This window comes from Ursus arctos, unplaced genomic scaffold (genome assembly GCF_023065955.2).
Source record: "Ursus arctos isolate Adak ecotype North America unplaced genomic scaffold, UrsArc2.0 scaffold_29, whole genome shotgun sequence".
NCBI lineage: Eukaryota > Metazoa > Chordata > Mammalia > Carnivora > Ursidae > Ursus > Ursus arctos.
The window spans coordinates 14,987,407-15,117,427 of NW_026622974.1; the positions used below are offsets into that span (position 1 = coordinate 14,987,407).

General features: G+C 36.0%; 1 protein-coding gene across 1 annotated transcript; it reads left to right on the top strand.

Moving 5' to 3' along the window:
* The first annotated feature begins 10,829 nt into the window (after positions 1-10,829).
* Positions 10,830-109,847, top strand: HCRTR2 (hypocretin receptor 2). The gene is given in 8 exon segments (XM_026507202.2): positions 10,830-11,052; positions 75,237-75,415; positions 81,496-81,739; positions 89,270-89,385; positions 104,442-104,662; positions 107,364-107,485; positions 109,617-109,699; positions 109,701-109,847. Coding segments are annotated over 8 exon segments (1,335 nt in total).
* Positions 109,848-130,021: the final 20,174 nt, after the last annotated feature.

Below are 130,021 nucleotides of genomic sequence, written 5' to 3' on the forward strand. Positions count from 1 at the left end.
CCAAAATAATCTGAAAAAAGAACAGAATTTATGAATTTACCCTTCTCAATTTCAAAACATATGTCAAAGCTACAGTAATCAAAAACACTTCTATACTGGTATAAGGCTAGATGTTTAGATCAATGCAAGAGAATTCAGAGTCCAAAAATGAACCCATGTATCTATGTCTAATTGATTTTCAAGGGTACCTAGACCGATCAATGGGGAGAAAAGAGAGTTTTTTCAACAAATGGTGCTGGGACAACTAGATATCCACATAAAAACAAATGACTTAGGACCTCCTGCTTACATTGCATATGAAAATTAACTAAAAATAGATTAAAGACCTAAATGTAAAATGCTAAAACAATAAAAATCTTAAAAGGAAACATGGGTATAAATCTTTGTGACCTTGGATTAGACAACGGCTTCTTAAATATAATACCAAAGCATAAATAACAAAACATAGATAAACTGAACATTAAATTAAAAACTTTTTGCATCAAAGGACACTGTTAAACAAAAAGACTTGTGAATTGTGTCTGATAAAAGTCTAGTAACCAGAATATATTTTTTAAAATACTTACAAGTCAACAAAAATATACCCAAAAATAATAGGTATACAACTTGAATAGCTGTTTCTCTAAAGAGAATACACACCAGCCAAGAAGAATGTGAAAGGATGTTCAGCATCATTAGTCATTAGGGGGATGGAAATTAAACCCACAGTGAGATACCACTGAATATCCATGAGGATACCTACAGTAATAATTTTAAAAAACAGAAATAACAAATACTGGTAAAAATGTGGAGAAGTTGGAAAACTTATATGTTGCTAGTGGTAATGTACAAGAGTATAGCCACAGTGGAACGCAGTTTGGCAATCCCTTAAAAAATAGAGTTACCATATGAAACAGTTATTCTGCTAGGTATATAGTTAATAGAACTGAAAATGTAAGTTCACACCAAAACTTGTACATGGGTGTTTATAACAGCATTATTTACACCAGCCAAAAAGTGGAAACAACCCCAAAGTCCATCAACTTCTGAATGGATAAATAAGAAAATATTATGATAAAGAAAAGAAGCCAGAAACAAAAGCCCACATATTCTATGATTCAATTTATAGGAAATTTTCAGAAGAATTAAATCCGTATGGATTTAATTCTTCCTCCTGCGTATGGGAGGATAAATGAATGAGAAAATACTGTTTCTAAGGGTAATGGAAACATTCTGGAATTAGGTAGTGGTGATGGTTACACCTTATAAATATATTTAAAACCACTAACTTGTGTACCACAAAATTATTAAAATGGGGACCTTATGTGAATTTTATCTCAATTAGAAAATAAATAATAACAACAAAAGGAGATTCTAACTCAATGCAAGTTTTCACAGTGACACTATACCATTCAATGACTGCATTTTTACCTGAGTAAAAGCTTGAAGAGTTGCTTTTAACATTAGAATTCAATACATGAATATCTTTCACCATAATATAGAGTGCATACCATGTATATTTATTGAAATAGCATTTTCTGCAATCTCTTTCAGAGAATAAAAGCACAGAGAATACTTTCAAACTCATTTTATGAGGCTAGCATTACCCAAATGCAAAAGAATCAACAAAAACTCCTGGAATTGATAAACAATTACAGCACAGTTGCAGTGTATGAGTTTAATATACAAAAGTAATTTCTTTCCTTTTTCATGCCAGCAATGAACAAATGGTATTTGAAATTAAAAACATAATAACATTTACCTTAGCCCTCAAAAAATGAAATACTTAAATATTATATAAATCTAAGAAAATATATACAAGATTTATATAAGGAAAATTACAAAACTCTGATAAATGGAATAAAAAAAACTAAATAGATATTCCATGTTCATGGATAGGAAAATCCAATATTGTCAAGATGTCAGTTCTGCCCGACTTGATCTATAGATTCCAATTAAATTCCTAGCAAATTCCAATTAAAATCCTAGCAAATTATTTTATAGATATCAAAATATTCTAAAGTTTAAATGGAGAGGCATAAGGGGAAGTATAGCCAACTCAATATTGAATAAAGAACAAAGTTGGAGGACTGACACTACCTGACTTCAAGAATCACTGTAAAGCTACAGTAATCAAGACTGTGATATTATTGAAATAATAAACAGGTAGAGGAATGGAACAAAATAGCCCAGAAACACCTTTTTAAATATAGTCAGCTGATCTTTGACAAAGAAGCAAAGGTGAAATAATGAAGCAAAGATAGTCTTTTCAACAAATGATGCTGGAACAACTGGCCATTCACACATTAAAAAAATGTATCTAGACACATGCCTTATACCCTTCACTAAAATTAACTCAGAAATCTATCACAGACTTAAATATAAAATTTAGAACCATAAAACTTCTGGAAGATAGCATAGCAGAAAACCTAGATGACCCTGAGCATGTCTATGATTTTTTAGATACAGTACCGAAGGCATGATCCATGAAAGAAATAATTGATAGGCTGGATTTTGTTAAAATCAATTACTTCTACTCTATGAAAGACAGTACCAAAAGAATGAGAAGACAGGCCACAGACTGGAAAAAAAAATTTGCAAAAGACACATCTGATAAAGGACTGTTATCCAAAATATACAAAGAATTCCTAAAACTGAACAAGATGTAATAACATTTTATGATGACAGATGGTAACTACATTTATTGTGGTGAGCAGAGTAATGTATAGAATTGTCAAATTACTAAGTTTTACACCTAAAACTAATATAATATTATATGCCAACTATACTTCAATAATACAATTTTAAAAGTGAACACATCAACCTGGTGGGAGCTGGGGGTGTGGTTTGCAGGAAAGAAAAACGAAACTCAACAAAACAATATACAACCTGATTTAAAAATGGGCCAAACACATTAGCAGACACCACACCAAAGAAATATGCAGATGGCAAAAAAATCATATGAAAGGATGGTCCACATCATGTTATGAGTGAAATGCATATTAAAATAATGAAATACCACTATATATGCATTAGAATGGCCAAATTCTAGAACACTAATAACTCCTAATGCTGGTGAGGGTGTGGAACAACAGGAACTCTCATTCTTGCTGGTGGGAATACAAAATGGTACAGCCACTTTGGAAGACAGTTTAATGATTTCTTATAAAACTAAACATAGTCCTACTATATGATCCATCAATTTTGCTGCTTGGTTCTTACCCAAAGCAATTGAAAACTTACGTTCACAGAAACACCTGCACATCGATCTTTCTAGCAACTTTAATCAAAATTGCCCAAACTTGAAAGGCAACCAAGATGTCCTTCAGTAGGCAAATGTGTAAATAAACTGTGATATATTCAGATAAGTAATATCATTCAGTGCTAAAAAGAGAAATAAGTTATCAAGATATTAAAAGATATGGAAGAACCTTAAATGCATATCCCTAAATGAAAAAAGCAAATTTGAAAAGGCTACATAGTATATGATTCCAACTATATGGAATTCTGGAAACCACAAAACTATGAAGAAAGAAATTATGAATTAAAGATCAGTGGTTTCCAGGAATCAGGGGAGAGGGAAGGATGAATAGGTAAAGCACAGAGGATTTTCAGGGCATTGAAAATACTCTATATGATAGTATAATGATTGATACATGTCCTTATACATTTGTCCAAACCCATAGAATTTTAGAGCAAACCCTAATGTAAACTATGGATTTTGAGTGATTATGATGTATCAATGTAGGTTTCTCTATTATAACTAATATACCATTCTGGTGGGGGATATTGATAATGGGACGGGCTGTGTGTGTGTGAGGGCAGGGAGTATATGGGAAAGTTCTGTACCTTCTTTTCAATTTTGCTATGAAGCTAAAACAACCCTCAAAAAAATGAAGTCTTTAAAAATATATAATCAAATTAATTTTTGTGACATAGTAAAATGGCTAATGTATTTTATATGGAAAATCAGGTCATGTGCCTTAACAGTCACATGCCAAATCCACTGCTTACCTAAGAGTAAATTTTTACCATCTCAGCCAAGTATTATTATTTTCAAGGCAAAGAAGCCCAGTCAAATAAGCTCAAGAAAAGAATAATATTCATTGAAAAAGTGTAGGGGTATCTCAATGAACTGAAGCCCAAGAGTATAGCAGGATTTCATGCACCCAGGGACCGACGTTTGGAAAGGCAGGTCTTGCTCTAGTACTGTCCTTCTTGGGAGGCCATCTTTCAGAGTGGCTGAGAGTAATAGGTAGTTCTCAGTGAAGGGTACCTAGAATGGGTAATTATGCACCCCAAAAGTTATAGCCTGGTCTTTACTGTAGGATTGCATTGAAACTCATTATCTTTCTCTACTCCCTATTTTTATTCTTCCATTTTAACCATTTGGCATTGTAAAAAGGAGAAAGAACCTTTACGTTATGGAAAGAAGTGAATTAATAGAGTAGGACAGTGGACAAAAAGATCAAGTCCTTTCTAAGCTAAAGATTTAGTAGTAATAGGCAACAATATATTTACATATTCAAGAATTTCCATGGTTTCCCGTAAACCATCGTGACACGTGTATAATTTTTCATAAAAATCACTTTTTGTAAAGGAATCTCTTCTTCAGTTCAGTCCTGATCAACAAGTAGTGATTAACTATTAGCTACATTCAAAGCGCTGTGCTTGGTCTGGGTGCAAAAAGATGAATTAGACAACATTTATGCCCAAAAGTGTATAGTATGAACAAAAACATTTATACCTAAGAGCGCATAGAAGGATACTGATTTGCTCTGGGGACACAGCACCTTGAAGGGCATAACAATTTCTCCTGAAATTCTGCTCTTCAACATTACTTAAAATATAACCAGAAATTTTAAAATATATGAAATGTATATAATTTTACAAATGTGTTTTTTAAGAATCAAAATTTTATAGTGTTATTACTAATAAAGAAAACAGCTCACAATACTGAAAAGTTTTTGGTTCTTTACTGTGGGAACAGAATAGAGTAATGGCAAAAAAAAAAAACAACAACAAAAAAAACACCTTTCTGGAATTGGATCATGACCACTCTGGTCAAGGACTCTGCCATTTTCTAGCTTTGTGATCTTGAGAAAGTTACTTAACTTTTCCATGTCTCGCTTGCTTCATCTATGAAATTGGTGTGATTAACTAATAAGACCTACCTCATAGAGTTGTGAAGATCAATTGAGTTAATACGTGTAATGTGCTTGGCATAGGGCTTAGCCCATGTAAGCACTCACCGGAATGCTGACTGTTCATGTTGTCTCACAAATGAGTTACTTGCTTCCATTCTGTTACCAACTCTCTCCCAACCCTCCCACTGGAGGCCACCACTCTCCATTCTTCAGTTCTGAACTTAGATAACATCTCCTCCAATAGTCATCTTGGCCCCACTCTGACAGAGTAGATGTCTCTCCCTTCACTTTCAGAGCTCTTCAAATGTACACATAAGGGCATTTGGATTACTGAATTAAACTACTTGCTTCTGTTTGCTTTTCATGAAACAAAAATTGAATAAGAGCAGAACAGTGTTTGTGCTCAACATAGGATAGGAATAGAGCACGACTTTCATAGATTGTTGAATAAAAGAACCATGAAAAGAACACGTCAGATCTGATCATGCAGGGTAGGAAGCAAGAAGAAACAGAGAGAACCTAGTCTGAAATAAGACACAAGTACATAAGGGAGGGAATAAAAGAAGGATGGGAAGAAAAAGAGAGCAATGTTTTTGTAGTAATTTGCAACATGCAATTTTGATTATTAATGTCTCATTCTTCTGGGGAGTGAGGTTATTTTGTTCTCAGTAACTCAATCAAGAGTTTCTCCTAGGAGGAACAAGTTGTCAGAGATCCCTTTCCCCCCTTTTTCCTGAAAAACAGATTGCTAGGCCTTCCCATGAACGAGGGACTTTTCCAGAAAGATTTAACAAGGCTGTATTACAAGAAAATGTGGTGTTTGGAGCCTAGAGATGTCAGATAACTTCCTGCAAAACAAATGCACTTTTTTTGGGGTATAATATGCAATCTCAGTACAGTCATTATGGAGAGTGCTCAGCCTTGATTTTATTTTCATTCCAACAGAAAAGAAGGAAGGAAAACAACTTCTTTTCAAATACCTGAAAGTCAACCGGGGGACACCTCTCTATTCTTTCTTCAATTTATTCTTCAAAATACAGAGCAAAACAGAAATAAACTTCAAACATATTATTACCATGTAGTGAGCCTTCTTCAAGAAAGTAAAACAAGAATGCTGTGTCCTCAATGATTTCTATTCAGTTCTTTAGAACACCCATCTCTTCTCAATCCCCAGAACCCCTATCTCCCTTGTGACAGCAGGATCATTGTACTAGTCTCCTATCTAGTACCCTGTCTTCAGTCCTACTGTTCTGTAATCCATTTTCCACATCATCGCCAGAGATGCTGAGAAAGCCTCACTTTGTTCACTTCAAATTGCTTTTGTCTATACACTCCATGTTTTCTCCTGCTTCTAAGTCTTCTCGAAATGCTGCCCTTCCTACCTGAACACCTTCCATCCCTAACCAACTAGTAATATCTTTCTCCTCAAGGAGTCGGCTCAAGAGTGACTTTCCCTGTGGGGGAGCCATCCATTTTGGTTTTCTCCAGGCTGAATTAGGTGTTCTTTCATGTTCTCATGACACTCTGTGTGTCCTTCTACCCTAGAAACTCGCAGAGTGGTTCTGTAATCATAACACTTCTAATTCTCTGGTGCACTGTAAGATCATTGAGGCTAGACTATGTCTGATTGATCTTTATGCCTCCAGCTCTTAACTAAACTCCCGGGCACATAGGGAATACTCAGAAATATTTCATGAAATGGATTCATAAAGTTATTATAGGTTGCAAAAAGTATAGGTGTAGTCTGGCATCAGGAGTAAGAGTGAAAAATCTGGGACAGCCCCTGTAATCTGAGATCTCTGAGCAACCTAACTATAACCACTGAAGAAAAAAAAAAATCTGGTTTTGAGTGTTATTTTCTTTTTCTTTCTCATTTTTAATGTATTCAGGTTAGTCAGTTAAAAGCGACAGAAAATATGTAAGATAGGTAGTTAAACAAGATTACTCAGACTATTGTGAGCTAGCTACATTTCTTTTTTTTTTTTAAATATAAACACTTAGAGGAGTTGCTATGTGTAGCAAATAATATTCACACCATTAGATCACATACTTTTTAATTTTATTCAACAAACATTTCAGATCCCTTCTATATACCAGACACTATTCTAAAAATATCAATTCATTTAATTCTGATAACAACCTTAAGAGGTCATCTCTAGACAAATTAGGAAGTTTTTTTATTGTCATGCAATATTGGGCAGACTCCTTTTCCATACATCCAACAAAAATATTTTGAATTGAAGAAAACAATACCTACAGAACTAAAAATTATTTTCAAATGCCCTAGAATATCAAGAGATCTAAAGAAGGATATCACGTCAAAATGGGTGCTGTAATATTTATCATCTCTAATGTGTTTACAAAACATAAAATAATAATTTGAAGATTTGAGTGAATTTTTGTGTGGTAATAAAGTATCATGTATTTAAAATAAAGCACCCAATAAATTATGGACAGAAAGAAATGGAATACTTTTCAGCCTAAATCCAGGCTTGTCACATCATAAAGCGGATATCAGAACAAAACCTTGAAACTATTCTTTCTCTTTATTTATGCTTTTAGTAAAGAGTGATGATGAACTGCAGGGACAAGACTTAAAAAGAACAGGTAAGTGCCACACACACGAAAACCCTAATGGCACTGAATACTTAGAAAACAGTATTCTGGATCCATATTTGTGGATTGTCAATGACAAGAAATTTGAAGATGTTAACGAATATAGATTGCAACTAAAGTAACCACAATCTTTCCCATTTTTAAAAGAATCGTACATGGAAGAGGAAAAAACAGACATTAATAAATCAGAGGGTCACATTATACCACAGGATAAAGTTAGCAGATTTGTATCAGTGAACTCGAACGAAGCCACAGAAGGCCTGCTTGTCAAATTTACTGATGACAAGAGGTCTGGTGAAATGGCTAATGCTTTGGATAATAGCAGCAGCATTTAAGATCTGGTTAAACCCTAAATTAACAAAATTAAATTAATATATGCATACATCATGTGGGTATCCTACTTCTCTGTCACCTCTTCACACAAGCCTTTTTGACCATCTGTTTCTTTTTTTTTTTTTAAAGATTTTATTTTTATTTATTTATTCGACAGAGATAGAGACAGCCAGCGAGAGAGGGAACACAAGCAGGGGGAGTGGGAGAGGAAGAAGCAGGCTCATAGCAGAAGAGCCTGATGTGGGGCTCGATCCCACAATGCCGGGATCACGCCCTGAGCCGAAGGCAGACGCTTAATGGCTGTGCCACCCAGGCACCCCTGACCATCTGTTTCTAACATGGCCTTTGGGATTCTCCACTCACGATCACTTCACCCTATTTTGTTTTCATCATAACATTTATCCCTTCCTATTATTTTCTTATGTATTTATTAGTTGATTTGTTCCCTTTCTAACTTCCCTAGAAAGTACATGAAAGCAGTAACCTTGTTTAACTTGTATCACTGAGAGTGGAATAGAAATACTAAGTAAATATTTGTCGAAGAAATCAAATGCCTACTTATTTTCTTTTCTTAAAAAATGACTAACACTTGGGACACCTGGGTGGCTTAGTTGGTTAAGTGTCTGCATTCCCCTCAGGTCATGATCTCAGGGTCCTGGGATGGAGTCCCTGCTCAGTGGGGAGCCTGCTTCCCCCTCTCCTTGGCCCCCTCCCCCCCATTCATGCTCTCTTTCTCTCTTGCTCGCTCTCTCAAATAAATAAATAAAATCTTTAAAAAAATGACTAATGCAGATGGGAAAAATACAACAGTAGTATTTCTTGTGAAATATGACATCAGTAGAATAATAGATACCCTAAGCTGGGATCAGAAGAACTGGATGGTCTTGCCACAGATTAGTCACTTGACCTTTGGTAAATCATTTAATTTCTCCAGAACAGTTTCCTCCTCTGTAAAACAGGGCTAATCATGTCAACCCCTCAGTGGTTTTAAAATAATGTGTATGAAAAAATTTTCCAACTATAAAGTACAAAACAACCATAAAGAATTATGACTAGGGTAAGGCTAGGGGGATTGACTTAACACTCATTATGAACCAACAGTGTCCTGTGACATTTGAAAAAAAGTGATTAGATACAGACATTGGTTGCAGCTACATGATAATACACATTTTGTACCAGCAAGACCCAAACCGAATTACTGTATCTCCTCCTAGTTTCATATTATTCAAGATATTGAGAATTGTCTAAAGGAAGGCCGAATGAGTGGAGGCTTGGGAAAAGTGTCATGTGAAAAACAGTAGAATTAATTAGGGAAAAAGTGGAGGAAAGGGAAGGTGACTGTGATACTTATTTTAAATATGTGAAGGGTTGTCATGTGGAAGATTTATTTCATGTAGCACCATGAGGTAAACTAGGTATTGAGAGTAGAAGACTAAGAAAATTGTATGTTGGTTTAAGACCTTATTTTAATGTAAGAAACAGTTCTCTAACCTTCAGAGTAGCCCCATAATGGTGGAAGTCATAAATGGAGGTGGTCCATCCAAACTAGTTGGGGAACATCAGCAATGTTATTAGAAGGCTTCTAATATTAACCGAAGTTCAGGCTAGGTGATTTTGAAGGCCCTTCCATGTCCAGAATTATAACCAAATACAATATTCCTATCGTGGATATTGAGAATGAAAGGATCCTGAACTCACACTGTGATGAATCCCAAAATATTCTTCTTAGAGATGAAATCAATTTCATTAGAGAGTGGCAGGTGACATCAGTCCTGAGTCAATAAGACCACGGGGGTGTGGTATTCACCAGAGAGCACTTCTGCTTACACCACTACATCCTCTTAAGAATCTGTTTAACATGTGAATGTCTCCTTTGCTTGATAACATTAACTATTAGCACATTTATGACCCTCGAGTCCTTCAAGCTTTTGCTGTTGTGTTTCTTATGACACTTGGTGTTACAAATACAAATTCCAGCTAAATATATCCTTCCATTCAAAAATGGTCTGGTTCCCCAGTTTGGAGAAGGGGGAGTGGAAGCGATATCTTCGAGATTTAGCGAGTGCTAAGTTGGCAAAGCCAAACAAATGTGACAATGTTTGCCTGAAATGACTTTTGCATAGTCCTGCTTGAGGAACACAGTGGCTCCTCTTCATTACTTTAATGTTGACATTAAAAAGACAAATGCATCAACAAATCCTATATTAACCATGGGTGGACAAGCCTGTCCTGTCTGTAGACCTGCACATGTCTGTGTATGGGTTATGGATATTGCACGTGAGAAATGGAGGAGAAAAGTAGAAAAGCGGGAGATTTAACCCACGGAGAAATAGGTTAAAATAATTTTAATGACTCCCCCCTCCCCCACCCCCTTCAGCTTCAGCTCTCCCTCAGCGCGGGGCGGAGGCTGTGAGCTGCGGACTCAGTGCTGGAATGAGGAGTAATTGAGCCCCAGCAGAGCCCGAGGTAGCTTTCTCCTCCCGGTGTCATTGCTGCAGCTTCCAGCGCCAGGTCCCTAGTTCCTCAGCCGCCTCTCTTCGCGGTGCAAAACCGTCTGCAAAGACAGGGAAGCCGCCGCAGAAGTTGCCCGGCACAAGACTCCGGAGACATTGGCTCAGTAACTTTTCACGTCATTTTCTGCTCTGGAGCCCCTTCTCGCGTCTCCGCGCCGCCTTTCGCACCGCAAATCACAGTGCTCATGGGGCAGGCGAAGAGCGGCTTGCGGCACTGAGCGGAACCGGACTCGAGCCCGTGATGTCCGGTACCAAATTGGAGGACTCCCCCCCTTGTCGCAACTGGTCATCTGCTTCGGAGCTGAATGAAACTCAAGAGCCCTTTTTAAACCCCACCGACTATGACGACGAGGAATTCCTGCGGTACCTGTGGAGGGAATACCTACACCCGAAAGAATATGAGTGGGTCCTGATCGCTGGGTACATCATCGTGTTCGTGGTGGCTCTTATTGGGAACGTCCTGGGTGAGTCTGGTCCCGGGCAGCCCTCCAGAGGGCTGTCACGTCCCCTGCGCCCCGGGCTGCAAAGGCTCTGAAGACCCCTCCCTCCCCCTGGGATGCAAACAAAGAGGTCGCTGCTCTCGGGTGGGGTTTTCTATTTTAAAAAAAAAAAAAAAAAGTTTTCTGATTTTCGGAACCAGGACCGAGCCCTGGAATGGTAATTCCTCTTTCTGCAGGGAGAAGCAGGGAAGCGCGTTTCTTTTGCGATCACCTCGGTTACAGGCGCCGAGAGGGGGGCAACGACAGGGTCTCCAGGTGGATTTTGTTGAGTGGGGGAAATTAGTCATCCTTTTGTGTAACGTACCGGGTGTTTCGGGCGCTTTCCGGAGAGGTAAAGCTGGTAGAGGACAAAGCTGTGCTCCTAAGGAGCAAGCTCTCTGTGGCCATTGAAGTCACAAAGGATTTGTGAGCTAGGTAGAATGCCCTTTGGTGAGGAGGTTAGGCGCTGTCTAGAGGTGGTAATGAAATGGCAGGGAGTGGAGACAGAGGCGAAGCACGGAGGTGCACTCACGCACTGAAGCTGAATTAAACAGGAACCATGCCAGGAGCCAGCAAGAAGGAGGGGCATCTGAGAAAAGTACCAAAGAGATCTCAATCATTCATCCGCCTATCCATTCATTCATTCATCCACTCAAAAAAAAAAAAAAAAAAAAATATATATATATATATATATATATATAAAATTTTTATTTTTTTCCAGAGCATGCTTGTTGCCAGGCTTGGGGAAATTTTGTAATGGATTTTTTCCCCCCAAAGACAAGACCAAGCTAAAGGCTAGGCTCCCTATTTGTCCCTGAGTTCATACGCAAAGAGATTTCCCCAACTGTTTCCCAGTTCCGCACAATTTCTAAGTATCGGGGAGGGGATACAGTGCGGTATGGGGCTGTGGTGATGGAGTTTATTAGGGCAGCTGGGGAATCCACTTAAAGAAAAGGAGCTTTGGAAGGGAGGGACGACTTAACATGAATTGTGAATGGAAGGAGCGTGTACCTTGATGAATGGAGAGTGGGAGGCGTTTCAAATGCAGAGGGCAGTGTGGAGGCAATCTCTGTTGAAAATGACAGGAGGAGATGGGGGAGGCTAGGAGAAGATGCTCTTGATTTTCAGTTATAAAAAAGGGAAGATGAGTGAAATGAGATAGACTGAGTGGCTTTGAAGTCCAAAGCAAAGAATTTGTAGCTGCAACGGAGGATGATAAGGAACTTATCCGGTTTCAGCACTAATCTGATTTTTACCTTCTCTCTGCAAGTGTGTCAGTCTGGGTAGGAAGCATTCAAAGTTGTCTCTCACCAATTCAGTAGGCAGAGTAGTTGGTAGTATGTGACTGAGAAGCATTCTGGAGAGAGTTGGTAGAATATTATTTTTTAAGAGAAATAAAACCCTTTGAAAACTTTTTAAAAAAATAATACTGTATTATTTTCAAGCTGCTTTTGTTGATGTTTTAAAGGTAAACATATAGGGAATCTTTGGGTGGTGCAAACAAGGTGGATGAAGGTGAAAATAGACATGCTTAGGGTCCTTTGCTCTAAGGATAAGTCTGTTCATAGTAATGTCTCTCGTTTCCCTTCCTGGCATCCATTCTTAGAGTTACAACTATTAAAACACATGGCTGCGAACATAGAAACATATCACTCTATTATGCTAACACTTAATGATCAGTAAGCAATCTAAACTGAACACCCATTGAGTACCTACCATGTGCCAGACCCCTTGACATACACCCTCACTTAAACCTCAAAGTAACCCACATTTGACAGAAGAAGTAACCAGACTTAGAGAAATGAAATGGCTTATTAAAGAACATGATTCAGATTCAACTCCATTTCTTCTGACCTCAGATTCAGAATTCTCCATTGATATTCCACTCTAGAGCTAGAAAGCATAGAAGGAATTCTTTGCTCCTTGTTGTCTGCAAGCCTATTAAATGTACTTCCTATTCTCTCTTGCATCTATGTCCACTGTTAATAAATTACCATGAAGGGTTAACGGCTCTGTCATTGTCTCCAACAAAATCCTATCCAAAGAGGATGTTATTGCATTGCAGTAAAAATGTGACCTGTTTTGCAGGAATAGCTGCAAATCATAACTATTTCCCTTCCCTAATTTTTCAGACTTAATCTCTGTGATAAAATTTGTTTCCCTTTGCTGTTCCTTTATTCTGGCCTTACACAGAATGCTGATGCATAATCTTCATACTCTAATTGCACAGTTTAGGGGTACGTGTTTGCAAGCCTGGGGAGTGTTTTAGTCTCAAGAAGGACACACCTCTACAGTAAGACTACGTATTTCATAATGTCAAGGAAAAGAGCACTGTCCACAGCCCCAAGTGCTGAAATGGCCAATTCCATTCAGCTTAAAAAGAAAAATTTACTCAAAGCACTGTGCTCTCAAGATACTGACGGCTATTTTCTTCAGGACTAAATGACACTGAAATCCTCTCTGGCTGAACTGAAACCCATTCTTTACTGACATATTCCCTGAAAGTTGATGAAGTTTACGTTTGACATTTAAACAAATGATCAGTGTGTCATTACTCACAGACAACTTCCTGCTCTTTGATATCACTGTCAAATTTGCAAAGCGGATTAGATTGAGAATTGCTTTTTTGCCCCTTTGGTAAAAGTAATTTTATGCATAGAGTGGCAGGACAAGGAATCACATTATTCATGCAAGATAAAGAGGCAACCATTAGGTATGAAGGTGAAAGACCACAGTGTAGGCAGCAAATGTAATCCCTGACCCTTCAGGTCCGCTCACCATTTGCACTTTCATGTAGTTGACTACTTGGAAAATTTCAACCCTGTTGAACTTTTAGATATAATGTGATCAGTTAGAAGTCATTTCCCCCACAATGTCCTTTTGTGAAGTGATGTAACAGGATATGCCCTGAGCAGAATGACAAAGTCTTGATCATCTCCACCTCTTTTTATTCTCTCCAGGTTCCTCTCTCTCATTGTGTCCCTTCTCGCATCTGTATCATATGTTTCTTCCCATTGATAGAAAGCAGTTTTCTGGGAAAAAAAAATGCAACACGTCATTCCAAATAAAACTAAAGTTTCTCTACATTAAATTTCATGAGTATATGCATTCTAATAAAAGACATATGCATGTCTACTTATAGAATTTTAGGTCATAGGAAAGAAGATAGGACAGAGTTCTTTTTGGACACTGTGTTTTTCCAGTATCTTCAAAATTACGCCACATATAACCTACTCCTAAGTATGTCTTGTACTATAGCCAAATAGATGCATTCAATTATTTGACCAGTACATTTTGAGCAATATTATGTTTTTAAAATTAATGTGTGTTGGGGGAGGGCTCTTGGGGACACTCAGAGGAATATATTTGATATTATTCCTATTTCTTTGTCCTTGAGTTGAAACTGGATGGAGTGATGGGTTCTAGTCAATTCAAACATAAACAGCTAGAGGAAATGAGTAAGTCTCTGCCTGTCTTATTTCTGGATTCAAAGATATCATGATTTTTTTTTTAACCTGGAATGTTTCTATCTTTCCTGTTGTTGTCTCCATATGAAAAATGAGGAGAACATTCAAAAAATGACATCAGTCTAGCTGTGCTTCTTGCTTCTTGTGTGACTATTAGTAGGTTATTGAACTCTCCAAGTCTGTTTTTTCTATTTGAAAATTAAGGTTGATAATGCCGGCCTTGTAGAAATCTTATATATAATATAATATATACAGGAGTACACGCACCCACCCACACACGTGTATTTTTCTTGACACGTAGTAGACACTAAATGCCAATTTCTATCCCTTCATTCCCACTTATTGAAATCTCTCCCTGATGTAATTTGTAGCCATCTTCTGCCTCCATGGCCAGTCTGCAGCTCTGTAGTTTTTTATGACCTCTGTTCTGCCTTTTTCTCAATTGAGAGGTTTCCTAAAAGCTATTAGTAAAATGGAGTTGGCACATGTTGCTCTCCTTTTCCATACCAGCTCCACCCACTCATCCCCTAACAGGTGTTTAGTGCCTTCATACTAACTACTTAACATTGCTTCCCAGCTCTCAGTGAAAGTCATTAACTACCAGGATAATGTTCTCTTTCAGCTTAAATTTGCCTGCACAGGGTCCCATTCACTCAGAGAGTTATGGGTTGTTGTTGGGTTGTTGTTTGGTCTATCACTATTAATGTTTTAAACAGCATGTTTAACACACACATGCACAGGTAATACTCAGTTGAAGCACACTGCCTATTAAGGCATTTACCCACTAACATTTAAACTAACTTGGATAGATGAGATGGGAGGAATATCTGTAATGGGTTGCTTCTTACAGAGCTAATCATATGTCCCAAATATGGAACTTGCAGAGTTATAAGTTCCTACTACTTCTAAGCCTAAGAAACATTTATTTCTTGCTTCTCCTAATGACCAATTCATATCTGTGGGTGTTTCTAAACCCACCCTTTTCTACACAGGAGACAGAAAGAGGTTAGAGATAATACATTACTCATTTCTTTTTTTTTTTTAAAGATTTTATTTATTTATTTGACAGAGATAGAGACAGCCAGCGAGAGAGGGACACAAGCAGGGGGAGTGGGAGAGGAAGAAGCAGGCTCATAACGGAGGAGCCTGATGTGGGACTAGATCCCAGAACGCCGGGATCACGCCCTGAGCCGAAGGCAGGCGCTTAACCGCTGTGCCACCCAGGCGCCCCACATTACTCATTTCTGCCAAGACCTGATAGAAGTCATGAATGATGACTTTAAAAGGTAGTATTAGCCATTGAGCTCTAAACTTGTGTTTTTTTAGTTACAGAATGTAAAATATGCTTACCTGAATAAGAAACTGATTCCACCACACTTTGACTAAAAGCATAACCACCTAGTTTTACTGGGTAAAATAAATCATGTTTTTGATTTTAACAGAATCTCAGTGATAACTTTTTAAATGGCTATCTCATAGATACCAGCAACATTTATCATTTACAGACAATAATGAAATAATAAGTGCTACAGATAATTTAAATGTAATGGATTCTTCCTATATTAGGAAAAAATGAGGACAATGAAATAATGAAAATAATACCAATTTTCAAAAAAGGCCAAATTCAACACTCAAATACAAATACAGCATTCCAGGCTTTAAAAGTTTTTATTGATTTCATTAGGACATAAATATATATTTACATTGATTTTCATCATTTTATATTCTAGAATATATTTGCAAATCTTCACATATTAAGCTATGTTAGCATTCCAAAGCTCCTGAATTCTCACTCAGCTCCCCATATTTCAGGAGTATCCACTGCTTGTGTTATTTTACAAGTGAAAAAAGATTTTTCTATCTTTCTTCTTGTAGCATTATGATGTAGCCCAAAACTGTAGGGATGCAGGTTCTGTGAAGTACTGGCTCAATAATAGGAGTCAGTCAGTGACCTGTGTTGGGGGAAGCCGAGGACTCATCTCTAGTTCCCCTTCTCACTGCAAAGGAAAATGAAGAATATTTATTGAGTACCAAATGCTAAGTCCTGAATGCTAAACTCCACAATCATATATGTATTTTATTGATGCCTCATAACAAACTTATAAGGAGGAGATTAATAGCTTTGTTTTACAAATGAGGAAAATGAAATTCAAAAGCTATTTTAACTTGTTCCAAAGTTTAGTCAGACAGTAAGGAGCAGAACTAAGTTTCAAAAATGGATTGATCAAGTCCCATGGCCCAGCCTTGTTCCATTAGTTCATCCTGTCTCCCTTGATTCTCATCTTGACTAAGAAACACAGAAGAAAAAAGAGTGGAAATGATGCTTAGATGTGCCCTCTAGACGATTTACAGAGTTGTTTCTGGCATGTTGCCATGCTGTATCTCTGATAGACTACAGTTCTTCAGCTATAAGGATGAGCTCATTTGATAAGCTAATCAAGGTCAGGCTAGGGTTACTTTACAAGAGAAAATTTCAAGGTAAAATAGGTGCTGCCAAAAATGCTTTTGCCTGTTCAGGATGGGGGTGGGGTGACTCATTGGATAAATGTTAGATAATTGTGGCCAAGGATTATTTTGTTATTGAATGTGCTATCTTTAGACACAACTTAAGACCGAGAACCTAAACATTTAATATATCAAATAATCCAAATATATATTTTTTCCTTTTTTTTTTTTTTTTTTTTTTTTTTGGTTTTCAAACCTACTCATGTATGTTATTTTTTCTTTTTCTGGTATAATGACTGTTAACTTTTTAAAAAATCAGAAGTTTCCATTGATTTGATTGAATAGGTCAGTCTTTATATCACATAATGGTGTTCTTGGAGCATAATGGTGTCTTGTATGTCCAAAGAGCATTGCCCATCACACCAGACATGAAATGACCTTTAAATGCAGACAATGGAACACTCTGAGGTGCTATTGGATGAAATACATGACATATATGACCAGTCTTTTGAATTGCTGACTCTTTGGGCTGAACTTATTCATTTTACTTTTGTTCCCAATGAGGGATTATCTTTTAACCAAGTAAATGGATATAGGATATATATTTTAAATAGCATTAAATTTGTTTCCAACAGAATCATTTTCTTATAAACAAAAAACAAACTTTCAGGATAAATATGTACTTAATTCTCAAAAAATATTTTGGGATTATCATCACCGAGCCTTTTCCAGTAATTTTCTTTCAATATTAAATACATATGAAGAATGTTTAATAATTATGTAGTATTTTACTCTTCAGAAGACATTGTTACATATATATTATCTCACTTATTCTTCACAATATTATAAGGTAGGTCTCATTTAATGAATCAAGTACTTGAAGTGATTTAAAATTACTTTAAAAGTTTGAGTAACTGGAAATATCAAGGGGTTGTATGTCAGCTTGGGAAAAGCTTGCCAGTTTCTTGTATTCCTAGAGACCAGGGTTAGGGATGCAAACCACCTTTGGCCTTCAGCTATGATGTCTTTGATACCTGATTTTGTCAACGTTCTGAGTACATACAGATGCACATAAATCAAATTCACAAACCTGGCAAAAAAAGGAAAAGAAGGAAAGAATTCCAGTGTTTTGATTTAATAATACTTGAAGTCTCTTCAATCATAGTCTCCTCTGATAGTCATATCTACATGAAGAGCTTAATTGGTTTGAATAGCTAGGCTATGCCATAGTAGCAAATAAACCCTGAATTTTCATTGGTTTTATTTCACAGAAGTTTGTTTCTTGTCTAACATTTAATGTGGGTTGGCTAGTCTGTTTCATACAATGACTCTAGGTTTAGGAGTCCCTCATGTTTTATGTAGCACCTTAACATGTGGCCTCCATTGTAACCAGCCTCCAAACTGGTTCTCAATGTTCTCACATCAACTGACAGTCATACCCTGTGTAGTTCCTTTCACACTGTGCCAGAATTGGTCTGGGTGACCAATAACGTACAGCAGAAGTGATAGTATGTCACTTTCAAGATTACATTATAAAAGGTTACAGCTTCTGCCTTGATTTCCCACTCTCTCTCTTGCTCTTGGATTTCTTGCTCTGGAGAACATAAGCTGCCTTGTGAGTAACCCACATGGTAAGGAATTGAAATATCCAGCCAACAACCATGTAGGAAATGTGGCCTGCTAACAACCACATGTATGATCTTGGAAACAAATATTTTGTCCAGTCTAATATAGCATCATCCTCCCCTTACCCCACAGCTTGACTGAAACTTAATGATACACTCTGAGACAGAACTATGTTATCATATTTTTCATAAACACTTTCGAAGCTGTGAGATAAAAATTTGTTTTAAATTTTTTAATTCAGGGATAAGATGTTAGGCAGCCTATAAAGTATCAAGCAGCATCATGGTAGAAGAGTGAACTGAAAATAAATACTGGCTCTAAACTACCTTTGCCAAATGTCAACACATGTCAGTCATGCCCATAATCATTTGGTCAAAAACAGTCATATTTTATCAACTTAACTGCAGGCAGGACTGGAAAGTATAAGGGAACACTGTCTTTGTTAGAGGAAGTATAAGGGAACACTGTCTCTGTTTACGCAATAGTTAAAAGTATTTTTAACATGCATGGACTCAGAACAAGGGGAGTTAGAAGAATTAAGTACCTAACGGCATAAGCCTAAGAAAAGCTAATTAGATATATCCACTTCACATTTTGGATCTCTGCCAATGGAAATAACATAAATATTGGGAGACTTTGTGCCAGTTACTGTGCTAAGAATCTAGGGTACAAAAATAATAGAAACCAAGGAACCTACACTTCAGTTGAAGAGACAGACATATTAACAGATAATCTCAGTATAATGTGACAAGTGCTCTTGATAGATGGGTTACACGATGCAGTGGAAGCATGTAAGAAGGACACTTAGTTCCATCTGGGGGATTAGAGAAAGTTTCGGGAGGAGGTGACACCCACGCTGAGTATTAATGCACAAATTCAAGTTACACAGGTGAAAAAAATTGGGTAAGGATGTTCTAAGCCGAGGAAACAACATGAGCAAAATCGAAGAGGCGTGAAATAGCATGGACTATGAAGAGAATGCTAAGCAATTGGGTAAATCCAGTGTAAGTAAGTGCAGATGAGGAGAGTGAAGGGATGAAGCTGGAGCAGTAGATGAGGATTGGGTTACATAAGGGCTTGTGTACCATACTGGAGATCTTGGCTAGCTTTGACACTGCAGTATAAAGGGGACCCTTTGAAGACTTAAGGAGAGTGCCATCATTAGTTTGGGTTTTTCATGAAAGCATTGTAGGGATAATGTAAAGAATAAATCTAAAGGGATAAGTATTTGTGAAGGTTTTCACACCGGGATTTGTGTCCTGTTTGGAGCTCATTTAATCAAGTTTCTTTTAATGAAAACGAAATTTGATAATAAAAGACATAATCAATATTTTCTAGGTAATTATCTCTAGGAGGCTAGAAATGTCACTTTCAAGATCACATTACAAAACATTACAGCTTCTGCCTTGAGTTCCCACTCCCCCTCTTACTCTTGGATTTCTTGCTATTATGTTGCATAAGGAAGGAAAAGAGAAAGGCAGAAAGTGAGAAATGGAGAGGAAACAAATAAAGGAAGAGAAGAGGAAGATGACTAAAATATAGGAAAAACTGTTGCTATGTCTGCTTTGTGGACTATTTCAATTTGGGAAGTAACTTCTCATTTTTAATGCTTTTTTTAAAGATTTATTTATTTTAGGAGGGGGGGTAGGGCCAGAGGGAGAGGGGGGATCTCAAGTAGACTCCACACTGAGCATGGAGCCCAACGTGGGCCTCAACCTCACAACCCTGAATCATGGCCTGAGCCCAAACCAAGTCGGACACTCAACCAACTACACCACCCAGGTACCCCGAGAAGTAATTTCTCTTTAAAATAATTTTTCATATGTCTTTCCTGAAAGAGATACTTAGGACTCTTACATGCCATAGCTCTATTAACATTTTCCAGTATTCTATATAATTTTTTGCTAAAATAATTTTTGTAATGACTTATTTTTGAGGTTTTGATGGGTCACTATGCTCCTATCCATCTTTTTGGCTTTTAAATCATTTTTTTACCTCATACTGAGATGCAAAAGATAAAAATTTGAGACCTGATGAACATTTTTCATATTTTCCAACTAAAGCTCCAAATTTTTACTCCAAATTATTTGTAACTTTCTAAATATGTTCATTTGCAATTTTATCTTCAATGGGAATGTCATCACTCAAATAATCAATGATATTATATTGACCCCAGGACAGCCCTTAGGGAATTATAGGGAGCATTTCCCCACAAGTTGACATGGTAACACTTCAAAATTTCTTAAACTGTGGTTAATTTAAAATCCTTTATTTGCTATTCCTTGCTCACAGTGGGAATACAGCAGTGATTAAAAATTGCAACATTCTTTTCTAGGTTTTCAGTGAGTTTTTATTCCTACTCAGTGACTATAAAATGAATTGATAAAACACATGGTTTACAACCATGTGGGGCTTTGATTTTATCACTACATTGCTAGAAATGGGGTCAGAAAGCCATTGTCTATAATAATTTATTTTATCAATTTAGAATGAATTTGATGAGTCATCCACTTTGGTAGAGAACCATATTCCTTATAAATACCATTTTGAAGCCAATTTGTCTTTCTTAAAATGTGCAGATTGTGCTGGTCTTTCAAAGACAGAATTAGAGAGGTATGGTTAAGTGCTTATCAAACAATTTTGCCATTGGGTAAAACTGAGTCACCTTTTGGTTATAAAAGAATGGCTAAAAACTTAAATCTCTCCAATGAAAATCCTTGCTATAAAAGTTCCCCAGTCTTAGAAAGCTCAAAAAGAAATATATTAACAAATTTCCTGCTGGTGCAGGAAAAAGTCTTCATAATTATTGGGACATTTATGTGCTTGGACTTGTTTTATATTTTAGACACAGGAAAGCCTAGAAAGACCTTGTTCTTTGAAGTCATCAGAGATGATGAGGGTGACTCATAGATTCCTGAAAGTCAATAAGATTACCTCGTTTATAAATCTGTGTTTTCCCCCAGGCATGGTGAATTTTGCAACTGGTCAGATGGGAAGCACAACTGTCTCAGTAGAAAAGGGGAAAATAAGAATTTAAGAACTTAAAAACACACGTGTACACACACAGGTATTTGTGTTATATGACTAATATGATTTTAATGCACCCTAGTTTTTTTATTTTTTCATGCAGGATTAAGAATCTACCTTACAAACTTGAAAAATTCTAAAAACTCTATATAACCCCTTGACTTTGACAAACTTAAGAGATATTTTCAACTATCCTCTGAGTAAATGAACTAGCCTTTAGGGATGCAAAAGAATATATACACCAGAGATGAGTAAGTCCCTGAATGAATGTCCACGTAAGAAGGAATATTCTTCGGGTGATCCATCATTGTAGCATCATTTCTTTTCCTTGAACTGACTCAATGTATTCTTGCTTTAGAGTCTTCATAATTTATAACCTCCTCTGACCCTCTCACAGCTGACTCCTGCTCAGCTCACCTGTCACATCTTCAGAAAAGGTCTCTAAGAAGGCCCACTCTGGATTACCCTGAATCCCTCTTCATGTATTATGATACCATCCCTTTTTATTTTTCTCATAAAACTTATTACTATTTGAAATTATACTGTTGGTTTGTGAATTTTTCTATTGTCTCCCTCAAGTAACATGTAAGTTCCATGAGAGCAGTTTCTTAATTTTTTTTTTCAGGTACATCCTTAATGTCTAGAAAAATGTCAGGCATACAACAATATTATTAGCTGCCAAATAAAATACTGGACTTCTACCAGGAGGAATTCCTTAGGAATAGTGTGTGTGTATGTGTGTGTGTGTGTGTATTTTAAACATTGCAGGCTTTAAATTACTTTTACATAAAAATTCAAAATAAAACCTTGATAATTTGAGTTTTCAAATATCATAAGGAATATGCACATTAAAATAAATATGTAATTATAAGAGCAATGATTAAGAGAGACCAGTTGTAAAATTTCTCCCAGCACTGAGATCCCCTTGATATTACCATGAAACTATTTTGCTCTTCCCATGAAAAGAAATGGGATTTATAAACTGTGGCAGCTTTCTTCATTTTTTCTCAAGGAAGTTACACCAAGATCCTTCCAAATAAAATGCCATATTTCTGCAATAACTGAGAAGAACATATAATATACAAAATCTTTACTTAAGCTGTGTTTGTTTCAAAGTAACTTTTAGATTCTGCACTTCCTGCAATTAAAAGGACCAAACATATCCCCTCTGAGCCCAGGATGTTTCAGAAATGTCCACAAAGTCTCAGGTTTAGGAATTCTTTGTCATTCTTCCCCATTGCCAGTGATTTATGCCAATTCTGATACACCAGACTGTTCAGATAATTGAAAAAAAAAATCTACTTTCAGGTAGAGTGCAAGAGCGATGTTGGTAATAACTGGATACTTCTAGACATTTCATTTAATGAGGGATAAGGGGACAATAATCCCTTTTGACTAACATCAGTCTTCAGTTTCCTGAAATATCTATCAATTATAAATTTAAAAAAATTGAAGTACAGTCTTGGGGCACCTGGGTGGCTCAGTCTGTGAAGTGTCTGACTCTGGATTTGGCTCAGCTCATGATCTTGGGGTCCTGAGATGAAGCCCCACATCTGGCTCAATGCTCAGTGGGGAGTCTGAGTGAGAGCCTCTTTCTCCCTTTCCTTCTGCCCCTCCCCCCACTCATATACATCCTCTCTCTCAAATAAATCTTTAGGAAAAAATTGATATGCAGTCTTGCACAGGGATGAGAGGTATTGCTAATTCTAGCAGATCTTTGACCTGTTGAACCGATTGTATTAATATTTCTTATATTATGAATCACGTAAATTACAGAAATATTAGGTTTTTTGGAATTGCCCTAATTACATAAGTCTTCAACAAAAATATTTGCCACCCATTGTCTTAGTTAATCCTACAACAACCTGTGTGATAGAGCTATTAATTTTCTCCTTTTTCCCGGGTAGCGACATTTAGTATTAGAGAGCTGCTATCATGTTAGTTGTTTGAATAGCTTGACATATTATCACTTAGCTTCCCCATTTCTGACCAGTAGGTAAATACAGATCTCTGTTCTCCATTTCCATCCCTCCTTTGATAGCACAGCTATGCTAGTACACAGAGCAAGTTGAAAAAAGTGATGTGCATACTATAAGGAAAATACAAATTCTTATGCACATTTTTTTTGTAAACTCAACTGAAGTTTCATTGTCTAATCACCACTGCCTTAGTAATCTCTAAGTCATCGTCAGTACCCGGCCCCAGAGACTAGAGGGGAAGAAGAGTAGTAACAAGTCAAGCCTAACAGATTTCATTAAGCCTCTTTGAGTGCTGAGTCACCATCAGCAACAATGGCAGTATCTACAGATTATTAGTTTGAAATCATGCAAATATATCTTTATGATCCTAATGGAGGTAAAAGCAACATAGAGAATCAGTGGTCTCAGTCCAACTGTAGCAGCAAAAGGCACATACACCAAAAAATAAAGCAGCCTGCGCCAACACACTGGTTTTCTAGGGCTTATCTAATTTGAAGCTATTTCCTTTTCTTATTTCATTCAGCAAATATTTATTGAACACCCACAACGTGTAATCTGTTCTATTACATTCTGTGGAGGAAATACAGAAGTGAATGAGGCACGGTCCTTACCTACAAGGAATTTCTAATCTTGTAGGAGAGACTAACATGTAAGCAATAGACTATAGTATGAAGGTTATTGAAGAGGCATATGTTAAATGTAAGAACACAGAAACATAAAAGTTGGATATGACTTGGGGTAGGAGGTACTCCTTCCCTGAGGAGGTACCATTTGAGATATTTTTTACATGAGAGCATGAGACTTTTGAAAAGTTCCAAAGGTTGGAAAGAACTGACACCTATATTGATGAAGTAGTAAGAATAAATTTATGATTGCTTACAGATATATAAACAGCTATGCTGAAATATCATCCAAGGAATTCTGTTAAAACACAGGATTTCATGAACTTTTCTGGATGGTTTCAAAAAATAGAGACTAAGTCATCTCCCTTAATGTTTTGCTTTACTTCCATGGTCTTCTTTATTTGATGAGTATCTGCCCCAGTCTTACCTGTAATATCATATCATACATATGTTGGATTGGTTTTTAAAAGTTTGACATCTCTGTAGTTATTTGGAAATGATAATATATATTATAATCTAATGTATCAGAGCTTCTCAGAGGAAAATTAATCTGGGGCAATGGTAAGAATGGGTTGAAGTTATGAGAGACCAGATACTGAGAAGATAGTTATAAGTCTGTTGAGACTCTTCAGGAAAGTGATTATGAGGGTAAAACCGAGACAGTAGAATTCAATATGGGAAAAAAGGGAAACAAGTATGAAAGACATTCTGGAATAGAAATTAGCAACTCATCAGATGTAGGGATTGATATCAACAGAAAAGAATCTTCTGATTAACAGAGGTTTTTAGTAAAAGTACAGTGATTATCTTATTTGTCTTTTTCTTAATGTAGAACACATAGAAAGAAAATCAAGTGTCATTAGTAGAGTGGTCATGATGAATTTGGCCAAGGAAGGTCTGAGTTTGAATTGCTAGAGGAATATACATGTACAGCTGTTCAATAGGAAGGAGGGCTTGCCCCCCACATGCCACTCACAATTAGTTTGTTACTCTGAGTGATGTTTTCCTTTGTGGCTATGCAAGCAGTGTATACAGTCTATATGAGAATTACTTAGACAATGTCTTCTGGAATAATTGAAAGCATACACAGAATATAAATTTCTTGATGGGTATATCAAGTGGCAAGACATTTTTTGCAGCACTAATTGAATTCAGTGGTTCAAAAAACATTTATTGTGTGCCTATAGCAGCAAACAAAATAGACAAAGCTTCTTCTCTTTGGAAACTTATATTCTAGTGGTGATATTTAGGGTATAGACTGACAATAGAACCAACAGGATTTGCTGAGGAATTGCATATGGGTGTGAGAGAAAGAGAGGAGTCAACTTGCATATCAGGATCAGTGGTGCTACTATTTATTGAGATATGAGACCCTGGAGAAAGGGGCAGATTGGAAACAGGGAAGGAGAATCAAAAGTTTGGTGCCACATTCTAAATTTGAGATAGTAAAGCTAAGTGGATGATGAGCATTTGAATGTGGAGTCAGGAGGGTAAGTAAAAAGTCAAGCCAGGGCATGAAGGCGCTTGATGTAATGAGCTCTGGGTGGTATATGCAACTGATGAATCACTAAATTCTACCCCTGAAACTAATAATACATGATATGTTAACTAAATTGAACTTAAATAAAAATTTAATAAATAGGGTTGTAGTACAGTGAATATGAAAATCTTCGCCATAGGAAAAAATGAAAGTAAACCTCCTATTATTTGAGACCCCCTATTTTTGGAAGCCAACTTGAAAGTCAGGTAGTTGTACATTTGACACAATTTCAACTGTGTCAATAAAGAGATATCAGAGGAGAGAAGATGAAAAGATCTGATTTGAAATGGGATTAGGCAGAAAAAACAAGAAAATGTAACATGATGGCCAGTAGGAGAAGTTAGAGGAGAAAAAGGAAGAGCTAAATGTGCCAGAGCTCTCAATTCTTTCAGTGATTACTTTGAAGTTGTAGGAGTGGAAAAATTTCCCTTATTTCTTTCTAAGTTCTTCAGGTGGTCTAATAATTAAATTCACATAAAACAGATTAATAAGAGAAAAACAAATTTAATTTCATAGGCATGAGATCCCGAAAGATATGTGACCCAAGGTCAAGTTGGTCAATTGATGCTTATATGCTATCCTGAACTAAGGAATGGGATAGGAGCTGGGATCTTCAAAGGGGAAGAGGATGACTCACAGGACAATAAGAAGAGAAGATGTTTGGTAATTAGATGCTTGTGCTGCCGTATAGATAAGCCTTTCAAATAAAAATTTATTTCTAGTGATAGATCTTTCTGGTCCAGGCCCCCTCCAAATTCCTTTAAGTAGTTTAGGAAAAGATGAAAGTTTTTTTTCTTGGGGCACCTGGGTGGCTCAGTTGGTTAAGTGACTGCCTTTGGCTCAGGTCATGGATCATGATCCCAGGGTCATGATCCCAGGGTCCTGGGATCGAGCCCCACATCAGGCTCCCTGCTCCATCGGGAGCCTGCTTCTCCCTCTCTCTCTCTGCCTGCTCCTTCCTCTGTCTACTTCTCCCTCCCCCACTGCCTGCCACTCCCCCTGTTTGTGCTCTCTCTCTCTCTCCCTGTCAAATAAATGAAATCTTTTAAAAAAAGAAAAAGTTTTTTTCTTAAGTCTTCTGCAGGTTGATTGTCTTTGGCTCAAAATAATCTGCATGCTAAGTGGTATATTTTGGGGTCATATATTTTGCTGCCCTTCAAAGTAATATTTAGTTATGTAACATTTTAAGCAGATATCAGTGTTCACATTGGCTCAGTTTTTTATTATAGTAGTCCGTACACAATTTTTGTTACATGGCTTTTCCAAAAAAGACATTTCAGAAGTCCAGCATAATAAGCAGAATTCATTGCATGTAGAATTCATAATGCAAAGTTTTAGAAAAAATCTAGAGAAAAATAAAATTAGTAATCCAAAGATTTTTTCCGTACTTTCCAATTTATGACTTTCTCTGTGAAGTCATTGCTTCAGGATTAAAATGAAATTTATTTTCTTTTGCTGTGTGCATCCTTGAACCATTAAAATCTATACAAGTACTGCTAACTATAATAAATGTTGTTAATTAATTATGTCATGGAAAGGACTGGAGTGTTGTTATGAGAATCAAAGGTGTTTGACCACAAAAAGGCATGTGAAGAACTCTCTCTGATTTAGATCTAGTGGTGCTGATTTATTAAACAATAAATATCAGGAACTGCTGGTCACAGAAGAGATAGTAGGATTATGTGAAATTCTCAAAACATCAAGACTTTTTAGCAATAATATTGAAGGTAGAGAAATACTGGGTAGATATAGATTAAGACAAGGAATAAAACTCACCTCCAAGGACTTGTCCACACTGTGATTTTAGAAATGCAATTTTTCACTGAGATATCCTTAATCCTCTGTATGGAGACAAGGAGGAAACATAAGACTCTAGCAAGCTCTATGTAATCCACTGCAGACAGATGGTTACCTACCTTTTTCTTCAATATATTGGAGTTTACAAATATTCCACCTCCAAAGAGTAGGTGTTACAAGATTATTGTAAAAAATTTATAAGGCTTGCGATATATTTGGCTATTGTAGGTTAGAGAAGAGACGTTTTTATTTTGGACTATATTAACTGAGATTTGGATTATGTAAGTCTAAATTTTTTCATGTACATAGTATATGTTGTATATATACATAAGAACTTATGTATACTAATATGTACTTTAAAGAGTTATTAGTGTCATTAGTTACAGATAATTTGATTTTCCTTTATATTAAGCTCAAGTGACACAAATTTAAAGCTTCTGTTTTCATTTCTAGAAAGATATTTAAGATCTTTTTTTTTCTTTTTTAACTATCTTGGCTTTTATTAAGAATGGCATTTAAAAAAAAAGAAGAAAAGAAAGGAATAGAAAGGAAATAAAGCCATTATCTTCAACTTCCCTGCAACTGGATTCCAAATTGTCATTCTGTGTTTACTTAGAGTATTGATAAGTAAGATAAGTATAGATTGATAAAACAGTTTAAATTCATTCTTTACAAAATCTCGATGTCCTCTTCTGCGGGCAATGTCTAAGTATTATATATTAATCTATATACCCTGACTATAACACAGGAACAGTATATATGTTGTAGTTTTTATGCTCATTTTTCTATTCAACATTATAATTAAATGCTTAAATTTCTATTTTTAGCATTGTGTGAGTATAAGAAAACATGATCTGTGCTCATATTTAAGAAGTGAAGAAATTCACTGAAGGTCTCTGGATAATAATTGTAAGTTCATAGGGACCGATTCCTTTGGAAGGTCATGGAATACTGTTTTCTCAAGAGAAAATGTTAGTATCCTGCAGCCTGGATATTGATGTTCTCCAGAAATCTAGTCTGAGTGGTATGCTATTGTTGAATGGGTATAATTAAAGATGAATAATGAGAGAACATGCATTCATTCATTCATGAAATAATTACTGAACATCTTTTTATTGCCAGTCATTCTTCTTGACACTAGAACAAAGATCAAAGAGATATCATTATTTTCCTCAAAGAGTTAATGATCTCCTAGAAAGGACAGAAATGCGATATATTACATAAAAACACAATGTGCTATCTACCATTTAAAAGATATGAACAGTATACTGAAGTATAGGAGCGTATGTACAAAATTAGCTTAATGGATGGGAAGGAAAACAGTAACACAAAAGATGGGGCATCAGGAAGTGAATGACAGGAGGGACAAAAGATGAAGCAAAAGATTTTTAGAGACACAGCACAAGCAAGGTAAATTTTCACAACCTCCAGCTTTTCATATCCTCAAAAACGTCTTTGTCTTTGCGAATTTTTTTCTCCCTTCCACTCTAAGTGGTACATCTTGGGTTTTAATCACCTCTCTGGCAAACCACAGTTTATGGAGGAATTCCCACTGCTCCTATCCTCTCTTCCTGTTTACCTGTGAGACTTGATTGAAATATTATTATCTCCAAATGTCTCATCAAATGTAATAGTTTGGTTATCTTATTATTACCTTTTTTAAAAAATCGATTTTTAAAAAGAAGTCATTCAGAGCTATCATCGCTCATTTCATCGTTGTAGGACTACAATACTACAAAGTTAATTCCTTTAATGGATACGTTAATACCATTTGCTTTCTGACCTTTGCATGTCCTTTCCTTCTCTGTTGCTGTCTTAATACTGGCTCTCAGCTTGTTATCACCTCAGCAACGGAACAGAAATGAATAAATCTCAAATTCGTTGTCTGCCCCTGTAATGCTGGGTAAAGTTTTACTTTTTTTCATAACAATTTAAAATAGTGTCTTAAATAAGGTTTTATTCATTTGTCTAAATTCCCTTTATTTTTCGTGGTCATAGAGAGTTGAGATAAAAGGACAATATCTTCTACATTTGTATTAGTGACTTAACATTAGGAAAGGGAAGTAAAATCTCACATATCTTAAAATGGGAGTCTCTACAGCTAGTTTAAATGCTTGGTTTTCCTTACTTGCAGTAATTTTAGGAATTGTATAATATTGTTGGAGATATTGGTCATTTACAAATTCATTTAATTAAAGTTCTAATAGGAGAAGATGATTTATGTTGCTGTTTTAAGTGATTATATGACTTTTCTTTATAAGAAAACAATGCTTTATTTTTGAACAACAGTAATAAAAGAAGTAGAATTTATTTTAAACATTATACTTTTATATTCTAACCCATTCTGTTCAAAAAATAATGAGTATGTCATATGGAGACCCTACTCATGTGGTGGAATTTTGAAAATAATTCAGTATATAATTAAATATAGATATTCATATTCATGTTTCAAATTAGAAAATATATCTGAGATGCTCACTCTAATTATGTGTTATTCCTGCTTTACTATCAACACTATGAATCTTAAAATATTAATATTACAACCTAATTTTATAATAAGCATGATAAACAAAGTCATAGAAATAAACTTGAGATTTACTTTGGGAGATTCTATTTTGTTCAACTCCCTAATATTCAGTTTCTGCAAGTTTGGTATTTAATTATGTGTCTTTGTCACTGAGTGGGCTGGAAATATGACTATTGGGACACCAAAACAATGAGATATTAATGACAATTATTTATCATTGAATCTGGGGCTTTTTTAATGAAAGAGGTGTTGGCCTCTTGAATTTCTATAAAACTAAAAATTTTATTGCTTTTAATGAAAATATCATTTGGGAAGACAAAATTAGATTAAAAACAAACATGAAGTGATTCATATAAGATATTTAAAAATTTAATAATGTAGACAGAGACGCATTGTTCCTACCAGTTTTGTTTTCCAGTAAAATTATCACCAAAAGCACTGTTAAAATAATTTTGAAGTCACTAACTTTCAGAATAAAAGACAGGAAGAGAAAAGAATGAATGAAGAAGATACCCAGTAACAGTATAGAACAGAAAGGGTAAATGAAGAGAAAACAAAAAAATCAATAGGAGATTGACTTTTTTTTTTTTTAAAGACAGAAACATGACAATAAAAAACACCTCAGGGAGGGAAATACACACACACACGTGCACACACACACACACACACACAATAATAAAATGAATGGGAAAATGTACCAAAATGACTTAAAGCCTAGCTTAAAACTTTTAAAATGTATTTAGGTAAAGGTATCTTGAGGAAAATGTTGTATCAAGTCATTCTAGGTACCCACTGAAGATGAAACCAGAGGAAATGGCTTAAATTAAAATCAGAATGAGAATAGTGGCAACAGGCATAGAAAGAGTACAGAAGTTAAAAAGGAAAGCAATCCATATATGTCAACAATTCCTAAAATGGCAACAATTTTAAACGTCACCATAGCATAGGGATCTGTAGTAGATGCCTGCTTTTTGTCTTTCCAATAACCACATTTGCCCTGTTTTGGCATATCAGTATTACCCCTTCCTTTCAGAAACTGTCATTTCAGGTAAATGTGGTGGAAGAGAGAGGAAACTGTCAATAAAAGTACAACCCTACCCTCAAAATCAGAGACAGAAAGGGCTAATCATTTCCCATCCCCCAACCACAGTGCTTGGCAAAGGGATGATAATTTGGTCCAAATGGAAATATCAGAGTTTGTCTGCTGGATTTTACATATGACTTACGGGAGATAAATTAACTTTTTGTTGTTGTTGTTACCAAAGATTTTGTTACTTAGCATGATTAGACCTAGAGAGGCTAAGATCTTTCCTCTTGCCACATAGAAGAAAATCATCTACAGTGGGAAAGTTAGGCCCGCTTCCAGAGATACAGACCAAGAGATGGAGGGAACCCTAATGATGTTGGAATTCCTAGATCTAGGGAGACTATTCCTTCCCAGGTATGTGAACTTTATTTTATTTATATTCATTAGGTTTGGATAATCAGTACTGAAAAGTACTGATTAAAATAGGAATCAAGGGGCGCCTGGGTGGCTCAGCTGGTTGGGCGTCTGCCTCCCGCTGCGGGCACGTCCCAGGACCCTGGGATCTAGCCCTATGTTGGGCTCCCTGCAGGGAGGGGTCTGCTCCTCCCTCTGCCCCTCCCCCTCCGCTAGTGCTCTCTCTCTTTCTCTCTCTCTCAAGTAAATAAAATCTTTAAAAAAAAATAAAACAGGAACCAACCTGCATTATACAGGTGAGAAGAAAAAAACAAAGGAAAAAAATGAAAAAGGAAAATGAGAAGCTGTGATAACCTTTATTCTCTGACATAGTTTATACTCCTCAGAGATTGTCCTTCTCTAAGTTTCTGTAGAAGGACGAAGATGATACTTGTGCTTTCAGCCTGGGCGGTCCTCCAAGGATCCCTGATAGAATGTGTCAAGGAGTATGTTGTTTCCTCAGGAAACTCAAATCTACCTTTAAGCCTAACCATACTGTGACACTAACAATTAACCTGATCCTTCCTATATACCTACCTATACCCTAACGTTAACAATCCTGCCTCTAAAGCACAACCTAACACTAACCCCAAAACTAACTCTGGTTTTTGCCTATAGCCATAACCCCATCCTGTGACCCAAAAACCACCTGTTAAAACTGAACCCAACCCTACCTCAAAACCTAAACCTAACAATTCTCTCTGTACCCAAACATAAAACTCATCCTAACCATATCTCTCACCCAAACCCTAAAATTAACCCCATATCTATCTCTAATCCTACTGCTAACCGTAAACCTAATATTAACCCCAAACCTACCTAACACAAGCTCTAACCTGAACCACAATCCTAACCTCAAACGTACATGTAATTCTAATTATAACCCAAACACTAACCTTACTTATTGGCTCAAACAACTGTAAAATCCATGACTGCATTTTACAGACAGCTGGATTCAGAGGTCCCGATACTGCCATCGGGATCCGGTCTGTCTCCAACTCCAGACTCTTCTCACTTCTCTTTTGGCTTAGTTTTCAAGTTCCGAATGACAAGATGGTTGCCAACAACTCCAGGCCTATAAAGTACTAGGTTCAACTACAGTGGAAAAAAAGTCTTCTTCTTCTGGTTGCTCAAGCCTAAATTCCAGGATTGGTTAGATTCAATCAGTTGACTTTGCTTGGGTCAAGGTACCATCCTCAACTAATGAAGGTTAAATTGAAACGATGCTCTGATTGGCCAGCTCTAAATCATATGTCCACTCCCCAAGAGAGGAACAGAGAAGAGCAAGGTCACTGGAGGCACTTATATAAAGAGTGAGAAGCTTGAGGGCTTCCCCCAAAAGAAAAATCAGGTCACTGCTCCCAGGAGAAAGGGAAATGGATGCTGGATGGCAGAAAGCATAAATATCCACTACAAATTTTGAGAAATAATTTCCCTTCATTATCATGCAGCCTAACTTTCTAATTTTGGGAATGAGGATATTGTGTTTTTTTTTTTACCATTTTTTAATGCCATATGTCACAAAGTTAGGAATGGGCCAGCATCCTGAAAATGTAAAGACTACTAACTAAAGATGTTTAGAAAGGGAGACACTGAATACTTTCAGGAATGTGAACAGTGACCTTCTTTCTTGGGCAGTGTAGGTACTTGCTATGAAAAACTGAGTCATGACTGTTTTCTTTCTAACTCTTCGATACTAGTCATTTTTTTAAAAAATTCTGTAAAGTTACCTCCTTTCTCCTCCTAATATATCTACCTCAGGTACACATATCCAAATTAATGTATTAGATTGATTTTTCTAGCAATATATCCGTCAAAAAAAAAAAAAAAAAAGCCAACAGGAAGAATACTACAAAATATAGTTAAGCATTTAAGGATAATAGTGTTAAATATCTCTTATGTGCACTTTAAAATAATTACATTTGTTTTATTTTGAAAAAAATTAGCAAGAACATGTAATTTGGGTATAATTTAAAGCTAGGGAAAAAACATTCACTATAATTGATGATGTGAGAGAAATATTATATTAAAATTCCAGGTTTCTCCCATTTGTGTAAATGAAATGAAAAATTCATAAGGGAAGGATTTAATCAGTCAGTCAAAAGTCTAAAACCATCAAAACATTATTTACTGCATACTCTCAATGTGCTCAGGACTTGAATGAATACATTTAAAAAATCTACATCCTGTGTCATGAATGTAAATGAGTACAGCGTAGTGGTTAAGGTTGGTCTTTGGTGCCTGACAAACCTGGGCTCTTCCACTTACTGCTCCAGGTGAATATTTCCATCCATCTGATTTTTCCACCTGGAAGATCCACTTTGATTGCAGCAATCAAGATGAAAATGCATATAACTTAAGATACTTTTGTAAAGAATTTTATCTTAATCTAGGTGTTTTTTTAAAGCAGTTTTTAAAGATTTATTTATTTGCGAGAGAGAGAGAGAAAGAGAGAAGAGCTGGCGGGGTGGGGGTGCAGAGGGAGAGGAAGAGAATCTCAAGCAGACTCCCTGCTGAGAGAAGAGCCCTGGGCCCATCTCACAATCCTGAGATCATGACCTGAGACAAACCCAAGAGTCGGACGCTTAACCAACTGAGCCACCCAGGCACTCCTAGGTGTTTTTTACTATATAGTTTCTCTATACTTAAAAATGTCCCCCCCCCCATTTTACTATATATATTTTCATGCTTATTCATTTTGTTATTTGTTTTTTAAAAAAATTTTTAGTGACTTTGTAAGTGGGTCTCACTAGCTTGATTCTATATGGTTGTTTTTAAGTCTATCAGTTGTTTCATTAGTAAAGACATTACCTGCTTTTCCTCCCTCGTCCCTGCTTTTACTTTTTCATGATACCATGGACTTCTTTACAATTTCCTTGATCCTATTCTCAAAATTAAAATCTAGAGAATAAGTTCTGATTTTTTCCATTCATGAAAAGACATTACATACAATTTTAACTCTTCTTGTCTGCAATATATTGACCCTTCCTGTCTGCTCACCGTATTTTATATATTATTATATATTCCATAAATCTTATTTTGTACAGTAGCTTTCAGTTTCCTTTGAATTCTGTATACATTTTCAAATTATTTGTTATTCTATGATATTATTGGTTTCAATATTCAGCTATAGTTATTCATACTTTGGTTTTTCAGTGTTGATATCTTGATTTTGATACATGTATCAGTTTTGTGAATACAAATTCTCCTTTCCCTGCAAAGAGTATAATTTCACTAGCTTTGCAAATGAACTTAAGATTGACCAGACATAAAATTCTTCAGTAATGAAATTTTAAAATATAGTTGTACATACATTTTTTCAAAGGTCTTTGCATGTTAGTGCTGTGAAGAAATAATTTTAGTCAAACCTAATCATTTTGCATTTTGAGATGTAATTTTTTCCTCCCTCCCTGGTAATCACTTATACTTAATATGGTAAGAACATATTTCATCTCTTTGAATTTTATATATAGAAAACATTTGTATTATTTCATATATTCTATATGCTTTTCCTGAATTTTCTTCAATAGCTCATATAATTCTTAAACTGTATGTATATCTGTTCTATTCGTTATCTACTCTTACATAGCCTTTCTTCTGAATTCTGGGATGTTTCTCTGCACAGTATTGGTTCTAGTTTCCAGTACCTCTAGCTTTTAAATTCTTCCATTGAATTTCAAGTCTCATTGTACTGTTTTATTTTTAATTCATCTACTTTTTGTTCACTCTGCTTCATTCATGAGTCCTTACTCTTCTTCCAAAGATAGAATAATTTTTAACTATACCCTGTTTTGAGTCTTCAGTCCAAATTCTTTTTTTCTTTATTCATATATTTTTCACCCCCCACACCATTATCATTCATTTTTAAATTCAAGGAGTGAAATCCAATTCCCCCAGTTTTGAGCTCCAGAGGAGTGCCACCTCCCCTTCCTGCCCACTTGAGTGTTGGCAGATTTTCTTTCTCAGGTTCAATCTACAATGTCAAGTTTATGAGCACAGTACCTGTCTAAATTTATGAAATAGGTAAGACAGACTTTGGGGGCTAGTATAGAAGTCTTTTCTCTACAATCTTTGACATAGTGGAACTCAACTAGAATGAGCTACAGTTTTTAATTCTTGAGATAAAGTTGAGCCTTACAAGAGACTAAATTACCAAGTAAATATTGATTCTACCTCACTCTTCTTTGCTCCATACCTATTTGCAATTTTTTTGCTTGCATAAATAAGACTCTTATCTTCCTTCTGCTTGCTTCCGTGTTTCATGCTTGCATGGGTATAGAAAGAGTGAGCTGATGAGAGTAGCAATTAAGATAGATATTTGGTAAGTTTTCCCAAATTTTAGAGGATAGCCATCTTCTTTTCCTTCTTCGTCATTGAAGCTCCTTGTATCTTGGAATTAGGTGCAGGCAGAGCAGATGTATCAGACTTTCTCTGTCTTCCTAGGTGCCATTTGTCCTATTCTGCTTTAGGGAGAGAAGTACAAGCCCAAGAATTTCCATCCAACTGCATCAGTGATGCAATTAGTAAAATTCTGTTCAGACTTAGACCTTCACTGTTCATTTTTCTTTGTTTCTGTTTAGGTTATGCTAATTATTCTGGAACTCCTGAACAGAAAGCTTAGAGAAACTGCACTAATATACACATATGTTCATTTCCAAAACACGTGTGTGAAATTCTAAAAGTAAAGTGGTACAATTCTAATTTACAAAGGAAAAAATGAGATGATTTTTGTGCATTTATGAATATATTATTAAATAATAGACATAATGCATGAATTATTCTTTTTCTTTTTCAGCTACATCAATTTATTAGTAGCTTAAAAAAGCCATGCAAAATGAATTTTTCAAGACAATAAATGAACACGTATATAACACATACAGTGCTTAGGAGGAATTTACATATATCTAAGAGGTACATTCTACCTTCTACCTAACTAGAGGTTAATTGAATATTCTATACTTCAGGAAAATTTGGGGCAGACGTAGTTTTTTCCAGACTATTTAGGTCCACATGCCACATGCAAATTTTATAATAAGTATTAGAAAATTAAGTCAGAAATGTCTACTAACGTCTATTTATATTTGTTCAAATTTATATTTGAACAATTTATATGATTACTGTTTTAAAATGTTTCTTGAGCATAATCTAAATAATAAATTTATTCAAGAAGCAATTTTAAAAATCTAATATTAGAAAAGAACTTGAGATAAACCAACATTAAAAAATTAAAGAAATGTCCCTCTACTCACAGTAGGGGTAAGTTCAAGGTTATATGAAAGTCCATGGGCTCTCAAATTTGTGAAGAAGAGTAGAGAAAACTTTCCAAATCAAATAATATATTAATTAAATTTTAAAGGAAACTTTGGTAATCAGGATAATTTCTTTTTCATTTCTATCTTTGCTTTTCAGGCAAGAAATGATATCTACTAGATACATAGATCTGTTCATTTTCTTTCTACCATGTATTCTTGTTCATTTCTTTTTGCCCATTCACAAAATTTAATATCACTGGAAATATGTATTGAATATTCATAAACAAGGTACCTCCTTTCTGTGGAGGTGATAGACCTCATTAAAGGAACAGTCAAACTGAATCCTAGACTTGGTGATCTTTGCCTTATAAATGCCTAACTTCAGGAGCTGATCTCTCTTCATAGAATGACTTTTTTCTGAATATGTCCCTGTCAAAAGCATGGCAGGGACAAATAGTATGGGGGAGCGGCAACACCCTTATACACACACACACATATATATACCACTTGAGCCTTAGCAGTTCTCATTTTATCTATGTAGTATTTGGTTCAACATCAAAGTTGTAAAATATATTTGAATTGCTTTAAAATGTGAAAACAACTGCTCTAGAAGGAATAGTTAGCTTTTATTATTCAGAGTTCTCCAGGTTTTATTGATATGTCAAAATCAGAACTGAGAATAACAGCATAATTAAATCCCCTTCTAAAATTGCCACTATAAAGAGATACACTATGTGCCCTAAGCTTTATAAAGAGAATATCTATATATGATAAAATAAAATTTTTCTCGAGTGGATTTTTTTTCATTTGTCCCATATATAAAAACTCATTTGACAAATAATCTGCAAAGCTCAAGCTTGAGAAATATTTTATTTTTCTTGATTATTGGCTATCTCTCTTATTAAACAATGATATTCAGTGGCATTCAATATTGTAGTCATTGTTTAGTTTGTTCTTGTTTTTGTTTATTTCCTAGTGGACTTATGTGCTCAATTGTGTTAAAAATACGGGGAGTAGAGAAATGAACTAGACAGAAATAGTCACTGACTTTTTGGAGCTTATTTCTACTGAGAGTTGAGACAATCAACAAAAGTGATAAGTAAAATATGTACATTAAAATTTAAGATGAAGTTAGGTGCTATGGAAAAAAATTAAATGGAAGAGGGGTTAGGGAATGCCTAGGGAATTATGGGCTTCCCTTAATATTGGATGGCCAGAGAAGTTCTCCCCAAAAAGTAACCTTTGAGCAAAGATTTTTTTGGAAGGGAGTGAGAACCCATGAAGATATCCTAGGAAAGAACATTCCCAACAAAGGAAATAGCAGGTGTAAAAGCCCTGATGTAGAATCATATATGCGTTCTATGAGGAAGAGTAAGGAATCAATGGCAGGGAAAAGAGTTGTAGTTGAGGAACAGATGGAATATCTGATAAGAACTTGGAAGTCATTGTAAAGACCTAAGATTTTTTTCCCCCCTCTGGGTGAAATGGGAATCCACTAGAAGGATTTGAGCAGAAAAGTGAACGTAAACACATTTCACAGAATCATTTTGTGGCTGGGTTGACAATATTCTGTGAGGACATATCAGATGCTTTATCGAGTCTACTTTTATCTGCTAAATGCTTAACTCCACAACCTGACTTTCACTTCCTGTGACATTTCGCATAAAGACTTTCTCTATGATCTCTTATAAGTGCTGTTAGGAGCCTAATCTGCCCATATACCCAGCTGATTGAAAGTGTCGTGGAGCACAGACCAGAAGAGCTTCAACCTATGAGTCAGGGTAGTTAGTAGATGAATACCACTGGTCTCTCTCACTCCTTGGATGGGATAACTCTAAGTTTTGTGTTCTACAGTATTACCATGAGGGCCTCCCTCTTAAGTAAGCTCAGGTTACTGGTGTCTTGCTACATGACATAATTATTATTAGTCTTCCTCCTTCTGATCCCACTTCTCTATTTCTCAACAGTGTTTCTGGGGAACACTTTCCAAAAAAACTACACTTGCTTGAATTCTTTTCTTAGAATCTTCTTCTAAGGGAACCTGAGCTATTACTGGGGCCAAGAGTGGAAGCCGAGAGTTACCCCATAGGCTCTTGCAATGATTTAGAAAAGAACATGCTAGCTTAGATGAAGGTGGGAGCAATGGAGGTGGGGATAGTAAGAACTATCATACATTGAACATATTTTGAAAGTAGAGCCAACAATATTTATTGACAAATGAATTGTGGAAAGTGATTTAAAAAGAAAGAGAAAAAACTTAAGGATGTTACCAAAGTTGTTGTCCTAAAGAAGTGGAAGCTGAATTTGGAAGATTTCAAATAAAAAATACCAAAATTTTATTTTCGGGTATTTGAGTTGGAGATGTCTATTAGCTTCCAAGTGGAGAAGCCAAGGGCATTTAAATATATGGGAATGGGGTTTGGTAGAGAAGCACAAGTTGAAGATATTTTTAGGGAAATATCAGCAGGTACTTGGTGGTATTTAAAGTGGTGAGACCGGAAGAGATCATTAAGTAGGTGAATATATAGAAAAGAAAACACCTAAGGATTGAGATGTGATGTACTCCAAAAAACGTTGGGAAAACAATGCAACATGAGAGGAGACTGAGAAAAATGGTCAGTGAAGAAGAAATCTAAAGGAGCCAAGATATTTGACTGTTTTAAGGAGAGAGTAATCAGCTGTGTCAAGTGCTACTGATAAATCAAGTGAGTTGGGAGAGGAGACTGGGCCGTGAGATTTAGGACTGTGAGCATCATTGATGACCTCAGGGAGAACGTTTCTGGTGCATTACGGGATAGGAAGAGGACAAGTAGAGTGGATTCAAGAGAGAATAGAAGAGAAATTAGAGACATTGATATAGAAAATTCCTTCAATGAGTTTTACAATTAAAGAAAATAAAATAAGAAATAGGAAGTGCTTGGAGGGCAGAATACCCTCAAGAGTGATTTCTTGAGTTTTTTTGTTTGTTGGTTAGCTCATGTTTGATTTTTAGGTAAGAGAAATATCATTGTTTGTATTATTTTTTTAAAAGATTTTATTTATTTATTTGACACAGAGAGAGAGAGAGAGCACAAGCAGGGGAAGCAGAAGGCAGAGGGAGAAGCAGGATCCCCAGTGAGCTGGGAGCCTGATGTGGGGTTCTAGCCCAGGACCCTGAGATAGTGACCTGAGCCCAAGGCAAACACTTAACTGACTGAGCCACACAGGTACCCTCATCATTTGTATTCTTATCCATGTTTTTAATCCTTACTCTTGCTACCTGGTATAACACATCTCTATCATTTATTATAGTTTACTTAGCCTGAATTTTCTCATACACTTATTATATTTGCATTTGCATTTTTTAAAAAAAATTATGACTCTTTTTTACATTGTTAAATAATGTTTACAAACTTTTTCTTATTGAAAGCATTTTCTCATTTTTTTGAGACTGGGGCCTAAATATTTATTAAAACTTTGAAAAGCATTTAATAAGACTAACAGAAGGCCAGGTATTGGTTGAAGAAAATTTCAGATATTTGGTAGTAGAAAGGAAGGACTAAGTTATGGCTCAAATGGTTTTAATATAAGTGTGGGTGTAGTTATACAAATGAACAATTTTTATAAAAATTAAAAATTTTGTTTGAATTCAAATATTTGAAACAATTAAAAATTAGAGAATCACTATGAATGATTATAAAAATATGAAGTTGCAAGATAATTATACACAAGAAATGATCTCATGACTGAGGTTATACCTGGAAATTTTATTCATCTTCTTTGAAAGAAAAATATTTAATCTACTATTTATATTTATTTTATGAAACTAGCCATGTGTTCAAAGATGAGCTAAAGTAAAGTGCAAGAAAACATACAGATATTCTTTCTCTTTTGTTCTTTCGAAAAGATAGATTTTCCAATAGAAACTGGAGGTAGTGGAAACTGTGTGAGGCTTCTAAGAATTTAATAAGCATTTGGTTTATTTTAAAGGAGAAATGATTGCAAGGAATATGGTGAAAAAATAACATCTACCTATCAGGATTTGCAAAAGCCACAGATGCTTTAAAAAATAGCAACAAAATGAGAATTAAGTTTTTGTCCTTGGCTCATCCTAATTATATCAAAATAATGGCTGCAAAAATAAGATATGTAACATTTATTGAAAATATGAAAGGTTTTATATGCATTATTATACATTAGAAAGATTTTATCTTTTAATTAATTTCAGAAACTTTTAACATGACCTGTTCCTCTTAAAAAGATCACATCAGAAAAGGCAAAAATAATTGATGATTATTATAGAATAAATTTTGTATGTGTAAGAATTATCATTGACTTAAAGTAATTTTTCAAGTTCAAGATTTATCATGCAGTAAGAAAAAAAAAATTGTTGAAAAGGCAGGGGACTTCATTATATTCCTATGTCTACACCTGATGGGTGTGTGATCATATGAAATATGCTTAACCTTCTTGGCCTTGTTTTGCTTTTCTATAAAATGGGAGAAGTGAAGCTATATTCCAAAATATCTCATAAGTCAAATAACCCTTGCATTTAAATACAGAAATTTGTAGACTTGAGATCATGTCCTCTTACCATACTTTATAGCAGGGTTGAAAATTAGTTTTGAATTCTCACCGATTTATATTCATCAGTAAATAAGTGCATTTCACTAATAAGGTAAGGACAGCTTATTTTACAGGTGTGTGTTCCTTGCTTGTAAAATAAAAACAATTATCAAAGCATTTGTTGGCCTTCTAAATGAGTATACAATATATAAAACAAAACATTTTCTTTTCCTTGGACTCATTTAAATGTAGAAATTAATAAGTTAAAAATTTGAATGTTCCATGAATTTAATGAGTGTCAAGTCTGAAAAATATTCATGTGATTTCTTTTAAACTTGCCATTTGAAATAAACCTAAAAGTCCTATTAGATTATGAGATATAGGAAACAAGGACCAAATTCGTACATTTGTGGAGTTGTATTAGGAAAAAAGGGTAGAAACAACAGGGAGAAAACTGTAGCTTACAATAGAGAAGAACGCATAAGAATTAAGTGATAGAATAGACTAAAATGATGACATCAGCTCCTAAACACTTTAAATGTTTAAACAATTCACTGTAATAGGGCTATTGTACTAAAGATTTTTGCCTTGAGTGGGAGGTCAGACCAGATAACCTGTAAAGTTTCTTCTAACAGTAAACTAGAACAACTGTCTTTGTTTTTCTATCCTTTAAAAGTGTCTAGTATCAAGAGAAGGCATGCAATAAACTCTTGCTGAATGTCTGTATTCATTTAAAAAAATATGCTACAACTCCAGGTATTAAAAGAAATGGTTTGTAGTCTGTGTGATCCTAGAACAAATTTACCTTTTAAAATCATGCCAACCTTTCTCGTTTTAATATATCTTCCTTGGGTCGAGCTGAGATTTAACGGCATCATCATAGGATATGGCTTGAGATTTATATATGGAAAGCCTGTGAACAACTATGGATTGCTACCTTAGTGAGGTGACATTTAATCTTTTTAACAAGGGCTATGTTTTATTTAACAAAAGAAGCAGAATTCTGAATTTTACCTGGAAACCCCCATTTAAGAATGTATTACTCATAAATTTGCCTCATTGCTGATTAGATCTAATCCTGCAGAGACGTATATTCTTATGGGAACAGGAAGGTAATTCCAGGGGGTTAGCCATGCCATCTACTGATTTCTACTCTGATTCATATGGATGAAGTTGCACCTCACATTTTAAGCTGGTCTCCTTCTTGCCATTTTCTGCTGTGAAGTGCAGTTCAGAACCTCCAGATTCAATCCGTAATGGAATTCAGTCATAATAAATATGTATAGGTGTATTTAGATGGACTCAATGATGAGCTATGTTTTAATCAACATCAGGCTTAGATGAACTATGTAAATGAAAGAATCATGCATTAAATTGTCATTTGTGCAAGAGCATTTCTTACTAGTGTTCTCAGTGAGCTAAGCCGAGTACCTAGAACACAAGGACTAGGTAGAATCGCGTTGTCATTTTCATCATGTCTTTTGGGCCTTAACTCAAGGCCCAAATATGGATACTGCTGCTGAAGCATCTCTCAGAAAGAAAATGTGAAGTACTGAAAAATGTTTGAAATAATTGAAAAATTATTTTTATTTTACTTGCCGTGATTATTTTATTATAGACGTTTTTTCAAAGCTAACTCTTTGCATATTAAGTTTTGTGCTATGTTAACAGAATAGTAATGGATATCAGACTGTTTTCTAAACCCATTAAAGTAGAACTCCCTAAGGGAGTTCTGAACAATTATATTCTTCCATATGTTATTGGCATGCTTCTTGAGATAATGATTTAGTCTCTAGGCTACCTGAATCCATGTACTAATGAGTCAGATAAGAAAGGAGTCTTAATCATGCTATTTAAGTGTTAGTGAAAAAGGTTCATTAATCAAGAAAGTTGGCTTGGAGAAAGATGATAAAATACCTCATTGAATGGAACAGTTCTCCCACAAATGTCCTTTGTTTTATCTTTCAGCGTGACACCATTCAAAACTACCTAACTCAGCATAGCTTCTTTTTCTTTTTTTTTTTTTCTTTTTTAAGATTTTATTTATTTATTTGAGAGAGCGAGAGAGAGACAGCACATGAGCACAGGGAAGGGGCAGAGGGAGAGGAAGAAGCAGACTCCCAGCTGAGCAGGGAGCACAATGTGGGGCTCTACCTCAAGACCCCAGGATCATGACCTGATCCAAAAGCAGCTGCTTCATCGACTGAGCCACCCAGGTGCCCCAGCATAGCTTCTCTTATTTTAACAACAACAACAAAAAATACATAGATACAGAGGATTAATTAGAAATGTGTTATTTCTTAGGCTTGTATAATCATAGAGATAGTATGCCTACATAATTTGAATGATTAATATCATTAATAACACAATTATTAGAATAGGAGAAGTACTTAGTTTGTTAGTGCTGTAATAGAATTCTGGGTTTTGTCCTAGCTCAAAAGGACATATTTTGGGGGGAACCTGTTCTCCAAAACTGTACGACTGGATGGCTAGCAGATACCAACTCTGTAGCCCTGTAGTTCTGATCTTCACTGAATAGACAAAGCGTGGACATCTGCCCCCGGGGTCACTCAGATGTTTTCTTCTTAAAATTTATGTATGAACTGAGACACTGTAGTTCATCTCTGACATCACTTATATTAGAGTGAGACAGGTACTCCTATTCCACTGTTGCAGGGGGATCTGAGAAACCCAGTCCACAGAGAGAACAAAGAGAAGACTGAAATAGTTAAGCAAGGACAAGACAGAGAACAAGACAAAGATATGGCCCTTATGGTTTTCCATTTCCTGATCATAGTCCCTTTCAATGGCCAGATATGAACATCTCTGGGCTCTGTAAGACATGCTTGCATCCTTACAACACATTTCTACTTCTTTCCATATGCTAGAGTTGTTTTCTTTAGCTTGCAACAGAAAGACCTTGACCAATACAACCTGAATTTGCCATGTTCTTCTGGATTTAAGAGCCCTTTTGGACATCAATTGACATTGTCTTTACTTCTTAAGAGTATTAGCAAGTCTATTTTATTTTATAGAATTTGATTGCTTCTCTGCCTTTTGCCCAAGATCAAGTGTATTTTATAGAATTTGATCATGAAGTCGTAAAAATAAAAATTATAAAGGTACAGTAAATTTCAAACTATGAATGTCCTGGACTTTCAACCTTACAAGTATCTTACAAATGATTAAAATTCATCTCGCTAGGGGTGCCTGGGTGGCTCAGTTGGTCAAGCATCTACCTTCAGCTCAGGTCATGATCCCAGGGTCCTGGGTTTGAGCCCCATGTCATTGGGTTCCTTGCTCAGTGGGGAGCCTGCTTCTCCCTCTCCCTCTGCCTGCCACTCCCACTGCTTGTGCTCTCATGCTGTCTCTCTGCCAAATAAATAAATAAAATCTTTTAAAAAAAATTATTCATCTTGCTGCCAAAATGTCTGCAAGTAATACTCTGGTTCTGGAAAAGACATATTGCCTAAATATTGGTAGGAAAAGATGGTATTTTTTTTTCCTATTCCTACAATCTCCATTTTGCTCAGTATTTCATTTAATTCAGGCTCTAAGTGTTGCTTTTAATAATTCCCAAGGTACTGGGATATGTGGTCTCACAGCATGCTGGACTGTTCACAACACCTATCTTATTTTATTGTTATTATTTGTTTAATAATACCTGATCAGCTGGCCCATGAGTACTGTTAGAGTAGAAATCATGGCTATCTTACCCCGTTTGGCACAAGCTCTTTCTATAAGTATTTAACAGCAACTGATGTTAAATTAATCCCCCACACAGAGAAATACCTGGCTTTACAGATATCTGTATGCTGAATGTCCAGCACTTTTTCATAAATTCCTATGCTAGTCGTGAGGATGCAAGATGAATATGACATGTCCTAAGAGGTCCTCCACGGCTGCAGTTCTATTCTGAGTATGAGGTGTGCTTCTAGCATGAGTGGAGGAATTTTGGTCCATCAAGGCTATAAATCTTTGGAAATGACACTAAAAAGGACATGGGTGTCATTCCCCATTTTTCCCTACTATAGGCATCCCAACTTTGTTCAGGTAGCAATATGCTTAGCTTCAGTGATGAATCATGATTCTTCTAAAGCAACCATATCAATCCTGTTTCCCCTCCCAATGATTGGTGTGGAGGAGGACATGCCAATAACTTTTAACAAATTGGATTTAAATTTTGGAGATTCTAATAAAGGTTTTGCTATCTAAAAGAAAACAAAAGGAGTACCAGGAGAAGAGCCTTAAGAAAGGATGCAGTTATGAGAAAGTACGATACCAAGATTTGAGGTAGATATTTTATAATTATCTGATGACTAAGTTTAGGATAAAAATCATATGCTGAAATGGCAGATTGGAAGAATAGAAAGAGATTGGGTCCTCTCTATTTCACAAAGAATTTGTCTGGATTTTTGTTAAGTAATAAGTGTCTTTGTAGTTTAAGTTGTTCTCTACTAACAAACACATCATAACTGATGCAATATTTCCTTGGTCTAATCAAAATTACCTGACAAGAGGTTGCCTAGTCTAAAAGTCCAACTATTTAGGCATCCTAAATAAGGTCTGTGCCTCAAAGAGATACTATAAAAGTGCTCATTTGTTCAATGGGGATAACTTGCTATGCTGTTTCATTGGCATTATAACTGTGAATCTTGGTTTTCATCCAGTGTGGATCAGATTATGGCTTGGTAACTCTCGGGGAAGAGAAGAAAATTAAAGTACATGAAATGAAAGAGAGGTAAAAGGAGAGAGAGCAGACCAAAAAAAAAAAAGAATAGCAGACCAAGGTCAAAACCTTGGTGGGAACAAGAAGGTGCCAGTACAGAGCATAAAGGCCTGAGGTATTGAAGAACTTGGGAAGGTACAATAGAATAAAAAAGAAAGAGCATGAAATAGCAACATGTCCAGCCTTGGTGGGTACAGAGGGTGTTGGCTGTCTATTAAAGGTCAAGTTTCAATAAGGTGACAATCTTATGACATCTTAAGATTTTTAACATATAAAGCAAACAACAGTTATTTAAATTATTTGCTATGGATTTTGCCACTTATTAAAAATGTGGGAAGAATTTAAAATGAATGAATAACTTCATGGTGACATCAGCAAGATGTAAAATAGAAAGCCCCAGGCCCCCTTCTTCACCCAACAGACATACGAACTCAACAACACATGGACCAATTTCCTTTGTGACAAATTCAGAAACCTGTTAAGAGGCTTCTACATCTGAGGCAAACATGAAATGAGTCACATCAAAACTGGTAGGAAAATTTGTGGCACTCACTCACCATAGCCCATCTTCACAGCATGCCACAAAGCAATTAGAAAGATATTTCTCCCTGGAGAAAAAAGAAGACTAAAATATATGTCTAATATTCAGACTTCAAGGGCCTGCCAAAGGGACTTGTTTCTGTCTTGCCTAAATCTGAGCATTGACAGGGAATAGCATCAGGTTGGGGGCCACCGAGAAAAGAGGCAATGTTTGAGCTAGCATGCATTTACTCACCAGAGTCCCTCCCCTGGTTTAGTGGAGAATGAGCAGGAGAAAATTCTAAACACCCAGTTTCTCCCTGCAGAAGGAAGGAGTTGGAACATAGATCTAAAGTTCCAGCTTCTTTGGTGACTGCTAGAGGCACTAGTTCTTGCCTCACCTGTTCCAGAGCACTGATGGAACCCCACATATTCCAGATGCCTGGGGACCGCTGAGAACAAAAGAGAGCTGGGCAGCTTGCTACTGCACCAAAGACCCACAATACATTAGACAGGCACCAGAAGGAATAAGAGATTACAACCGCCTGGAAAAAAAAGGGGGGGGGGAATGTCTCTAATTAGGAATTTACACACACACATCCAGAAGCCTCATCCATAGACAAGGTTTGAAAGGTCCCCAGAATCTCTAAATGGGCTGGTTGGTGAAGGCCATTTCCTGTACAGAGCCAGTCCAAAAAGATTGAATGAGATTGTTTTTTGTTCGTTTTTGTATGTTGTTTTGTTTTAACATGTGGATGTCAAAACAATGTTACAAGACACAAGGAGAAACAGGGAAACTTGGCCCAAACAATGTTACAAGACACAAGAAGAAACAGGGAAACTTGGCCCAATATTAATTAAACCCAGAAACTGAACCTAAAGAAACAGAGGTATACGATTTATCAGAGAAAGAATTCAAAATAAACATCACAAAAAATGTCCAATGAGCTCAGGAAAACCATGCAAGAAAAAAATGAGAATATATAAAAAAATTTTTTTTAAAAAACCAGACAGAAATTCTGGAAATGAAGAATACAATAATTTAATTTAAAAAATTGTTAGAGATGTTCAATAATGAACTTGATCAAGCCAAAGAAGAAGTCAGTAAACTTGAAGACAGGTCATTTGAAGTTATCTAATCAGAAGAGCAAAAAGAATGAATAATGAAAAAGAGTAAAGAAAACCTAAGGGTTTTATAGGGCACCATCAAACAGACCAGTATATGAAAATGGAGTTTCAGAGGGAGGAGAGAGAGAGAAAGGGACAGAAAGCTAATTTAAAGAAATGATGGCCCCAAATTTCCCAAATCTGGAGAGGAAAATGAACATCCATATTCATGATGCCTTAAAAATTCTAAGTAGGAGAACCCAAAGAAGACAACACTGAGAAACATGAAATTGTCAAAAGACAAAGAATTTCAAAAGGATCAAGAGGAAAGTAACCCATCATGTGCAGGAAACCCCCATAAGACCTTCAGTGGATTTCTCAGGACCAGAAGAGTCGGCAAAGTATAGGAAGAAGGAAACTACCAAGAAAGAATACTATACTTGGCAAAACTGTCCTTCAAAAATGAAGTTTATATAAAGATTTTCCCATAAAAACAAAGACTGAGGGAGATCATCACCACTACACCTGCCTTGCAAGAAATGCTGAGAGAAGTTCTTCAAGTTGAGATGAAAGAACACCGAACAACACAAAAGCATGTGAAAACATAAAACTCACTAGTAAAGTTAAATAGACAAAAAATGAATAATACAATACTATAATGGTAGTTTATAAATCATTTTAATCTTTTTACAAGTTAAAAGAAAAAAGTATTAAGAATAAGTAAAACTACAAAATATGTTAATGGATACATAATGTAAAACGATAGAAATTGTGACATCAACAACATAAAGTTTGTATCGAAGGGCGGAAGTAAAAGTGTAGAGTTTTTGCACGCAATTGAAGTTAAGTTGTGATGAGCTTCAGATGGACTTATATAACCATAAGCGGTTTTATGTAAGCCTCAGGGTAATTACAAAGAAAATACCTAAAGAGGATACAGAAAGGAAAAACAGAAAGGAATCAAAGTGTATCACTACAAAAAGAAAAATCAACAAATCAAAAGAGTGAGCAAGAGAGAAAACAAGGACAAAAACAAACCCTATAAGACAGAAAAATAATCATGTTACAAAATAACACTAGCAAGTCCTTCCTTATAGCAATTACTTTAAATATAAGTGGATTAAACTCCCAATAAAAAGACTAGCTAATTGGATTAAGAAAAAAAAAAAACAAGCCCCATCTAGACGATATGTACAAAAGACTCGCTTTAGATTCACAGACACACAAAGGCTGAAAGTGAAAGGACGGGAAAAGTTATTACATACAAATATTAGCCAAGAGAGCCTTGTGTGGCCATACTTGTATCAGACAAAAGACTTTAAGTCAAAAACTATCACAAAAGACAAAGGACATTATATAATGATAAAAAGGTTAACTCACCAGGAATATATAACAATTGTAAATATACACACACCCAATACCAGAAACAAAAATATATGAAGCAAACATTGACAGAAATACAAGGAGAAATAGATAGCAATGTGACAGTAGGATATTATAGTACCTTGCTTTTTTTTGTTTTTTAAAGATTATTTATTAGAGAGAGAGAGCTCACATAAGAAGGAGAGAAAGAATCTCAAGCAGAATCCTCGCTGAGTGAAGTTTCTTGTAGGGCTCAGTTCCACAACCTTGAGATCATGACCTGAGCTGAAACCAAGAGTTGGATTCTTAACTAAGTAAGCCACCCAGGCGCCCTAGTACCTCACTTTCAGTGGGTGAATAGAACACCCATACAGAACATCAAATAATAAAACAGAAGACTTGAACAATATTATAGACCAACTACATCTAACAAACATATACAGAACATTTCACTCAACATAGCAGAACACGTGTTCCTCTGAAGCACAATTTGGAACATTCTCCAGGAGAGAGCACATGTTAGACCACAAAACACATCGTAATAAATTTGAGCTTGAAATCATACTAAGTATCTTTTCTGACCATGATGGAATAAAACACAAGCTCTAGAAGAGATATTTGCACTCCCATGTTTATTATAGGAAAATTCTCAATATTGTCAACATTATTCTCAATAGCCAAGAGGTGGAAAACCACCTAAGTGTCTATCGATGGATGTATGGAAAAGGAAAATGTAAATTATACATTCATTCACTCATTCAACAATGTTCAAGGCACCTGGTAATGCCAACACAGCATGTTATAATTCCATGTGCATATACTTATATTTTTCAGATGAATGAAGAATGATGCTGTAATTAATAAACTGTAAGTGCATTTAAACGTTTTACTATAATTAAATTGAAATCATAATTATTTTCTTAACAGAAAGGAAAATATAATTTCTATTAATAAAATAACTTCTTTTTAATATAACTACTATTAAATGCTTTTGGCATTCTTTGCCTTATGTAAGAGTCTTTGTACTTAAAATGCTTGGTAAACCCTACTTCATATGCTTATCATTAACAAAACATTTTCATTCCATCCCTACGACACTGAGAGACAGGCCAGACTGTTTTGTCCTTACTTCACTGGGCATCAGTGTGTAATGAGAGGGATAAACAAGATGATTTTAAGTTCAGGGACATTGGGTTATGGAATCCTTGGGATATTTATAAAAGCAGTATTTATCAAATTTCACCATGCATATGTCTTTAGAGAGTGTGCTCACCCTTATGCCTCTTCCATTCTATTCAATTTTCTCCTTTCTTATTCTCCTCCTTTTTCTTTTTTCCTCTGTGGCTTCATAAGCTTCATTAAACCCATATTACAATATAAGGTGAATTTTTTTTTAATATAAGATGAATTAAAGTGCTCTAAAGTGTTTTCTGTTTGTTCAGGATGGAGTCAGAAAGAAAAAAAAATCGATGTGCATAAGGGAAGTTTAAGGACACCTAAATTCATTGTACTTATGTTCACTCTTTGAGCTCTACAAGCTTGTGGAGTGCTGTCAAATCCTGGAAGATTGTTTACGGTATCAACGGTCTGATGAAAACAGGACATAGATATTACTGAAGCATTTTTTTCATTAAAAGATTTCTGTTCTTCTTTCAGATTTAATGCATCTGCTTTATGAAAGTGACAGAATTTAAAATTTAAATATGGGTGAAGTAAAACAAAGAAAAATTATCATAATCTAATATTAATCATAATTGATGTTTATTGAGTATTTCTTTTACATGCCAGGCATTGTTCTCTTACTTGAATTTCTTCACTTAGCCCTTACAGTATTCTATGAGGTCAGTACTGTTTTTATCCCAGGGTTACCTTTAGCGCTTAAGAGATCTAAGTGATTTAGCTAAGGTTATCCACTAGCAGTAAGTGGTGGACACCTACTCAGTTGGCAAATACTTATTGGCTGTTTACTGGGAGTCAGGCATAGAGATGTCAGTGTGTGTTATTTCCGTTAATTTTTACATTAATTCCATGTGGTTGGGATTAATGTCCCCATTAGTTTTATATCACTGAAATATGTTGACCAAAGTCACAGAGCTATTATATATTGGAACCGGAATTGGATATCAGTTCTGTCTGATTCCAGTTTCTCTCCCCCATTTCTTGAATGTGTGTGTGCGTGCGTACATATAAAACCCATCCTAATCTTCTGTAACATAAAAAGCATTAATGTTCTAAGATGCGTGTTTGGATGGGAAATTTGGTACAGCATGAAAAGCTATTATTATACAATATATTTAGCCAGTCACACAAAATTGAATATTTGAATATCGGTTGTCTTTGGCTGTCCCTCTAGTTGTTTTCTATTCCTATGGAAACTGGATTATTCTGAGGACAGGCACTGCATCATATGCATCTCTAGTTTCCCCAAGCTGCATAGGTACCTGATTCAAAGTAGAGGCTCTTAGTTATACTTGGTGACAAAAATTGGAGGAATTAAAAATGGAGAGTCAATTTTTATTGTGAACAAGGAAAGGAGAAAAAGGAAAGATAAACAGAATTAAACTTAAAATGAAATTGAGATTTAGGAGTGTAGATAAATCTAATGAAGATATCAACGTCCTGGTACAGAGAGTTCAGAGAAGATATATAAAGGTGGGCATAGCAATTATTATTTATCCAAATAAGTAATAATTTGACAGCTGGAAAACAAGACATTATTTAGGCACAGGTTAGAGTCTGAAAGATGTTTCGGTAGGTTAGTTTGTTTGGGCCCGAGGCACTGTGGTGCAAACAGACAGTGAGGGAGGAGTCAGTTAAGATTCAGGACAAATGCAGGAGTCATGGTTGAAGTAGTGAGAGGATTACCAGGACAGTGATAAATAGCAGAATCATAGCAGAAAGAGCATGTGGACATATAGCATAACATGAATAACGATAGGGCAGGGGAAGATCAGACAAGCAGAATGGGGGCAAAGACATGGGCTGAAATTTGTGTATAAGAGTTCAAAGAAGTTAAAACCTGGCGAACAAGAGTTTTTTGCTTCCAATTTGGAAAGAAAATAGAAAGTTTAATTACAAGAATCAAAATGTGGAAGTTCGATATGTGATATTGCAGGGTTTGCCACTCTTAGCTTGTGAATTCAGTTTGTGATGGTGTTTAAAGCATCACTAGCTTGAAATGTAGACTGAAATGTAGGGCTTCTCACATGGTATGGTCTGTGACTATTGAGAAGTCACGCCATAATATTGATTATATCCATTATTTTTCATTGAACCCACAAAGATTTCTTCAGTAAACTACTAGTTATAATGTCGATAGACATTGTAGTAAACCAAAAAATTTTCCAATAACATGTCACAATATTTTGCAGCAAACAAATAACCCCCGAGATCTCATCTACATTCCACTTACCTGTTGAGGTCTCATTCGACTTGCTGTATCAAATGAAAACTTCTTACACACGAAGTTCACTTGTATTCTTAAACGTTTTTAGACAATTGGATTTCTTAATCTTTATCCTAAAATGACACCTTTAACAACAAAATAGCTGAGACTTTTTCATGATCTCTCCATCCCATTTTAAATTCTGTAGTATTAGTTTAGAGATGACATTGGCTCAGATTTGACCAATGACCATAAACCTCATAAACACTTTGTTTTTTGTGGGTGGTATTTGCACTAGTATCTCTAATAATAATAATAACAACAGCAGCAACAAAAAGGGAAGGTTTGAGATGACAGGACCTTTAGAGCTTCATTACTCAAAGTTTAGTTCATAGACCAGAAGCAGTCATGACTTAATTCAGAAATTTCAAGAATTTTTTCAAAATGTATAAAATGGATTAAAGAAGAGTTTATGCATGAATTTAACAAACTAAAATGAATTTAACACGTACAATATGGTTTATAGAGATGAGTTAGGGAAATTATATTATTTCTCCTGAATTGATCTATCCCAACATGTGCAGGGGGAAGTATTGAAGGAATGACATCAGAACATTTTTCACCATCACCCAGCATAATGACTGGCATATATTAGTTACTATATTAATTTCCACTTAATATGAATGAATACACAAATACTTGAAAATAGATTAAAATCATTCAAGCCACAGTACATGGTTTTGTATTTTACACAAAATGAACGATCGTATGGCAAAACAGATGTTAAGTTATTTTTGCAAACTGAAATATTACATTTAATAAATATGTGTTGAAAGAACAAATTAATGAATACGAATTCATGCAAAAACTCAAGTGTGGCTCAATCTTCTGAATACTACTATCCAGGGAAATAGTTCAAAGGCTTCCTTTCTAGTTCATTTCTAGCCAACACGACCAAGGCCCATATCACATATTGACCTCTGTATATTTCCCTGATTCCAAACCAGTCACCCTCCCTCAGACCCCAGCCTCTGTCTGGAATGGCAGAGCATTTGTTGCAGTTCTATACAAATCCTGTACTGGGGGCTGTGAGTCAGTGAGAAAGATCAGATAATTTAATATTTTCATGATTAGCCCAGGTAATTGCTACTTCCCATCACTACTAAGCCCCTGGACTCTTTCCCATGCCGCTTCCAGACTATAGTGTCATTCAGAGATGTGGTATGGGTAAGCACTGAGAAAAAGACACAATTTTGTTGAAAAACAGTCCCATCAATGTTCTACTTACACTAGCATCGATACACATTTCAGTAACTAAGCAAAAGTCTATGAAAATTGTAAATAACACTCACTTATAATAATGGGTGTAGACTTACATGTTCTATTAAGAGTACTTTTTAATCTTTGACCATCAAAATTCTCATTTTTTTCCTTCTTCAAAGTTACTAACAAAATTAAACATGTGGAGAGAATAATGCTCTCTTTTAAGAAGAGAAGCAAAAAAAAAAAGTATCCATATGAAATTAAACAGTGGATCATTCTCTCTGTTTTAATGCAGAATGGAATTAAAAGAAACACCCACTTTAACAACCAGAAGTGTTGAGGTTGTTGATTTATCTTTCAAACCAAGGCACGTACATTTTTTTAAGTAAAGGAAGCAAGAATTTGTACCAACGAATGTCTGCTTCATGTCTTTTCAAATTAGAAATGTGTGAACCTAATATAACAGGTTCACTTATCATAAAGTATTATTTGAGAAAAAAAAAAGAAAGAAAATAGAAAAGAAAAGAAAAGAAGAAAATTCAATAAACTCAGCCATTAAAGGAAAGAGATTGCCAAGACCTGCAAAATTCTGAGATAAGACATTGCGGGCTTATTTTGACAAGGTTTCCCTTTAATAAATGCTGTATCATCCTAGATGACTCTATCCTCAATCATACATTTTTTGTTTGTTTGTTGTTGCTCTAAATTTAACTACACCACAGCACATTTCTTGATGAATATTCCTTAAGCACATCAAGTTTAACATTTTCAAAATGAAACTCATAGCTTCTCACCTCCACCCTGCTTCTCGTCCTGTGATTACTTTCTCCATTTCTGTTAATTGTCCACCATCTTCCACAGAACAGATGTGTCCTAATCCATTTTCCTAAACATATTTTTTGTGTATCAAATTATTTCCTTTTTTTTTAATTTCAAAGATCTATTCTGACAGAAACATTTAGTTTCAGCATATAATTAAAAACTTAACAATACTAATAGTTGTTCCAAAGAGCATCCTTTCTTTGTCAGTGTGCAAGTATTTACATTAATTTGCATGTAATTCACTTTCATATCCATTCACTGGGGTATGAATATTACTTAGTCAAGTGGACAATTAATTAATACAATCTTTACATATTCACTTATTAAAATGCACCACACCATTCCTATTTTCTTGGGAGTTCTCACTGAATCTGTGGGATGTGAGTTTTGAACAGCTGCGGCCTTTTATGCCATTGCTCTTGTCTAGAGAAGCCAGGTGGACATTCTTTTTTTTTTTTTTCCTCTAGTATTCAGTTAAAATAAAAAATCGCTTTCTCTGACATGCTGTCTAAAAGGATGTCATCTTACCGAGTGCGAGCTCTAAAATTAGGAAATGTTTATTGATCACTGATTACAGGTCAGGTTTATCTATCCCATAATGATTAGAATTTCCAGTAGAATTTTCATTTATTTTTTTAAAGATCTTATTTATTTGAGAGAGAGAGAGCACAAGCAGGACATGGTGGGGGGGGAGGTAGGAAGAGGCAGAAGGAGAAACAGACTGCCCGCTGAATAGGGAGCTCAATGGGGCTCAATCCCAGGACCCCAACATCATTACCTGAGCCCAAGACAGATGCTTCACTGGCACCACCCCAGTGAAATTTAAAAAATATCAGCGCTAGAAGTCTGTTTTTGGATGGCAGAGATAACTGGGGGAGAATTTTATTAAGCTTCACTCTGTTGAAAACCATGTAATTTTATGGGACGTCTATTGTGCGTTTATGTTGTAAGCTCTGTGCCAAGAACTTTTATGTTCATTAAAATAATCCTATGAGATAGAGACAAGTATCTCAATCTTACACATGTCAAAACTGAAGCAGAGAGATGTTAAGTAACTTGCCGAAGGTTAAAAGACATTGAAATTGGGATTTGAATTGGGTGTTTTTAATACCAGAATGTGTGACCTTTACCTCCCTAGCGTCTATTTTTGTTTAAAGAGAAAAATTTCAATACAAGTAGATGGATGTATTTGAAAACTAGGCTACATTCTTTCAGAAAACAATATTTTTATATTGTGCCAGACTCTTAGCAGTGATTTGGAGAATTAATCGTCTTACGATCCAAGAAAAGTGAGATACATTTTACATAGCCAAGTGGGAAACAAAGCTACATTTTTGAATATTAATAAATCTGTTTTTTTTAAAGGGTTATTATACAATATTATCAAACTTCTTGTGAATGTCAGAATCCAGAACAAACCTAAAATCAGTAATACTTGGGAAAGACGCAAATAGTCCCTCTTTCCACTTCTTTACTCAGTTATTGCAAATATATTCAGTGGTAGCAAATGAAATATGGTTTTAAATTATTTAATAAAGTTAACATATAGTAATAATTAGCAGATCTACTTATGGTCATTAAATAAAAATTACTGTAATTTACAAACCAGTATGTTTTGTAGCAGAGAGTGGACTTTTTATACTTATAATGTACCTATATGTTTTATTGAGGTATCACACAGAAGGGTTTTCCTTCAGTCTCTAGCTCAGGTAAAAACACATTTAAAGTTGTCCATCCTATTATCCAAAAGGCCATTCTATTGTTTTCAGTCTGTATCGAAGATACTTTCAGACACAAACTCTTCCAGGGATTTATGTGAGCGAAATGATGTAAATAGTGCCAAAGTATAAGTAGGTACTATGATTTCGAATTCTTTTTCTTAATTTTCTCTTCCATTTTCAAATAACCAATATACATATAAAAATGCATTAAATTTGACCCAATGGAATACCTAACATGAGAAAAGACTGACATTACCAAGTGTTAGCAAAGATATAAAGGAACTGAGACACCCACACCTGCTGGTGGGAGTAAAAACAGGTACTGCGACAAGTATTTTGGGAAACTCTTTGATAGTTATGTAGTAATGGTGCTCATATGCATACTCTATGATTGCAATTTAACTCTTAGATATGTAAATGACAGAAACCATACAGTTGTCTGTCAAAAGGCATATACAACAATGTTAATAGAAACCTTGTGTATAATAGTCCTGAATTAGAACCAACCAAAACGTTCATCGATAGTAGAGTAGATAAATAATAATCGAATTATGCATTGGAATGCTATACAATAATGAAAATTATGTAATTACAGCTACCCACATTATATGAATGAACTTGCAAACATAACAGTGAATAGAAGTCAGACAAAACAGCACATGCATCTTCATTCCATTTAAATAAAGTAAAAAACAGGTAAAGTTAGTTGTGGTGTTAGAAACAAGGATGCAACTGTATGGTGACTAACATAATATAATAAAAAATCATTATAAAAAAAAAAACAAGGATGCAGATTCTTTTGTTTGCAGGGGCATATTGGTGTAGAGGAAATGTGAATAGAGCTGGGATTTTTGTCATATTTTTCTTGGTCTGGGTAGTAACAGGAGCATGTACACTTTGTCTAGTGATATATTTATGGTTTTGTTCATTTGTACATATTTATATATGTGTGATACCTCAATAAAACATATATTAAAAGCATATATTAAACATAAATAAACATTAAAAACAATGACAAAAATAGAAGCAAAAACGAAACCTATTAACCTCAAGAGACAATTATGCAAATTGACCTTTTACAAATAATGGAAGTATCCATATTATTTACAAATAATTGGAAGTATCTGCTCTCACTTTGTAGCATGCATTTTTATGCACTTTCGATGCACCTTAACTTTGGGGTTGGATAGCTGATCAAACTTTTCCTTTATGTGTAATATTTTTAAAGGAATCTTCAAGAAATGCTTAAAGGGAATTTTTTCAAGAAATGCTTATCTATCTCAAGGTCATAATGGTGGGAGATTTGTTAATCTTCACTGAAAAAAAATGCTGAGATTTTAATTAGGATTATATTGATCTCTATAGGTTTAGAGAAAATTGATAATCTTATAGTACTTATTCTTCTATGAATATGGCTGTATCCCTCCATTTATTTATTTTTCAGTCATTCTCATGATATTTTATATTTTCTTTTTTTTTTTTTTAAGATTTTTATTTATTTATTTGTCAGAGAGAGAGGCAGGCAGAGGGAGATGCAAGCTCCCTGCTGAGCAGAGAGCCCGATGTGGGGCTTGATCTCAGGACCCTGGGAAGCTGAAGGCAGACACTTAACTGACTGAGCCACCCAGGCATCCCTATTTTATAATTTTCTGTGTGGAAATTGTATGCATTTCTCACTAAATCTTTCCTACGTGGTCAGTATTTTTATGTTATTATGAATGTCGTCTTTTTTAATTGCATTTTCTAGTTGTGGGTGGTTTATAGAAACAAAATTCATTTCTATATACATTATACCTTTTACATATTGGTTTAGTGTATTTTATGTATTACTTCATATCCAAGTGTGATAAATTCATTTAGTAGGATTAATGTTTATCTGCTGATTCTTCTATACTTCTACTTGCAAAATTATGCCCTCTGTGGATAATAGTAGGTTGCATTGCATCCTTTCTAAGCTTTATGCCTTTTATTTCTTTTTATTACTTTGTTGTACTAGCTCCAGCACAATGCTGAATTGATATGGCCATTGGGAGGAATCACTTACTTATTTCTGATCTTTGGGGGAAAGATGATGAGAATTAGCAAGTTTTGTCATTGTTGTTGACAGTATTTTTCAGATTGAGGAAAACCCTTTCTACTCTTACAGTGCTAAGAATTTATTAGTGGATGCTGAATTATAACAAATTGTTTTCCTTCACTTATTGAAAGATCATATAAATCTTGTACATTTTTTCAGTTAATATAGTGAATTACATTGAGTGACTTTCTCACATTAAGCCAAATTTATATTCCTGAAGAAATCCCCTAATTGGTAGTAATGGATTATTCTTATTACACATATTACTAGATTTGTTTTGCTGATATTTTCTTCACAATTTAAAAATTTATTTTCAAAAGACTTCATGAGCTCATGACTTTCTTTCTTTGAAATACCTCTTCCAGGTCTTTAATATCAAGATTTTTGTTGGCCTCATAAAAGATTGGGAAGTGTGCTCTTTGCTTCAATTTTGAAAAATTTAATTTATACCTTTAATGTTTAGAAGAATTCATCAGTAAAGTCATAGGGATTTGGAGTTTTCCTTATGGAAAGGTTCTTTTTTTCCAATTATAGATTCAATATGTCACCTCAGATTTCCTGTTTCTTCTTGTGTCAATTGTGATGAACCATATTTTTAGGGAAATTGTCTAATTCATCCTAATTTTTAAATTTAATGACATATTTTTCCTATATTCTCTATAATGCATGTAAGATTTATAGTAAAGTTACATTTTTTAAAATTCTGATTTCAATATTTTTGACTTCTTTGTTTTTTATTCACCTTGTTATGAAGTTAATCATTTTACTAGTTTCCATTCCATGGATTTTGATAGTTTGTACTTTATTATTCAGTTCAAAATATTTTAATTTTTATTGTTTTAGCTTATGTATCATGACATATAGAAGTTCATTATCTAAAATTCAAACGTCTATGGGGTTTTTTTCAACTTTTTTATTGTTGAATGTTAGCTTAATTTTACTAAATTCAAATAAGATATTTATTATGATTTTCATCCTTTGCATTGTGTTGAGACTTACTTTACAGTCCCAAATATGGCAAATTTTGGTTCAAATACAATTCATAGTCTAAAATAATGTATATTCTTCAGTTTTGAGATACAGTGCTCCAGATTGAGATTGAGATTGAAATTTATAGATATAGTCGGTCAAATTTGTTATTTAAGTGCATCTGAAATGGATTTTGTTGTGTTTATTCTACCAGTCACTTAGAAAGATATTTTATAATGTCCCTCTGTGAGTCCCACTTTGGCTGTATTATCTTTAGCTTTGTACATGTCTTTGAGGCTGTGATATCGGACTTGTTATATCTTCCCGGAAGATTGATACTTTCATTATTATAAAACTTCCCTCTTTATATTGAGCAATTCTTCTTACCTTAAAATCTAGTTTGCTCAAAATTAATTTAGCTACATCATCATTCTTAAAATTAGTATTTGCAAGGTAAATCTCCCCACCATTGCATTTTTATTTTCATTGTTTCCCTTTATTAAAAGTGTGCTCCTTATGAGCAGCATATGGTTGAGTTTTCTTTTTATCCTGTCTGATAATCCTTTTAATTAGAGTTTCAGATACCTTTATATTTAGTGTAATTACCGGTATATTTGGGTTTAAATCTGTCATCCTACTCTTTGTTTTCTCTTTGTCCCATGTGTTCAATTTTTCTTAACTTTTACCTTTAAAAAAGTATTTTTCTCCTCTTTATCTTGTTAGTTATATATTCGCTTGTTATTCTTTTACTTGTTTGTTTGTTTACTTATTTATTTATGGAGGGAGAGAGAGTTCGGGGAGGGGCAAAGGGAGAGGAAGAGAGAGACTTTTAAGAGGGCTCCATGCCAACACAGGGCTTGATCTCACAACCCTGAGATCATGATCTGAGCCAAAATAGTCAAATTCTTAACCAACTGAGCCACTCAGGCACCCCTTGTTTTTCTTTTAGAGATTTCCCTGAAGATGACAACTCTGTCATGATAATACGTTTTAACATAAATTAGTATGTTTAACACTTATTAAACACTGCAATAAACTTGGAACACTCACCTAACTTCACTTACCCCTGTTTCCTTTTTTCCTATTGTTATTAAAACCTCACAAAACATGATGATGATGATGATGATATGATGTTTATCATTATTTTATATAGTCAATAATAGTTGATGTTTATTCACATACTTATTGTTTCCGTTATTTTTAATTACTTTCTCTGTTTTGTACCTACACCTCAGAAGATTTTCTTTCCGTCTAACTCCCTTTAGTTTTTTCTTTGGTTTGGGAATGTAGTTGACAAATTCTTTCAGTTTTTGTTCATCTGAAAACAACTTTTTTTCACCTTCATTTATCAAGTATATTTTCACTGAATATACAATTTTAGATTTTGCTACTTTCAAAATGCTGATGACAACATTTTATTGTCCTTTAGCTTCTTATTTATTTTATTCTGAGAATTTAGCTGTCAGTTTCATTATAATGCATTGATAATGATGCATTTTCCCCTTGAATTAAGATTTTTCCCTTTGTAACTGGTTTTCAGCAGTTTTTCTATAATACAACTTTCTGTAGTTTCATATTTCCCCTGGTTGAGCTTTATAGCACTTCTGATATCTGTGGGTAGATATCTTTAGTCTTTTTTTTTTTTTCTGGTAAAATATAATGTACCTAAAATGGGTTTTTGAACTTAACTGCAGGACTACATTTATTTCCATGATAGCTCATATTAAGTTTCCCCCATTGCTCCATCCTGACAAGAATTTTTGAGTCATGTGGAATCCAAAATATTGTCTCTCCCAGCTTTGTGCCATCTTCAAGTTTAACAAATATGCCCTTTTATTACATCTTTTAAGTAATTGCTAAAAAGCTTGAAGAATAAGATAATATATTCATTGATTACTAATTTTAATCTGGAATGAGATTTCCAGTGATGTGTCCCAGGACTCTATCTTTGGTTTTAGTTTTTCTTTCTTTCTTTTTCTTTAAAGATTTATCTATTTTAGAAGAGAGAGAGAGGCAGAGGGAGAGAGAGAATCCTAAGTAGACTCCCTGCCAAATGGGGAGCCCGATGTGGAGCTTAGTCTCATGACCCTGAGATCATGACCTGAGATGAAATCAAGAGTCGGACACTTAACCAACTGAGCCACCCAGGAACCCCAGCTTTTAATTAGTTTTTAAAGTTTTTTAAAAAAAATATTGGATGATGTCTTTTCCTGGCTACTATCTTTTTAAATACTTCATTTTATGTTTCTTCTCACATATAGAACCCACTTACATGTATTTTAGAATTTGCACCATGAATTACTCATATTCTTTCCTGTATTTTCATTTTTCTCTATTTTTTAGTTTAGATATTTTTCTATTAGATTTAGCTTGGATAGTCCTATTAGATAGCTCTATCTAATCTTCTGTTAAGCCATTATCATGTTTCCAGTTAACACATTTTTAAGTTCTGCAGTTTCCCTTTGAATATCTTCCCGATGCTTTATTAACATTCTACACAATATCATGTAATTTCTTGAATTTATTATTTAAATTCTTTTAAAATTTCTGAACACTTTATTTTTTATTATTTTTCTATAGACTTTGGTCACATGATATTTTCTTATATGCCTGATGATTTTTTTATTGAATAACATTTCATATGAAAACTGTAAAAATTATTTGATGTTATAGATGATGTTATCTTCTTCTATAGAGAATTTGCTTTTGTTTTGGCAGGCTGTTAGTGTTGGAACAGAAAACTTCCATCCATTCAGTAAATGAAGACATTAGAAGCTGGGCTTCATTCTTTAGGAGAGCTTGTCTCCTTCAGGTTCATCATTACTAGAGTTTGCTCTTTGGGGTTGTGGCTGAAAGCCAGAGCTGTTTACCTAGTTAGTAGACTTTGAGCTCCAATGTTGCCCTCTGTTCAGTAAGACTACTCAAGTTCCTTCTCAGATTCTCACATTATTGGCTACTGCTTTTTCTTCTGTACTTAGCTGGTGCTTGCAATTGCCAAAAGCATTGAGAAGAAAAGAAGTGCTAAATGTCAGGTGAACATCTGTCCTCTTTTCTTTTCTCCGGAATATTGTCCCTTCCACTAATTGCAAAAGTAGTGTTCCAAGGTCTTAAAGAGATGGTGGTTGTTTTTAGACATGAGGTTTGGTCTGCAGCAAGATTATCTGCCACTACCAGAAATGGATACTATTTTGTAATAGTAAAACCAATGTTTCCTTCAGTATTATAGTTAGTACTTCAGGGGAAAATTGACAGTTCTTGGATATTTTCCATCCAAGAGCATGTGACTAAAATTGCACAGTTCTCTAGGTATGACTCAGGTCCTTCCCTTCTTACTCTAGTTCTATCCTTAGTTGATTTGGCTTACTCAGTTGGCTTTCACTGCTACCTCTACCCTGATTAATCCCAAATATTTACCTAGAACTGAAATACATCTCCTGAAATGTAGGCCCATACATCCAAATGCAAAATGGATATTAACAGTGGGATAGCTCACAAATGTTTCCAGCTCACATATGAAAAAGGGAATTCCTCGTCTTTTACCTCCACTTCCACATGAATCCACCTTATTTTCCCTTACTCCATAGCTCAGTGAGCAACATGATTTTCTCCCCGCCTACCAAGCAAAATACCTGCTTATCATCCTCAGTTTTTCTCACTCCCTTGTCCTCATATCTAATCCCTCACCAAGGCCTTATATTTCAACCTCATTATTAGTTCTTGAATTCATTAAGTTTTCTCCTATTTTTTCATTGCCAACTTATTTCCTCAGAATTCTGAATCAGTCTCAAATTGGTCCCCCTGCTTCCAATTTAAAGACATGTATAATCTCTACATTCTAAGTCATCATTGAGAAAGATGGGATTTGGTCACCCTCTTGCTTAAAATCCTTCAGTGATTCTCCATAATCTGCAGGACAGTGCCCAGATGCTTTAACACAACTTATATACATTTCATGATCCATGAGTTGAATGTGAAGTAAAGATGAAGGAACTAAAAGATAAAAACATTCTAGTTAGAAATTCTAATATGAAAAGTAAAAGAGAGCCAAGAATTAGAGTTATAACTTTGGGAATTGGTCTCCTAGAGATGAGAATTAAACTTGTGAGAGTAAATAATAACAAAGTGGAAAGAATATGGGAGAAAAAGACAAGAGAGTTGAAGATAGAAATGATGGACAAGAAGGAAAATATTCCTACAAAGAAGACCCAAGAGGTAAGTTCACTGTAGGCATTGAGATAAACTTAAGTCAAACACCCTGGGAAGGATAGGTCGCTTGTGTGTTAAGTAGTGCAAAGGGACTCAAGACAAGGTCTGACTCTATGTCTCTGAACAGCTCCGAGGAGGTAGAGATCCAGATGCAATTCTGAGAGCCTGCACCGGGGACAGGAACTTCTAGTGATTTACCTGTAAAGAGTAATATTAGACATGGATAATCATGAAGTTGATATATCCCCCCCCAAAGAAATTCCACTGAAGTCAAGTCACAGCTACCAAATACAGTCATTAATAAAACTGCAGCTGCTAAGACCATGTTGTCTTCCAGCCTCCTAACCTTCCCATAGGTCCGCCATAAAAGCTTAGCAATACCTATTAACAGCAGCACTGTTTTGGTCTCTGGAAGCTCCCATACAAAGGCTTGGTGTCAATTTGTGGTTGAGACTCTTCCTGAAAGAAATCATGCCATTCACAGACATCCGAAAAGTCAAACCTAGTTTCTCACTTTTCTCACTGTATTTTCACCTCTCTGAAGAATTTCTTTTGGACTTGATTCCTGTAAATTATCATCTCCCTTGTCTTTCTGTTTATAACGTTCTTCAATGTACAGTTCCTCCCTGCACATTTGTTTGTGACGATACCGTCTTTCTAAATCTCATCCCAGACAATTATTAACGTTGGTTTCTTAATTGTTCCCCACACTGCTTCCCTGGAATCAACACCACAGTGACATCATTCGTCTCCATGAGAACTCCCCTGTCTGCATTAACACAATGAGCAGGTGCCAGTGAGAACACAGTTGTCGAATTATAGACATATTTTCTTGAGGAAACGAAAACTGAAGTATATTTTAAACATGTTATATATGCATATATAGTAATTTTTTAAAATTTGCTCTCTATTAATATTAGATAACCTTTTGGGTGGCACATTTCACACACACTGCCTCTAGGCTGTGTCCCCTCTGTCAGACTTGTAGAAAGAGAAGTGGCACATTTGCTTCCTGTTCTTCTGAGCGCAGACAGATTTATAGACAATGTTGCCAAGTGTAGAGGTGAAGAATGGGAGATTGAGCCCGGTATATTGACATATTGGCCCAGGAAGAGAAGGCAAAACTAACAGTAGGAAGATGGGCCAATACCAGAGTTATGAAGCGCAATGTAGGTGAGAAAAAGGAAAATACCTCAAGATTTCATGCATTTTGTTTTACCCTTTTAGGACTAGACCAGTAATGAACTTCCCTGCTTCTTAAATTGATACTCTTTAATGATTCTAGATGACCCTATTTCATGACCTGCTTTCATGATAGATTTCTTACAGAGGTTAAGTATAGGCTATCTTCCATGCTATTCCATTCCTTATATTGTTGTTTTCATTTAGAAAAATGGTTTCATTTCAGCCAACTCATTTATTTGTATGTAGTTTAAAAGATGTTGGCCATTTTATCCTTTCTTAGAAATTGTTTTTGGTCTAGAAAATCCTAATGGAAACAAATATGCTTATATCTACATTATAATGAATTTTGCAGATCAGGGGCAGAACATTTGAGTGCATAAAGAATTTTGCCGATAATTTAATGTTTAGAACAACCCTGAAGGAACAGGGTAAGCAGTTTCAAAGGCTTTCACTGACACTTTGTGGCAAAGGGTGGAACTACACTATTTTTTTTTCAAGGTTTCTAACATGTTTACCGTCTTATACATAAGTGATATAATCAAGGAATTATCATCTTACATACCCATAAATAATAACCCACAGATAAATAACCAATAAATTAACAATATTTCATTAAGATATTATCTAAATTATATCACAACATACTAATAAATAATACTTTAGTTTTACAAGTAATAAAAATTATATATAAAATCATGTGATTGTTGTCTTAAAACTGCCATTAATACATTAGAGGTACGATATTTGTAAATAATTGTGTTTTGCTATTTATTCATTTAGAAACTCATGAAATGGGTAATTAAAATTGTCCCCTGGCATTTTCAATCTGTGTTTAAGATCTTTGAGGCACTGTGTTTAAGATCTTAAGGGTCTGACTCTTGATATCAGCTCTGGTCTTGATCTCAGGATCTCAGGGTCATGAGTTCAAGACCCATGTTTAAAAAAAAAAGATTTTTGAGGGACATCATTATGGTTCAAAAATTTATTTTCCATTTTATGGCCCTTTTTATCATGGAAATTTTTTTTAAATTATGGTAAAATATGCATAACTTAAAATTTACCATTTTAATGATTTTTAAGTATGTATTTCCGTGGCATTACGTATATTCACATTAGTCTGCAACCATCTTCTCCAGAACTTTTCCATCCTGCGAGACTGAAACTCTGTTCTCCTTAAAAATAACACCTTATTTTCCCCTCTACCCAGCTTCTGGCAATCACCATTCTACTCGCCGTCTCAATGAATTTGACTACTCCAAATACTTCACATGAAGTGGAATCATACCATTACTGGCCTTTTGTGTCTGACTTATTTCAGTTAGCATAATGTCTATACCTTATTTTAATGTTACAAAAATTAAATTTGAAATGCTTAAAATGAAGTTGCTATATGTAGTACAGACCTTTTAAGGTGCTCAGTAACACACTAATTGTTCATCATACGGTCACCTCTTAATATCAAATACCGACTGTTAGCTGATATTTCAAGGCCCAAATGTTTGTTCAGTAAGAGATATGATCTCACTTACGTGGCTTACATATTCTTAATCAGGTCATACCACCAACAGATGAACAGTTTATCACCTCAGTTTAAATTTTTCAAGTGTAGGTACTGATTTGAGGGAGAAAGTAACTTTGTCCACATATGGGCCTGATAGATAGTGAAAGCCAGTTTATTACAAGTGCAGATTGAAATGGCAAAGTTCTTATTTCAACTAATATTTTATTTTTCCATTTGAAAGTAAGTTTAATCTTTGGCCCATATGATAATCGGCAAATAGCTAAGGTTATTTCTAAAGACTATGTCTATATATTATTTTTAAAAATCCATCTTGCATCATAAGCTACAGATGTTCTCATATCGCTTGAGCCACTTTCCATCAGCCCTGCAGAGAATAAATGAGAGCTATACATCATTAGTTTCGTATAGAGATGGAGCTTCCCTGAACCTGAGTTCTTGCCTTCTGTTATCCCTCTTTATCCCCTCGGTGCTCAACTCTTTCTCATTGTTCCTGGTTAATGGAAACAAACTTGTAAGTGCAGACTAGCTATAGTGGACTTTAATATTGGTGTATCATGATCATTCAAGGAACTGAATTCAAAAATAGTACCAAGTTCGTGTCTAGGGACCTACTAAAGTCAGATGTAATGTATCAAGAATTGAGAGCCAAGAGAATAAATAATAAGCAGGTAAGTTCTCTGTAAGCTCTTAGGCTTAACTCCAAAGAAATGAAGAAAATAAATCCTCCATTCAGCTATTGGTTATTTTTCTTTTCCCTCCTTTTAAGGAGCACATGGTGAAATGTTCCATACCAATGACAGCAACATACTGTAAGTTTATGAACAAATCAATTCTATGAATATTTATTTGTTGTAAGTATTACATGTATAAGGGGGCCCTACTCAAATATGACTGGTGTCCTTATAAGAAGACAGCCATGTGAAGACAGAGACACCAGAGAACACTGTGTGATAATGAAGACGGAAACTGGAGTTCTACCACTGCAACAACCACAGAGCGTGAAAGGTGACCAGCACGTACCAGAAGCTAGGCAACAGGCAAGGAAGGATTACTCTACAGGTTTCAGAGGGAGCGTGCTCCTGCTGATACCTTGATTTTGGACTTTCAGTATCCAGATCCGTGGAACAGCCCATTTATGTTGGGTTAAGACACCCAATTTGTAGTACTTTGTTACAGGAGTCCTAGGAAGTAAATTACAGGTATGATGTAGAAAAAATAGATAAGGTTTACTCCTTGAGTTCCAGGAAAGAATTAAGAACCCATGAAAATTAAACAAAAGCAGATATCAACTCAGCATGAACAAGAACTCCCTATAGCTGAAACCACCGCAAAAAGAACTCAAGGGCTAAAACAAATCATGAATTCCCCACTATTAAAAATGTTCAAATGGAATGGATCAGGAATGTTACAGAGATGATTTATACATCAGATGTCAAGTTAGACTGAATGATCTCCAACTCCAAAGTTCTATGGACCTACGTTAAAGGCCTGTCGACTGTGACATGACAGCTTCCTTTTCAACTTCTGTTTCAAAGATTCATTAAGATGATTGCTTCCAGGGGCGCCCGGGTGGCACAGCGGTTAAGCATCTGCCTTCGGCTCAGGGCGTGATCCCGGCGTTGCGGGATTGAGCCCCACATCAGGCTCCTCCGCTATGAGCCTGCTTTTTCCTCTCCCACTCCCCTGCTGTGTTCCCTCTCTCGCTGGCTGTCTCTCTCTGTCGAATAAATAAATAAAATCTTAAAAAAAAAAAAAAACATGATTGCTTCCATATCTTGGCTCTTGTGAATAATGCTACAATGAACATAGGGGTGTGTGTTTTTGAGTTAGTGTTTTCATTTAATGTGGGTAAATATCCAATAGTGGAATTTTATTGGATCATGTGGTATTTCTATTTTTAGCTTTTTGAGGAACGTCCATACTTTTTAAAATTGTGGCTGTATCAAACTACATTTCACCAACAGTTCATGACAGTTCCTTTTTCTCTGCATCCTTGTTTTTTTCCTTTTTTAAAATTTTAATTCCAGTTAACATATACTGTTACATTAGTTTCAAGTGTGCATATAGCAATTTAACAATTCCACACATATCTGGGTGCTCATCAGAATAAGTGCACTCCTTAATCCCCATCACCTATTTCATCTATGTCCCTTCAGCTCCCCTCTGTTCTCTATAATTAGGAGTCTATTTCTTGATTTGTCTCTTTTCCCCCCCATGCTCATTTGTTTTGTCTCTTAAATTCCACAGACAAGTGAAATCATATGGTATTTGTCTTTCTCTTAGTGACTTATTTCACTTAGCATTATACACTCTAGTTCCATCCACGTCATTTCATTCTTTTTATGGCTGAATAATATTCCTCTGTGTGTGTGTGTGTGTGTGTGTGTTTCAGTTTTGGTTGTTTATATGTTTCTAGGAATTTACCCATTTCTTTTCCTTGTCCAATTTGTTGCCATATAGTTTTTCATAATATTCTCTTATAATTGTTTCTCCGCGGTGTTATTTCTCTTCTCTCATTTGTGATTTTCTTTATTTGGGTCCTTTCCTTTTTTTTTCTCGACTGGCTAGAGGTTTATCAATCTTATTTATTTTTTCAAAGAACCAGCTCCTGATTTCATTAATCTGTCCAATTTTTTTTTTTTTTAGTTTCTGTATCATTTATTTGTACTCTAATCTTTATTATTTTTTTCCTTCTGAAGGTTTTAGGTTTTTTTATTGTTTTTTTTCTAGCTCCTGTAGATGTAAGGTTATGTTGTTTAGGTGAGATTTTTCTTGCTTCTTGAGGTAGGACTGTACTGCTGTACACTTCCTTCTTAGAACCAATTTTGCTGCATCCCAAAGGTTTTGGACCGTTGTGTTTTCATTTTCATTTGTTTTCATGTACTTTTTTATTTCTTCTTTTATTTCCTGGTTGACTCATTCATTGTTTAGTAGCATGTTATTTAACCTCCGTCTATTTGTGGTCTTTCAGATTTTTTTCTTGTGATAGATTTCTGGTTTAATAGCATTGTGGTCAGAAAAGATGCATGGTATGACTTCAATCTTTTTGAATTTGTTGAGGTTTGTTTTGTGGACTAATATGTGATCTTTTCTGGAGAATGTTACATGTGCACTTGAAAAGAAAGTGTATTCTGCTGTTTTAGGATGGAGTGTCCTGAATATATCTGGTATATCCATCTATTCTAGTCATTCAAAGCCATTGTTTCCTTGTTGATGTTCTGTTTAGATGACCTGTCCATTGATGTAAGTGGGGTGTTGAAATCCCCTACTATTATTGTATTATTACTGATTAGTTATTTCGTGTTTGTTATTAACTTTTTAATGTGTTTGGGTGCTCTTATGTTTGGTACATAAATATTTACAATTGTTATATCTTCCTATTGTATTGCCCCCTTTATTATTATAAAGTGTCCTTTGTCTCTCATTACAATGTTTTAAAGTCTATTTGGTCTGGTATAAGTGTCGCTACTCTGACTTTCTTTTGACAACCATTTTCATGATAGATGTTTCTCCATCCTCTCACTTTCTTTTTTTTTTTTCTTTTAAGATGTTATTTATTTATTTGAGAGGGACAGAGATAGCAAGAGAAGGCACAAGTGGGGAGGAGAGGGAGAAGCAGGTTCCCCACTGAGCAGGGAGCCCAACACTGGATTTGATCCCAGGATCCTGTGATCATGACCTGAGCTGAACGCAGATGCTTAACCATCTGAGCCACCCAGGTGCCCCCATCCATCCTCTCACTTTCAAACTGCAGGTGTCTTTAGTTCTAAAATGTGTCTCTTGTATGCAGGGTATAGATGGGTCTTGGTTTTGGTTTTTTTTTAATCCATTTTATCACCCCCATGCCTTTTGATTGAAGCTTTTAGTCCCTTTACAGTCAAAGTAATTATTGATAGATATGTCTTTACTGTCATTTTATTACTTGTTTTGTGGTTGTATCTGAATCTATATTGTTGTTCGTCTTTTAAATTTGAACACATTTTTACTCCTGTCTGCTCCACATTTTAGGTATATATTATGTTTTGCGTTCTTTTATTTTGTGAGTTCTTTGATTTTTTACAGAAATATTCATTTTTACTGTTTTTGTGTTTCCTACCTTTATACTATCACCCTTGGTCTCTCCTTTCCCTTCAAAGAGTACCTTTTAATATTTCCTATAGGGCTGCTTTAGTGGTCATAAACTCCTTTAGTTTTTGTTTGTCTGGAAAACTCTTTATCTCTCCTTCTATTCTGGATGATAACCTTGCTGGATAGACTATTCTTGGCTGCACATTTTTCCCATTCAGTACTTTGAATACATCATGCCACTTCCCTCTGGCTTGGAAAGTTTCTGCTGAAAAGTCCTCTGCTAGCCATATGGGTTTTCTATTGTAAGTTACTGTCTTTTGTCTTGCTGCTTTTAATTTTTTTTCCTTATCACTATATTTTGCCAATTTAATTGTAATATGTCTTGGTGTGGATCTGCTTTTGTTGATTTTGATGGGATTTCTCCGTGCCCCCTGGATCTGGATATCTGTTCCTTCCCCATATTAGGGAAGTTTTCAGCTATTACTTTTTTCAAATAAATTATCTGCCCCCTTTTCTCTCTTCTTCTTCTGGGACACCTGTAAACTGAATGTTATTACATTTGATGGAGCCACTGAGTTCCCTAAGTCTATTCTCATTTTTGCATAAGTCTTTCTCTCTCTCTCCCTCTCTCTCTCTCTCTCGTTCAGCTTGATTACTTTCCATTACTCTGTCTTCTAGGTCATTAATTCATTCTTCTATGTCTTCCAGCCTAGTGTTCATTCCATCAAGTATGTTTCTCATTTTATTTACTGAGCCCTTTCTCTCTGCCATGTTATTTATCTCTCTGTTAAGGATCTCATTCATGTCTTCTACTCTTCTCAGGTCCATTGAGTATCCTTGTGATCATTACTTTAAATTCTCTATCAAACATGTTACTTACATCTGTTTTGCTTAGATCTCCAGATGTGACCTTGTCCTTTTCTTTCATTTGGGATAAATTTTTCTATCTTCCCCATTTTGTCTAAGTCTCTGTGCCTTTTCTCTGTGTTAAGAAAGTCAGCTACACCTCCTATTCTTGAAGGTAGTGGCCTTATGAAAAAGAGATCACGTAGTGCCTTTTGTGTAGTGTCCCATGTTCTCCAGGGCCTGGTGCTCCCAGGAGTGTCTCCATGTGTGCTGTGTGTGCTCTGTTGTTGTGTCCTGCTGCTTTGTCCTCAGGCCAGTCATCTACAGAGGCTCTCATTGCCCATTGTGAGCAGTGTTTAGTCCCTGGCCAGAATGTAGCATATTTTAACTAGGTGTGCTCTGGTCTGTTTGTGAAATGAGTTCTGTCACTGTGGCCTCCAGAACTGAGGCTCTGTAAAACTCCTGCATTGGGAAGTGCAGTGTGAGCAAGAGTTTGGGCCAGTTTTTCTGGGGGATGGGCACCATGCTGGGACTGAGATGAGCATGATTGGGAGGGGCAGTTCCACTGGAGTGTGATGTGGGTCTTGCTGTAAGCAAGTTAGGTAGCCAGTGTGGACACTGTGCTGCTTCCCACAGGTAGCTGTATGCTTATGCTAAGGGATGGGGAGGGAAATGGCATCGTCCAGTTCCTTTGCTCCTGGAAGAGTCTCTCCATCAATGCCGTCTCCCTGGAACATGCTCTGAGATGAGTGAATAACCTCCCCACTGTGTGCCCCAGGTGCATTTCAGATTGTTATTTCCATGCTGTATGTCTTCAGGTTATTTGCCCTTCCTTTTCTCTAAGAGCAGTCCCAGTGTCCTCCAGGCTCTATTCCAGCCAGCCCCCTGACCTTTAAAACTCTAGGCTTTAAGCCCTGCTGTTTGCAAGAATTCAAAAAACTCAGCCCCTCTTCCTTTCCAAGCTAATTGCTACGGGAATTTGTTTTCCCTGTGCATTTCCATGTGTGCTAGTCTGTCTCTAGCCCTTCTTTGCAACTGTGGCTCCCTCCCCCCACATTGACCTTGATTTGTTTCTCTCACAAACTGCATCTCTGCATTACCTACCCTCTTTGATGTGGCCTCTTCTCTACCTTTAATTGTGGAATTTGTTCTCCAGTCTTCAGGTTGATTTCTGGGGTATTTAGGATGATTTGATAGTTACCTAGTTGCATTCGTGAGAGGAGGTAAGTCTAGGGTCCTCCTACTCCACCACCATCTTCCAGTCTCTCTCTCTTGTATTTTTTTATTTTAGCCATTCTAACAGGTATGAGGTGATATCTCATCGTGGTTTTGATTTGTATTTCTCTGACAATTAGTGATGTGAAGCATCTTTCCATGTGTCTGTTGGCCATCTGTATGTCCTCTTTGGAAAAATGACTATTCAGGTCCTCCGCCTATTTTTAAATCAGATTGTTTGTTGTTTTGGTGTTGAGTTGTATAAGGTCTGTATATATTTTGGATATTAACCCCTTATCAGCTATAACAGGCCTCCAGTCATGGAATGAGTAAATCATGGGAATAAAAGGCAGAGCCTAAGGAATAGCATCAATGATATTATAATAATGATGTAGCAAGACAGATGCCATAGCCACATTTGTGATGAACATAGCATAATGTATAAATTTGACAAATTACTAGTATACCAGAAACTAATGTAACATTGTGTGTCAATTATACTCAAAGAGAGAGAGAGAGAGAAAGAGATATTAAGATGGCATAGCATGGCGGATAAGATTTAAATTTAAGCTCTAGCACTTACAAACTATTTGTCCTTAGGTGGTTTCCTTAACCTCTCTAGCCTCAGTTTCACAACTGTTAAGCAGGGATAGTGATAGTAATCATTTGATTAGTGTTATCATGAAAATTAAGCTAGTTAATAATTTACATTGCTTAGAACAGGGCATGACACATAGTAAGTAGTATAGAAATGTTTCCTGAAAATATACTTTTCTCATATTGGCTGGTCATAATGCATCAACACTGTCTTTCCATCATTGCCACACTTCCAAAATATGGAGAATTGGGAGTCAATCTAGAACTGCTTATATTTTTTAAGTCTTATTTTCTTTCCTAGATCCAGAATTGTACTGTTTGGACCATTTGTTGACTAAATATCAGTGGTGTGACAGTTATATCAATTTTCTCATAATAAGCCATGGTAATGTGTTAGTCAACTGCTAGTTTGCCTGTGTGTGTGTGTGTGTGTGTGTGTGTGTGTGTGTGTGTGTCTTCAAGTGTTCTGGGAAGTAAATCATTCAGCAGTATCACTTTCAAATAATAAAGACTACAGTTTACCATAATAAAGTTCATCTGAGTTTTTGGGTATTAATGTTCTGGAATTAGAGAAAGATGTGAAGTTTTCAAAATTAAATCCTCAGGAATTCAGAGCTTTTATTAAGTTAACATCTGTTGGTAACTGGAATAATTTCAGTTTCTTAAGCATATGAAATTCTTAATAAGTGGTACATAATTGTCAAAAAGAAATCTTTACTTAGTGACTTAAATTTAACAAAATGTGCTTTTATTTCTCCACTCTATAAGGTTACTAATCACTGCATCATTTGGGTGCATAGGCGACAGCTCTGACAGGTTGATGACACCCAAGGCAAATTCAGTTACCATTTGTGAAGCAACCCATCAATAGATGTGGGTAGCAGTGCTTACACCTATACAATTCTTGAGCCAGTGATTACATAACCTTTGGATACACCACACAGAGGAAGACAGAGAAGTGAGGAACTGGATGTCCTTTCCATAAGGAGCAACTGAGTAAGATAGAACAGCTTTTTAAAATTAAGATAAACTGAAAGGCAACGAGGAAGGCTCAACTCTGAAAGTATTGAAAAATGTGTTTGATTTGAGGTGATATTTAGAGGCCATCAAGAGTAATAGAGAGGAAAGAGGATTGAGTCTCCAGAGTTTGTATGTGCTTTGTTATAACTGGTTCACCTCCCCCCCAACAAGAAAGCAACACCTCACTTGGTGTTGAATCCCCAGTGTAGTTGTAGTTGTGTGCTTTATGAGCTGTTTGTCCCTAGCCAACCTCCACAAATTCCCTGTGTCTCAATTACTGCATGTATAACATGATGGTAACAATGTCTTCCGTTGGCATTGTCAAGATTAAACGACTTAAGTATATGAACCATATAGTGCAGTGTTTGCCAATAATAGGGGCTGAAAAATTGTTGGCTTTTGTCTTTTAAACCTCTTCATCAATTAAAAGTTCCAAATGCAGAGTTTGGGAGCAGATAGGGTAAATGTCATGGTTGAAGCAAACACTACAGTTCACTGAAAATAGCTAGCTCCTAATTCATCTCACTTCAGTAAATATTTCTTGAGTCTCTACTACATGCTGAGCATTGAGGGAATAGAAAGAAGAATCAAAAAGTGTTTTTTAACTTCTGGGAATCACAATTCAAAATCGAGTAGAAATGAATGCAGGCTTATGATCCATTGAGAAACTCTTCTAAGGTAAATGAACTGATGTTAAGCATGGATTCAGCATTCACACAACTGGCTGATTCAATGAAAACAGTACAGATTTAAATCATCTTCCTTTTTCAATATTTATTTATGGTCTTTACAGGAGCATTAATTAGCTTGGCAGTGTTTCCTAATTAGTACCTATTTCCTTTGTGTAGTTGCTGTCTTAGTCTATTTGGGCTGCTATAACAGAATACCATAAACGAGGTGGCTTATAAACCACATAAATTTATTTCTCACAGTTCTGGAATCTGAGAAGTCCAAGATCAAAGCTGTGGCAGATTCAATGTCTGGTGAGGGCCAATTTCCTTGTTCATAGCCAGCAGTTTTTTCACTTTGTCCTTAGATGGGGGGAGAGTCAAAAGATTTCTCTGGGGTCCCTTTTATAAGGGCACTAATCCCATTCTTGAGGGCTCTAACACCATGATCTATTCACTTTCAAAAGCCCCACCTCTTAATACCATCACACTGGGTGTTAGGATTTCAACATATGAATTTTGTGAGGGCACAAATATTTAGTCCTTAATAGTAACTATTCTTTTTTTTCCCCAAAATTAGTTTGTGTGGCAGTGTGGAAGAACCACCACATGAGGACAGTAACCAACTACTTCATAGTCAACCTTTCTCTGGCTGATGTGCTCGTGACCATTACCTGCCTTCCAGCCACATTGGTGGTAGACATCACTGAGACCTGGTTCTTTGGGCAGTCCCTCTGTAAAGTTATTCCATATTTACAGGTAATTGTTTTTCACACTTCTTTTTATCCAAACACAGAAGCTACTGAAAAGGTATTTTCAGTTAAGTATTGAAAAGTATTTTCAGTTATAATCATCTGATAAATTAACTGGTGAGCTAAGAGAGAAATACACTTGCTTATGGAATTAGCAAACTTAAGAAGACTAATACTTGATACTCTTTGGGTAAATAAGTTAAGGTCTGGGTAAAAAATAAAGCAACAGAATCCTCAAGTCATCATTAGATGCTGAACAAATCTTTTATTTCTCTGATTTCTAATTTTCCTATTGTAAAATAAGGAAATTGAACAAATTAATGATTGAGCCTCTTCTTGTTCAATAAGCAAGGTCTATTTTTATAAGTAGTTTTGTTTCACACTGAGAAATTAAAGCCATGTGGTCAAAGCAATACAGTGAATAGATTTTAGTGTTGGTTCTGAATCATACTACCAGGTTTGGAATCGCTGTTCTGCTATTTATTGAAACTATGCTATTGAGCCAAATACACAATTTCTTTGTGATTCACTTATTAGAGAAGTATAATAATTTTAATTATAGCTAACTCCTATGGTTATGACATTTTACTTAGCTAATTTATATAAATTACTTGGCATAGTGATTACTCTCTGGAAGATTATGATCTTATAAAAATATAGTATATTCTCAGTAAACATCAGTCATCATCATCATTAGATGTTTTATTGCTCTGTGTGGAAGTAGCTTTTCTACAATGAATTGTCCTATAAGAAATTGAGAACAAACGCTTTCAGAGAATAATTTTGTGATGGATATTCTGATAGTTCTAAAATCTTTGAAAGTAAATGTTTTCAAGCTAGTGGCCACAGCCACAGCCCTCAAAGAGATGGATTCCCTTGAGCAATTAGACAGTGAATGAGATTGTGCCATTCTCTGCTTGTCTTCCTGTAACCACCCTCCACCCCTCATTCCCTACTCCATCCAGTCTCCCAGATGGTGATCATAGTATTGGAAGGGATAAAAATATGCTCTCAATAAGGAAAAATTGGTGCAGGTAGAACAGTTGGACATGCAAATATATATATATATATCTAGACACAGATCTTACACCCTTCACAAAAATTAACTCAGAATGGATTGTAGACCTGAGTATAAAATGTAAAACTATAAAACTCTTACAAGATAAAAAGAAGAAAACCTAGATGACCTAGATTATATTGATGACTTTTTAGATAAATACCAAAGGCATGTTCCTGGAAAGAAATAATTGATAAGCCAACTTCACTAAATTTAAAAATTCCTACTCTGTGAAAGACAAGAGAATGGGAAATTCTCTCAGGAAATACAAAGAACTGGGAGAAAATGTGTTCAAAAGATACATATAATAAAGGACTGACATCCAAAATATACAAAGAACTCTTAAAAGTCAACAATAAAGGGGCACCTGGGTGGCTCAATCGTTAAGCGTCTGCCTTCTGCTCAGGGCGTGATCCCAGGGTCCTGGGATCGAGCCTCACATCAGGCTCCTTGCTCCACTGGGAGTCTGCTTCTTCCTCTCCCACTCCCCTTGCTTGTGTTCCCTCTCTCACTGGCTGGCTCTCTCTCTATCAAATAAATAAATAAAATCTTAAAAAAAAAAAAGTCAACAATAAGGAAACAAATAACCCAATTAAAAATGGGCCAAAGACCTTAACAGGACTTCACCAGATAAGATATCTGCCGTTGTCCAGACTCTTCTATAGGCTGAGCAAGATTATTTTATGTTCTGTCTACAAACCAGAAGATTCCCCAATGAACAGTGGGTGATGAGGGAGGAATGCATCATCCTGTAGTAGGTACAGTCCTGCTGTAATGCACAGTGATAACTTCTTATAGACCACGTATTCCAGACTCTCCTGTGAGTGCTCAAGGAAAGACTGGAGACAGTGTGTATCCAGTAAGTGATGCAGGACAGGGGTCTCAGAGTTACTGACAATACTCTTTCATTTAGCACAACTTATTAGCAAGTCCTACAGTGATGAAACATCTTCATTTCCTGAGAGATTTTGTTTGCTTCTCTATAAATAGTGACCTGTCTAGTCAAGACTCAATTGATTCTCTCCTCCACAGGCCAAGGAAAACTAGTGAGTAACCACAAAATCCGAGTCAGATGAAAAAGACTAGATCTATTCATTACCTTATTCAGCATTACTTCTTGATGAAAAGTTATAAATGTAGAAAAATCTTGGTGCACTGGTAAAACTAGTACCTCCAAATCCTCTCAACATTTATTGTCCATTTTCCGTAGAATTTCCCCAAATGGAATGGACAGTATCAATGGACAATAAGCCATTCACTCAAATTTGAATCGTTGTTTTCCCTTAGTTGTGATATTCTGAAACTGACAGCTTTTGTCCCTGATATGAAACTTATGTCCCACTGAATGTTTAAAAACATATTACAGAAATATTTATCCAGCCAGATTTTAAGGTTATTCAGTTATATTTAAGATTCTTTGGACCATGTATTAATTTTCTATGACTTATATGTCCTTTTTCTTCTAAATACAATATAATACAACCTTTAGGTTAATGACTGATCTACAATAACACTTCACAAAATGCTCAAAAATCTCACAAATGTAATAAAGCTTAGCTGAATAATTCAAATGACCCTTTTGTATCCTTAATAATTTTATAAACCCAAGACCATTAACATTTACTGGGCCATTTACAGAATAATTAACATGAATTTCTTCAAAAATTATAACATTTCATTTTTCTTCTCACACTTATAGGAGCAGTTGGCTACTTTTTCAGATTGGCTCCCCCCCCCCCACCCCCACTGCAGAAGAAGCTCTGCATAGGAAGTGTCAGGAAAAGAAGGACAAAAAGCTGCCTGAGATGGAAGTGGTGGGCGGTGGGTGGTGGAATAGGCTCCTTCACTCTCAGTCACACTTTCACACCTTCCAGTTCATTAGAGCCTGTATCCAAATCTGTGATTTGGCAAAATTTGTTTCTTTTTTTTTTCTTTTTTAAAAAATTTAAAAAATTTTTAAGTAATCTCTATACCCAATATGGGGCTCAAACTCACAACCCCAAACTCAAGAGTCTCATGCTGTACCAACTGAGTCAGCTAGGTGCCCCCAAACTTCCATTTCTACTTGCCATAGATTTCTGAGGTCTTTTTTGTCACAGCTACACGCTGGCATAGAACGGACTCATCATCTACCAAAGCAAGTCTCCAGCACTGCCCCGACCACAGGGTGCCTGTAATGGTAGAAATGTCAAGAACCTAACAGCAGAAGTTCACATTGTCGTATCCCACTTCGTTTATAACAGTCATAATTTCACTGGACTCATTCTCAAACAATTTGCTACCAGGTTGATTCAAGCTAATATCAAACCCTAAAGGAAAAAGACATACAGAAGCACGCTCCTAGAAGTGAAAGCAGCAAGAAACTGTTATTAGTAATCACTTGGGATAAGATGTAATTTTATACACCCCCCAAGAAAATGTTGTTAATTGGATGCTAGTGTGTATTATACACCAACAAATACAGTAGTCAAACAGTGAATATTAAATCACTGATTGCCAAGGGTCCATTCAATGGATTCTACTGTTAGATTCACCATGTCAGCATATTCTCTCATGTAGCCACATAACGGAGAAGCCACTGCTCCTTGGCTCACTGTTGGCACTGGATGGCAGTCTTTCAAGTGAACTGTTTTTTAATTGATTATTACTATTTAATAGTAAAGGAAAATACTAGAAATGACTCTAATTTGAGCCATGCTACTTCTATCCCATTCACCCATGTTGATTAGAATTCATGAATGATTGATCACTAAGCCTTATGAGCATTTTACACTTCTGATAGCTAGATTGGATAAGTATAGCCCTGGCCCAGCAACTAGGAAAGGTCAGCTGTGCAGACCTAGACTACCACAGTACTATTCCCAAGATACCAATAGTATTGAGGGGCCCTGGGCGCTTCACATATTTGCAGGGAAAAAATGGGGGTTGGAAGGCAAAAGGGTTGGTTCAAGAAGGACATTTGGATTAGCTCTAAGATGGACCAAGTAATTCTCAGGAGTCATCAACCAATCTGAACTTTCTCTGACAGCGTTCAGCCTTTAAGGTTACATTTAAAATGCAATTAAGCCTCCAAGAATTTAGAATAGTTTAGGCTTTTACTTGTAATTTCTGTGATTTTTTTCCTCACTAAAAAGCAGTCTGTTCCAATTAAAAGCTAGATTGCCAAGCTTGAGAATGGAAGAAAAAACTAATAGTATAATCACCATTATCATTGCCATAATCATAATAAGTAATAACAACCACTTATACAGCATTTATGTGGCAGGCCAGGGCTAGGCATTTCACGTCTCAACTGACTCTCCTTCTAATTCCGTGGTTGGGTACTATTATCATCAAGTTTTACAGATGAGAACACCAAGGTATAGAGAGGTTAAGGAACTTACCCAAGATCATACATTTATCAGGTGAGATGGGATTCATGCCCAGGAAACCTGGTTGCACAATTGATTTTAACTATACTGCCTTTTCCAGAGAGAATGAAAAGAATCAGGGTAACAAGAATTGTGTCCTGTCGGTTTCACTTGTATAACAGAAAAAAATAACAACATGTATGCATTTGGCTTAAAACTGTAAAATGGGTGGGGCACCTGGTTAGCTCAGTGAGCTAAGTGCCCCACTTGTGATTCCTTCTCAGGTCATAATCTCATGGGTCATGAGATTGAGCCCCGTGTCAGGCTCCAGGCTTAGCAGGGAGTCTCCTTGAGATTCTCTCTCTCTGCCTCCTGCCCATCACATGCATATATGCTCGTTCTCTCTCTCTCTAAAATAAATAAATAAATCTTAAAAAAAAAAAAACCCTAAAACTGTAAAATGGGTGAGCCAACACTGCACAACTAGGTGGTGGAAGAGCGAAAACAGATTGGTCATCCTGACGCTTAGCCCAGAGACCTTTCTCCTGTACAGCCCTGGCTCTTAGATCCTTTTCAGTCATGTGCACTCCAAGTCAATGCATCCACAAAGAAGGTCCTGAGGCTGGAAACAGAGCTGGCTGCCCTTCCACATAGGGTGGGACCAATACCAGGACAGAAAAATGAGAGAGAGGACTGGACCACATTCATTACCTTAGATTGAGGCTTATCACTATTCCTTAACTCAAAAAAAAACATATTATTAAGCACATCAAACACTGTGCCAGGTACTAGGGACACGGTTGTGAAAATTAAGGAACAAATAAAAACAATAGCAGTGCCTCCTGCCACAGAACATTCTTCCAATAGAGGAGACAGACAATAAATTAATTAAACAAAAATAATTGTACTATCTCACATAATACTTATTGTAAGTACTGAGAAGAAAATAAATAGAAATTTGTAGTAAAAAATAACAGAAAAGGAAGTGAGGTTTCTTTTTAAAGATGGGATTTTGAGAGCGATACCAGACTCAATGATTCATCCAGTATAGGAGTATACGTTACATATAATTACGTAAATTGATCGTGCGGGTATAGGCATGCTTCACATGTGTTTCTATTTCCTTAAAGTTCCAAGTTAAAGTATCACTTGTGGTGGCATTAATTATGGAAATCTGGACGGGGGAACCTATTTGAGTTTTAGAGGCGAGCTGCTTACACCAGCAATAAGCAAACCCTGATGAGGAGATCCACACAGAATTTGCTTCTAACATAACTCTTGCCTTCGGGCGCAACATGCTGGAAACGAACCAATGTACAAATAGCCTTTATTATTTGAAATTATGGACTGAGGTTTCCATAATTTTTAAAAAATGCTAGGTAAATGCATTGCAATCAAATTTCTATATATTTTAAAAGCAAGACATGTCATATAACACATTTGGCATAAAATGATCGCAACGTTTTCATAGCACCTTCATCAGGTTTAATAGGAAATACGTTTTCCCTAATATATTTTTACTATTATTGTATTCTTTAGTAAAACACCTTACATGAAATATGTTCTCACAACTTTGAATCTGATTACCTGTGTGACCCTTTCTCTACTACGGTGAGTATATTAAGAATGATCCATTTAACACCAAGTGCTTCTCTTGTCCTGTGTTCTGTTTCTGTCTAGACTGTGTCCGTGTCAGTGTCTGTCCTCACACTGAGCTGCATTGCCTTGGATCGATGGTATGCAATCTGTCACCCTCTGATGTTTAAAAGCACGGCCAAGAGGGCCAGGAACAGCATAATCGTCATCTGGATCGTCTCCTGCATTATAATGATTCCTCAGGCCATCGTCATGGAGTGCAGCACCATGCTCCCTGGCTTAGCCAATAAAACCACTCTCTTCACAGTGTGCGATGAGCGCTGGGGAGGTGAGTACCTTATGGCCCATAAGCTGACATTGATATTACAGCTGCAAACCAAAAATTTGATTTGCATAGCCACTATAACGCTGGCTTTGTGCATTTTATTGACACTTGTTAATATCATTTTGCAAAAGCATGAAAATCTGGTTGAACCCCAAAACAGTTTCATGGAATAGCTCTGCCCACTCGGTCCTTGGGAAATACGAGGCACAGTTAGCTGGTTTTCATATTTTTCAGATAGGGAATGAAAGGAAAGGCTTTTCCTACAGTTCAGATTTGATTATATCAGCTTTTCTTGAATTCTCTAAAACAAAAAAGGCTCATTTATACGATCCAAATACGTATTCTGGAATGATTAACATTTTACAAGATAGTATGAGGTTATATTGCCTCAAGTGTCAAGTTCCTTAATGGGCTTCAGACACAACTGGAGATTTTCATTTTAAACCCAGGTCCTGCCTAGAAACCTGACTGGAGTTGAGCATATGGACCTATGCTCTTCTCTGAGTCAAATTATTTCCACATGCTATGTTTATTCATAACATATTAAGCTGATAAGCTATCACTGGCATAATTATTTTCTGATTTAAGAATTATATTCATTATGAATCCTTTTTGGTTTCCAATCTGATATGTGTGGCAATTAAACTTAAATAAGCAGAAGTTTGGTTCCTTGGTTCAAATTCTCAGTGACAGCCTTTGAGGTTTTTCTGTAATGGTGGAAACACTTCTGTCAATGCCTGACCATGGCACAAACCTGGACACAGCAAATTTTAGTGTGTCATGTACTAGTTACAAAATGAGTACATTAAATTTGAGGGAAATGATCTATCCTCATCTAGGTAAGTATATAACAATGGCTCAGTTGTGGAGTTTAAACATTAGGAAAGCATTTGTTTATTTGACGGATGTACTTTTATGCTTATTAGAAAATGTATTAACAAAAGCAGTATGCCCCAGGGATTGCTTATAGATTTGGTATTTTCGAATATTTGAATCTTTGAATTTATATGAACTCCTACCTTGATACTGTGATATGGAACACTGAAAGGCAAAAAGTCAGGAATCGAAAAGTTAGGCATTTGCTTTCACTACAATGAGATAAAATTTAAAAGGCCCTGGGATTATCTTTCATATATTATCCAAAGGCATATATTAACTAAAATTTCACAATTTACTGTGTCTCTAATCCCAAAAACTCACTAGCCCTTTTTGAAATTGAGATTTGCCCTTCCTTTCTTTCTTTTTTTTTTTTTTTTTAAGATTTTATTTATTTATTTGACAGAGGGACAGCCAGCGAGAGAGGGAACACAGCAGGGGAGTGGGAGAGGGAAGAAGCAGGCTCCTACCGGAGGAGCCTGATGTGGGGCTTGATCCCAGAACGCCAGGATCACGCCCTGAGCCGAAGGCAGCCGCTTAACGACTGTGCTACCCAGGCGCCCCTGCCCTTCCTTTCTAACACTGCATTTCACTCGCTCTATTTTCTCTGGATCATATTCATCTTTTCCCAATTTTCTCCGTTAATGGTGTAGACAAAAAGAAATGAATGGAAAATTCCAAAATGGTAGGAATATTTCTTTAGAGTCTTAAGTCCCATTTATTTAATGTTCGAACAATTTCTTGAGTACTTAGGATATGCAGGAATTACGCCAACCTGGAGAGAAACAGATTCTGCCTAGGGGAACACATTCCATGTAGTGAGACTGAAAGGCAAAAAAAACAAATGTTTATAGTGTGATTAGTATTTTAATATACTGGTATACAAAGTGCTAGGAACACAATTGAGAAAACAAACTCAGTCCTGGCCATTCGAACAAAAGTTTACAAAGGAGCTGCTAACATTTCAGCAAAGAACTAAAGCTGAGGGGAAATTCTCCAGTCATGGAAGAGGAGAAAGGGTGTCCAGGAAGCAAGAAAACCCATACAACGAGTACTATCCCTTGAAGGAAAAAAGAAGAGGGTCCAAACCTGTAGTTTGTCATGCAGGGATACGCAGTCTAAAGAAGGTGGTTTGGGGACCAGTTGTGACATGTCTCTTACGCAATTCTTACACAATGAGTTCTAGCTGGAAAATAACCTAAAGATCTCTTGATCAGAGTGTGTTAGTTAATTAATGATGAAATTGAGCCATAAATTATTTGCAGATTATGAAGTAAAGAAGTATATTTAACTCTAAGCTTCCAACTCAAAAGTCGGATCCTTTAAGTTTATGAAAATGATAGATTAAAATACCCACCTATTATTTAACATGTGTCAGCTTTCTTTTTTTTTTTTAATGTTGCCCTGAATAGTCAAGTAGCATTCACTTTCATTAGCAAAAAAGATTGCAGAGCTAAGGAATCCTGTCAGTTATTCTGATTAAATAAATAGCCACATCATTTTCTAATTACTTTGAGCAAAAAATATAAATATCTAGGGGCGCCTGGGTGGCACAGCGGTTAAGCGTCTGCCTTCGGCTCAGGGCGTGATCCCGGAGTTCTGGGATCAAGCCCCACATCAGGCTCCTCCGCTAGGAGCCTGCTTCTTCCTCTCCCACTCCCCCTGCTTGTGTTCCCTCTCTCGCTGGCTGTCTCTCTCTGTCAAATAAATAAATCAAATCTTTAAAAAAAAAATATATATATATATATATATAAAATACTCATTTCAACCTTTAGCATTTTGTTATCTAGCTGTAGCAGGGACATTTTCTTTAGAAAGCCAGCAACTACTATTGAATATTTATTTATTTATTTATTTATTTAAGATTTTATTGATTTTATTTATTTTGATGAAAGAAAGGGAGAGAAAACACAAGCAGAGACAGGGGCAGAGGGAGAAGGAGAGAGACTCTCAAGCTGGCTCTGCACTGAGCACAGAGCCGGATATGGGGCTTAAAACTAGTTGGTTCCAGGGCGCCTGGGTGGCTCAGTCGTAAATGTCTGCCTTCGTCTCAGGGCCTGATCCCAGGGTCCTGGGATTGAGCCCCATATCAGGCTCCCTGTTCCGCTGGGAGCCTGCTTCTTTCTCTCCCACTCCCCGTTCTCTGTCAAATAAATAAATAAAATCTTTAAAATTGGTTGGTTGCTTAACTGACTGAGCCACCCAGGAGCCCCTATTGTTGAAAACTAAAAAATCGAAACTCAGCCTTCAGAAGTAATTTAGGAAACCTATTTGAAAATGATTTTATGTTAGCCCACAATTACTTAACATAATTGTAAAGACTTAAGCAATACAAAATTGAGTTTATCATCCACAAAAACAATAAAATTTATGAAATTAACTTTTTGAATATTAAATTGTTAATCACTTAATGTTTTCAAGAAGAATAGGAATGAATAATACAGGTTCTTATCATTTTGATCGTTAGACTGTTTATTATAATGATTTTTACATAGCATAAGCTTTGTTTATGCTAGGCTATTTAGAAGTCCACGTTCAGCTTAAAATGTTAAAATTCGGACGTGTGTGATAGTCATAACCTAAAAAGTACATAGGAAATTATATTTTACAGTGTTGGCTCTCTAAAGTTCAAACATCTTTCAAGTCCAAAAACATTTAGCCCAATTTTAAAAAATTTCTTGTGAAGTATCTTCTGAGATTAATTCATGAATTGTGTTTCTTATGTTTATCCTAAGTTAAATCAATACCATAGTTACAAAAGCTGACAGTGATATCATAATTGTCCTACAACCAATATATTTCAGCATGGATGGAGTCAGTGAGCAATGTGGTCATTTGATCCTTATCTATCAAAATACTTTTAGGAAAGTCTTACAAATGCTATCTCACTCCTGGTACAAAGTTACTAAAAACTCTGTCTTAGTCTTACTGAAAATATTATCAGAAATATTTAATATTTTGTGGATAATTCTGCAACTCATATTTATTATTGCCTATGACTTGTTAAAAAAAAGATTACAAACTATAGCTTCTGGCAGACACACTTGATAGTCAAAAACAAATGAAATGTGTTAATATTTATTTTAATGATCTTTAAAGTATGTCTTTGTATATCTTACATTAATTCATACTTCAATAATTTAAAAAATTTTTCAGAATTACATCCGTAGTTCCCTGATTGTTTGATTTGTAAATGCATAGTTTCACAGAATAGTTCCTGTTGGAAGGAAAGTAACTTCTTTTTGTCATTCAAAGGTATAATTGTTTCATCAGTCATCCAGTGTTTAATGAGCATATACTGTTAGTCAAACATTTTTCTAGATACTGGAGATTCATAATCTCTTTTATTGGAGCTTACTGCTGAATTGTTCTTTGGTGGTCTGAAAGAAATAACAATGGAGCCCTTCTTTACAGTCAAACTAATTATAGCATCTGGCCTATTATAAGATAGAGAATGTATAGATAGATAGATAGATAGATAGATAGATGGAAAACATTTATTAGAGAGAATATAGTAAAATATATTAAAGATTTAGGTAAACTTTAATGGATCTATAAATTTTGAAAAGGCAGTCTATATTGAATACTTGGGAAATTATATCTAATTCATTTGCCCATTAAATCCCTGATAGGTGTAACATGAAAGATAAAATGTTTGTAGATTTTGAGACAATGAGATTTAACATGTTGGCTCGGTAATGGACTTTAACAAATCTGGGATTAAGTCTTGTCTTATTAATATGTAATATTATTCTTTAGTCTCTGATTTCAGAGACTAAAGGTCCACGTTTTCTCCTTATTTATTTGATGTATACGCAAGAATTTATTCAGATTGTGTCTATTCCTCAGTCGAGTAGAGACACCAATTTTGAATGATTGTCAATCTTTAAGATGCAGTTTTATAGTTTGAATGCCTAAGTGGAACAAATTTCCTGTCACTACGTTCTAGGTTATATATAAATGCCTTAAATATATTGAAGACATTGTTCACCAAGTGCAGGGAGACTGCAAAGATGGTTTCAACACATATAACTTAAAATTTCAATGGCATTTCTGGGTTTCCGATTAGCTTAGATTGTGAGCATGAAATGAAGAATGTTAAGACTATCTTGTTTCCCCAATTATCTATAATAATCTCTTTATTAAAACATTCAATACCAGACTGCAAGTGCAATTTCACTTGATCAACGTTTCTGTGTGGGTGTTCATTATCATAATTTGCATTTACCAGCCAATTACATATTTTACCAACTATTTATAAATATGCGGACTGCAGAATGAGCTTTCTCTCCCAGCTGTTTAAAACCCAAAGTGTTATCACAGTGATGGTATCCACAGCTGCAATTAAATAGGAAGAATATTACCTCTCAACTCTACCCTCCTCCACTCACTCAGTTTAGTCTGAGGTAGGGACATCAGGGCTTCACAGGTATGTCAGCTTCAAAGGTCTATTTTTATGTGGGAAGGTCATGTGACACCTTCAAAACAAAAGTTCACAGCCACTCAGGTGCCTGGGAAGTGCTGAGGTCAACCCCCAGCTCCTCAGAAACGGGGCTTAGGGAAGGCTGCTCTGGGAAACAAACTGAGGGCCTCAGAGGGGAGGGGGTGGGGGACTGGGATAGGCTGGTGATGGGTATTAAGGAGGGCACGTATTGCATGGTGCACTGGGTGTTATACGCAACTAATGAATCATGGAACTTTACATCAAAACCCAGGGATGTACTGTATGGTGACTAACATAATATAATAAAGAAATATTATAAAAGATAAAAAGAAAAAAAAGAAAGGAAAAAGCTGTCATTCCTCCAGTCAGGCTGCTTGGATTCTATCACTTTTTCCTGTAACTGGCATGGTTTTATAGGATAAGCTTGAAAGGAAGTTAGAAACTGATGAGCTAGGTGTGAGCCACGTGGGCCACAGAAGAGCTAAAATGGATGCCCCAGGTCCGCGCATCTCTTAGACCTCCCAGCCAGCACAGTCACCCTGCTGGCCCCTCTGGAGATGACAGTGAAGACAAACATCTACCTGAGAAAGAGGACAGGGTTTTAGAAGGAAGACTAAGGAGAATAGTAAATTTAACCAACACTAGAAGATAAGGCTATGAATTCAAGGTTGTGGAGGATATTCAACTCATAAATATACTTCAAGTCCATTCAGTAATAATTAAATGAATGGTTATTCGATAAAGGTTATCAATTATTATGGTCCTCTTAATCATTATTGTTGGTTCATGCTGACTATAAAGTGCCCTTACCACATTTGATCCCCTGAGTCTTCATGCTTCTATATGCCCTTTCTGAAGCAATGAAAAAAATAAAATGCAGGCAGGCAATAGCGTTATCCCTCAAGAACAGTGTGGAACTAACCTCATTGCCAATATAAAAGTCAAATTCAGTTGCTTAATTTTTGGAAGTGGAAAAAAAGGGAAAAATCCACTTTGTTTTGTTAGCATTCAATTAGAATTATATCTAATTATTGCATTTATTATCCATGAAATCCATGTAGGATATATAGTTTCCTGTCTTGTATTTAAGTAAAAGTAGCTGGATCACTGTGATATACTCAAATACTAGTATAAGAAAAATATCCTTGAAAGCATTTAAAAAGTCAGTAGGGGTCCTGGCGGGCTCAGTCGGTGGAGCATGTGACTCTTGATCTCAGGGTTGTGAATTTGAGCTCCACACTGGGTGTAGAGGTTACTTAAAAATAAAATCTTTAAAAAAATTAATAAAAACAATTAAAAGTCAGTAATAAATATATTTAGAAAAACCAAAAAATTTATATTAAGCCACGATGTTATTTATTAATTGAATAATTGAATCTTTAATAAATACCTAATCTGTGATATGTATCATCTGTGTACATAGACTTAATGATAAGAAATCACTACAATCCTAGAGGTGCTTGTGACTAAATAATGAGATGAATATAAAAAAACACCATATTTGTTTAAAAATTAACTTTAAAAAGCCCAAAAAATATTTTTATTAGAAGTACATGCATACATACATATAGATACACATGACATACTGAAAGAGAAATTTTTTTATTGTTCTAGTAATTAACAAAAAGAATCATTAAATGTTGACTGTGTTTATTTTTCCAAAATTTTTACACATTTATATATGGAGGTACAACTGGGGAATAGCTTCCCGTTTCTCAGGAAACTTACATTCTAATGAGGAAATCAACTCAGTTTACATTCTTTCCCCCAAAGCATTAGCAATTAGGTTTGATTGTCTTGTTTGTTATTGCAAATTCAAGTATAGCACAATCCAAATTAATTTTTATTAATTAACCGGAGGTAATCAGACAAAAAAGTTCTTTTCAATAAATGAAGGCTTGACTTTAGATAGCGTATGTTAGTACAAATTAATAAATGGCTAATTGTTATTCCTCTCTGAGTACGTTAAATAAAATTAAGACTTCACATTTAGTGTGTGTGTGCATACTGAGTAAGTGTAAGCAGTTAATACTATATTACAGTATCTGTGTGTGTGTGTGTGTGTGTGTGTGTGTTGTATGTGTGTATAACATGCCAGTGAAATCATACAGAAGTTAACTGTGTACTTTAAAGGCAGAACATTGACAGGCATACCTTTAAAAAAAATCTGTGAATTATAAAACAATATTTTATTATTTTGGCTTTCATTCCAGGTGAAATTTACCCCAAGATGTATCACATTTGTTTCTTTCTGGTGACATACATGGCACCACTGTGTCTTATGGTGTTGGCCTATCTGCAAATATTTCGTAAGCTCTGGTGTCGCCAGGTATGTAATTTCAAATAATTTTCTTGTGTTTTCTTTAGGATGCACTTAAAAATAAAACTTAAGAAGGGTGCCTGGGTGGCTCATTTGGTTGGGTGGCTGGCTCTTAATTTTGGCTCAGGTCATGATCACAGGGTCCTGGATGTCATCTGCTCCATGCTTAGTGGGGAGTCTGCTCCGTCTCCTCCTCCCCAACATGCTCTCTCTCTCTAAAATAAATACATCTTTTAAAAAATGAATAAAATTTAAGAGTGGATTGAACCAACATAATATGCTTACCAAAGGATTGTGTGTTCTTCTAAAATGATGAAGCCTTAGCCATGGAAATCTGTCTAGGCATTTTTTTAGAGTGGTATTTAGGGATTGTGTTTTATGAACTGCCTTAATGACTTTAAATTGTAAAGCTCTGTGATTAATTGACTTGATTTTTGTCTAGGACTAATATTATAAATTTTACTTTGTATGAGAAGTAACAAAAATTTCTTTAACATTTCCTGAGACTGTATGTAAAGAATGTTGTCTTTTATATGAGATTTATGTAGTACATTTTTATTAGATGTTAAGCCTCCAACATCAAAGATCTTATTTTTTGTAGTAGAGTAGAGAATCAAGCAGAATTTAGACTTCTAAACACTGTTTATCATGCTGACTTGGGAGAATTGTAGTTTGTCAGATCATTTTGCTACTTCAGTGAGTGTACTCATTCTGTGTTATTCATTCATCAGATGTTTATCATATTTCTTTTGCATGTATGTCTGAGAAAAAGCTAAGCGTTCCTGTCAGATTCATTGATGGATTCATAGACTAGAGGAGGGAAAGACTCAGTTACAGAGTGAAAATCATCTTAATAAATATAAGCCAAGGGATCAGAGGAAGGCGTGGTAGAGGGGTATCTAATTCAGAGCAGGAAACACTTAAGCTGAACATTGATGATTCCAAGTAAATCACCAATGAACACATGTAATGGTTTATAAAAGTTTAGACAAAGAATATAGCTCATCCTCTTGTCCTTATAAATATTATCTTAAAATGCCGCATTTCTTGGAGATGTAGCTCTCTCTCTAAACTTATTGCTAGTACTTAGAGCTTATCAGGCTCATGGAAAGCCATGCCCTTAGTCTGTTTGTTCTGACATATTTTAGCCAACTGAAGGAATTTACCGGCCACCTTAATTCATTAAAAAGAATTCGCAGACTTACCTGGGCTTTGTTTGAGGATGAGTCTTAATTTGGGTCTCCTTCAACCTTTGTTAGTCAAAGCAACTTTCAAGATATCTTTTGCTTGTTGAATACGGGCAATAGTTGCATTTTGCAACCTTGTATATCTTATAATTCCAATGTTTTTCTATTCTTCCATTTTTGCAAAGGAACAATTTCTTTTATAACCTTAAAAATGCAGCCAGTACCAACACTTATTAGCATTCTAACCCCCAGTCTTTTCAACTAAGGTAACAAATGTGTGCCACTGTAGAACGTGAGTTGTTTCCCAGTCCCAGTGATAGTTCCCTCAACACCATCCCCGGAGCCGCGGTATCACATATTTTAGGGTGTTTGTTACTATCACACCTACTTCTTAGTAAGTATTATTATACTAGTCAGTTTTTGCTAGGTTATTCTGCTGAAAAAACAAAAACAAAAACAAAAACAGGGGCACCTGGGTGGCTCAGTCATTAAGCGTCTGCCTTCAGCCCAGGGTGTGATCCCAGGGTCCTGGGATCGAGCCCCCCATTGGGCTCCCTGCTCTGCTGGGATCCTGCTTCTTCCTCTCCCACTCCCCCTGCTTGTGTTCCCTCTGTCGCTGGCTGTCTCTATCTCTGTCAAATAAATAAATAAATAAATAATTAAAATCTTTAAAAGAAACAAACAAAAAAACCCAACCCCAATGTGTGTGGCTTGCAACAGCCGTGTGTCTCACTCATGTTCCATGTCAGTAGTGAGGATGGGCTGTAGCTGTTCTCTACTTACTGTCTTATTTCAGAACTCAGTCTAAAGGAACAGCACTTCCTGGGACATGCTCATTCTATGACTGAGAGAAAGGGCAAGGAAGTGGGGAGAAATACGTAATGTCTTTTGGATCTTTGCTTTGAACTGGCATATGTTAAGTCTCTTCATACTTCTTTGGCCAAAACAAGTTGTGTGGTTAAGCTTGACCATGGAGAAGGAAAGAATCCTTCTCTCAGAGAAAGACACTGCAAGTCATAGGACAATAGGAATCTTCTTACGAGCTGAGGAGTGAATAATTAGAAATGACATAGTACAGAGAGCTCAAAAACACAGACTCAAGGTCCAGATTGCATGAGTTTAAATCCTGACTCTGAAACTTAATAGATGCATGAATTTTGTCAATTTCTTAAATTTCTCTGCCTCTCTTTCATTATTTTAAAGTGGGATTATGTAGCATCTACCTTACAGAATTATTACACTTATTTGCTGAATTAGTGCCTAGAGCAGAGAAAGTGCTCATCTATTAGAATACTTTAATATATGCTATTATTTCTCCTTTCAACTAATTCTGCTTATAGATCTAAAATAACAAGTAGGTGTTGAATCCATGTACGTGACTACTTTCTTAAATAGGTCTCTTTCATAGTACTTTTTTGTTAAAGATTCTATGTATTTATTGAGAGAGAGTGTGTGCAAAAGGGGGGAAAAGCAGAGGGAAACGTAGAGAGAGAATCTCAAGCAGACTCCATGCCAAGCGTGGAGCCTGACATGGGGCTCAATCTCATAACCCTGAGATCATGACCTGAGATGAAATCAAGAGTTGGACACTTACCCAACTGAGCCACTCAGGTGCCCTATTTTCATAGTACTTTTCTTTTTTTTTTTTCTTAAAAATTTTATTAGTTTATTTGAGAGAGAGAACGTGAGTGAGAGAGCAGAACCAGGGGGAGCAGCAAAGGCAGAGGGAGAAGCAGACTCCCTGCTGAGCAGGGAGCCTGACGTGGGGCTTGATCCCAGCACCCTGAGATCATGACCTGAACCGAAAGCAGCCACTCAACGACTGAGCCACCCAGGTGCCCCCATAGTACTTTTCAATAATATTATAATGACCTTTTGTATTCGTCTATCTGCTCTACTCTAAAGCTGAAGACAGTACACTCTAGCCTTCATCTTGTATCCCTCCAATTTGTGTATGCTTAGAACATTTCAGTTGCTCAATAAATACTTTATAAGAAAAAAGTGAGTAGAAGAATAAGAGAAAGTTTTGGGAACGTTTCAATAGAAGAGACCATTGGGGAATCCATTTCCCAGTTACTCAAAGAGCTATTCATAGAAAAATTGGAATTTGAAAAATTTCTTGAAAGAGAAAAAGCACTTAATGAGCCTGTAGGAGTAAAGATATGTTAGACTGAGATTGAGATTTTGACCAGGAATGTTCAGCGTTATGAGCATTCCCTACTTCCATATATTTTACTAGTAAGTGTGTACTACATATAATAGATGCTTTTATTTGTTTATTCATTTATGTACAGATTGACATAACTTTAAAACTCTTTGGGGGTACCTAAATCTGTTCATCACTGAATCCCCAACACTTAACATGGTATCCTGCACTAAGAAGGTATTCCAAAAAATGTTGAATAGATAACTACTGAACTCCAGCCAGTTTATTTCTCCATTATTTAAGCTTACAGTTCTTCATGTCTCAAACGCTAAAGTAAGTTCAAAATTGTATTGCAGGTTTAGAAATAACCCACATTCTTTTGATGAATTGTTCTGGTTAGCACAAACCATATGATCCAGAAGATTTGCAGTAAAATGCTTGGGCTGTGAAACTAAAAACATTTACAAAACAGATTGGAATGGAAAATGACAAGTTCAGCTGAGCTCACTTTAGCAGCCACAATAAAGTAAATTAACCCCAAATGGGTGATTATGTAGAATTCTGCTTGAGCAACTCTCAATTTCCAACTGTTAATGTCTATAAACAGAGTTCCAAAGCCTTATGTGTGCCATTGGCTACATCAAGTGAACCATCAAACGGAGGGCCTATCCTATTTGCTTAAAATTACAGATGCATGGAATCTGTTACATACTTTGGAATTTGTAAGTGTGAAATTATTAGTGAGCAAAGTGTGTGACCTTGTCTGACTTTCTCAAGAACTTTCAACTTTGTTAAAAGAATGAACCAGTGCTTTGCTATCATCAATGACTTAAATTCTTTTTTGACAATGGGACTGAGGGAATTCAGTCAGTCTGGAAATTCTACAGACTCTTCTCTAAAAGTCCTCTTTTTAAGAGCCACTTAATTTTAGTTTATGTGACTCTATCAATGTTCTTTCTAGTTCTAGACCTCAGATAATTCAACATTTAAATTTCACTCATCATGTGAACTCATGTTAACTCATTCCAAAAATATTCGGTAAGCACCCACTATGTATCTGGTGCTGTTGGAGGAACTAGGGATGAACCATAATTGATACTTGAGTCTGAAATAAATTTCAACTTACCAGGGAGTATAACTTTGAAAACCTTTTCCTATCCCAATTTTTCTCACAGTCTTTTCTACTGTTCTTTATTCTTCAGCATTCTTCCAAGAAAACTTAAAATAATTAATGTTAGGTGATGATATGTCAGTCTAGTGTGAGAGAATAGCAAACTGTAATTGCAGAGACAGAACCAAGAGGTGATAACTCAAGTTCACACAGAGAAATAAAGAGCACTAATAAAAGTAACTACATGGGTAAACATGAAAGAGAGTATAAATGTATTTTTGTTTGTAATACTTTTTTTCTCCTATTTGACTTAAGAGATAACAGCATAAAGCAATAATTATAAAACTGTAAAGATTCAACTTGTAATGTAAAGATGTAATACAAAGGAGGGAGACAGGAATGAAGCTAGTTTGGAGCAAAATTTTTATACACTATTGAAATTAAATTGTCATTAGTCCAAATATTATTTAGGTTGTTAATTGTAACTCTCAGGGCAACCACTAAGAAAATGACTCAAAAAACTATAGTGAAAGAAAAAAAAAGAATATTAAAATGATATACTAGAAAATACTTATTTAACACCAAATAAAGCAGCAACAGAGGAAAACAGACATAGTATATATAAAAACAAAGCAAAGTGACAGATGTAAATTATTCCTTTTTAATAATTAAATTAATAGTTAAATCAATAATTAAATGCAAATGAATGAAACAGTCCAGAGTTTGAAAGAATACATCAAACAAACAAACATAAAAGGATCCAACTCTATGATATCTACAAAAGACACATCTCATATTCAAAGACACAAATAGGTTAAATGTAAAATAGTGCGGAAAAAATGTACTATGCAAACAGTAACAAAAGAATGCTGAGGTCGCTGTAGTAATATTAAAGGAAACTTTACCAAAACTGTGACTGTCAGGGCACCTGGCTGGCTTAGTCACTGGAGCACACAACTCTTGATCTTGGGGTTGTGAGTTTGAGCCCCATATTGGGTGTCGGGATTACTTAAAAATAAAATTTTGGCAGGGTGCCTGAGTAGCTCAGGTGGTTAAGGGACTAACTCTTAGTTTTGGCTCAGGTCATGGTCTTAGGTTTGTGGGATTGAGACCCAATTCAGGCTCCAAGCTCCGTGGCGGGGGGAGGGGGTGTCTGCTTCGCTCCCTCTCTCTCTGCACCCCCCCAATATACTCTCTTTTGAAAAATCAATAGATTAAAGTCAATGAAACTGAAAATTGGTTCTTTGAAAAGATAAGAGATAATTACAAGAAAAAAGAGAAAAGATTCAGATCACTAAAATCAGGAGTAAAAGAGGGACATCACCACAGATGTTACAGAAATAGAAAGAGTAAGGGAATACTATGAATAATTGTATGCCAACAAAGTAGATAGCATAGATAAAATGGACAAATTTATAGAAAGACACAAAATACTGAAACTGTCTAAAGGAGAATTAGGGAATCTGAATAGACCTATTACAAGTAAAGAGGTTAAATTAGTAATAAAGAAATTTCCCACAGAAAAAGCCCAGGTGGCTTCACTGTTGAATTCTACCAAATGTTTAAAGGATAATTAACACCAAACCTTCACAAATTCTGAAAAAATAGAAGAGGAGGGAACACTCCGTACCTCATTCCATAAGGCCAGAATTACACAACTATTAAAACTAGACAAAGATATCACCAGAAAACTATAGACTAATATACTTATGAAAATAGAGTAGTATACTCAACAAAATACTAGCAAACCAAACCCAATATGTAAAAAAAGGTTATACACGATGACCAAGTGTGATTTAGCTCAGCAATGCATTGTGGGTTTAACATATGAAAATCAAGCAGAGTAATGCAACATTAACAGATAAAAGACAAAACCCACATGACGTGATGATCTCAATAAATGCAGCAAAAACATTTGACAAAATACAGCACCCTTTCAAGATAAAAGCACTTAACCAAATAGGAATAAAAAAGACTTCTTCAATTTGATAATAAGGTCTAAAAATCCCACAGCTGACATCATATTTAATAATGAAAGACTGAATATTCCCCTGCTAGGATCAGGAACAAGATAGGGATGTTTGATCTTATCAGTTCTATTTAATATTGAATGGAACTAGATTCTATCCAGGTCAATTATTCAAGAAATAAGAATAATAACAAAATGCACCAAGATTGAAAAGTAAGAAGTAAACAAACTCTATTTGTAGATTATATGATATTGTATATAGAAAATCCTAAAGAATCCACATGCAAAAAAATTACAAGTTCAGCCAGTTTTAAAAATAATAGATCAATAGACAAAAATTAATTTCATTTCTATAAACTAGCAAAGAACAATCCAAAAAATAGAATTAACAAAACAATTCCATTTAAAATAGCACTAAAAAGAGTAAAACATTTAGTAATAAGTCTAACAGAAGAAAGATATAGCATATACAATTACATAGTATCATTTAAAAATTAAAGAAGGACTACATAAATGAAATGACATTTCATGTTCATGGATTGGAAGACTTAATACTGTTAAGACAGAAAAATTCCTCAAATTGATCTATGGATTCATCACAATCCCCATCAAAAACACAGCTGTCTTGTTTATTTGTTTGTTTGTTTTTGCACAAATTGGCAAATAGTACTAAAATCAATATAGAAATGCAAGGGACCAGGAATAGCCAAAATAATCTTCAAAAAGATGAACAAAGTTGGAAAGCTCACTTCTCAAAGTCAAAACTTATTATAAAGCTAGATTAATCAAGATAGTATAGTATTTGTAAACAGTCATATAGATCAATGTAATAGAATTCAAAGTTTGAAAATAAACCCTTATATTTATGGTTAATTGATTTTTGAGAAGACTGTCATCACAATTCAATGGGGGAAAAATCATAGTCTTTTCATCAAATGGGGCTGGGATAGCACTATATACTCAAAAGAATGGAATTGGATGTCACCTTACACCAAATATAAAATTTAACTCAGAATAGATCTTAGACTTAAATATAAGAACTAATACAGATCTTCTTCAACTTACAGTGACATTACACCCCAATAAACCCATCATAAATTGAAAATAAAGTAAGTCTAAAATGCATTTAATACACCTAACCTGTATAGAACAACATAGCTTAGCCTAAACTACTTTAATGTGCTCAGAACAATTAGCCTACGTGTGGGCAAAATGATCTAACATAAAACCTACCTTATAATAAAGTATTGAATACCTTATGCAATCTATTAAGTACTGTACTGAAAGTAAAAAAAAGAATGATTATAAATGTATCAATTGCTTACCTTCATGAGTTCATGGCTGATGGGGAGTCGCAGCTCACTGCCAGTGCCCAGAATCATGAGAGAGTATCATACCACAATAACAAGCCCAGGAAGAGATCAAAATTCAAAGTAAAATTTCTACTGAAGGTATATTACTTTTTGTACCATCATAAATTCAAAAAATCATAGGTCAAACCATTGTAAATCAGAGGCCATCCGTGCTATGAAACTCTTAGAAGAAAACACGTTCACTATATATCTGTGGTCAGGTATCATTATGACCTTGGTTTAGGCTAATGGTTTAAATGACACCAAGACCACAAGCAAAAAAATTCACAAATAGATAAACTGGATGCTATTGAAATAAAAAATTTGCACTTCAAAGTATACCATGAGGAAAGTGAGAAGGCAACTCACAGAACGAGAGAAAATATTTACAAATCACATATAAGATAAAAGGCTTATATCCAAGATATATAAGGAACTCTTATGATTCAACAATAAAAAAATAACCCATTAAAAGTAAGCAAAGATTTGAATAAACATTTCTCCAAAGAAGATATACAGATGGCCAACACACACATACAAAGATGTAATTATTAGGAAATGGAAATCAAACCTCAGTGAGATACTTTTCATACTCCATAGGATGGCTAAACTAACTTTTTTTTAAAAACATAATTATTAGTGAGAATGTGGAGAAATTAGTACTCTCATTATATGGCTGGAAAATTGGAAAATGTGAAAGTAGAAAATAATGCAGGTACTTTGGGAAATGATTGGGCCATTCCTCAAAATCTTAAAGGATTAACATGTGACCTACCAGCTTAATCCTTAGGTATATACCCAGGAGAACTAAAAATGTGTCCACATAAAAACTTACACATTATTGTTCATAGCAGCATTACACATAGTAGTCAAAAAGTGGAAATAAACCAAATGTCCATTGATGGATGAATGGGTGTGGTATATGCATACAATAGAATATTATTTAGCTATAAAAAGTAATGAAATATTGACACATACTACAACATGGATGAATCTTGAAATTATTAAGTGAAAACAGCCAGACACAAAAGACCACATATTTTATGATTGTGTTCACATGAAATGTAGAGAATAGGCAAATTTATAGGGCCAGAAAGATTTGTAGTTACAGGAGGTAGTAGGATGGGGTGATGGGAACTGATTGACAAAAGGTTTGGAGTTTCATTTCAGGTGATGAAAATATTCTGGAATTAGTGATGGAGTGATAATTGCACAACTTTGTGAATGTACTAAATCCTACTTAACTGTATCTCTTAAAAGGTGAATTTATGGCATATAAATTCATCTCAATAAATCAGTTTTTTAAAAAGGAGAACAAAAATGGTGGGTTTTTTAAAATAAGAAAAAAATTAAAGATGGAGACAATTCTTTTAGGAAATTCTTCTGCTCAAACTTGGGGGAAGGAAAAAAGTTGAAACATAATTTGACATGTTGATGCAATGACAATATCTAATGGGAACTATCCGAAGGTTGTTTGTGACTAAAGATTTTAAGGTCCATAGAAATACAGAAGCAGGCGAGGACTTAGTAAAAACCATTTGTTGAATTCCAAGAAAGAAAGGGGAAACCAGTTTCTACAAAGAAGAGCTAATTGTGTGACAGAGTAATGTTGAGAGACAGCACATCTGGGGATGGACAAAGGACAAGAGCGTTGAGTTTGGGAGTTGGGTGAAAGGATCATGGACAGCCGTTGTAGTCCATAGGGTTGTCTATAGACCCTGAAAGTAGAGCTTTCTATTGTGAGAATGAAGTCAAGAGATGAGACAGTTAAAACAGTTACGATCCTCATCATGTGGACTTGGCATGCTCATCTAAATTCTAAAAGGTCTTGCCAGGGTTTGAAAAAAAAAAAAAAAGTCAAGAAGTCATAGAGTTAAATGGGAAAAAAAAAAAAGTCACTGGGTCTTGGAGCCCAATCATTCCCAAATGGTAGTATAAGGAGTAAGAAAAAGTCCCATTGTTCCTGCCAGACAGAGAGAGAAAGGTAGAGATTATTGTTTCATATGAGATAGCACCTACCAAGTACCAATTGTACTCTATTATGATAAAATGGGTAATGAGCTAAAGAATAGAAGGAAGATAAAGAAGATCTGTCCTCCTGGAGCAGGCATTTTTAACTACTAAGAAAAAACATCATCCTAACTCTCAGACTCTTCCAATTACTAACTTAACTCTGCTCTTTCTCCTCCTCTTAGCTAAAATTCATGGCATTTCCATTTGTTGGCTCCTTTTCTCACCACCTCCCACCCTCACTGATTTCTCAGCCCACTTTATCTTATTCAAATCCTATCTCTACACTGAAACAGCTCCCACTTGAAGTCATCAATGATTTCCAAAAAATGTTCCCGTAAGGATTTCTTGCTTGATCATTTGCCAGCACTGAATAATGTTGTTCATGGTTTTACTGTTTACATACTATCTTTCCATAGCCCTCCTATCTGTCTTTCTGCTTCTCTTTGCTTTGAATATTTATACTCCCTTCCCTGGCTACTAAGTGACTTTTTACCAAGTTCCTTCATAACTGCACAGAATTTTTTTAGGTGATGTATTTTCCAAGCATTTTTTTTCAATGAGGTGATTTCCCAAATTGTACTTATCAGACTTGTCCTCTTCTTTTTTCCAAGATACACACAGTCCCATATACATACATATACATTATATCTATGACTTTACTGTGAATCTCAAAATCCGATGATATGAGTTTATTAAAGGATGTGTTAAAGGTTATGATTCAATAGCCAGATAAAGAGATACACCAGGCAGGGAGCTTCCGTGTCCTTTCCAGGTATGCCATATACCACACATCTCCGTGTGTTCACCAACTTGGAGGCTCTCTGAAACCCATTGTCCTTTAGGGTTTTTATAGAGGCTTCATTAGGTCATCATGATTGACTAAGTCATTGGTCTTTGGCTGATTCAACTCCAGCCCCTCTCTCCTTCGCAGAGGTCAGGGGGTGGGACTGAAAGTGACCATCCTTTAATGGTTGTTCCTCCTGGCAACTAGTTCCTGACCTTAAGTTACCTTCATTAACAAGACACCCATTTCACTTTTTACAGCTCTGAAGCATTTTCAGGAACTGTAGATGAAGACCAGATATATCTGGGAAATATATTTTGGTCATCTGAATCATGAAATATACGCTGTAAATCATTTTATACAATGGATTGTTTATTGACTTGGGGTCCTGCATATTGCTAAATTCTGGTATTAGCTCTAGTAGAGTTTTGGAAATCCTTAGGATTTACTTTGTAAGCAATAATGTCTCCTCAATAAAATCAATCTATATATCTTCTATTTTTCTTTTCTTCTTGTACTGGCTAGGACCTCCAGTAGGCACTGAGAAAAGACTTCATTGTTTTGTTCTCAGTCTTAAAGGAAAGTGTTCATCTTTTCCTGTTAGGTAGGATGATAGCTGAAGACTTTTTTATAGATGTCCTTTACCAGGTAGATAAAGTTTCCTCGTATTACTAGTTTACTAGTTTACTGAAATTTTTTTCATGAAAAGGTGTTGAATTTTTCCAATGCTTTTCCTTTATTGAGATGGTCATATTTTTGTCTCTTATTCCGTTAGTATGATAAATTGCATTGATTAATTTTTGAATGTTAAATCAACACTGCATTGATTGAATAAATCTAATTGATTTGTTGAGTGAATTTTATTATCCTTCTTGTATATTGCTAAATATGATTTGATAATATATTTTAAGGAATTTTTCATCTCTATTCATGAGAGATATTCAGTCAACTGTTTTGTTGTCCTGTCGTTGTTAGGATATCTATAGGGTTATAAAGTTAGTCGAAAAGTATTGTTTCTTTGAATTTCAGAAAGAGTCTGCATAAGATCAATAGTATTTATTTTTTACCATTTGATTGAGTTCATCAGTGAACCTATCTGGACCTGGAGTTTCTGTATTGCAAGATTTGGAATCATAGTGCCAATTTTGGTAATCTTTAGTGTCAGTTTTGGTAATCTTTGTTTTTCAAGGTATTTATCCATCTCACTTAAGCTTGCAAATTTATTCATTATTCATAATATCTTCTTTTCTTCTTTTAATGTATGCAGCATGTTTCCCTTTTCTTATAAGTTAATCCTAGTCACAAATAGAGCTTAAGAAAGGGCAGGTTTCAAGGTCCATCATTTACATGATATTTCCAATTCATAAATTGTGGCAATACCTCTTCCAAGATGTATTTTCATATCATAGATGATTTTAAAGTTTATTTACAATAGTGGAATAAAAGTGGAGTGTGTGTGTGTGCGCGCGCGCGTGCACACGCTTTACACAGTTGGATTGTGGAGTCTTCCTGAGATGGCAGGGGAAGACCTTCCTACATGGACAGCCTCTCAGGCTGGATTTCTCAATGCCCTTTTGTATGATTATTAGTTCATGTAACTAGGCACGTATTTAAAAATTTACCGTCTTCCATAACACATTTTGTTGAAGTTTATAAATGGAAACCTTATATCAGAATGGGAAAAGATGAGTTTTGCAGTCAGACAGACCTTAGTGCCAATTCTGACTTGTTAGAAGTAGACATGGATATCTTATTTAACCTTTCTCAACGTCTGCTCGATCATCTATAAATAGGATTTATAATAATCTCCTTTTAGGAACGCATTAATAATTACTCAAGATTATGCAGAATTCCTGGTGCTCAGTTACTCAGTGATTTCTATTATCATGACGCTGACCTTCTCTAGACATGTACAACTTATTGATGGGGACATTTGTAGGTCTCCTCAAGATGAATTCAGATTAAACATCTCCCATCCTTATTTAGATCATCATCTGAAAGAGGACATTATCACTGGTTATGTTTCTTTGTTTTTAATTCTGATTGCATGCTCCCTGTGGCGGTTTCTCTTTAGAGAACTCTGTTTCTGAGGGTTGAAGAAGTTATCAGAGGCAGGATATTGTTTCTTTCCTTCAGGGGAGCGCTCAATAATAGAATTGCTAAAGTTTAAATGATCTCTCAAAGATCATTTAGAAAACAGTTCAAGATCATTTAGCAGGCATTTATAGGGCCACTCAGGCTACAGTTTTTCTGGAACTTTCCAACACCCATTGCGGCTTCTCAATTATTTTAAAAATGACTATTTAAAAAGAGACTCACAGAGGAGGGATTCTCAGTGCCCTCCCCGCCCCCAACCAGTAATATAGATAAGAAAATTTATAGGACCACCACTATGTGAAAAGGTCAGTCTACATAACAGAACATATAGAGCCAGAAGAGAGATAATTTATCAAATGTTTTTCTATGTAAGGGCAGGTTTTCATTAACTCATTTGTTTCTTTTTGAGAGAGAGTAATTATGGTTAAAAGAAGCTCCATATTAATTTGTGCAGAAATCAAAGTAAAATTCTACTTGTAAAGATTATCTAACACACCTGGATCTTGTGATGTATAAAGCAACAGAGGCTATCCAATGTGCATTCTGAGAGAGCACAGGAAACTATGGCGCTGTCCTGGCGAGCAGCACAGAGATAAGAGCAACAATTGAATAATCTTAACAGAACAAAGAAGACCATGGAGGCTTAGAACCAACACAGGGCTATGGTGTGCTTGTTGGCACATTTTCCTCTTAAAAAATTATGTGTGCTGAATTTTATTGTTTTGCTCACTAAACTCTATCAATCTTCATGAGCTTATAATTAAGAAAATATTACACTTGGAAGAACTCCCTGCTATTATCAAATAACTTTGAAAAGAAATGGAAAAGTACAAGTTGTAGAACTGTTGTTACAAATTCCAGCTATTTGAAATGTTAATGTAAGACCACAAGGGATTTTCACTGTGTTCATATGGTTTTTTTAAATTTGTTTTAAAGATTTTATTTATTTGAGAGAGAGAGAAAGAGTGAGAGAGTGTGAGCATGAGTGGGGGGAGGGGCAGAGGGAGAAGCAGACTCACCACTGAGTAGGGAACCTAAGGGTGTAGGGGGGCCTCGATCCCAAGACTCAGAGATCAGGACCTGAGCTGAATGCTGAGGCTTAATGGTCAGATCCACACCAGGGGCCCCTGTTTGTATGCGTTTTAAAGGGCCAGACTGGAACACAAAATGGGTTTCAAGCAATTTCATAACAATAAATAGTAAGCAGCAGAGAATATTTTATTTATTTTTGTATTCTCTTCACTCAAAGTTTCCATTGACCAAAGCTGAGAAACAGCATCTAATAAAAAGCACTAGGTAGTCAAGTCCTATCTGTCCATCTGGCAGCAGATGGCAGTATTGATGCATGAAAAAAATCCTTCCAGGTTACTTCGGCGATTACCTGTTCATTTCCCCCTCTTTAAACTGAGGTATCTGAGCTGAACCAGAATTCCTAATCAGAGAATATGGTTGTTGTCCTTTTACCGCTCTTCTTTGCCAGTTTTTCTTTCTCTCTCCTCTTAATTAAGAGCTGGCTTTTGTGGTTAGTTTGCTTGTTTTGTTTTTAAGAGCAGTTTTAAGTTCACGGCAAAGTTGAGTGGAAGATACAGAGAGGTTTCCCAAATGCCCCCTACCGCCACTAATGAAGTGCCTCCCTGGTATCTGTATCCCTCACCAAAGTGATACATTTGTTACGTCTGATGAATTTACACTGATGTAGAATCATCCAAAGTCCATAGTTTACCTAAGCGTTCACTCTTAATGTTGTACATTCTATGGGTTTGAATAATGTATCCAAATACATCATATAATGTATAATGACATGTAGCCATCATGGTATCATACAGAGTACTTTACTGCCCCAAGAATCCTCTGTGCTCTGCCCATTAGCCCCCCAATACACCCCTCACCACCCCACGGTAACCTTTTGGCTGTTTTGGCAAATTAGATTTGGCAGCCTAATCTTTTTACTGTCTCTCTGATTTTACCTTTTCTAAAATGTCGTATAGTTGTAGCCTTTATGGTATGTACCCTTTTCAGGTTGGCTTCTTTTACTTAGTAATAGGCATTCAAGTTTCCTCCCATTTTTCATGGCTTTGTATCTCATTTCTTTTCGGCACTGAATAATATTCCATTGTCTGGATGTACAACTTCTCTGTCTATAAAGAAATAGCTTTTCCATTTGTAGCTCTCTTTAGACCTTGACAAAAATGGGATGTTTCAACTTCTCTTCCACCCAAACTCCTATTCAGTACTCAACTGTATTACTTATGAACATAACTCAGCAAACATTCTGGGGAAACAAGCTCTCAAGCCTCCCCAGACCACAGGCGTCCAGAACACTCTCTTTCTTGTACCTTCTAGCTACTTCTCCAAAGTGGAACTTCCCTGAGTCAGGTGGCAATAAAGAGTCTCTGCTCCTTTTAGATCCCTGGAACATCATCTGTAGTTCAGAGAAAATGGAAGCCCCTGCAGCCTGCTTCACAGCCTCGAGGGCCAGGACAGCAGACCAAGTCCAGGATTAGTGCTGTGGCCGCTGAAATAAAGCAGATCCGAGCCAGACGGAAAACAGCCCGGATGCTAATGGTTGTGCTTTTGGTGTTTGCAATTTGCTATCTACCAATTAGCATCCTCAACGTGCTTAAGAGGTAAAGTTCATCTATTATTTGAAAATAAAGTGACTGTCATTTCCTAGTTCTTAGTGAAGAACTTTTTTTTTTTTTTTCCTTCTTAAGCCAGAGAAAAATCTAAGCCCTTTGCCTAGTTTGTCAGGCCAGTGTGTTGTTCCTAACAGGTAAGTCGGATAGCCTTTTAGAGTGCTCAGACTACATGCTCTTGTCCATGGAAATTCTCTGTTGAATGGCAGGCATAAAGCAGATGTTCCCCTGGCCTCTTCAAGCTAATTGCTGAGCCTTAGATGCCGGAAAAAGTTCTAATGCAAAAAAACCCCCCAAACAAACCAAAACAAATACAAAAACAAACAGAAAAACCTCATTTACAGTTTGGAGGGTTTTTTTTGATGGGAACAAATGGGTTTTCCGAAACTTTGTTCTCATAGGGAATTATGACAGAATTCTATCTCAAAGATAAGAAGAGATAGGGATGTTTCCTTAACATTCTAATTATACTTAAAACTCATTTCTGAGCACACACACAAAAAATGGAATCAGGGCTCATACTGTGTTTTGAATGGTTAGAAAGAGAAAAAAAAAAAGCCATTTCCTCAAGTCACTGAATCAAGAGCTCAGGGTGACTATTAATAAAAACTAGCACAAAACTTTTCAGTGAGAGAAAGTGTGTTATTTGTTAGGGTGCAGATACACTGTGACGTTAAAACAATGGACCAACAGGAACAGCCAAGGCAGGGGCTGCGTTCACATGAACTTCACAGCCGGCCAGCTTTATTGGGAATTATCATAACTGTTGCAAACAGACTGGCCCCAAGGTAATAGTAATTTTGTTTGTAATAGGCTTCGAACTTCAACTACGATTGCTCCTCTCACTTTCCCCTGATTCAGAGTCAGTATCATATTCCTCCCAGCTGGAGACTCTGGAGAGCGGCAGCTTTGGCTGGGGTCACACACTGAAGGTGGTAGAACCAGCTGCAAAGATTTCTCATTCTTCTTGGCCCTTGGTTTTGATTGCTTAATAACTCTTTCAGTGGAAAATGAACTTTTGTTTAGTAATATTATTCAATACAGACACAGCCTTAAAGGCCTAAGATTTTCAGCAGCGTGGGGCCTTGAGATACATCCTGGCTCACAAGACACTGAAAGCTATTTTGCCCTCCAAAGCTCTTCCTAATTTTGGTCTTCTTTTTCTTGACTGCAGAAATCCCATACAAGTTTACTCTGATCTTTGGCTAGATGCTGTTTTCTACTCTTAAGAACCTTATAAAAACATGCTATGATACTGAATGATGTTTCTCCTATTTTTTTCTAACTTTTTATACTTTTATGGTACTCTGTCTAAATCCAACAAAAGTCAGATTTACTGATCTCTGGACTGCTCGTTGGGATTCCTTGCATCTCGGCACTTGGACCTGCCCTTTAGCTAGCTCCAAATATCTACTTGTCCATAATAATGTTCTTCTTTTTCTAACTTAAAGACCTCCCTTTCCAAGGAAAATAAACGGCTAAGAAGAAAGCCTATGTTAAAATATTTTCAATTTTTGAGCAGTCTGCTCTCTTCCACAAAACTTGAGAAAAACTTTAAATGGCCTTGGAAGTTGTCTTTCTTTTCACCACACTCATCTGCTTCAAATGCTTATCTCTTTGTTTGCCCTTGTAGGTTCTGCGTCTCTTTTCTTTCTTTTACCAGTACATTCCTGAACTCTTTTCCTTAAAACAGTCTTTTGCCCGACTAGTCAAAACCAGCTTCTTTAAAGCAGTTCTGGTTTGTCTAGGATCTCAAAGATGTATTATGCTAGAGGGTCATAACATACCTTTAATTCCATTTGTTCATGTTATTTCACTCCATATTGTATTTTTGCAAAACTCCAGGGCTCCACGGAGCGTCACTTTACTCCAGAAATGCATTTCTATGATGGGTACCATTGTGTGTAATCAAATTACGACCCTCTGGCAGGAAATGGATTAAATCTTCAGCCTGTACAATTTATTGGGTAGTTACAAGCTACCTGTTATTGGTCAGCAGATAGAATATGATAGAGGGGATATTTCTGAGTATGGAGCAAATCTTAAAAATGATGCGTAAGGATAAAATAATGAAATATTTTTCAGAGTTTAAAATAATAAATAAATATACTAAAACTCATGAATTTTAAGAAGTTACCAGAATTTTGCCTCCTGAAAAGGAGTTTCTCTCTGACTGTAATGAAGTCCCAGAAGGCAAATTTCAACAAGGCTGGGAAGATTGTGGTTGAAAAAATGTGATACTTTGATCAACGCACAAAGGCAGGTAGGAGGAAGGACTCAAAGACTGAAACTTAGGAGTGCTTTTTAAATGACACACAAAATGAAATAGTAACAAACATGGTTCAAGTGTATTGAGAAACAAAACGAAAGAAGGGGCCTGGATATATATTCGACTTCTGTGCTCTTCCTCACCAGAAGTAGTATTGCATTTGTTGTTTACAGGAGAGAAGGATCCTTCTCTGGCTTGACTTGGCCTTTGATTAGCTAATTGTGCTAGGAGATTTTTGTTTAGGTACTGACGTTTTTCTAAACCCAATACCGTGCCGTAAACCAGCGCCCACTGCTGGGGAGGACAGCGCAGCTTCCATCAAGGGCTGTGTCCACCCATGAATTTCATTATTTGAAAGGTACTTGTCAAAATCACACTGGATTTCCCGTGATTGTTGTTTGTTTTGTTTTGTTTTTCCTACAGAGTATTTGGGATGTTTACCCACACAGAAGACAGAGAGACTGTATATGCCTGGTTTACATTTTCACACTGGCTTGTATATGCCAATAGTGCTGCGAACCCAATTATTTATAATTTTCTCAGTGGTGAGTTTTCAACTGTTCCTTGCATGGAAGCCACAATCCTAACTAAGGGCGAGGGGGTCAATGACCAGAAGGCTTTGAACACTCTTGAAATGTGTGAAGAGCTTAATTGCTATACAGTGAGGTGTTTTTCCCCCGGATCTAATTTGTCTTGAGGTTTTTACCTTATGAGAGGGAGCGTGTTACCTAACTCATCAGAGAAAATCATGTAAGTCATTTTCCCATAAAATTTAAACAAAATGTTGAGTAGGAGGAAAGTGAAAATTGTGAGAACTGAAGAACACAGAATCCTGCTGGTCATACATTAAACTTATGCTTTACCAACATGTAAAATAATTTTATCTGAAAATAAAACAGACTTGCTATATCGTTTCCTTTGCCAACACTGAGATTACCTCATTGAGACTGAATTGGAACCCTTCCACTTTTGGGTATTTTTCTGTATTTACATTTCCCTTGGGAGTAACATCTCTTGGGGTTATCTCAAGATTTCTCACTGACCACAAAAAAAATGATACTACTTCTAAACAACACACAAGCTAAATGACACACGCAGACACACACATCTGTAAGTGATTTTATCCGTCTCGGTTTATGGAACCAATGTAATTGTAAAAATCATTTAACTAGTTGTTTTATTCACCAACATTTTGCCTGACCGAGCTGTAGGATTGTGTTTTAATTAGCTACATCTTTACACTGTCTTCTAGTCTAACCAGTTGGCTATTTTTGTTTCATTGCTCTCTCCAAATATATGATAATTCTATATGGAAGAATAAGCAATTCCTTTTTTATACTTGATGAAGTATGTATATTTTCTGACTTCATCTCTGGCCTTGTAGGTGGTATGGGTTATTAAAAAAAAAAAAGACAATTGACCAATTACATTTTTTTTAAACAACTTTCATTGTTTCTTTTCCTCAATCATGGCACATGATAGATAGATAGATAGATAGATAGATAGATAGATAGATAATAGATTGATTTCTGCTTTATTTCACCTTTCAGAGACTCAGGTGGTTGTTATATGTGGAGTTTGCTTTGTATTGAGTTGCCCCTTTTCTTGCCTTCCCCTGACACATCTAACCCGTCTCCAGAATAAAGATGGTATTAGATCTGAGCTAACCAGATACCACTCACTGTTCATGTGCTGTGTTTGAGGGGTCAAAGGACCGTGTGGAGATGTGGCTTGGAAAGCAATGAAGAAGCTATTGCCTTGGGGTTAGAGGTGACTAAAGCTCTGAGCCTCGCACTAAGTAGAACAAGACTACTGGATGGTTATAGGGGGAAGTGTTGGAAGTCAAGCCCGCAGAACCAAGTCAAAGTGCTGTTTTGGGGTGGAGTGAGGCAGGGAAGGTGGCTGATAACCCGTGGGGACTTGGGATGTGCCTGCGATTGTCCGAGTCCCTTGAACATTTGCTTCTCACGTGATGACTCAATCACCCGGTTTGGCAATGGAGGCTCAGAGGAGAGAAATGATGATTCCCAATACTGTTCATTTATCCTTAAAAAGGTGACTGTTTCATTTTCATACTTCTCCAATTTCATGTCAGTGACTTAAAGACAAGAAATAACTTCTAAAGTGGGTAATTTTTCCTTCCATTTTTTGTTCTGCCTCATGCAGATTATGAAACTTTAGAAATTTTCTCTCTATATTAAAGGTGTTTTTTTCTAGATTCTTTGTTGAACTGAGTGTGCCCGTAGACCAGTTTCTTCAGAGTCCAGTGCAGGGGTAATTTCTGGTCACATATACATAGTCATGGCTATATACCACACAGGTTTCATCATTTTTGAAATTATTAAACATCTCTGGACATCCTGATGACCACTTTCATTACAGCTATCTATAATAACCCGCAATCACAAATAAAGGTTAGACTCTGAAGGAATGAAACAAACTCCAAACATCACACATGAAAAGCAGTTATGTTATTTTGTAGAAATACCTATTGTTTCAAGAGTCTACCAAGCTTCCAGTAACCCAATTTCCTCCTCCTATTTCCCCCTTTTTGCAAAATGTTGCACCTCTCTGTTAGTTCGGCTCAAGGGAGCAACTGGGTTATACCCTATTCATGATTTGTTGAGCCATATTTATGTGTAATTCTTTTTCCTTCCACTCTCCCTGGTTTGCCAGGAAAGTTTCGAGAGGAATTTAAAGCTGCATTTTCTTGCTGTTGCCTTGGAGTTCACCATCGCCAGGAGGACCGGCTGAGCCGGGGGCCGAACGAGCACAGAGAGCCGGAAGTCCCTGACCACCCAAATCAGCAACTTCGACAACATCTCAAAACTCTCAGAGCAAGTCGTGCTCACCAGCATAAGCACACTCCCGGCAGCCAATGGAGCAGGGCCACTTCAAAGCTGGTAGAATATTCATTCATATGACAGGGATATCTGAGTCAAACTATTCTTTTTTTAAGAATCTCTGTACACACAAACTCTATTATCCTAATGATCTGAAGCTAAAATTACTTTGTGGACCTTTTTTCTTTTTCCTCCTTCCTTTCTTTCTTTCTGTCTGTCTCTATTGCTCTTTAGAAATTAAAAAAAAATTCAGTTTAAAATAATTTCTCAACTTTCGATTTAAACATGTTAGAAGTTTGACTTTCAACTGAATTTATTTTAGGCTATTTCACTTTTAGCTTCATGTATTATGATTTGTGTCAATTAAATGTTCGAAGATTTTTATTTCTAATTGTTATTTTACTCTCTTACCTTCAGATTGGTTGCAAAAAATTACCAAGAGTTATAAGAAAAAATGATTTTCTTTTGTCTACTAAAAGAAGTAGCAATTACGAACTTTGAATTAGCAACAGACATGTTAGCTGACTTCATAGTTTTAAAAATCACAGACTGTCATTATGATGTGACATCTGAGAGAATATTTACATACAAAATAGCATATTAGATAACTCAAAAGCTATCTTTCAAAACTATTTAAAACTATATACTATTAAACTTTATTTTCCATTCATTTTATCACCCATTTACACAATTTTTTCTCAGGTTTGTAACCTTACCATTGCTCACATTTCTTATCTCAACATATGGCCAGTAAGACTGTATTAAAATAACAATTTTGGAGTAACTACAAATACATAACTATTTCTATCTCTAAGAAAAGACTTCAACATTTGAGAATAAGATAGGATTCATCTAACCAATAAAAATGATGTAGCTGGTGTTGCTAGATTAAATTAAGAATGTGATTCACAAAGAAACGGAGTCCTGGACTACTAGGTCACAGCTGGGTCCCCTATGGGACAGTTACTACTGCCGTGGAGATGTGATGGTAAATACTGGCATTTATTTAAATTTCATAAACATTTATCAAATACGAGCACCCACTGCGTTCGGTGCTGAAGAACGAGGTAGGGGCGAGTGTACACGTGCCTTCAAAAGAGCCCTAGGTGATCTAGGGAAACCTGTCGATAGGGATTACAGGACAGCAAACCGCTCTGGGGGACAGATTCAAACGCAGGTGGAGCAGTGAAGCAACTAACATGGGACACGAACAGTAAAGTTGTACTGTTTTGCTTCTGATTCATTACAGTGACATGGTTCATGTCAGCAAATTCCACGTAAGCCTGCAGGTGGTTAGGAGGGAAGCAAAGGCTCCTAACTCATACACGAAGGAGTAGCGACGTGGCGTACTTTGTACAAATGTGAGATCTGTGATGATCCAAAGCACTGAATCTTTCAAACTTGTCCCTCTGCAAAATGCTTCTCATTCAAATATTCACTTGAAAATTGAATTAAAGTAAAAGAGATGTTCGTGGAAGTTGCTCTTCTTCTCATATTACAGAAGCAGATATTCTTATTTTTATTGAAACAAAAGACGCAGAGAATAATATTTAAGAAAGATTTTTATAGACGATAAAATTATCTTATTCATTTCTTGCTATTTTCCAACTCATCGCTTTCCAAAAGAAAACACAAGCAAATTGTCCACAAGTTGTTTCCTATTTTAAAATGGGGGGCTACCTTGTGCTTTTTCCTGCTCAAAGCAAAAACTACCCTCAGAGACAAGGTTTATTGAAATGATATTGCTAATTATCAGAAAGGTAACAACAAAAGCCAAGTGTTATAACTCTCTCCTCCCTTCCCTTTGTACATTTGAGAACGTTCTTGTTTATGCTGCATGAAAGGAGTGTTGTAATATTCAGATTGTGATGGGAGCTAGCATTTTAAATAGCTTGAGGATCCTTCAAGTAATATTGATAATATGCCTTAATGCCTAAGTAGTATCTCAGAATAAGAACTAAATTATACAGACTGTAATGTATCTAGTTCTTTATCATTTAAGAAGGAGAGAGATTGAGAGAGGGAGAGAGAAAGAGATTCAGAGAGGCAGCCATTGTATGATTGCCTGTTAAGGACAGACTCAGAAGTCAAGATGCCTTTCTCTAAATCAGTGATTCTCAAAATGTGGTTTCTGAACCGTCAACATCAGCCTCACCTAAGAACTTATTAGACATGCAAATTTCCACACTTTCTCAGATCTGGTGAATCAGAAACTTTGGGGGTGGCACCCAGGACTCTGTGTGTTAACAAACCCTCCAGGTTATCCTGAAGCGCCTGAAAATTTGAGAACCCCTGCTCCAAATAATACCATCTGACACCTGCTAATTAGCCCATGGAAAATTAAGAATTCTGCACGGGTATCTAGAACAGGGATCATCGCCATCACTCCCGTGAACCTGATTGGAGGTCTGAAAGAAGAGGCTGAGTACCAATGTTGAATGTCACTCAGCGTCATCTCATTCAAAGAGATGGTGGTTTATGAACCAATTGCCCTGCATGACCAGCGCAGTGTGAGAGAAGACTGGTTTTAAAGCACTTGTGTACTTTACGGATACCTGGATGACTTGAGCTTCTAACTAAAACTTTTACATCTCCAATTTTACTTAAACTCACTGAAGGCTAAGTCTTGTGGAATTAGACAGTTTCTGAGAATGATCATTGCCGGGAAGGAAAACAAACACCAGTACCTACAAGAAACTGTGGCAATGGACTAGCAGACTGTATGCATTGCTTTCAACAGGTTGATTCTGGAACCCTTCTAAGACGTCTGCATGGACTGTGGTTACCTTCCTAGGGCAAGTGGTAAAGAAAGAGTTGTTTCCAAAAACCTGCCTGTCTTACGGAACAAAGGGTCAACTACTCACCTTATTATGTGCTAGTAACACAAACGAGAGACTTCTTATGAAAAGAATGTGTTGCAGCTGTTTTATGCTCCACATAGAATATGCAACTGTTTTGCTATATGTCAAAGATTTAATGTAAAATGTCACTAGTAGTCCTGAAGTTTTGTTATCAATAAGGATGAGATCATTTTATCGAATAGAGAATCCATTTGAACTTCATTATTTCTGAATTTCTCCAAACCCGTGAACACTTTGATACTCGAATTCATTCATTCCTGGCAAAAGATGACTCCCAATTTCGGAGGAAAATGACTTCAATGTTCCAAGGCTTGGAGTGTTTCCTGCATATCAAGTAACTGTTACAAATCATTGATGAGTTAATTGCAAAGTGTTAGGCATAGTGACACCGAATTTCACTCCCAGTGTGCATTGTTTTACTAAAGATAGAGGTAAATATGCTTGTCAAATGTGGTCTGAGTATACATAAACCTGAAATATCAGGATGACAAACACCCAAATATGCTTATGGACACAAAGTATGAGGAGGGCTATTATTGTTTTAATACCAGTATAATGATAATAGAATCTCTCGTGCTTGATATAAATCATAATAGTAATCAACTGCATTTTAAAACTAATCAACTGCATTGGTTAGTCATTACAACTTAGAAAATTTTTCAACTCCAGTTAATTTTACAACAGACAACTTTTCTACTTTCTACAAGTTACAAGTCAAAAAAAAAAAAGTAAATTCCATTAGGTTATGTACAATTACTTTTCAAATGGCATGAAGCAAAATAATTGATTTTTTTAGAGATAATATGTAAACAAAAAATATTGTCAATTTAAGTCTATTCTACTACTTTATGCACCTCAGAAAATGAAGAGCAAAGGCATGGTAAACAATGTTATCTCCCCCAATTCAAAGAGGATTGTTTTTCTAGAATACTGCTGCAATTAAAGGGGGAGCAAAATACTCCCTCCCATTTGCCACGTATTTCTATTCTCTTAAATTTTCTTTATAAGCCTTCGGGTCAGAATATCTTTTTTTTTTCCAAAATGTATTTCTATAATCGTCGTATCCCATGTGTGTAACATCATGTCACCTGTTTAACAGTTATACATTTAAAGTTCTTTATGCCTGATTTCCTGTGTGCTCGTGAAGAAATTGATTATCAAATCCAATGGGATTTCATACCAACTACTGTGAAGGATGCTCGTTATATACTTTTTAAGTAAAAAACCATATTGAGAATTCTATAATCACATTCACATTGCCCTCTCTATTGTATGAAAAATCTTGTTGTTGTTGATTAGAGACGTTGGCTGTTCACTCATAACTAGTGTCAAATCTTTGCAGGTAAGGATTAAATTAAGCCCTCTGGTGCAGTACTTAATGATCAAAATATTTTTTCCCAATAAGTTTATATAACCAGGGATAATCATGATATAAAAAGTTTTTAATGTTGTTTTTAAGAGCAGGTACTAAATTAAGGATGGTTAAGATTAATACAGAAATATTTCATAAAAATTATGTTATACCACTGACATATCATTAAATTTTGGAACTTTTATCAGAGTCAAGAGGTTGTATCTTATTTGGATTTAGAGAAAATGATGAGCTTGTGATTTTCAATTTATTAGTATGGCATTTCCATAATTAAGCAATTTTTTTCTTGGCCCTTGTATATAAAATTTTTAGGGCTCTTTTTAGTTAGCGATAAATTTTAAAATGTCTATTTTCCACTTTTCATTTTCTAAATGATTCTGATAAATGATAGAATTAAATGTCAAGGATTTTTATTTAAAAGTCCGTTTTTATTCACCACTGTTATTCTAACTTGTATCAAAAATGGAGCCAAAGTAACTGGGTAAGGTAAATACTTGACTCCATCAAGGGAAATGTGATTTGAGTATGGGATGCTTTCTAAAGACAGAGCAGAAACTCTCAGAGTAAGATCCCAAGACTAGCTATTGCAGAGGTAAGGGTGTTTTGCTTTGAGTAATCCATTATCACAGACTAGGTACTTGGCCACTTTTGCTCCCAGAGTCAGCCCTGAAGAGAGGTAACTCCTTTCCACTTTCACCTAGGCCAGTGGCTGTGAATGCGAAATGGGTAACGAGGAAAGTTCTTGAAGCACCTCTTTGGCCTTGCCCCGCTTTTACCACATCCTCACTCTCCAACTGTAGCTCTTACCCCAGCCTCCTCTGAAGCTAAGCATGAGCAAACCTTCTCCTACAGCCCACCTTGCCCTACAGAGTTCCCTGACCTTCTTTCAGGCCAGCCCTAGACAATAGGGGTGACTCAGTGCCTCCAGTTCTTGTTATCTCTCAAGGTGAACCACAGCCAAGTGGTTAGTTTGAGAATCAATGAAGCAAAGCTCAAGGAAAAAAGGGAAAAATTTGCATTTTTTATCCCAAAATTATAATTTTATATCCCACCCCAAAACAAGCCATTTATTTTCTTTCCAGAATATCTATGTTTATCAGTGGGCTTTTGGGTCTGTGTCAGCTCCCATTCCAAGCCCTAGCTAAGCTTGCTGCCTCAACTTGGAAGGGGTCCCAACTTTGAGACTCTAGGCCAAGGGCATGGCAGGTCACTAGGGATTTATGCCCCAGGACGTTGGTACTTGTGTCGTCTTTGGAAACAAAACATCTATTCCATCCATTGCTTTTCGTAGGTCCAACCCCTATGTGATAGCAGAAAGATAACACTTAATTAAAACAAAAAACTATTGTTTATTAATGTAATCAATTTCTAATTAATTTCACATTGTTTGAGTTAGCCTGCGAATTTCCAAAGGGAGAAGGGTACAAACAAAATGTTTGTGGGACTGGGAAATCCTTAACAGTACATGGCAACATGAAGCTTAATTTGTCACAGATGTGATAAAAGAGCATGTCCAGAAAGACGTGATGTTCTCTTCCACGGACGCAGATGGAGAGTTCTCCTTCTATGGTACAGGTAGACGACGTGGAGAACTTGCTTATAAAGCCATGTCTAAATCATGCAGAATATTCACTAGGAAGGGGAAAAAATGTCATTTTAGAGTATTATCAACACATCTACACGTATGTGTATGTCTAACAGATATACAAAACTGAGATGGGGCACCTGGTTGGTGCAGCTGGTTCAGAGGCCAGCTCTTGATTTGGGCTCAGGTCATGATCTCAGGGTCCTGGAACTGAGCTCTGTGTCAGGCATCACCCTCCACAGGGAGTTGGCTTGAGGATTCTCTCTCTCTCTGTCTCCTCCCTCCCCCTCATGTGCATGCTCTCTCTCTCACTCTAAAATTAATAAATCTTTTAAAAAACTGAGATATTATTTAGTCAGAGAATATTCCCCAATGTGTGCTATTTAACACCCCAGCCTTTTAAAGATTTCCCTTCTTCATTTGGTTTACTCCTCTCTTCAATTATATCTTTTAGTTTGGTGGCTAGTTTTCCTCTCCTATACAAATATCTAGGTTTCATATTTCTGCTATTCTAGACAGCTTTTTCCCTAAAAAACAAAACTAACTACCTTCCTTCTTTTCTTTTTTCTTTCTTTCTTTTGTTCTTTCTTTCTTTCTTTCTCTCTTTCTCTCTTTCTCTCTCTTTCTTTTCTTTCTTCCTTCCTTTCTTTTTCTTTCTTTCTCTATTTTTTTAACTGGTATTCAAATGGTTATTATAATTTGGGACAAGTGAAGAAAAGAAGTCTATAAACTGCTCATCTCCTCTAAAATTCCATATAAATAATCAATAGGAATCTAAGATTCTTGATGCACAGACCTTCTCTGTGTTGTTTACTGCTATATCCCTGGGTCCTAGAATGATGCCTGGCATATGGAAGTCACTTGATAAATACCTCTTGAATTAATGAATTAATAATCACATGGCAATTCTTTCCCCAACTCATCTTTTTATTTTTTTCCCAATTCTCTCCATGTGATCTCTGAAACCCCTTTTTCACTGAGAGCAAAATGCCCTATATTCCCAAAGTCTGCACTGTTTGGACCTTTTTTTTTTTTTTAAACCAAAATTAAACCATATGTTGAGAACACTAATTCCCATTCTCCAGTCACCATGGAATTAGGAGAAGTAGCATCAGCATTCTCGCTGTCACCTATCCTAGGCCCTGATGACTACTTTTCTATTCTTTAGTAAAACCTGGCCCTTTTGAGGGCTTCATCATCGTTGACCTCTGTCTTTTGCCAGCATTGTCAGCCTCTTGACCTCTCCTCGCCTCATTCACATGCATTCGCTCCTGGATTGAAGTCACACTCTCCAGCCCTGGGTCCACATAGATGATACCCCCAGCATCCAGCTCCACACTCCCTTGATCTCCTTAATGTATAAGACTTTGATTTCCACTGTTCTTCACCAAACCACTCATACTTTTGCTTAGTGCACTTCACAGGCTGCACTTTGTGCCATTATCCCCTGTGGCCGCATATCCTCCTCTGAAATGCAAAACTCTGATCATTTACTCTGAGCCGACAATTTATTATCCTTTAATCTCACACTTGTGTTCCCACTCTAACGTCCCTTGAACCCAAAGGGACTCCTGCATTCTTTACCCTTTCATTTTCTCCCCAGTTTATCAGTCACATCTTGGATTTACCTTCTTCCCCATCCAGAGAAAAACAAGATCACCAGGCAGTCCTTCCCTCATTACTCGACATTATTTACTTCAAACAACTTCTTACTTTTTGCTTTAATGAACATCATGACATTCACCATACAACAGAGTGCCTGCTCTCCGATAGTGTCGAAAATAAATAATTCCAGGCAGGCATAAAACCCTACTGAGTTAGACTGTCAGGCCGTCAGAGCCAGCCACTCTTCCCTTATTTGGGATTGCGTGCCAGACACTCACTTCTCCAGGTGAAGAGTCGGCCTTGGCATGAATCCCATCACTTACTTTACCCCCTCTCTGCTATCGGGGCCCTTTTGGTTTTTGGTCCTGTGTCAAAAGTTGTTCTGGAAATAATTTCATTACTTACAAATTATTCTTAAAACCATATAAATTTGCTTAATTTGATCTTTTAAATCCTCTACAACTCTTCCTATTGTCCAATCTTCGCTTTTAACTGTATGTTTGAGGACGGGAGTAGGTCATCTCGCTTTTTTTCTTGGCTAGCTATTAAAAATCACCTTACTGATTCATCTTTTAAAAGTAGTGAATTAGCCATTTTGAATACCTCTGCAGATGAGGCCCTTTTACTTTATCAATCCTGTGGCTTTATTCCCTCTGTTGAGAGTGGTTGTAATAGTAGAACTTACCCCACTCTGGCATCATGAAAAGGCAGCAGAACCCCCTTCTTTGGATTCCAAAACTAATCATACCGCATTTTCCTACTTCTTAGGAGGATTCCTTCTCTGTCAAACATTTCGGCTCTTAAGAATTGACTTCACTAATTTTAATATTTCTTATTAGAAAACTACCTTTCTCTTTACAAAGTATGTATCCTCTCTTGCATCTATATATTCTCATATTTGTTTGAAAATGTCAAATCCATTTAAATCCTTTCCCAACTGATGGGTTTCAAATCCTGATGAACATCTCAGTTATGATTTTCTTTTCTTTTTTTTTTTTTTTAAAGATTTTTATTTATTTATTTGACAGAGAGAGACAGCCAGCGAGAGAGGGAACACAAGCAGGGGGAGTGGGAGAGGAAGAAGCAGGCTTCCAGCGGAGGAGCCTGATGTGGGGCTCGATCCCGGAACGCTGGGATCACGCCCTGAGCCGAAGGCAGATGCTTAACGACTGTGCCACCGAGGCGTCCCTCAGTTATGATTTTCTTAAGACTGAAAAGGTAAACATTTTTTGAAAAGTATAAACAACTGTTCTCTCAGAAATCCTTATTTCAGTAATGTACTAGAAATCCTTCAGAATCCTACAGTACCAGTTATTTTCTCAATAAGTTAATTAGTGAGATTTTTTAAAAAGATTTTATTTTTGTGAGAGAGAGAGAGAGACTAAGCAGGGGGTAAGCAGAGGGAGAAGAAGACTCCCCGCTGAGCAGGGAACAGGACTTGATCCCTTGACCCTGGGATCATGATCTGAGCCGAAGGCAGATGCTTAACCGACTGAGCCACCCAGACACCCCTAATTATTGAGATAATAATATTTCTCAATAAATTAGATGGATCTTTTGATTTAGGCATTTTCTTCCCTGGTAGCGCACAAATTATTTGAAGGCAGGAGCTAGGCTGTATTTATAAGATTTATGTCAGCCCCCGGGCCTCACAGAGTGCCTCATAAGATGTGAGCACTCAATAAACCCTTGTTGACTAAATCAATCATTGAAGAACCCCTATCCAATGTTGTACTTTTATTTCACTCAATTCTGAAAAGTGTTAGGAGCAATATGGGACATCGTTCATGAAGAACAAAAATTGAGTGTTTATGACTCACGTGAACACTGTACTAAGAAGGGTTATACCGCTGAATAGACTCAATCCCTGCCCCCGTGAAGCTAACCCTTTTGTAAGCAGGAATGTAAACGAAGCGGAAAAATCAACCGTTAGGTGCTAGATACCAGATGGGATGACTTATTTGGCTCTGCCCAAAGAAAGATAGCTGTGGAAGCAAAAGGCTTTGCTGGAATTCGAAGGCAGAGATGAGGATGGCATTCTGAGCAGAAGGGACAGACCCACAATGCAATAGGCATGTGCCACAGCTGAAACCCCTTCAAGATCTGCACACAGTTTAAAGGGACAACGGGGGCCAGTGGTTAAAAAAAAAAAAAAAAAGATGTTGGTAGGAGGGGGTAGATGGTAAAAAGTTTTTTTATAATATTTAAGGAAATTTAAAACTTGTGTTATGTAATGGAGAACAACTTAGGAATTCTACCCAGAGGAGTGATGTGATTAGATTTGGGTTCTGGAGTGTATATTAATGGCCCTGTAGCTGGTGAATTTGAGAGTTGGACATTGTAAGTTTAGATCTCAGATAAGTTTTTATGGAACTATTCATCGTCAAGAACAACGACTGGACCTAAGCCAAGGCAGTGGCAATGGGGCTGGGAAATAAACATTAGATTTAATATCTAGATGAAGATTTGGAGAATAAGTGAAGTCACATTAATGTTTAATTCTATTTACAGTGGATCTAAGCCACCAACCACTTTAACAGAGGGAGTGCTGTTCTGTAGCTGACGTGCTTTAAATACATTTGTGAACTTGTCTTCCTCTTGTTAACATGCTTTTTTTCTGACTGTGTGTGTTTATGGAAGAGGCAAAGTTAGGTAGATATTCACCCTGTGAGCTGTCCTCTTTCTCTTTTACTCTAAACCAATGATGCCCACCCCCTCCTTCTGGCATATGTTGCCCCAGGCACCCAAATACTGCTGCTAATTTGCTGGTCTAAGAGCCAAGAATCTGCTACCACCTTGAACACCACAGCTTGCTCTGCTAGCTGCTCCCCTGCTTGGGGTGGCCTTGGTCTACAAGCATGGGTATTGAGGATTCTCTTCTCTCCCTCTCTGTCTTTGAGTGAGTGCTTGTGAGTGTGTGTCTACTATAAATAGTAGAGAGCAGGCTTCATTTTCTCCTCCTGTGTTATAACTGTCTAAGGGTCTTTCGCATCAAAATCTCTCCCAGGTCCAAGTCTTAGAGGCTCTTTAGTGGGGTAGCTTACACTTGGGCTGCTATTTCTCAAGGGGCCACCTGCTGTCAAATGAAATTGAAAATCCCATCTCAGTGTCCCCAGCCTGTAGTCCTCAGACCTTCTTGAATTCTTTGCCTAGGCAGGAGCAGAAGCCAGCTAACATCACAGTTAAGGATAAAAGGTTGAAAGCTTTTCCTCTAAGATCAAGAACAAGACAAGGGTGTCCACTCTCACCACTCTTATTCAACATAGTACTGGAAGTTCAAGGTAGAGCCATCAGCCAAGACAAAGAAATAAAAGGATTCCAAATTAGAATGGAGAAGTACCATTGTTGTTATTTGCAGATGATACAATCTTACATAAAGAAAATTTTAAAGATCAAGAAAAAAATGTTGAAACTAATCAATGAATTCAGTAAAGTTGCAGAAAATAAAATCAACATACAGAAATCAGTTGCATTTCTATTAGTAACAATGAAACACCTGAAAAAGAAATAAAGAAAACTATCCCATTCATAATAGCATCAACAAATTAAAATATTAAGACTAAGATCTGTACCATGAAAATTATGAGACTTTAAGGAAAGGCACTGAAGAAGACACAAATAAATAGGAATATATATCATGTTCAGGGATCAGAAGTATTGTTAAAATACTTCTTTTGTTAAATACTCCATACCTACTCAAAGCCATTAATATATTCAATGCAATCTCTATCAATGTTCCATTGGCATTTTTCACAGAAATAGAAAAAAACAGTCCTCAAGTGTGTATGGAACTACAAAAGACCCTGAATAACCAAGAAAATCCTCAGAAAGAAGAAAAAAGCTGGAGGCCTCACATTTCCTGATTTCAAACTATTTTAAAATCTTGTAGTAATGAAAACAGTATGGTACTGGCACAAAAACAGGCACATAGATCATCATTAGAACAAAATAGGGAGTCCAAAAATAAACCCAGACATATATGGTCAACTAATATTAGACCAGGGAGCCAAGAATACTCACTCAATGGAAAATGGATAGTTTCTTCAACAAGTAGTATTGTGGAAAACCAGATAACCACATGCAGAAAAATGAAATTAGTTTTTTTTCCTACACCACTCGCAAAAATTAACTTGAAATGAATTAAAAAGTTAAATATAAGACCTAATACTATAAAACCCCTAGAAGAAAATTGGGAAAGAATCTCCTCGACATTGTTCTTGGCAGTGATTTTTTTGGATATGACACCAAAGCATAAGCAACAAAAGCAAAAAATAAACAAGTGGGACTACATCACACTAAAAAGCTTCTGCACAACAAAAGAAACAATGGAAAAATATGAAAAGAAAACCTATGGGATAGGAGAAAATATTGCAAACCATATATTGGATAAGGAGTTAGTATCCAAACTACCTAAGGAAATCTTACAACTCAATAACAAAAAGACAAGCACCTGGATTTAAAAGGGGGGGTGGAGGGGCAGAGGAACTGAACAGCAATTTTCCAAACAAGATATCCTAATAGCCAACTGATACATGAAAAGATCTCAACATCACTAATCATCAGAGAAATGTAAATCAAAACTACTATGAGATACCACCTCACAGCTGTTAGAATAGCTATCATTAAGACAAGAGACAAGTGCTGGTGAGGATGTGAAAAAAAAGGAACATTTGTGCACTACTGGCAGGAATGTACATTGGTGTAGCCACTATGGAAAACAAAATGGAAATCCTTCCAAAAATTAAAAATAGAACTACCATGTGATCCAGAAATTCCACTGCCTGGTATGTATCCAAAGGAAATGAAAACAGGATATCCAACAGATAACTGCACTCCCATGTTTATTGAAACACTACTGACAGTAATCAAGATATGAAAACAACCTAAATGTCCACCAAAAAATGAATGGAAAAGATGTGGTATATTCATATATACAATGGAGTATTATTCATCCATGAGAAAGAAAGGAAACCTGCTATTTACAACCACATGGTTGGGTCTTGAAGGCTTTACGCCAAGTGAAATAGACAGAAAAAGACAAATAACTGTCTGATGTCACTTATATGTGGAATTTAAATAAGCTGAACTCTTAGAAACAGAATAGAATGGTGATTACCAGGGGCTGCGAAGTGGGGCAATTGAAAAGAAGTTGATCAAAGTGTACACACTTGCAAATAGAAGATGAATGACTTCTGAAGATCTGATATATAGCACAGTGATTACAGTCAACAATACTGTATTATATACTTCAAAGCTTGTGAGAGACTAGAACTTTAAAGTTCTTACCATAAAAAATGATAATTATGTGAGATAAGAGAGAGGTTAATGATATAGTGGTAATCGTATTACAATATATAAATGTGTCTAATCAATACATTGTACACCATAAACTTGCACAATGTTATATGCCAATTATATCTCAAAAAATAATTGAGCAAAATACAGACAGTATAAAAAACTTGCTAAAATTCAGATTATCTGGCAATATTAATATGCTTATTGCAGAAAGTAATATATCAAACAAAATAAAAATATATGTGAGTATATGTATTTAAAAATTACATCTGAATCCTACTTTATATCCTGAAAAATATGAATATAAATTATCTTAAGAGATTGGAACATTTGAAATAATTGAAAATGCAATTTGGCCACTCAGAAAACATTAACAAAGACAGGAAGGTAGAGAGATTGCAAGCCAATTTAATAAAAATGTGATAGTATTAGGCATAAATGGAAGGAGTGTTATATAGTGGTTGTCAATATAAACTGGACAGTTAGCCTACTCTTGTGGTAGAAAACTTGGAAAGTTACTTCTCTTCACCTCAGTGTAATGATCATAATGTCAGGATTATAACAGTTTCTACAACTTTGGGTTCTTTTGAGGATCAAATGATTCACCATATATAAAACACTTAGAACCATTATTGGCATGTGACGTGCTAAATACATATTAGCTTAAAAAGTTAAGAAACATGCTCTGAAATACTACTTGGTTTAAAATAAAATTTAAACTTAAAATATGTTATTAATTCAAAAATAATAGAGAGCACTTCAAAAACAATAGATGTGAACTATATCTACAAAAAAGAAAGAGTGTTGCATGTTATTTTTTAAAGACAATGAAAGTAAATGATCTAATTTTCTATTTTTAGAAATTAAATGTTGGGGAATTAAAACAGAAAATAAGAGAAATTTTTATTAGAAGCAGACTTAAATTTCTGCTGATAGGCAAGAGTTGTGAAAAGGTACATTTTATAAATGTGGTAAATGTCGATTGGGAATATTTTTAACTAGTTGACCGAGTGCTGTTTGCCATTGTCAAATACTCTAGTTGAGGACAGAAAATAATAATAATGATGATGATGACGACGTTGCCACCAATAAACATGGTCATACAGTTTTCTCCAGTATGAGCCAGTGGTGCAAATGTGCAGAGCTCATTTGATTTGGGAATGGACAGCTGTGGTGTATTTAAGGATCATAAGTAGACACATCTGAGAGTACTAAGGAGCGTGAGGAAATTTCTTAACAGGCTTCAGGATGGGAGGCAAGGAAGTGAAACCAGGAGAGTAACGAAAGGATAAGAAAATGAACTGCGTGAAACTGGAGATTATGTCCAAGTATAAGAACATAATCTTGTTGGAAAAGAAACAACATTTGAAAAGAAAAGTGATTGGTGTGCTTGAGAGATATGCAGATTGTAATCTTTCAAAGATGGCCGCACCAGTGTATATCCAATCCCACAAGCTATTTTTTACGACGCCGGCGTGATAGTCCTCCATTAGGAGGTGGGGATTCTCTTTCTCCTTGAAACTAAGGAGAACCTTGCAATTGCCTGGACCAATAGCGTGCAGTGGAAGTAATGTTGCATAAACTGCGAAGCTAACTCACAAAAGGCATTAATGGCTTCCATCTGGCTCTCTCTGGAGACATACCCTGTGGGACCCCTGGACTGTCCTGTAGGAAGTGCAGCTATCCTGAAGTTACCAGGCTAGAGTGACCACGTGGAGAAACTACATAAAGATAGGGATATGTCCAAGGAGTCCCAGCTGTTCAAGGCTTCCCAGTTCAGGTGCCAGACAAGTGACGAAGACGCTTTTGAGGTCTTCCTTCTGAAATAACTCACCAGAGTCCTGAGCCAGAGCTCCGCAGGCAAGCCTCTCCCAAATTTCAGACCCACAGAAACAGTGAGTGATGGTAAATAATTATTATTGTTTTAAGACACTGATTACGGGGTAATTTTTACATAGCATAGGTTTTTTAAAAACCCTGGTCCATTAGAAATGTGGAGAAAAAGATGCAAAGTAGGAGAAGACGTGATGAAATAAAGAGGAAACTCAATACTAAGCAGGTAAAGCCAACTGAAGGACTCTCGAAAGTTTGTTCTGAGCATCTCAGCAAAGAAAAGCTCAGATTACGTGGAAAGCTTCAGCTCCAGAAACCATTAATCTCAGGCTCTATTTGTAGTAATTCACCTATTAGGAAAATATGAGTTGGAAATGAGCTTTACATCAGCAGAGAGGTTGGATTTATTTAGAAATCTATAATGAGATGAAACAAATAAAAGCTGTTGGAAACGATTTTATGATAATTCCATTAAGCAGACAAAGCCCTTTCCAGGAAAGAATTAAAGGGAAGTAAACATATGATAATCTGCTTAAAATGATATAACATATTAACAGTTCCAGAGAGGCCGCACACAGACAAGGACTAAGGAGGAGGAAAAACAAGGAATAACACCACAGCAGGGGAGGAGAAAGTTAACTTCAGGTGGGTGCTTCCAGTTGAAAGACAGAAGAGCTAGAGGGAACAGGCAGAATTATGTTAGAGATGTGACGCAAGCACTCATTTGATTTTTATTTGCCGTCAGGGAGAGTGTTTAAGCTGTGGCATAAATATGACCTAATATCTCCAATCTCTTCCTTGATCCCACCTTCCTCTCCAGACACTTCCCCAATTCTCTGCTTCTCTCTACAGGAAATTTCCTTGGAAGAGGAAATAGCCAATTATCAGAACGTTTTTGCTTCCCTTTTATCCTGAAAGCACCCTGTCTAGGTTTTTGCTCCCAAATTCCACAAATACTTGTCTTATTATCATCACCAATAATCTCCACATCGCTAAATTCATATTCTGTCTTAATTTTATTGGAGCTGTTAGTTGTGGATTACTCCCTTCTGGAAACATTCCTCCTTGGCTTCAAGGATGCCCTGTTCTTGTGGATTTCCTTTCACTTAATTCATCATTTCTTCCTAGTTCCTCATCATCTTCCCCAACGGAAAGTTCAGTGCATCCAGGGCACAGAACTAGCCTCTCAAGTGGGCTTTCTGATTTCACCTTGACTCCCCATATGCCAGTCACACAGCAGCAGTTGGGATCCTTTTAAACAAAGCACACAAATCTGCTCAATACTCTCCAATAGCTCCTTATTTTAGTCAAGTAAAAAAAAAAAAAAAAAAAAATCAAAGTCCATAGCGTAAGCCTACAAAGGCTCACAACCTGTCTGCCCCCATGTCCTATCACTCTCCCCCTTGCTCACTCGGCCCCAGCCACAGTGGCCTAATAGCTGAGCTGTGAACATATCGAACAACTATCTATCTCCCTCTGTCTGGAATCTCTCTCCACTTTTTCTGCTATGTGTCTTGTCCCTTCACTTACTTATCCTATATACAGTAGTAATTCTTCTCCCTACAACTCTGGCATTTTGTATCTCCTTTTTCCTACTTTATTTTTCTTTTTAGATTTACAGGTACCTGATGCTATTTTTTATTTGTTTACACTTGTATTCCCCAGTGGGAATATAAATATAGAATATAAACTCCATGAAGGCAGAATCTGTGTCTCTTTAATTACCTATCTGTAAACAAGAGCTGTGCCTGGAATATAGTACATGTAAAATGAATATTTGTTGAATAAATGAAAGAATATTAGACTAAATAAATTTTAAAGAATAGAATACTACATAGACATAAATTGACAGTGTTGATATTTATGGACATGGAAAGGTATTCATGGTGCATTGCTAATGAAACAAACCAAATTAACAACAGTATGTAGCATATAATCTTTAAATATATATGGTGAATATTAATGCCTGACAAATTTCTGAAAGTCGCACATCAAATCTCAACATCATTTATCTCTGGGAATGAAATTGCCCATTATTTTATTTTCCTACTTAGAATTTTCTATATTTTCTGAATTTTTACCAATGATTACAGGTTTACTTGTATAATTACCAAAAACAGCTGAGTCGTTTCCACATGCGAAAAAATGCATTACATGGACAAAACTTCTATTTTATGTGTTAGGGAATTTGAGTTATTTAGATTTCTATTCTAAAATTTACAGTTTGAAAACGCTGATTTTTAAAAAAGATTTCTTTATTTGAGAGAGAGAGAGAGAGAGAAAGTGCATGTATGCTGGGGTGGGACGGGCAGAGGGAGCGGGCGAGATAATTTTTTAAGCAGATTCCTCACTAAGCACAGAGCCGATGCAGGGTTAGAACCCATGACCCTGAGAACACGACCTGAACTGAAACCGAGTCAGAGGCTTAACCGACTGTGCCATCCAGGAAAAGTCTTATTTTTTACAAAAATTATTACTTTAAGTCCAAGAAGTGAATTTAGAGTTTTACTGGAAATAGCAGAAAATTTAAAATACTTTCACCATCTTTTTTCATATTATTTCCATCTGTAACTTATTAATATTTCAAAGCTCTCTGTGCTTTGAAAAATGATATATAGGGTACATATGTATATATGTATATATGTAAAAAGACCTAAGAAACATAACCAAATATTTACATTGGTTACCCATAAGTGGTAAAATCATTGATTTTTCATGATCTTTGCAATGAGAAAAAATAATAGATGGTATTAACATTTTATTGTACAAACATATATACAAATCCAACAATTTAAAAAATAATCAAGCAAAACAATTTAAAGAAAATACACCAAAAAGTAAACAGTAGATACTTCTCAAGCAATTTTTAGAAACATCAACCTGGTTGCTTCCTGTTTAAAATTCACCAACAGCTTCCATTTTCTTTTTGGATAAACTCTAGCCTCCTTGGTAAGTCATAAAAGGCTACCCATAATCTGGTCATTTCTCTTTTTCTCTCCACCCACCATGAGTTTCTAAGATATTAGTCCATCTGTAGTCCCCCAAACATAGCTCGAGGTTGTCTCTATGCTGTTTCTCCATTTCTTCTCCCAATCCTGGCTACTCATGGCCATCTCCCATCAGTTTGTTAGTGAGCAGTTCAAGGCGAGGTGATTAAGTACACCATCATGCTGACTTATTTTTTCTTTTCTGGTGAGGATCTCCAGTAAAAGACAATGAGTCTCTTATTTCCTGCCCCCCAAAATGCTGCATAGTGTTTTAGAGCCTTATTTATAGGCCTTATAATCAAGGAACTCATCACCAGATATATATATTCTTTCCAGCGCTGTCAATTTTAGGTTGACTCTAAATCTGAGGCTGATCAGATTTTATTTCTCTCTTCCAGATATGAGCATCTTACAAAATATTAAGTGGACAAATATTGGAATAACGCAAGAGTGGTTGAGGGCAAGTTAAACATCATTAAACAGAAAGTAGTTGCCTTATTTCCAAAAATAACATCTTCTCATAAATGTCTAATATATAGATATTTCACTGATTTATTATGTTTTTATTTTTTCAATAATTTTTCTTCCTTTTTAGTACTTAGTTTCATCTGCACCCTAATTTATCTAAATGAAACTAGGAACCATTCCTTATTTTTGGTTTTGCACAGAGCTTTGGATATCATAGGCTTTCAGTAACTGTTGAATTTAAATCCTTGTATCTTTTGCCCAGAGAAAAGGTGCAAGGCCTAGTGCATTTCATTTAACTGTTATAAGAATGGATTCTTTATGTGAAAAAAATTAACAAATGAGATCAATGAATTTTGAATAGGAGTTCTAGAATCTTTTGATATCTCAATGGCAGCCGTGGAGTTGATGGCAAAGGCCAGTGAACAGAGCTTGGGATTTCCCACCCAAATTTCAACCAGAGTAACTATTTTCTTCTGTTTCATTTATTTATTGATTGCATTTTATTTAAAACATAGGACACTTTTCAAAATCTCACACCATTATTGTAAACTAGTGAAGCTGGTGGTTTTGTCATTTCCTCTCACTTATAAAATGTTCTGATTCTATAGCCAGTTTCCAAGTAATTAATGGATTTGAAAGTACTGAAGTTGGTGTTTGTTTTTACATTTCATCAAGGTTTATTAATCTGTAGTGTCTATACATTTGCTTGGGGCAAAATTGTATTCTATGTTTACTAACCTCTAATTGAAATTCAGTACTTCTTGTGTTGTCTTTATCACCAATAGAAATTACAGATTGTATTATATGACACTGCATTTATAGAAAATATCTGAAGTTAGCATTTATGGTCATCAGTAAACTGAAATTACAGTATTATTAGACACCTCCCCCTACCTCTGAATTTTGGTATTTACTCTGGTAATAAAGAAGCATATATGTTGCTTTCTCATAAATGTGTGTGTGTGTGTATTTAAAGATTTATTTATTTATCTTGGAGAGTTTGCACAGGTGAGCAAGCGTGTGAGCAGGGGGAGGGGCAGAGGGAGAGGGAGAAGGACAGAAGCAGATTCCCCACTGAGCACGGAGCCCAGGCACAGCTTGATCCCAGGACCTTGAGATCGCGACCCAAGCTGAAATCAGAGCTGAAATCAAGAGTTGGTCACCCAAAGGACTGAGCGACCCAGGTACCCCTCTCACAAATTTGTTTTAAAAAAGATTTTGGTGAATATATTTCAATATGCTTACTTTCCTTTGTAATCCTTTAAAACAAAATGTGTGCCTTTAAAAATATTCCAAGGGGGAATGAAGCATGAGAGACTATGGACTCTGAGAAACAAACAGGGCTTCAGAGGGGAGGGGGGTGGGGGAATGGGATAGACCGGTGATGGGTAGTAAGGAGGGCACATATTGCAGGGTGCATTGGGTGTTATACGCAACTAATGAATCATCAAACTTTACATCAATCAATCAATCAATCAATAATTAATTAATTAGAAAAAATATTCCAAGGAGAGAGTTCTGTGGAGAAAGGCACCTAATGACAAAAAGAAATGATAAAACCCCTGCTTTAGATAATGACACAGCTGATTCCTACTGTGGGCTGAGCAGAGCAGGAGTATCGGCACAGACGCTTTCTCTACCTGGAAGCACTCGACCTCAGCAGCTGTACCTGTTTGGCCAAATTTAGCGTCATTCACTGTGTGTCTTAACATTCAGCTTCTGTGTAGCACCGCGTTCTAGAAAGTCATAACCAAATCACCTCCCTTGAGCAAGAAATTGTGTTTTGGTATTCTTTTCCTTTGTTTCGTTAGTTTATTTTTTCTTGTGGTAGCCCTGATTTAATTCAGAATTTAGATGCTTTCCTGAGTTTTCTTTCTTTTTTTTTGTTTTGTTCTTGCCCAGGTCCCTTCACTTGTCTTCTGATACCTTGGCTCTCAGCGACGGACCCCTCTCCTACCATCGGTTTCCGTGGCTGGAATAGGGCCAGTCCCACCTCTCTCCATGATGCTGGACACCAAGTGGGATCAGCTCCACTTGGTGAGATTGATGGGCGTGGGGCACATTGAACTGATATGATGCAAATCTGGAATTTTACTATGAAAAGAGTCACACTTCCTGCTCTGGCTTTGAAAAGAGAAGGATGTATGCCCAGGGCTTGGGTGGTCCTCTTCCCTTCATAAGGGATAGAAGCTGCCTGAGAATGGAGTGGACACAGAAGAAAACACCTAAGAG